Source organism: Pelobates fuscus, chromosome 1 (assembly GCF_036172605.1).
Source record: "Pelobates fuscus isolate aPelFus1 chromosome 1, aPelFus1.pri, whole genome shotgun sequence".
NCBI lineage: Eukaryota > Metazoa > Chordata > Amphibia > Anura > Pelobatidae > Pelobates > Pelobates fuscus.
In genome coordinates this window covers 213,671,471-213,805,080 of record NC_086317.1, presented here as the reverse complement: position 1 = coordinate 213,805,080, position 133,610 = coordinate 213,671,471, and the positions used below count along the sequence as shown (strand labels likewise).

The following is a 133,610-nucleotide window of genomic DNA, read 5'->3' as shown; positions in this document are numbered from 1 at the left end:
CCAAGGGTTACTACCACATCAATCCTCCCGCATGCACACAGCCCCTTCTGTGAGACACCACGCCGGAGGGCCCGATCGGAGCTACTCCCCTCCAACCCCACGGGATCGGGACAGAAACACAAGGCCCAAGATGGCAGAAATTAGGAAACTGCAGAGGGTAAAGCACTCACCTCTCCCAAGCAAGACAACACAGGAGAGGGGACCGGCGATGCCAAGCTCAAGACCGCCTCAGGTACCCAGAGCAGCAGGGGTGACCCTATCCAAACGGCATGGCCTGACCGACCGACGCCACACAGACCTGCACGATAGCTACGCTGTGAAGCACCATCGCGGGCAACAGCAGCACCAACGAGGCATCGGATGAACCGGGACGCTAGCTCTCCTGACCGTGAGACCTCACACAATGCCCAAAGCTATAGCAGGAACTCACAACCTGGGGGGCATATACTCATACCTGCCGACTTGATGAGACTGGGACTTTTTTTTTTTTTTTGGGGGGGGGGGCCTGGGGAACTTTTTTATTGTTAGTTTTGTTTAGTCAGATTGATATCCCCATTGGCACTTTCCTAGCTAACCCATAATGATTACCCCGCAATAGCACTGCCATCGATTTTTCTTTTGTTTAAAGCATTGCCAGTGATCCCATAACCTGCTATGTCTTGCCAACTTAGCCCACAGCTAGTTTAGCATGACCCAACAACATGCGTTAAACTCAGAACACGCTTAGGTACTCTATTATATTATGTTCCATAGACGACTTGTATTAGCCTGAACCACACTACAGCTAACTCAGTATGTCTCAATAGGTTCAAATCAACCTGTAGTTAGACCTGTCTGTATGTCCTCTTAAAACTGTGCCTGACTCTAGCGATCCAATATTCAGTTACCCTAATCATTAACACATATTCGCTAGTCATGAATATTGTTGTCCAGTTAATTTTCTCTTACTATTATTTAACACACTGTGTACACTCTCATGCACAAGTCATGTTCCCAGAATATGTTTCTTCTGTATCTGTCGCTCCATGACATGTGTAATATGTTACCATAGTTAAAATCAAACGTGATCCTGAACTACTGTTTTCAAATAATATAAAAAATGTGCCTGTATATCTAATGCCATAACATGTCATACCAATGTTTACCTACTCTACCGGATGTCGCTGTTGTGGCACACGCCGGCTGTTTGTTCAATCAGTGCACAACCAAAATAAAGAATTTATAAATAAAAATGCAAAAAACTATTCTGAACGTAAACTTTGGCCAGTGCTTGTGACTAAGTGGCTAATAAAAATGTCTAAACATACCCCATTTGAAATAACTTGAGTTGTCTTCTTTTGCAAATGGGATGCCATCATGGGGGTAATTCTCATTCCTGGGCTACCATACGCTCTCAAATGCAATCTGGCAAATTTCAATGTGAAAATCAAGCCTTATATTTGAACCTGTAACTTTCAAAAGACTTCGCTGAACACAAATATTAGTGTTTCACATGGGCGATCACATGGCCCTTGGGGTCTTATTTTGCCGAGGGGGTACTGTCTGGGCTGTCCGACAGCCCCCCAGATGGAGAAGAAGATTGATCGCTGACAGAGGAACGGTCCCCTCAGACGGAGAAGAAGACCGATCGCCGGCGGAGGAACGGCGGTGGTCGGGTAAGTAATTTAGGAATACCTTGGACATACTGGGTACATCCGAGGTCCTGGGACGATTATTAGTTATAGATTTTGTTTAATTTTAGTTTTTTTAATTTTTAAATTTTTTTATTTATTTTACTGAGTGCCTTGACCCCTCAGAGCAGAGCATTGGAAACCTGCCTGATGGCTTCCGATGCTCTGCCTCACTGCCAGGCACTATGCGTCAGGGGATGTATTGCAGGATCACTTCCAGCGCTCAAATTTCCCGCCGTTGTCATTAACGACCATTTTTTGTCTGACGTACCTGATATTAGACATGTGCCATCCGTTTCGGTCCGAGTGGAAATTCGGACGAATTTCGGCAATTCGGAAATTTCTGAAGTGCTTCGAATTTCTGAAAAGTGTCAAAACAGAAGAGGGAGGGAAAATTAAGGGAATGATGACAGGAATCTAACCCTACCCCTACCATTAACCCTAACCCTAGTAGAGTTAGGGGTAGGGTTAGGGAATTGCTGAATTCCCGAATTTCAGAAGTGCCGAACCTAATTTTTGACCTATGCACATCCCTACCTGATACGTCCGCCGTCACTAAGGGGGAAATATAATCTCTCTCTCTCTCTCTCTCTCTCTCCCTAGAGCCTGCAAATTATTTTTTTAAAGTAAGTGAAATTTAATAAAGTTTAATTATAAAGTACATAAAAAGTACTTAGATCACATATATATATATATATATATATATATATATATATATATATATATGTGTGTATAATCTAAGTACTTTCATATACACATGCACAATCCATTATTCTAAGTGTATTTTAATATTAAAATTATATATATATATATATATATATATATATCAAAATACACAATACACTTAGAATGACGTTAATTATATATATATTATAATTGTATATTGCGTCTAGCAGCACAAATGAACCAGCTACTAGCAACAGGCTCCCACCCTGACTGGCTAACACAAGGCAGAACAATGCTGGTCATGAAGGACCCTCACAAGGGAACAGCATCATCCAACGACTGACCAATAACTTGCCTGCTCAAAACATGGAAACTCCTGTCAGGCATCATAGTCTCCAAGATCCAAGGGCATATGAGTCAATATATGAGCAATACTCAGAAGGGGATTGGAAACAACACCAGAGAATCAAAACACCAACTACAGGTAGATCAAGTAGTCACAAGGGATTCTAAGACCAGACTGACCAGTCTATGTACGGCCTGGATTGACTACAAGAAAGCCTATGACACAATTCCACACACATGGATTCTGGAATGCTTGGCTCTCTACATGGTCAGCAAGACAATAAGAGCCTTCATCAAGAACTTGATGGGCAAGTGGAAAACAACTCTAGAAGCCAATTCCAGGACAATAACTCAGGTGAACATTAGATGTGAGCTATCACCAATGCTGTTCTGCATAGGCCTCAAACCCCTTAACCAGTTCATCAAGAAGAGTGGATACGGATACAGGTTCAAGAATGGACCTACCATCAGCCACCTACTCTACATGGACAACATAAAGCTGTATGCCAAGAACGAGCAAGACATTGACTCACTGATCCACCTAACAAGGATATACAGCAAGGGAATGTTGTTCGGACTAGAGAAGTGCAGGCAGATGATAGCAAAAAGAGGGCAGATGATCAGGACAGAAGGAGTTGAAGTTCCAGAAGGCCAAATAGAAGATGTAGAGAATAGCTAAAAGTACCTGGGGGTACCACAAATGCATGGCAACCATGAGGAAGAGGCAAGGAGGATAGCAACATCCAAGTACCTCCAAAGAGTCAGACAGGTCCTGAAGTCCCAGCTCAAGCCATCAACACATATGCCCTACCAGTCATCAGGTACCCAGCTGGAATAATAACCTGGCCAAGAAAAGAACTGGTTCGCCATGGATGTCAAGACCACTATGAATGGTGGAGTCCACCCGAAATCCAGCACCCAGATACTGTACACCTGCTGGAAGGAAGGAGGTAGGGGCCTGATGAGTGTCAAGGCCACAGTCCTGGATGAAACACAAGGCATCCACAAGTACATCACGAAGATGGCTCCCCAAGATGAACTGCTAAGGGAATGCCTGAGACTTCCACAGATCGAGGGTGCAGAAAAAGAGGAGGTTCCTTGGCAAGACAAACCTCTCCATGGGGTGTACCACCGGCAGATAGTGGATGTGGCTCACATGGCCAAATCCTACCAGTGGTTGGAAAAGGCAGGACTGAAAGACAGCACTGAGGCACTAATCCTAGCAGCACAGGAGCAGGCACTCAGCACCAGATCAATAGAAACTGGAGTCTACCACACCAGGCAAGACCCAAGATGCAGACTGTGCAAAGAGGCCTCTGAGACAGTCCAGCAACTAGTAGCCAGATGCAAGATGCTAGCAGGAACCGCATACACGGAGAGACACCACCAAGTTGTTGGGATTGTATACTGAAACATCTGCACAGAATATGGATTGGACCTGCCTAAGTCCAGATGGGAGATACCACAAAGGGTAGTTGAGGATGACAGGGCTAAGATCCTGTGGGACTTTAAGATCCAGACAGACAAGCAAGTGCTGGCCAACCAACCAGACATTGTGGTGGTAGACCAGAGGCGAAAGACTGCAGTTGTGGTGGATGTGGCAATACCCAGTGACTATAACATCAGGAAGAAGGAAAATGAGATGGTGGACAAATACCAAGGACTGAAAGAAGAACTGGAAAGGATGTGGAAAGTGAAGGCAGTAGTACTCCCAGTTGTGATAGGAGCAGGGGCGTATTTCCCCCGAGGCAAACAAGGTAAAAGCCGCCCCCCAATCGCCCTGGCAAATGCCTTACCAGCCTCTTGTCCTGGGGGATCCAGGAGCTGGCCGGCTGGCCACCTCAGGGCCCCCCCAGGCTGGCAGCGGCGGAGCTTTCCGGGGCGGGCGGTTTAGGGAGCACTAATCCTCCTGTTCAGCTCCCTCGCGCGCACCGCAGTGATGCCGGAGCCGGAATATGACATCATTCCGGCGCCGGCATCACTATGCGGCACGCAAGGGAGCTCAACAGGAGGATTAGTGCTCCATCGCCGCCTGCACTCACCGACTGTCCGACCGCACCCAGCAGCCACACTGGACCCCAGGGTAAACGAGAATCCACCCCAGCATTCCCAAAGGTAGGGAGGCTGGGGGGATTGAATTTTTAAAAAAATTTAAAAAAAAATGTGAGTGTGTTAGTGTGTTAGTGTGTTAGTGTGTTTGTGTGTGGTGTGTGTGGTGTGTGTGTGTCTGTTAGTGTGTGTGTGTCAGTGTGTGTGTGTGTATCTGTTAGTGTGTGTCTGTTAGGGAGTGTCTTACTATGTGTGTGTCTTTTAGTGTGTGTGTCTGTTAGTTAGTTTGTTAGTGTATGTGTCTGTTAGAGAGTGTGTGTGTTTGTTAGTGAGGGTATTACTATGTGTGTGTCTTTTAGTGAATGTGTTAGTATATGTGTGTCAGTGTGTGTCTGTTAGTGAGTGTGTTAGTGTGTATGTGTCTGTTAGAGAGTGTGTGTGTCTGTTAGTGAATGCGTTAGTATGTGTGTGTCAGTGTGCGTGTGTGTCTGTTAGTGAGTGTGTTACTATGTGTTTGTCTATTAGAGAGTGTGTTAGAGTGTGTGTCTGTTAGTTAGTGTGTATGTGTCTGTTAGTGAGTGTGTTACTATGTGTGTGTCTGTTAGTGAAGGTGTTAGTGTGTGTGTGTGTGTGTCAGTGTGCATGTGTGTCTGTCAGTGAGTGTGTTACTATGCGTGTGTCAATTAGAGTGTGTGTGTGTGTGTCTGTCAGAGAGTGTGTGTCTGTCAGAGAGTGTGTGTCTGTTAGTGTGCACGTGTGTCTGTTAGTGAGTGTGTGTGTCTGTTAGTGAGTGTGTGTGTCTATTAGAGAGTGTGTTAGTGTGTGTGTCTGTTAGTGTTTGTGTGTCTGTTAGTGAGTGTGTTAGTATGTGTGTGTCAGTTAGTGAGTGTGTGTCTGTTAGTGAGTGTGTGTCTGTTAGAGAGTGTGTTAGTGTGTGTGTCTGTTAGTGTGTATGCATGTCTGTTAGTGAGTGTGTGTCTGTTAGTGTGTATGTTGTCTATTAGTGAGTGTGTGTGTATGTGTGTCTGTCAGTGAGTATGTATGTCTGTTAGCTAGTGTATGTGTGTCTGTCAGTGAATGTGTGTGTCTGTCAGTGAGTGTGTATGTGTATTTAGAAGGTGGGGTGTGGGGGTTATGGGGGGGTACCTGGGTTTTGTGATGCCTAGGGCTGCACAAAACCAGGATAAACCACTGGATAGGAGCACTCAGAGTTGTGACTCCCAAGTTGGGGGAGTGGCTTCAATAGGTTCCAGGAGGGACATCTGAGATCACTGTCCAGAAGAGTGTAGTTCTAGGAACAGCTAAGATACTGTGCAGAACCCTCAAACTTCCAGGCTTCTGGTAGAGGACCCGAGAATAAGGAATAAACAAATCACCCAGGAGGGGTGAGAAAATAAATGTATTTTTAAATATATATATGTATATGGATGTATAATTAACGTCATTCTAAGTGTATTTTAATACATATTGTGTGTGTGTGTGTATTTATATACATATATACGTCCCAGGTCCCAGCACTCAATGCTCCCGGTCTTTTAATGCTCCGGTGCTGTCTCCAACCAAATTGTATACGATACCAGTAGAGAGCACTCAGGAGTCTTTCAAGGTAAATTTCATCTGTTGCTTTATTGAGCAATTACAAATTCACACAACATTCCAGTCGACGTTTCAGTCTGTAAAAGACTTTATATATATATATATATAATAATTAATAAATATATTAAATATAATTAATAAATAATTTTAACAAATTTAATTAAATTTAAAAAATGTATATACCAGTTTAAATTTGTTCTAACTGTATTTTGATATTAAATCAAAATACATTTAGAATGATGTGCTATATCTATATCCCTGACAACCTAGGCAGAAAGTCTGGAGAATTTGGTTTGCAAGCCCTATATTTAACCCTGTAACCATTTTTTTGCCTTTTTCACACATAAACGGCACTATCACTGATGATATAATTGTTGTGATACGTTTTACTGTTTTGAAACACTAATATCTGTGTTCAGCGGAGTCTTGCAAGTAAAACAGTACCCCCCCCCCCCCCCATGTACAGATTTTATGGTGTTTTCAAAAGTTAGAGTCAAATATAACGCTTGCATTTCCTTTTTTTCACACTGAAATTTGCCAGATTAGTTATGTTGCTTTTGTGACCGTATGGTAGTCCAGGAATGAGAATTATCCCCATGATGGCATACCATTTGCAAAAGTAGACAAACCAAGGTATAGCAAATGAGGTATGTTCAGCCTTTTTTAGTAGCCACAAATGAGGTGGGTCCAGTTTTTTCTAGTAGCCACTTAGTCACAAGCACTGGCCAAAATTAGCGTTCAAATTAGATTTGTGCATTTTTCACACACAAACACACTAACTTTGGCCAGTGTTTGTGACTAAGTGGCTACTAGATAAAACTGGACCCACCTCATTTGTAATACCTTGGGTTGTCTACATTGACAAATGGTATGGTAATTTTCATTCCTGGGCTACCATTTGGTCTCAAAGGCAACATAACCAGTCTGGCAAATTTCAATGTGCATAAACTGAAAAATGAAATATTCTATATTTGACCCTGTAACTTTCCAAAACACTATAAAACCTGTACATTGGGGGTTCTGTTTTATTTGTGAGACATCACTGAATACATATATGTGTACTTTATTGCAGTAACAGCTATTATGACATTCACAGTTAAAATGCCAAGATTTCTTAATTTCTCAATTTTACATTTTTTTTATTCATATTAAATTATGTTTAATATACAAATATTTGATGTGACATGAAAGCCCTTTTTCCCGTGAACAAAAATATATATGATAAGTGTGGGTGCACATAATATGAAAGAGGTGAATTACGCTTGAACAGACACATAGCGTAAATTCAGTTTTGTTTACATTTTGTTTTGATCACAACTTATACATATGCTTATGCTTATGTGATACACAGCCATACTATGGTGCCATCCACCCCATATGTACCCTATTAAGGGTTCTGGGCTGCCATAGTCAGGTGGACCATGGTGTAACTAGCCCCCAGCACAAAAATACAGATATCTTCGTATGTGTAGTGTTTCAAGCAGATTCCTGCCTCTGTGACCACTCCAAAAAGCAGAAGTGGTCATGGACGTTGGAGTAACCCTTTAACCTCTAGTTAGTTGTTGATCAATATCCTTTACCACGGATTGAAGAATTGTTTAGTCCCATTGCGGGTGGAATTTGTTTTACAAACATGGACTTACATCAAGCGTACTTACAGTTGGAGGTACATCCAGACTCAAGACACTTGTTAACTATCAACACTCACAAAAAATATTTATTTTTCTTTTTTACATTCTGTGTTTGAGTTTTCGTAATCAAAAGGTAGCATTACAGAAAGGAAACTGTTATTAGGCAGATCATTTATAGCATTCAACCGTTTCTGTTGTTAGTCAATTACATGGTTTGTTGTCAGGGTACTGTAATTATACAGTAGGTTAATGTCTCAGTAGCCTATTGGCTGTGTTTGGTGGTCTGCGTAGGGGGTTTCCATCTTGTGGTGAGGTTGTTTGTCCTCACAACCCCCCCCCCCATCCTCCCCACCTGAGGCAGTGGTCTCTCGGTCTCCCACCTTAGCCCCTGCCCCCCCGTGGTGAGGGTGTGTAGCGCCTGGGGTTGCGTCTGAGTGCTTAAATTCCTATTTTGCTATGGGAGTCGGTTACGATAAGATAGGTTCATTTAGCCATGGCTCCCAGATCTTGTAAAATTTTTTGATTTTTCGTGGATAGGCTGAGATCCTATCCATTTCCATTGCTTCCTTGGTTTTACGAATGACTGTTTGGAGTGCCCCAAAGTTCAGCTATTGCTCTTTTAGTTGCTAGGGCTGTTCTGTTTGTTAGTTTGTTTTGTGCTCTGGTTAAGGGGTCCCAGGGTTTTGAGAGGAGCAAGATCCAGGGATCTAGAGGATGGTCACTTGGAATTAATTAGAGAGCAGGTTTGCGACCTCCGCCCATAGTGGTGCCAGCTTGAGGCAGTGCCATCATAGATGTATGTATGTTCCCCTGTGTCCACATTGTTTCCAGCATAGGTCTGAGTCTGACCTACCCATGTGGTATAGACGTTTGGGCATTTGGTACCATCCTAGCATGGTTTTGCAGGCATGTTCCTCGTGGTTTACACAGATGGATATGGAAGCGGTGGCCTCCCAAATGTCTTGCCAGTCTGTTGGGTCTTCCAGGGGTCCCAGATCCCTCTCCCAAGCCGACACATAGGCCAATGCTCCTGAGGGTAGGTTAGTGATTAGGAGTAGGTTTTGTCGGTGATCTGTTGGGTTGTGTATGCATGTTTGTTCGAAGGTCGTGAGTTTGGTGGTGGCTGCAGTTGTGTTTTCTGGGAGTTCTAGGAAGTTTTTTTTATCTGTATATATCAAAAAAAGTCATGTGTGTTGTAGGTTAAGTGTTGCGGTAGGTCATTTTATTAGAGTAATTTCCCTTCAGCAAAGAAGTGGTAGAGCCTATAGAGATCATTATATTCATAGTGCGCGAAATCTTTAGGATACATGCCTGGGGGAAATGCTTTGTTGCGCAGTATGGTGGTGGGGAATTTTCTATCGAGTTTGTCCCATATGCTTATGGAGTTGGTTAGTGGTGGAGGTGTGGGTGGTGGTGTGGGACAGGGCACACAAAGGTAAAGAGATGGAAAATCAAAGCCAAACAGGTGTTGTTCTAGTTCGTGCACATCAGAAGGAGGTCATCGGCATATGCTGCAGCTTTATAAGTTTGTGTGCGTACCATGATGCCTGTGAGCGATTGTGTGGAGTGAATAAGGTGCAGCAAGGGTTCAAGAGAGGGTGAAGAGATGGGGGATAGTGGGCACCCTGTCTCGTTCCATTGCATATAGAGAAGGAAGGTGGATTCATGTTAGGTATTAGGAGGTTGTCTTTGTCTCGTTCCATTGTATATGGAGAAGGAAGTTGGATTCATGTTAGGTATTAGGAGGTTGTCAGTGGGGAATATATTGTGTGCAGAGCATCTAAAAAAGGTTTAGGGAGTCTAAATTTCTCCATGTAATCTGTCAAATGGCTTCTCTGCATCAAGGGATAGGAGTAGGGTCGGGATAGAGCAGCGGTCAGCCACCCAGATCAGGTCTAGCATCCTTCTGGTGTTGTCGCTGGCTTGGCGTGAGGGGATAAATCCCACCTGGTCCGGGTGGACCAGTTTGGTGAGGTATGGCAGGAGTTGGTTGGTAAGTATCTTGGTGAATATTTTCACGTCTCCGTTTAGTAGGGAGATGGGTCTATAGTGGCCTGGATCCGTAAGGGGTTTATTGGGCTTGGGTAGGAGGCATATGTTGCCTGTAACATTTCTTTGTTTGCCCCATAGTAGGGTGTTGTATATACATCCTAGGTGGGGTAGGAGGATGTCTTGTAGTAAATACCCGAATATCCACCTGGGTTTTTGTTGGGTTTTGTAGCACCTATTGCGGCAGTCACCTCCTGTTCGGAGATCTGTAGAGAGTTGTGTGATTGCGTTTTCAGGGAGAGTGGGTAGTTGCATACACTGTTTCCTAGAAAAAACACAATCTTGCAGATTAGTGTTTTGTTGTCTGTGCTGGTGGGAATGGTCATATAAGTCGGTCACATAAGTCAGAGAAGTATTTTTTAAATGTCTCTGCGATTCTTGTGGGTATGTCTGTGGTGTGCCCTGACGAGATGCGGATGTTGGTTATGTGTTTAGCTTGGGTGCATTTGCGTAGTCTACTTTGTTAAAACATTTGTTTAGTCCATTGTAGGGCTTTTGTTGCATTGGCTGCTATCGCATTCTTGAGGGCTTGTCTCTGGTGTTGGAGTTGTGTTGTGAGGTCAGGAGTGGGGGTTTGTTTGTGGTGGGATTTGAGGTTCTTGATTGTTTCTAAGAGCAGTTTCTAGGTGTGCAAGGCTTTTTCTTTTTTTTTGTACAGTGGCTATGCTGATGAGGGAGCCTCTGATTACTGCTTTGTGGGCTGTCCACAGGACAGCCTGGGATTAGACTGAGTCCTTGTTTGTGGTGAAGTAGTTTAAGTTTAGTCTTGATTTGTTGTATTGTTTGTGGGTCATGGAGTAAAATGGGGATTAGTCTGGAGATGGTCTGGAGATTTGTGGTGGTTGGAATGTCATTGAGATATCAGCATGGTCAGACCACGTTATGTTGCCGATTGAGGTTGCTGTCATGAGCTGGAGGAGAAATAGGGAGATAAGGAAATAATCTATGCGGGAATAGGTGCGGTGTAGATGTGGATAGAATGTATGATTCTTTGTTGTTGGATGGTGTATTCTCCATATGTCCATCAACGTCGTCTGGGATATGAAGTCTGCCATGAGTTTATCGATCTGGAGGGTTGGGTTTGTGCTTTGGCCTGTGATGGCTGTTTTAGTCTATCTATCATTTGGGTAAGTGTAGCATTGAAATCCCCTCCAATGATTTTGTAGCAGTTGGGGTGAAGACTGAGGTGGGCATGTAATGTAATCCAGTATTCTGGGTCTGGGATTGTAGGGGCGTAGATGGACGTGATCGCGTGTTTGGATGTGCCAATTGCTCCTGCTATAATAAGGAAATGTCCGTGAGGGTCTTTATGTGTGTTGGTGACTTGGAGGGGGCATGAATACCTTAACAGGATTGCCACTCCATTGAGTTTGAGTTGGCTAGGTGGCAGGCCTTAAAGTGTCGGCTCAGGAGTGGGAAGGGGCATGTACCCGAGTAGTGTCTCCTGCAGGAGGATAATGTCTGCTTTGATACGGTTGACCCAACGCATAAGTTGATGTAATTTTGAGGAGTTATTTAGCCCTTTGCAGTTGATTGAGAGGCATGTTAGCCTAGAAGCATTGTAGTATGGGTGGGTGTGTTGTAGTGGCGTGGGGGAGTGGAGAGACCGATACCAAAGGAGCGTGCAGTCCCAGACCCCCCAACGAGATGGTCTTTCATGTAGCAACTTGATGAGACCAATATAAAACAACATATAATAAAAAACAAATAGAAGTAACTGCCTGGTCTTAGGACCTGTGCCAGGCTTAGTGGGTTGGGGTGTGTGGGTTCATCTTGTTTTGGATGGTTCGTGAAACTCTTGTAACTGATTTTATGGGACATAGTGTGGGGTCGTGGGGGGCTCTAAGGTGCGTCCCACTCTGGGCATGTGTAGGTCTTAGTTGGTGCACAGAGATGGGGAGGCTTGGTCAGGGCTATCCTGGTTGGTGCTGAATGCTGTAGGAGGGTCAGGATAGCATGTATGGGTCCCTGCTTAACCTACAGGTTTGGAGTATGTATGTAGTAATTATTTAGTTGGCTCATGGGGTCTGTGTAAGTATTTTTCTTGCTATACACATACATATACAGATATACACACATTTACTGACCCATACATACTCATACTTTTTTATATAATTTTTTTTATTTATTTAATTCCCCCCTTCTTTTTCCTTCCTGTGCCCCCACCTTGACAACATTTTCAGTTTAGGTTTAGATATCCCCTCACCCTCCTCCTCTGGTGGGATTACTGAGTGTATCCCCCCTCTTCAGTGACCTGCCTGTCCGTCTCCCCTCACCGGATGTTATCAGCTGTGATGCCATAAGGGAGCGGGGAAGGAGGGAAGATAATCTGAGCGTGCGCATCCAGCTTGGTTCCCACCCCTCACCCACTCCTGTTGGGGCACATCCCTGTTACTCATAAAATGGTACAATAGTATCTATCTAGCAACATCTTAATATGCTTTGGAACTAATAAAACTAAAATATTAGAAGAAAAACAATATAGTTGTGAGTTCGAGTTTATGTGACTGGTTGGTGGTATCTGTTCCACCAAGTCCTGGGAGGTAGTCCCCGCGATCATACTGTTGTGCTCGGTTGGTGTTGCCTCCGATGTCTCATGGGACTTAGGCCTTTGCATGTGGGGTGGCCTGGAGGTGTCTCTTTTGGGGACGGTTCTGGGGTGGCTGTGGCTTTTCCCATTGTGGTGGCGGTGTCGGTCGGGTTCCGGTCGATAGGCTTGTGGTTGCGGCTGGTGCTTCGGTTCAGGTGAATGCCCACTTTTGTCTCAAAGGTCGCCATTTTAGAGGTGTCTTGGAGGACGTAGGTGGTATTGTCCTTGTGGACCAGTAACTTAAATGGGTGTCCCTATCCGTATGCTATGTCTGCCTGCGCCAAGGCGTTGGTAAGTAGTTTGAGCTCTCAGCGTTTGGCTAGGGTGATAGAACTGTGGCGTGATTGCGTCGAATTTCAGCGGGTTCTCCCTTGGGGCCGCCATGATGGCTTCTTTATATGTGAAATAGTGTAAGCACACTATTACGTCTCTAGGCGCTGTTTGGTTGAGGCTGGGCTCTCTGTGGGCCCTGTCAATGGCCAAATCTTGTGGAATTGCTTCTGAGAGGAGGGTAAGGAATAGTTTGCGCAGTGTGGAAGGTAGTGTTTCGATGGTAACAGTTTCAGGAAGGCCTCTAATCCTGATGTTATTGCACCATGAGCGGTTGTTTAGGTCCTCCATGCCATTTTCTGATGCTTCTCCTATTTTGGTGCAGTTCTTTCACACATTATGTTTGATGGTTCTGAAGATCATGTGTCTTGCTCCAGAACTCTAAATTCAGCTGAGGAAATTTACGTCCAGATTGATCGGATAGATTTGACAATAATTTAGGCTGTTAAGAAATTCCACATTAAATTTATGGTAGACACTTTACTCTGATCATGGATCATAAACCATTATTGTGCATATTTGGATCAACAGCAACAACATATGTGAGGAAGGCTGAACTTTATGGACGCAAGTCTCTTTTCAGTTATGTAACTATGTAACTATATTACACCCTAGAAATGTATCCCTAACACAACAGTCGATCGATGTCAGCATTATGTAACTAAGCTTACAACTGCTTACCCCCTTAAGGACCAAACTTCTGGAATAAAAGGGAATCATGACATGTCACTAGTGATGTCGCGAACATAAAATTTTCGGTTTGCGAACCGCGAACGCGAACTTCCGCAAATGTTCGCGAACCGGGCGAACCGCCATAGACTTCAAGAGGCAGACGAATTTTAAAACCCACAGGGACTCTTTCTGGCCACAATAGTGGTTGAAGGGGGTGGGGGGAGAAGACCTACTCTCCTTCCCCCCCCCGGCAACCCACCCCTGAGCGGTGGGTGGGGGCCCTAAAATTAACAATAAGGGGGGGACCTATTGTCCCCCCCGGCCCCCACCCCTGAGCGGTGGGTGGGGGCCCTAAAATTAACAATAAGGGGGGGACCTACTGTCCCCCCCCCGGCTCCTACCCCTGAGGGGTTATGTGGTGGCCCTAAAATTAACAATAAGGGGGGACCTACTGTCCCCCCCAGCCCCCATCCCTGTGCGGCGGCTTGGGGCCCTAAAAATAACAATAAGGGGGGACCTACTGTCCCCCCCCAGCCCCCACCCCTGAGCAGTGGGTGGGGGCCCTAAAAATAACAATAAGGAGGGGACCTACTGTCCCCCCCCCGGCCCCCACCCCTGAGCGGTGGGTGGGGGCCCTAAAATTAACAATAAGGGGGGAACTATTGTCCCCCCCGGCCCCCACCCCTGAGCGGTTTGTGGGGGCCCTAAAATTAACAATAAGGGGGACCTACTGTCCCCCACCTGCCCCCACCCCTGAGCGGTGGGTGGGGGCCCTAAAATTAACAATAAGGGGGGGACCTATTGTCCCCCCCGGCCCCCACCCCTGAGCGGTGGGTGGGGGCCCTAAAATTAACAATAAGGGGGGGACCTACTGTCCCCCCCCCGGCTCCCACCCCTGAGGGGTTGTGTGGTGGCCCTAAAATTAACAATAAGGGGGGACCTACTGTCCCCCCCCAGCCCCCATCCCTGAGCGGTGGGTAGTGGCTCTAAAATTAACAATAAGGGGGGGACCTATTGTGCCCCCGGCCCCCACCCCTGAGCGGTGGGTGGGGGCCCTAAAATTAACAAAGAGGGGAGGACCTACTGTCCCCCCCCGGCCCCCACCCCTGAGCAGTGGGTGGGGCCCTAAATACAAAGGGGGGACCCTAGTCACCCCTCCCCCCCCAAAAAAAAATTATCCCCCTACCTACCCCCCTCACCCTAAAAATAATGAGGGGGGACCTTTAACTAAAAACCTGTAAAAAAAAAAAAAATAGATAAAAACAACTTACCATTCGATGTTTTCTTTCTTCTAAAATCTTCTTTTTTCAGTCCCAAAAAAGGCCAAATAAAAAACCATAATAACCGACGCAATAAAAAAAAAAAAAAAGAGCGCAAAAATAAATAAATCCATCTTCACCCATGGAGGGCTCCGTGCAGACTGAGCTCTGCAGGGCGGGGGAAGGCTTATAAAGCCTTGCCACGCCCTGCAATTAGGCGAAGAACACTCTGATTGGCTGGTTTAAGCCAATCAGAGTGCTCTTTGTCATTTCACACAGGGTGGGAAAATTCCAAAGAACTTTCCCACGCTGTGTAAGATGACACAGAGCACTGTGATTGGATGGATTTATTTTCTTTTTTTGGGGGGGAGGGGTGACTAGGGTCCCCCCCTTTGTATTTAGGGCCCCACCCACCGCTCAGGGGTGGGGGCTGGTGGGAGGACAATAGGTCCCCCCTTATTGTTAATTTTTAGGGCCCCCACCCACCGCTCAGGGGTGGGGGCCGGAGGGGGTAAAGTAGGTCCCCCCTTATTGTTATTTTTAGGGCCCCCACCCACCGCTCAGGGGTGGGGGCCAGGGGAACAGTAGGTCCCCCCTTTATTGTTATTTTTAGGGTCCCCACCCACCGCTCAGGGGTGGGAGACGGGGGGGACAATAGGTCCCCCCTTATTGTTTTCTTTAGGGCCCCCACCCACCGCTCAGGGGTGGGGGCCGGGGGGGAGGACAATAGGTTCCCCCTCTATTGGTATTTAGGGCCCCCACCCGCCGCTCAGCGGTGGGGGCCGGGGAGAGGACAATAGGTCCCCCCACTGGTATTTAGGGCCCCCACCCGCCGCTCAGTTGTGGGGGCCGGGGGAGAGGACAATAGGTCCCCCCCCTATTGGTATTTAGGGCCCCCACCCGCCGCTCAGGGGTGGGGGCTGGGGGGGAGGACAATAGGTCCCCCCCTATTGGTATTTAGGGCCCTCACCCACCACTCAGGGGTGGGGGCCAGGGGTGAGGACAATAGGTCCTCCCCCCTTTTTTTTACTTTAGGGCCCCCACCCGCTCAGGGAGGGGGGACCCTTTTTTTTAAAATTTATTTATTTTTAACAGTGAGCAGCCACAGGCTGCTCACTGTTTAATAGACATGCCCCTACTTGCGGTATTGCGAGTAGGGGCACAATTTACTAATACTAAGTAATTTTTACTTAGTATTAGTAAATTTGGCCACAAAGAAAAAAAAAATAGGGGGCGGACCGAACAGCGCATATGTTCGCCATCTGTGGTGAACGCGAACACGCTATGTTCGCCAGGAACTATTTGCCAGCAAACCGTTCGGGACATCACTACATGTCACACATGTCATGTGTCCTTAAGGGGTTAAGTAAAGATAGAGGCCAAAGTGGTCATACTAATGTGGATTTTTTTCAAGATTGCCAGTGTTCCATCATATGGCAGCATCTTCTCAAATAATAGAAACTTCTCCTCAGCCTTTGAATCTAAATTACAAGGTGATGGCTACTTATACATGTAGCAATAGCCGCACTCGCATTAGGATTTCCCCAAAGGAAAGCATTATTCAATGCTTTCCTATCGAGATTCCGGTGACGCTGGGAAAGGATTGAATAGGCTGAGATGATCAATTTTGATGATCTCAGCCAAGGAGACTTACCGGGGTTGGAGCCAGCCGCAACGAGACTGGTGCGTTGCTGGAATTAACTTAAAGGGCCACTATAGTTCCAGGAAAACAAACTCGTTTTCCTGGCACTATGGTGTTAACCCCTTAACGCCGTTACGGCGTTCCATGCCGTCGCGCTTTAAATGGGCTTTAAAGCCGTTGCGGCGGCATGGAACGCCGTAACGGTTTAAGCCCCCAGGAGCCAGCAACTACTCACCTCCGCCGCGATCCTCTTCTGGGGGGCTGCCTGAGAGCCCAGGCAGCCCCCCTCCGGCAAATGAGGCCCCTGGGGGCCATGTGATCGCTCTCAAAGAGCGATCACATGGCCCCCTATAGCTGGCTATGGATCTGCCAGCAGGGGGACTGTTTGAAATATCAGACAGTCCCCCTGCTGGTAGGAGGTGTAAAAAAAATAAAATAAACATGTTTAAAAATAAATTAAATATATTTTAATATATATATAATATGTATATATATTATATATATAATATATATACATATTATATATATGTAACGTCATGTAAAGTGTATTTTAATATTAATATAAGTATATAAATTAATATTAAAATACACTTAGAATGACGTTACATATATATAATATGTATATATATTATATATATAATAGATGTACATATATATATTATATATAAATACGTATAATTAAAATAATAAATAAATAAAATAATAAAATAAATAAATAAAATATTGAAACAAAATTTAATATAAATTATATATGCATATGTAATTTCATTCTAACTGTATTTTGTTATTAATATATATATATCGGTAACAAAATACACTTAGAATGACATTCTATATATATCTATCTATGTATAAAATACAAATAACCGCAAATATATATATATAGATAAATACATATAATTACATAAAAGATTACATTAGTATACACGTAGAATTTAAATACCTATAAATGCATATATATTAAAATTCTACGTGTATATTTAAATAATCTTTTAACGTAATTATGTGATTTGATTAATTAAAATTTGATTGACATGCCTGACAACACAGGGAGAAAGTGCAGAGAATTTAATTCGCAAGCACTATATTTGACCCTGTAACTCTCCAAGACACCATAAAACCTGTACATAGGGGGTACTGTTTTACTCGGGAGACTTCACTGAACTCAAATATTAGTGTTTCAAACTGGTAAATTGTATTACAACAATGATATTTTAAGTAAAAGTGAAGTTTTTCGCATTTTTTACAAGCGAACGGCACTTTTATGGTCTATATTATTGTTGCAATATGTTTTACGGTTTTAAAACACTAATATTTGTGTTTAGTGAAGTCTCCCGAGAATAACAGTACCCCCCATGTACAGGTTTTATGGTGTTTTGGAAAGTTAGAGAGTCACATATAAGGCTTGCATTTCATTTTTTTCCACATTGAAATTTGCCAGATTGGTTATGTTGCCTTTGAGAGCGTATGGTAGCCCAGGAATGAGAATTACCCCCATGATGGCATACCATTTGCAAAAGTAGACAACCCGAGGTATTGCAAGTGGGGTATGTCCAGTCTTTCTTAGTAGCCACTTAGTCACAAACACTGGCCAAATATTAGTTTTTTGCTTTTTTCACACAAAAACAAATATGAACGCTAATTTTGGCCAGTGTTTGTGACTAAGTGGCTACTAAAAAAGACTAAACATACCCCACTTTCAATACCTTGGCTTGTCTAATTTTTCAAATGGTATGCCATTATGGGGGTAATTCGCTTTCCTGGGCTACCACACCGTCTCAAAGGTAACATTACTAATCTGGAAAATTTCAATTTGAAAATGGAACGTTCTATATTTGACCCTGTAACTTTCCAAAACACCATAAAACCTGTTAATGGGGGGTACTGTTGTACTCGTGAGACATCGCTGATTACAAATATGTGCATTTTTTTGCAGTAAAACCTAACAGTATTATGACATTCACAGCTAAAATGGCAGACGGAAATACAAATTTAAAAAAAAATCTTATTTTCTCACCTTTTTTTTTATTTTATTCATAATAAATTATGTTCCATATATGAATAGTTAATGATAGATTAAAGCCCTGTTTCTCCTGAACAAAATGATATATAATAAGTGTGGGTGCATATAATTTGAAAGAGGGGAACTACGGTTGAACAGACATATAGCGCAAATTCCAGTTTTTGTTTACATTTTGTTTTGATCAGAACGTGCACTATTGACTCCGTCCTGAAGGGGTTAATAGGTCCCCCCCACCCTCATGGCCCCCCTCCCGCCGGGCTCTTGGGGGAGGAAGGGGTTAAAGGCTTACCTTTCTCAAGCGCTGGGCTCCTTCGGCGCTGGGTACTCTCCTCCCTCTTCTGCCGAATGCACATGCGCAGCAAGAGCCGCGCGCGCAATCAGTCCATAGGAAAGCATTTCTCAATGCTTTCCTATGGACGCTGACGTCTTCTCGGAAACGCCTCTAGCGGCTGTCAATGAGACAGCCACTAGAGGCTGGATTAACTCTAATGTAAACATAGAAGTTTCTCTGAAACTGCTATGTTTACAGCTGCAGGGTTAACCCTAGATAGACCTGGCACCCAGACCACTTCATTGAGCTGAAGTGGTCTGTGTGCCTATAGTGGTCCTTTAAGTTTTATACCTTTTAAAAAGGAGATAAAGGAGCCCGGCCACCTAAATGGTGTTAATACTATAGTGAAAGAAATGTACATTTGTATTCCTAACACTATCGTCTTTCTTTAAGTATTTTGTACAACTTGGATGGCGAAAAGTAGTTTGCCCTCCAACAATATTTTACATGGAGGAATGAAATAGTGCATGACGGTCTTTGCTGGGGTTCACAAGTAATAATTCCTACTTTGCAGCAAACAGTACTGAAGTTACTACACAGCACAGATCAGGATGTAGTAAAAATGAAGTAAAGAGCACAGGAATATATTTGGTGGCCTACATTAGCTACGGTTATCTCTTCTTAGTTATATAGGCTTGCAATGCGTGTACAAAGACTCTGACCAGGGATTTGGCTTTGACCTAGTGAATCTTGGAGAAAAATCTATTAATTCTTCAGGACCAGTGGAAGGACAAATGTATTTAGTAGTTGTGGATGCTCATTCTAAGTAGCCAGACGTGGTTTGAATGTCAAGTACTACAGCAAAAAAACAACAACAAAAACATTTTTGTACTTTCCAGTTTGTTAGCAATATTTGGACTTCCTAAAACATTGCTTTCAAACAATGGTCCACAATTCATATCACAGAAATGTAAGCCTTTATTGGATTCCAATAATATCCTGTAAGACCGCTTTATATTTTGCAGCCTCTAATGGACAGGATGTACAACTTGTATAAACTAAGCATGTGCAATTGTTATCAGATGAATTCCATTCAATTCAGTAGCACAACAAAAATTTTCATATACATTCAAATTCACAAGGATGCACATTAGGGGCTATATTAAGCAACTGCAGCTGCAAAGTTAAGAGCAGGGCTTATCGCAATTTTGATCTCTTGTTTAGTAGATAGTTCCCTAAATTGATAACCTTACGTGGGATTGCCATAATTAGGGGTATGAGGTCAGGGCCTTATCTACTAAGCAACTAAAAGACTTTGCTTCTTTTGCTCTTTCAGCTGTTTAGTAGATAGATCCCCTAATGTGATATCCTGATGTTAGGTTCCCTTGCTTAGGAGACCAAATTGGGGCATTATTTAGTAGATGGGTCCCCTAATTTAATACCCAAATGTTGGCTTTCCTTACTTAATATACCAAATTAGGGCATTGTTTAGTAGACACCTGCCCTAATTTAGAGGACTTTACAGGAAGTCTGTGCATGTTACATGCCAACAAGGTGTTACTAAGGCTGTATGAACAGAGTGATATTATTGTTTTCTTTAGGGCCCCCACCCACCGCTCAGGGGTGGGGGCCGGGGGGGAGGACAATAGATTCCCCCTCTATTGGTATTTAGGGCCCCCACCCGCCGCTCAGCGGTGGGGGCCGGGGGGAGGACAATAGGTCCCCCCCACTGGTATTTTGGGCCCCCACCCGCCGCTCAGGGGTGGGGGCCGGGGGAGAGGACAATAGGTCCCCCCCTATTGGTATTTAGGGCCCCCACCCGCCGCTCAGGGGTGGGGGCCGGGGGGAGGACAATAGGTCCCCCCCCTATTGGTATTTAGGGCCCCCACCCGCCGCTCAGGGGTGGGGGCCGGGGGGAGGACAATAGGTCCCCCCCTATTGGTATTTAGGGCCCTCACCCACCGCTCAGGGGTGGGGGCCAGGGGTGAGGACAATAGGTCCTCCCCCCTTTTTTTTACTTTAGGGCCCCCACCCGCTCAGAGAGGGGGGACCCTTTTTTTAATTTATTTATTTTTTAACAGTGAGCAGCCACAGGCTGCTTACTGTTTAATAGACATGCCCCTACTTGCGGTATTGCGAGTAGGGGCACAATTTACTAATACTAAGTAATTTTTATATTTTGCAGCCTCTAATGGACAGGATGTACAACTAAGAGCAGGGCTTATCGCAATTTTGATCTCTTGTTTAGTAGATAGTTCCCTAAATTGATAACCTTACGTGGGATTGCCATAATTAGGGGTATGAGGTCAGGGCCTTATCTACTAAGCAACTAAAAGACTTTGCTTCTTTTGCTCTTTCAGCTGTTTAGTAGATAGATCCCCTAATGTGATATCCTGATGTTAGGTTCCCTTGCTTAGGAGACCAAATTGGGGCATTATTTAGTAGATGGGTCCCCTAATTTAATACCCAAATGTTGGCTTTCCTTACTTAATATACCAAATTAGGGCATTGTTTAGTAGACAGCTGCCCTAATTTAGAGGACTTTACAGGAAGTCTGTGCATGTTACATGCCAACAAGGTGTTACTAAGGCTGTATGAACAGAGTGATTTAACCTCCTAAAAGGCAGAGAATTGAGCGGTGAGACAACAGTGGTATTATCTATACAACAAAACTGCTTCATTAAGCTAAAGTTGTTTTGCCGACTATAATGTAACTTTAAGGATACCAAATTAGGGTGTTGTTTGGTAGATAGCACCCTAATTTGGTACCCATACATGGGGTTGCATATTTAAAGATACCAAATTAGGGTGCTATTGGTAGATATAGAGGTTACTTTTACTGTAATTGCTATAATGTAACTTTAAGGATACCAAATTAGGGTGTTGTTTGGTAGATAGCACCCTAATTTGGTACCCATACATGGGGTTGCATATTTAAAGATACCAAATTAGGGTGCTATTGGTAGATATAGAGGTTACTTTTACTGTAATTGCTTTATTTCTCATTTTAAGGGTGTACACTTTATTACTGGTTCCTGAGAAAGTCCCTTTAGGAAGGAAAATGTTGGACCATCAGCCTTATATTGTTTTAATATTTACCAAATATATTTTTGCCACCCATTCCCATTGCTGAAGCTCATATTTTGAAGCAGATGTGTGGGTGTACTACTTATTTCAGCCATCCTCCGCAGATCAGGGATCTTTATATGATGATATAGAGCTACCTCATTTGAGTGCAATAATTTACTAGGCTGAATTGGGCAGGTATGCTGTATTAAACTAGGTTATGTGGTTTTTGTTACTAGTTTTGTATTCTACGTATACACATGTGTACACACACACACACACAACTGAGAACAGAGTGCAGATGGGGTAACGTATACTTGAGAGGATTACAGACTGTGGGGAGAAAACATTGAGGAAAGGTATTTATTTACAACACTGATTTCTTATCTGTAACTTCATTATTTGGTAAATTATTATTACTGTTTTCGGAATTGAACCAATATTAAAATGTAGTTTTAATTTAAGAACGTGCTAAGCATACAGTAACAAAATATACTTTGGGATATTTTTTGTTGTTACAAAATTCTGGAAAGTGAGCCTCATTAAAGACACACTTCATGCATGAACATAACGTTTGGTGAAGTAATTAGCAGAATTGTTTTTGGATTGCCAACCATTTCTTGCAAAATCCAATATACCGTATGTTTTACCACGTTATGCAACCTAATCCTGCCTTTACTGTCACACCATCTCCATTATGCTTTGTGGTTACGATACGTTTTAACAGTTAACCACGTCTCACTCCTTAAAGCAGCACTGCCACCCCAGTATTAAAAACTAGTATTTTATAAAGATATATTCTTTATGCAATCCTCATTATGTCTGTGTTTCACTGGAATTTCAACCCAGTCAAGAGATATACGGAGACAAAGTAGAGACTACTTACAATAAGACAGGGGGCTTTCCAGGACATTACTGGCACCATAACTACTACTGTGGGGGGGGGGGGGGGGAGGTGAAAAAACACCTTTCATCCAGCATGCGTACATTTGTTTTTAAAGTTTAAGCAATTAGTGAAAAGTACAGCGTTTTTTCTATTTTAATTTACTGTATTATAAAAAAATAACATAGGAGGGAAACAGTTTGGTGTCATAAATGGTGCCATAAAAGATTTTGCACACAGTGTTTGTAATAATGTTTTGCATCAAATGCTAATGAAATGCAGAATGATACAAGATGAGATGTCCACTCCGAAATCTTCATGCATTTGTCTCCCATGAAATTTGGTTTACACTGGAGTTCCCTGGTTTTCTGGAGTCTTAGCTTGTGATGATTTCCTCTTCTTTAAAAGACCTGCAGCTTGAAGTCTTTTTGTCTCTTGATATACCTATGTTGAAATGAAACAAGAAAACCTTTACATCTTACCAGTAACATGATTCATAGCTATAAGTACATAAACATGAAAGCTCTAATTTAAAGTATCTACAAAAAATAAAGATGAATAACTTAAGTGGGTTTCTACATTTTATTTTGAAATGGATAAATCAAGATACAGAAAAAACGCTAAAATCGGGTAGTACCCCTTTAAGGAGTGCTCCCAATTAACTGGTATAGATGTTAGTGGACATGCCTAAAACAGACAGGAAAAATAATAAATAGATATACCAATAAGCTTAATCTGAGAGAATAAGGAAACAAATGAAGGGGTTATAGCAACTATCAGAGATAAAGTACACAGAGTATATGTTAAACTCCCAAGTATCCTGGCTAGACAAATGTTACAATTGAACTTTATTAGCTGTTGCCAGAAGGATACAGTTGCCTCAGTGTACTCTTGCAGAAATTGTTGCTGATCCCTATAGCGTTACTGGTAATGCCAACTCAAGTATGTTGGAAAAACATTCAGACCACTCAAAAGACGAATACTCGAGCATATAAATTCAGTCAAATCAACAAGGAATATCGACACTCCAGTCTCAAGACACGTCAAGACAGTTCACAAAGGAGATCCCACTGTCCTTAATTTCTTGGGCATTGAATTAATCAAACCAGACCAAAGAAAAGGCAACTGGGATCAACGTCTAAGAAGACGTGAGTGCTACTGGATTTATCGACTACAAACGCTGTCCCCCAGGGGTCTTAACGAGGGATTCTCGTATACCCCATTTATTTAAAAGTCTCTAATACATCTCATGGACATTTTTAATCTAATTTATTTTGTATGTGTATTTCACATCTTTCACGCATATGTTGAGCACTCACCACCCGAGGACATTATTTAGCCCTCTGGTGTTCTCAAAACATTTTTTATTTTTATTTTTATTATTTTTTCTCCCCCCCCCCCCCTTATTTTTCTCCTTTTACTCCTCATTAAATATTTACCTATTTAACCTACCATTGACCGATCTGCAACTAGAGATACTAATGATAAATATGAATTTACAGTAATTCCATGACTTTAGAAATGACATCACAAAATTACTGCAACTTGCATAACGCTTACGATCCGGGAAATTTACAGTTTTCCCGGTCCCAGCAGTTGGGCCTTTAAGGAACACATATTGATACAATAACTATGTACCTCTAAGACACCCAGTAAGCATCCAACTTAAATATCTCGTTAGAATCACGGGCAGGATTGATGTCCATATCACGCCGTAGGAGCATTAGGGGGAGGGCAGTGAAGCTGTCAATCTTAGTGACGCATGTATTCCACCCACGGCATCCTCACGTGGTATACACTGACACGTCACTGATGACCGATCGGGATCTCGCTACCTGATTGGTCGAATCACATTTAAAACCGGGGGGATTTGGGCGGCAAATTTCAGCCCCTGACGAAGGAGTTTTAGACTCCGAAACGCGCGTCGGGCCTTCGTCTCAGGATATCCCTACACTTCACTGTAGCACTCACCGTGCACTCACTATGCACTTAAGGGATTCCTTCTCTGCACTTATGTTTTGTATTATTTTTTAAGCCGATAAAATTATGCTTTACGGAGAATAGGAACTTTAACAGGTAGTTGATTTGCATAGGGACCTTACTCCTAGCGCTAGTATTAGCATAGAACACCCACGAAGGTGTTAAAAGGAGTTTGTAGGGAACTAGCATAGCAGTGCTTCGAATTATCATAGGACCAAGACAGACATTCCGTGGTTTTCGATTTAGCACCTATAGCTGCCCTACTCGATTAGGGGATCATCTCATACAGGTTCTCCCCCCTATTTCCCTGTGTCTACCTGTATATTTATGATAGGTGTCCAGCAGGGGAGGATATATTATATTATTATTCTCTCCCTAATCCACTGCACCTATATTACTGGCATGTCTGCTTCAATCGGGCTATAATACATTTTTCCTATTTCCTTTGCTTTGGCTGTTAAATCATTAAGGATAACTACTCTTATCGCTGTACAGCCCTTGAAGCAGTCTCCCAGTAACGCTATAGGGATCAGCAACAATATCTGCAAGAGTACACTGAGGCAACTGTATCCTTCTGGCAACAGCTAATAAAGTTCAATTGTAACATTTGTCTAGCCAGGATACTTGGGAGTTTAACATATACTCTGTGTACTTTATCTCTGATAGTTGCTATAACCCCTTCATTTGTTTCCTTATTCTCTCAGATTAAGCTTATTGGTATATCTATTTATTATTTTTCCTGTCTGTTTTAGGCATGTCCACTAACATCTATACCAGTTAATTGGGAGCACTCCTTAAAGGGGTACTACCCGATTTTAGCGTTTTTTCTGTATTCACATTTCCCGGGTTCAAGCCCATATTAGGTGGAACTGGTACCACCACCCTGACCCCCTTTCTTTTCCCGGACTCTAGACCTCCTTTTTTGGTTGGGCATAGAATCTAGGGAAATATTTCTTCTCTTACCGGATAAATCAAGATGTTTAAATTTAGGGATGTAAATAAGAAATTGTGATGGCTAGTTTTGGGTTATTAAAGAATTACATCAGAATGTCTGTTTCTTTATACTTTATTTATTTATTTTTAACGCCCCTTAATATCCAGATGGCAACTTTGAGGAAGCTTCTATAAATTACCAGCTTATGAACATGATCCACTCTTCTGTTAACATACCTTCAATACGGTAAACTAAAAAAGCCAATGTAGCAGCCAGGAGCCTCAAAAATGAACAGACATGAAGCACACAAAGGCACATTCAGCAATTGAATCACAGCATAATATAGGGTAGGCATGCTGGACAGTGAAAGTGGGGTAACCCTAATAGTGTATTGGAATTGAAAAAGGAAAAAGTTCTAGTCCAGACTAATAAAAGAAAAGTTAAAACTTTACTTTTAATATTTTTTTTTTTTTTGCGGTTAATCAAGATCAACAGGTTACAGTGTGTGCAATAAAGGTATCCATCAGAGATCACATAGTTAAATAACAACAGCATCACATGCTTACTATAAATCCATTTTTGTAATTTTCTAGCTTAAATTCCTCATGACTGCATTAGCTATTTGACCAACTATGAACTGGAGGTTATTGGTAGGTTGCTTATGCACCCTCAAGGGTTTCAGGGTATAGGCTATATCATAGAGTAATACCGTTTAGGGTGCGTATTGAGTGTTAAAAGTCGTCATAGGTCATGTAAGAACCTAGTTTTTACCTGGTGGTTAGCCAGTAGGTAGTTGTGCCAGCTAGGTTGGCTGATTTACGTGCCCCAAAGTACTAGCTCGCTTGTTAGGGGAAGGAGCACATTAAAATAGAGGGGCAGGGGGTGGGGGTAAATAACAAGGCCTAGTGACTGGCTGTCGGCTTGCGGAGCCAGATATTGGTATCGGTCATACAGCTATACAAACTAAAAGTACATAAAAAATATTTGTGAACTAGTAGAAAAATAATACAATATCAAACATTGTTTGATAAGACTATGAGCGGCAGTATGGGCTGCAGACCATGCTGGTGTCAGGTAGGTGAGTCAGGTGTGCCCGTTCTCGTTCCTCTGGGCACAAATGGGTTGATGTTTGCGACAGTCCAAGAAGGGCTGGTGTCCATTGGTAGGCCTAGGGCCGAAGGAAAGCCGGTGCTTCTGATTTGTGCGTTAAGAGGTGCATTTCGCCTGCTTTCTCTGCCATCAGTCGATTCTGCCCCCATTTATATGTGATGGTGTGCTCTCGAAGCTGCTGTGTAATTAGCCTGAGAGACCTTCTCCATGTCAGGATGTGCCTGGAAATGTCTCTGTACAAAGTTAGGTGTGCCCCTTCAAAGGGAACCGTGGGTGAGCTTCTTGTGGCTCCCATGAAAGCCCCCCGGTCAGAGTCCCGATTAAATTTGACTAGCACATCCCTGGGAGCCCCCTGGGGAGCTTTAGGTGCTTTGGGGAGCTGAAAATAAATAGTCCACTCCTATTTGCTTTGCTTGTTTTGGTAGTAGCAGTGTGGCTATCAGCCTTCGGCAGTAATGGGGTAACTCAGAGTCAGTGAACGAGTCAGGCACCCCTCGGATCCTCACGTTCCGTGCCTTCGCCTTATCTTCTAAAGTAGCCATTTGTGTAGTCAGGGTGCTGCATTGCTGTTGCAGTGATCCCAGGGCTGCATCTGTAGCAGTTTGGGCTACCCCAACACTTTTAACGTCCTCTTCCACCATCTTCACCCTTCCTGTGAGCGTGGATATTTCCTCCCTAATCAGGGCCATGTCAGCATGAAACATTGTTTGTATTTCCTTTATTAAAGCCTTTATGTCGGCCTTCGTGGCTGGAGCTGAGTCACCTAGCTCCATGTGAGTCGCGGGCTTCGCTGGTACCTTAGGTGGAGGTGAGTGGGAGGCCGTCTGGCTCTCATCGTCCGACGAAGGCGAGGTATAGGCCCCGGCCGGCACCATCTTGCACAGGTCCGGCCGCATGGTTGTGCGCATAAAAGCTCCGATATCTCGGGAGCCCGAGCCGGGATCAGCTTTATATTTTTTCGCCTTCTTGCCCATGATGTAAGGCACACAGGAGGCGGTTGGCGGCTTGGTAAAAGTGCCGTTTTCGCCTGTATTCAGTGTTTGGGTGAATTTCTCAGAGGAGCTGCTGCAGGACGCGTCTAGCTCGCTTGGGTGCTGGCTCCGCCCCCCTTAATATTGTTTTAATTATACCAATTTAGTACAGAACTCCAATAAAAATAATATTAACTCAGGTATGTACAAAGAGCGGATAATTCATGTGTGCTCAGAGTACACAGTAAGAGGCTAATTGCTTAGAGTAAAAAATAGAGCATGTAATGCTTAGAAACTAGTAACATACATGAACAAATAGTATAGAAACATAGAATGTGACGGCAGATAAGAACCATTCGGCCCATCTAGTCTGCCCAGTTTTCTAAATACTTTCATTAGTCCCTGGCCTTATCTTATAGTTAGGATAGCCTTATGCCTATCCCACGCATGCTTAAACTCCTTTACTGTGTTAACCTCTACCACTTCAGCTGGAAGGCTATTCCATGCATCCACTACCCTCTCAGTAAAGTAATACTTCCTGATATTATTTTTAAACCTTTGTCCCTCTAATTTAAGACTATGTCCTCTTGTTGTGGTAGTTTTTCTTCTTTTAAATATAGTCTCCTCCTTTACTGTGTTGATTCCCTTTATGTATTTAAATGTTTCTATCATATCCCCCCTGTCTCGTCTTTCCTCCATGCTATACATGTTAAGATCCTTTAACCTTTCCTGGTAAGTTTTATCCTGCAATCCATGAACCAGTTTAGTAGCCCTTCTTTGAACTCTCTCTAAGGTATCAATATCCTTCTGAAGATAGGGTCTCCAGTACTGTGTACAGTACTCCAAGTGAGGTCTCACCAGTGTTCTGTACAATGGCATGAGCACTTCCCTCTTTCTACTGCTAATACCTCTCCCTATACAACCAAGCATTCTGCTAGCATTTCCTGCTGCTCTATTACATTGTCTGCCTACCTTTAAGTCATCAGAAATAATCACCCCTAAATCCCTTTCCTCAGATGTTGAGGTTAGGACACTATCAAATATTCTGTACTCTGCCCTTGGGTTTTTACGTCCAAGATGCATTATCTTGCACTTATCCACATTAAATGTCAGTTGCCACAACTCTGACCATTTTTCTAGTTTACCTAAATCATTTTCCATTTGGCTTATCCCTCCTGGAACATCAACCCTGTTACATATCTTAGTATCATCCGCAAAAAGACACACCTTACCATCAAGACCTTCTGCAATATCACTAATAAAAATATTAAAGAGAATGGGTCCAAGTACAGATCCCTGAGGTACCCCACTGGTGACAAGCCCAAGCTTCGAATATACTCCATTGACTACAACCCTCTGTTGCCTGTCACTCAGCCACTGCCTTACCCATTCAACAATATTGGAATCCAAACTCAAAGATTGTAGTTTGTTGATAAGCCTTCTATGTGCAACAGTGTCAAAAGCCTTACTGAAATCGAGGTAAGCAATGTCTACTGCACCACCCTGATCTATAATTTTAGTTACCCAATCAAAAAAATCAATAAGATTAGTTTGGCATGATCTCCCTGAAGTAAACCCATGTTGTCTCTGATCTTGAAATCCATGTGTTTTTAGATGTTCAACAATCCTATCCTTTAACATGGTTTCCATCACTTTCCCCACTACTGAAGTTAGGCTTACTGGCCTATAGTTGCCCGACTCCTCCCTATTACCTTTCTTGTGAATGGGCACAACATTCGCTAACTTCCAATCTTCTGGGACTACTCCTGTTATCAATGATTGGTTAAATAAATCTGTTAATGGTTTTGCTAGTACACCACTAAGCTCTTTTAATAGCTTTGGGTGTATTCCATCAGGTCCCATTGACTTATTTGTCTTTACTTTTGACAGATGAAATAGAACCTCTTCCTCTGTAAACTCACGTGTAATAAATGACTCATTTATCCTTTTTCTTAACTGAGGTCCCTTTCCTTCATTTTCATCTGTAAATACCGAACAAAAATATTCATTGAGGCAGTCAGCTAGACCTTTATCCTCATCTACATACCTTCCTTCTTTTGTTTTTAATCTAACTAATCCTTGTTTTACTTTTCTTTTCTCATTTATGTATCTAAAAAAGGTTTTGTCCCCCTTTTTTACTGACTGTGCTATTTTCTCTTCTGTGTGTGATTTGGAAGCTCTTATAACTTGCTTAGCCTCTTTCTGCCTAATCTTATAGGTCATTCTGTCTTCCTCACTCTGGGTTTTTTTATAATTACTAAAGGCTAACTTTTTGTTTTTTACTATTTTGGCTACATCTGTGGAGTACCACAGTGGTTTCTTGAATTTTTTGCTTTTACTGACAAGCCTAATGCAATTTTCTGTTGCCTTCAGTAGTGCAACTTTTAAATAATCCCATTTCTTTTGGACTCCATTTAAATTGCTCCAGTCTGATAATGACTCCTTTACACATATTCTAATTTTGGAAAAGTCTGTTTTTCTAAAGTCTAAAACTTTTGTTTTTGTGTGGTGTGACTCAGTCACTGTTCTTATATTAAACCACACTGACTGATGATCACTGGATCCTAAACTTTCACCTACAGTAATATCTGATACCAAATCTCCATTTGTTAACACTAAATCTAGTATGGCCTCTTTACGAGTTGGCTCCTCAACGACTTGTTTTAGAGACAATCCCAGTAGGGAGTTTAGAATATGTGTGCTCCTGGCACAAGTAGCTATTTTTGTTTTCCAATTTACATCAGGAAGATTAAAGTCACCCATGATGATAACTTCCCCCTTCATTGTCATTTTAGCTATTTCTTCAACTAGTAGATTATCTAACTCTTCAATTTGTCCTGGGGGCCTATAAATCACACCTACACGAGTTACTGTGTGATTACCAAATTCTAACGTAACCCAAACTGACTCTATGTTCGCCTCACTAACCTTTATTAGGCTAGATTTTATGCTATTCTTTACATACAGGGCCACCCCTCCCCCTTTCTTGCCTTCCCTGTCTTTTCTATATAAAGAGTACCCTGGTATTGCTATGTCCCAGTCATTTTTCTCATTATACCATGTCTCAGTAACAGCGACTAAATCTACACTATCAGTTGCCATTATTGCCACAAGTTCATGGATCTTATTCCCTAAACTGCGAGCATTTGTAGACATGACTCTAAGCTTAGCATTTTTTAACACACTTGCTACAGGCACCTTCTGTCCTTGTTTTGGGGGACAATTGGATTGATGTTTTATCACCCTTTTGCCCCCCCCTCCTAGTTTAAATACATCCTAGCAAAACCTCTGAACTGCTCACTGAGAACATTTGTTCCCTTTTGAGAAAGATGCAAACCATCTTTTTTGTACAGTTTATTTCCATTCCAAACAGAGCTACCATGAGCAATAAAGCCAAATCCTTGCTCCCGACACCATTCACCAAGCCACAAGTTAAAGTCCCTAATACGCATCCGCCTGTCATTCTGAGTGTTATGCACAGGCAGAACTTCAGAGAATGACAATGTGGAAGCAACCTGCCGTATATCATTGGCAAAAACACTAAAAACTTCCTTAACCTCTGAAACCTCATTGCAAGCCAAGTCATTTGTCCCTAAATGGACAAGTACATCCAATTCCCCTTCCTGCTTTGCTTGCTTAACAATATTACAGATACGTCTCCTGTCTCTGTGAGCAGTAGCTCCGGGAAGACACCTCACAAGACCACCATTGTCCATCTCCACACCTCTTATGATGGAATCCCCCACCAACAACTGCTTTCTATTCGGCCTCACCATAGTCTTCAAGCCTCTCTGCACAACACCACTAGCCTCAGTGCCTCTCTGCACAACACCACTAGCCTCAATGCCTCTCTTCACAACACCACTAGCCTCAGTGCCTCTCTTCACAACACCACTAGCCTCAGTGCCTCTCTTCACAACACCACTAGCCTCAGTGCCTCTCTTCACAACACCACTAGCCTCAGTGCCTCTCTTCACAACACCACTAGCCTCAGTGCCTCTCTTCACAACACCACTAGCCTCAGTGCCTCTCTTCACAACACCACTAGCCTCAGTGCCTCTCTGCACAACACCACTAGCCTCAGTACCTCTCTGCACAACACCACTAGCCTCAGTGCCTCTCTGCACAACACCACTAGCCTCAGTGCCTCTCTGCACAACACCACTAGCCTCAGTGCCTCTCTGCACAACACCACTAGCCTCAGTGCCTCTCTGCACAACACCACTAGCCTCAGTGCCTCTCTGCACAACACCACTAGCCTCAGTGCCTCTCTGCACAACACCACTAGCCTCAGTGCCTCTCTGCACAACACCTGTAGCCTCAGTGCCTCTCTCCACGACACCACTACACTCTGAAAGTGCAGAAAATGAATTATGTAGAGCAACAGACTGTGCAATATGCCTTTTATCCCCAACTTCAAGTCTACCAGATCCTACAGTAATCCATCTGCAATTCCTAGTATGTCTCTGCGGCAGTGGTTTTGCAGCAGTTCCAGCCTGAGTTTGTTTACCAGGTAATTTACAAATCTCAGACTTCAAAAATACAATCTCCTGCCGCAAAATAGAGAACTGTCTACAGATTAGACAACAACCAAACCTCCAAAAAGTGGAACGTGAAACAAATGCAAAGCAACTATTACAATGAACTAAGTCTGCCATTCCAATGAGGTGAATAATTTAAATCAAACAAACCTTAACTTTTTATTTATCCTCCTGAATACCTCGGATTACCTCCAGCTTATCTCCAGAATATCTCCAACCACACACACACTTAGAAGCAACACTCTCCAGAATATCTCCAACCACACACACACTTAGAAGCAACACTTAGATGAAGCAACCAAGCTCTATTAGCCAAGCTAATGACAACAGCCCTTATATACTCCTCAAATCACCTCCCACTAGGAAAGTTTAAAACCTGGGTAGGCCTCTGCTTATTAGCAAACAATAGCTAATTTAAATAGCAATCAATAGCAAGTAGCTACCTAATCCAATTAAATGCCTTATAATTACCAACAGGAAATCAAACCTTGTGCAGTCAGTAACCTTTTCCTACAGATGAATCTTACCTGTAACAGTAAAAAAGAACTCTTAGCACAACTCTTAGACAGTTGAAGCTTCTGTAAAACTCTCCAGAATATCTCCAACCACACACACACTTAGAAGCAACACTTAGATGAAGCAACCAAGCTCTATTAGCCAAGCTAATGACAACAGCCCTTATATACTCCTCAAATCACCTCCCACTAGGAAAGTTTAAAACCTGGGTAGGCCTCTGCTTATTAGCAAACAATAGCTAATTTAAATAGCAATCAATAGCAAGTAGCTACCTAATCCAATTAAATGCCTTATAATTACCAACAGGAAATCAAACCTTGTGCAGTCAGTAACCTTTTCCTACAGATGAATCTTACCTGTAACAGTAAAAAAGAACTCTTAGCACAACTCTTAGACAGTTGAAGCTTCTGTAAAACTCTCCAGAATATCTCCAACCACACACACACTTAGAAGCAACACTTAGATGAAGCAACCAAGCTCTATTAGCCAAGCTAATGACAACAGCCCTTATATACTCCTCAAATCACCTCCCACTAGGAAAGTTTAACACCTGGGTAGGCCTCTGCTTATTAGCAAACAATAGCTAATTTAAATAGCAATCAATAGCAAGTAGCTACCTAATCCAATTAAATGCCTTATAATTACCAACAGGAAATCAAACCTTGTGCAGTCAGTAACCTTTTCCTACAGATGAATCTTACCTGTAACAGTAAAAAAGAACTCTTAGCACAACTCTTAGACAGTTGAAGCTTCTGTAAAACTCTCCAGAATATCTCCAACCACACACACACTTAGAAGCACAAATTAATGTCAGCAACTGTTACAATTAAAATGCACAGATAGCCACAGAGTTGCTTCAGAATTGGTAGGGTAGTGTTAATATTGAGTGCATAAGAATATATAGTGCAATCTAAGATTAACAGAATGATGTCTAGATGCAAAGACTAAAGAAAGGTTAACAGGAGAGATGATACTAACAAGCTGTATCAATCCTGCATATCGGTATGAGGAGAAAAAAAAAAAAAAGGTACTGTTTCGAAAGCAAAAAGAGAAGTCCTGCGCTTAGTCCCATTACTGCAGGGCCAGCAGCAACGACTACAATACACATCAGCCCCAATATATAGTAAAAACCAAAGAAAAGATCCCTATGTACATTTTCTTTTCTTTGGTTTTTACTATATATTGGGGCTGATGTGTATTGTAGTCGTTGCTGCTGGCCCAGCAGTAATGGGACTAAGCGCAGGACTTCTCTTTTTGTATTTGTATTTACTTTGTTTCACACAGCCTGGTTACAATGCTGCTGCCCATCCCATGTGTTCCCTATTAAGGGTTAATAAGTATAGGGGTGTATATAAAAAATACCCCTTTCTGTCTCATTAGAGATATCTTTGCCAGAAGCTCAAGGAAGCAGGCTGAAGGGTCAGTGTTAGGACCCGCTTAGGGGGGTCTGCCTTGACGTTGGCAGGCGGGCATTCCCTCCAATGGCCATTGGAGCAACTAAATGACCTCCATTTGTCTAAATATACATAGGGATTAAGGAGAAAGCGCAAGTAACATTTTCTTTTCACTGTTTCGAAAGGACAGTTGTGAATTAAAAACGGTTCACTGCTGGTATATCCAAAAGAAATAAAACTTAAGCAGTTATGTAGTATCCCCTCACTCCCCCCACTGGAAAAAATTACAGGACAAAATTTTAACTAGTTATGAACAGAACCCAACCCTCAACTTAGATGTGCCTTCGAGGGCAGCTAAAATAAACCTGGCAGCACTATATGGTCATAATGCTACTTGCAGGGGTGACAGACAAGATAATAAGGCCTTTGACTAAACTGTGTCTTAATGGGCACCTAGGCTATATTCAAACGGTTTCTAGCTAGCAGTAACAAACAGGCTCTGTCCCGATGTAACTTGGATATAAGCAAATCTAATAAAAATGTAATCATGTATTTCTGGCTCATTATGAGGAACTTAAGGCAAGTAGTTTGTTAATAAAATCAGAAGCGAGCATCTAAAGTAAAATAATAAAGGAGTAAACCGATAACCTGAGACTCATTCCTAATCCTAGAAAGCGTAATTTCAATTTACAATCACTTCAAAAGGAATGCAAATGGATATACACATTAAAAAACAAAAAACTTTCACACCAATGGGTTGAAATAAAGAATGCAATTATACACCCAATATCCATAGGTAAAGTTAGCATATGGATTTTTTTCCCTCAAGTATAATTTTAAATACTTCAGTTATGTTTCTTAGATTAGTTATCACTATGTAATTTCATTTATTTTACTCTTACTTTGTACATACCATGGTTATTACTATTTTTATCGGAGTTCTGTACTAAAAAAGATTTTATAAAAATGTTATTAAAAAAGTTAAGTTTTAATTTTCTTTTCGGTTATTAGTCTGGACAAGTACTTTTTCATTTTTCAATAAGAGAAAATAGGAGTGGGTGTCAGCTATGAAAGCAGTAGCATGGATCTTAATTAATCACAGCTATCCACTAAATCGAAATCTCCAGGATTCAAAACAAATGTTAAATTCTAGACCAAAATAGTGAAACTGAAAAAAAATTTAAGGGACACTATAGCCGCCAGAACCATTAGTGCTTAATGTAGTGGCTCTGGTGTCTATAGCCTGCAGGCTGAGAACTGTAGATTCTGCATTTTCAGAGGGCCACAAGAGGTGCTTCCTAGTCCAGTGTTGGACAGTATGCAGCACTGGCCTTTAATGTTCCCCGTAGAGATGCTTTGAGTAAATGCATTTTTAGGAGGAGATGCGGATTTTCGCAGCTGGGCAATTTGCAGCGCATGTGCAATATCCTCCCAATGCTTTCCAATAGGAAAGCATTGGATTGGCTGAGATCATCAAGATTGGTTATCACAGCCATGGAGGCAGAGCTAACCACCAGCCTTTAAGACACTACCAATCAATAATTTGGCAAGACCTGTATGTATCACCTTTGCACCAGCATTTTATTCAATGCAGAACAGAATCCATGTAAATAACAAAGAAGTTAGCCATACCTTTAAGCACAGTGCTTTCTTTGCCAACCACCTACGAGTGGCCCGTCTGTAGTACTCTGGGGGGAATGTATATTCGATGCCCAGCTGTTTGCACACATTCTCAAATGCATCGTAATGAGTGAGGCGCAAATTTTTCAGCAGTTTCTTGCGTCGGTCCATGGACATCAGCATTTTGCGTTTGTTTGCCTTGTCCTTCATGAACAGAAACAGTAGTGAGAAAAAAAAAAATAAGCCTAAATGAGAAGGGCATCCAAAACACCTCAATACAGCGACTGCAATGGCTGTTACACATTTAAATAAAATCCTATCCATCTCAGTTCCTTGCGGTATTGAAAACAGGACTCCCTTATTAAGTAGAAGTGCACACAGGATCCTCCTCCAATATGGACCTTTCTGCCATAGGACAGAACTCACTTTTTCCTTGCATATCAGCATTTGCTTTCAGAAACTTTGTGTAAAAGGAAAATAAAGTTTATTCCCTTTGGAAATCTGATTTTGCTGTATTAGATGTCTAAAATTGAGCTGGCAAGTAAAAATTTAAGCCTTCATTCATATATCAATACAATTGTCAGTACAGAATAGTGGCAATAGCCAGTGCACACAGAGAATGACTTATTTTGTTCAGTTTTGACTCTTTTACTGAACTTATTTTAATAAAACGAAAGTAACCGCTCATGCACAGGTCAGGCAGTTCTAGGTTTGCTCACCTCAACATAATCTGATCTAAGGAAATGTAAATATCCATATGGCTCAAGATGGGATGATACAAGCAGTCAATCCTTAAACTTTTCCCACTTTCCATGTCTGCTTACCTTTGGATGCTTTTGAATGTGCTCTTGGAAATTCCTGATCCTGGCTGTCATCTTTGCAACTACAGCGAGAAGAGATGTGTGTTAGGAGTGAGCAACTTTATCAAGTCTGTAAAATCCAGGGTTACATAAATTGTTGCACTGTAACTCTGGTCACCCTTACCCAACTGAGACTAGTGGAAGAGAAACAGGAAAATATGTCCCTCAACACCTAGTCAAAGATGCGAATTTTCTACAAAGACGCTATATTGCAAAATAAACCAAAAAACTAATGGATGGCCGGAGCCTAAAAAAAGGATCCTAACCTCACTAAGATACCTCCAATGTTAGAACATTCTAAGGTAATAGCAAATAATAACTTTATTAGTAACAGAGAACCAATAACACACAATGTGCCCCTCAATTAAAAGTGAGGTGAATTAAATAGTCAAAATCTAGACTACCGTACTTAATGCAGTTAAAAAGAATGGGGAGTCAAGGGTTAAACTGGGATGGTCTACAAAAGGGCTTAGGTCGCTAAGTGGTAATTGCATATAACAAGCAACCTTAGAAGTCTTGTATTTAAATCCCTTAGTACAACTAGTAGGTGCTGAAGTAACTATAAATAGTAGAGATGGATAAACAGAGGGGCGCAAAGACAATACATAAAGAAGAACCCCAGATTTGTTATATATAAAAGGAGGTTCTGCAGAGAAACATACAATTTGCAAGTCAGCTTTGTGAATGGGGAGTCACTGATTGGCTGAGAGCATCAGCTGACGGCTCTCAGCCAATCAGCAGTGCCTCTGCCCAGTGGCACTCCATTCTTGCTGAATCTAAAAATTCTGAAGCCTGATGCAGTCTGGAGGGAGTAGACATTGCCACTGGAGACAACATAGTTAAACTGTTCGAATACGATTTAACCCCTTGAGTTAAAAGTGCCTCCAGGAGCCTCCTGGCACCATAACTTCATTTAGATGAGGTTGTTTTGGTGCCTTGAGTGTCCCTTTAAGTAATAACCCACATAGTGTTTTTTTTTTTATTATTATTTATTTATTTCATCCATTTGGTTTACTTAGGACAAAAGAACATGTGAGTGTTGCAATTAAGAAAGATTTCAGCATTTGAGGTAAAAAAGGAGAAATAAAGAAACAGTAATTTCTCAACACAGCAATAAACACATTTTGCTCAATCACACAAGAACAGTAAGGAAAACCTCAATGGTTCTCAAAGAGAGCTCCCTGGATTCTTGCAAGTGACTGCACAGAGCAAATTTAAGCAACAACGGACTGGTGAAAGTAACTAGTATAAGAAGGCTTGCATTAACACATGTTTATGTGTATTCATGTGGTAGCAAAGTTAGTGTAGAATTAGAGGAAAGCAGAACACTAGGGGACACTTCAGTATCTAAAACACTCATTATCTTATCTGTACTTAATGTTCTACCACCTAATTCAACACATCCACCATGCATCTCATTCCCCGCAAGGATGTGAAATATCAATGACAAAGAGCTACCATGGGCTGATGGACTACTACGAATTACTAATCCATACATTTACCGGTAAATATTTTATTAGCAAATGGTACCACTTAATGCTACCTTTTATTGGAATCTTAAATGTGTGTGGGTAATCACCGAGGCAGTTACTTGAGAGGAGAGCACCAAATAAAATGGATAGATAGATAGACATAACAAGCCAAATCAGTGTGTGTGGGGGTTCCATTTAATTGTTTTAAGAGTTATTTACTTTTGCCATAAACCAACCACACAGGTTTAGTACAAAATGAGAGCAAACACATGGAGGCCACGCGGTTCCATTTATCAGGCATTGTGAAATCTATTACACAGGATGAGAAATCCATTTTAACGTTAACACCAGATTTGTGCCTGTTCAAAAAAATCCCAGAAAATTCAAATAAAATTTGAAGAAAAAAAAAAAAAATTAGGATTGGATATATATATATATTGTCTACAACCAGATATTGGAAACAGACAAAATAACATAGTTAAAGAAGCTTTACACTGATATTGGATAATAAACGCTATGAGATGGCACTTGGACAACAATCTTCTATGAGTGGCCAAATAAGATTTCTTTGGAATGTATGGGGAAGATAATATTAAAAGTTCATATTCCCTATAATTTATACACTTAGTTGACCAGTTTTGATACTTAATTCTATAGTTGTGTCATTATATATCTTCAGTTACTTTGCATATATTTTAAAATATTGTTGCGCTGATTGTGCAATTGAAAAATTGCATTGTTTGATTATTAACATTACCCAAAGGCTTTGCCCCCTTTTTTTGTCCCCCCCTTGTTAAAATTTTAAAGGTTTCTAATATTAATATTTTGAAAAACTTTTCAATAAAAACATTTGACTAGCAATTCACAGATAACAAAAAAATAAAGTAAATGGCCATAACTAATCTTAAAGGGAAACTATAGTACCCCTCCCCACCCTCTACCCTTGTGGTGCAGAAGGGGTTAAAAACTCCTATCACTTATCTGATTCCAGCGCCGATGACCCTCGGCCCTGGTTCAGGCTCCTCTCCTGCAGATGTCAGTTGGCAGGTGACAACGGCATATTGCCCATGCAATCGCTGCGCTCGCATTAGGACTTCCCTCATAGGAAAGCACTGTATAATGCTTATCTATGGGATTTTGGGTGACGCTGGATGTCCTCATGCATGGCATAAAGATTTCTAGTGTCAGGTAGGCGACCAAAAGATCCTCTAGTGGCGGTCTGTTAGACAGCCAATAGAGGTGAAGATAACCCTGGCAGGTAATTATTGCAGTTTATCCAAATTTCCAAAAAAAACTGCAATAATTTAAGGGACCGGGGACACTGCACCCAGACCACTTCAATGAGCTGAAGTGGTCTGGGTGACTATTGTGTTTCTTTAAAGTAACACTTTAGGCACCCAGACCACTTCATCTCAGTGAGCACTGCAGGTGTAATCGCCTTCGATCCTTGCAGGCAGTGTGCCTGCAAGGATAAACTTGAATGTCCCATCTCTCCTCCTGCATTTGGTAAATTTGTATTTGTATTTTTTTTTTCCCCTCATTTGTCAACCCAGCACCTTTCCTGCATCCCATCCAGTAAGTACGGTCAGATCAAATGATTATCTATGAGAAGTAGTTGACTGGATCACGGAGAGAGAAGCAGTGATGTCGTATGGTAGTGGAAACCAGCTAGGAATACTTCATGCAGTACTGGATCCCAGGTAAGTTTTAACTTAATTTAATAGGGTTTTGACATTAATAAAGAGAATGTGGACATACTTACTAATGCCCAATAGATTATAGATTAAAAACAACTTATTGTGAAAAAGTCATCTTTTAAATTGTTCCCATCTAACATGAATTGGTAAATGCTGGTCCTTGTTCATATGACATTACTAAATTAAAAAGTAAAGATTATAGCCTGATGTAGTGCTACATGTGTTCACAGAGCGTCCCCTATTCATCCTTTAGAAAAGACAGACAGCTGGGAAAGTGCTCTTCCTGATTTATGTGCACCAAACAAAAGTAGACATCAATGAAGACAGAACACTGTAATTGCCTCTTAATGCTTCATGGACAAAATTCTCCATGAGAAGACCTAGATTGTCTGGCAGATGATCAGCACTTAAAGGAAAACTATAGGGTCAGGAACACAAACATGCATTCCTCGCCCTATTGTGTTAAACCCACCATCTAGCCCCACTGTCCCTCCTTGCCTCCCTAAATATAGTAAAATCTTACTTGAATTAAAGTCTGCAGCTGCTGGCTCTGCCCCTGTCTACTGACATATGCAGAAGTGTTGTTCTGAACCAATCACAATGCTTCCCCATAATTTTGGAGGAGACTGTCAATGAGGCAGATCAGGGGCAAAGCCAACACAAATCAAACACAGCTCTGGGAAATCAGCATCTCCGAATATATATGAATTGAATCAATGCATCTCTATGCAGTGTCAGCATGCAGAGGGTGGAGACACTGAATGGCAGTGTTGCACACTAGGCAGGAATGACCCAGGAAGCACCTCTAGTAGCCATTTGAGTGGCCAGTGTATGAATGACTGCAACTATCACTAGGCTGTAATGTAAACACTGTATTTACTCTGAAAAAACACTGTTTACTGCAAAAAGTCTAAAGGGAATGATTCTACTCACCAGAACAAATACAATAAGCTGTAGTTGTGCTGGTGACTATAGTGTCCCTTTAAGATCTCCTGGTGGGTGAGGTTTTTATTTCTAATACTGGATGAAGTGCAAGCAACCTTCAGATATCTGCTTGTTCTTGCACTGCCAATTCTCATCTGTAAGATTTTTGAAGGAATTCCTTACCCCAAGCCATCACATTCTCCCCTAGATTCCAGTACTTTAAGTCACTGAAAATACAGTGAGCAGGGGGAGAAAGTTTGTCTCACTAGTGTGTGTGATGATTCTCTTGTCCCTCTCAGTTCCCTCGCCTCCATAGTCCAACTTACTCTACTTTCACACACACACACACACACACACACACACACCACTTTCAATAGCTTATTTCGGCACAGGTCACATCTTATCAGTCAATCCCTCCTCTCTTCTGACATGCGGTTATTTTTGTTTGTTTGTTTGTTTGTTTAGACCTTTTCCTCGTAGATTGTAAGCTCGTTTGAGCTCTCCTATTGCCTCTTATTATTTTGTATGTCAATTACTTGTTGCCAGTTATCCCGATTTTATAATTGTAAAGTGCTACAAAATATGTTGGTGCTATATAAATAACAATAATGAGATACTAATGAATAACATAAGTATATATCCTCTTATCATCCCAGCAGACTATTTAAACAAATCCTGAGAAGCAAAGGAGGAACTAAAACTCTAAAAATAGCATCACTGATCCAGGATCCTATGGCTGCAGTTATTGCCCCACAGGAAGGAGGACAACAGCAACATCACTTGCCAAGCTGCTGCCTCCTTGTGATTTATGTATCAACCATTAATCCCAACAGCTATGATATGTCAAATCGCGTTTACTACCATCATATACTCACTTCTGACTTCGGGGGAGCTGTCATCATTTGGATTTCTCTTGACCTTCTCCACCAACTGTTGTGTTTTCACCCTAAGCTTTTCCGACTGCATTAAAAACAAAGCAGAATATATGAATTGTAGAGAACATCTGAAAGTATAAATGGTAAGGTATCATATGATGTTTATTTAATATAGTATTTTTAAAATATTTGAATGGACATGCACAGTTTGTAATGTGCATTGTAATTTTCACCACATTTCTCATAATTTAGAAAGTTGTTAAATTCACCTTATTTCCAGAGCCATGCTGGCCCCACCCCTGCTCTGCCTACTTGGCAGAGATTATCAAACTTCATAATCTCAGCCAACCCAATACTTTCCATAGAAAAGTTTTGAGGGGCTATTGGGCATGCTCGGCAAAACATCAAACTGCGTCAATCAGCATCTCCTCATGGAGATGCATGGAGTGGAGACGCTAAACGCCAGTACCCAGGAAGCACTAGTGGCTGTATGCGTGACTGCCACTAGAGGTGTTCCTGGGCAGTAATTCAAACACTGTCTTTTCTCTGAAAGAAAGTTGTAAAGTGGCCAAGGACAACATGTAACTTGCAAGTCTCAGTCAGACTATAAACAGAAAGGTCCCAGAAGAAAAAATTGAACAAGTCAATTTAAACATTATAATAACTGCAAGGGCACATATTATATTATATACGACATCATAGCGGCACATGTGTAGCGTGAAACAACTGACACCAATATTATGAGTATGTCTAACTTAATTTAGAAAAAGCAAGCTGGCAGCAATTTCAGCTCTGCATGTAATTAGGATTTAATTTTTTATTTTTGTGGCGCCATTGGTGCAACTATTGGATATAGAAGGAGGACTGTGCTTTTGTCATTTAAGTATATTATTTTTAAAATAGCTACATTGTAGCTATTAGGCATACAGTGTTCACAAAAAAAGCAATTTGTAAATGGTTACTCCAAACATAACTATTACAGCAGGCTGTAGTGGGTATGATGTTAGGAGTACACTGGCGTGGTTCTCATTTTGTAATGGTTTGCCTTTTACGTGGTTCCTGCTAGGCACCGAAGCTCCCACTATTGCAGCTAAACCAATTACAGCTTCTGGAGAGAAGCAGATGCTGCTATTGTATTCACTCACCTTTCTGAATGGGCAGCTAGAGGATCAGTGAAAAAAATTAAACTTTTTTTTTTTGTACCACACCAGCAACCAGAAACCATGTTTCAGACTTTGGGGGTTAAACCATTACTTAACATTTTCACTGTTAAACTTAAGGTAAAAATGCGCCTGAGACCCGCACACACACACCATTACAACTACACTGCGATGAGGTTGCTTTGGCGTACAGAGGGTCCCTTTAAGATTCTCTGAATAAGCCTAATATGTGCAGCTATTGAAGGTGACCAGAGAACATTCGGTAGAGGTTACTGACCTGACTTGCCATTTCTAGAGACATTAACCGCTTAACAACATCATCAACACTGCAGAGAGGAAACACAAGTTGAAATAGTAGATAAGAACATGTCATAAGACATTCTTTATAACTGTCACAGACCATGCAGTAAAAAAATAAATAAAAAAATTACTGCAAGTGCACTCATATAGAAAAGTGTCAGTAGAAGGCAGATAACTCCCTCACTAATCAGAAACCTTTCGATCTCATTGATAAGGTCTGATCTTATTCCATATAAACCCACAATCACTTCCTATTACAACAACCTTCCCAAACACCTCACTTACTCCTCTTCTAACTGTACATCTGCATAATCCTTCTGCAACATGGTGGGAGGCAAGTCATCAAGCTGGCTTGGGCTATCTGCAACAATGTAAAAGAGAACACAAATAAATACACCCGCATAGGATATGAACGATCGTACTGATCTCCCTTCAGCATTATTTAAATGACACCAGTAAAAGTAGTCCATTGCTAACAAAGATAATCTTGCAATTATCGGTTATTAGTGACAGGTATTTTAGTAAACATGTTATACTAGTAAACAGCCTTATTAGGGGGTATCTTGTGGCAATTGTAAATCCAAAGGCAAATATGTTGCCACAGGAATATTGGTATATTTTACAACATGAAATGATCTTGGAAGCTATACGGATTGTAAAATCTATCAGCATATTTCTCACTATTTTGTGGTCATGCAGTTACGGATTAGCAAGATCCTAAAATTCACTTTCCCATTGGTTAGGATAGGTAAATCATATAATCACAGTGCAGGCAGCTGTCCATAATCAAGTTACTGTGGCAACACTGCCATCTCCATTGTAATAGAGTAGACTTGTCTGACACTAGAAAAGTCTTGTAAAACTTTATTTTATATTACTATTGACAAATCACAAAAATTTTGGGCTCTAATAATAAAAAAAAAAATTTAAAGTAGGTGGAAAAGTGGCATTGCATAACTAGATTTTGTCGAGGTGCACACTGTTATAATCTATTCTAGCATATTTAGGTACGATTTATTACACTGAAGTTTCCTAAAGGCAATTTTAAAAAAATAAGCTAAAATAGGCCACAATCCAGTCGCTGAGCACACTATGTAGTATATGAAAGTGCTTATATAATTACCTTGCTTTTTCATCTGTGCATAATTTCTAACATGAACAATGCAGGCACCTAAACAAAGGGAAAAATAAACATCAAAACCTGGTGATACAAAAATGTGGAGAGAGGTCAATAAGAAAAGCAGTAGAGTGAAATGGGATATGGAAAATGACGTACTGGCACTTTTAGATCTGTTATTTTGGTGTGATTATGTGATTGGGCAGATAAGCCCAGTTGCATCCACTAACATATCTCTTTTGTAATTACACTTATATTGTAATAGTAAATGTTACCAGTTAGGCGTCAACAATGTCAATGCGCCATTGGCTAAAAAAAAAAAAGATTCACTGCAGTCATACCTGTTCCTGCTTTACCTGGACAAGGTGAACACACAATGTAAAGATGGTGCACTTTCTATCTACATAGTCCCCCCCCCCCCCCCCAACTGCAGACTACATACCAAAACTGGTCATATTCACAAATATATAAATATTGGTAAGGCAATAATACAGCATGACATTGATAAATCACACCATGTATTCCAGGGGCTTCTATAGTATTTATAGTATTCTAATAACAAAATGCACACAACATTGCTTAGTCCAGATGATCAATATTAACTGAGGGCTCAGTAAATCAAATAACTCTGATTCTGTTAGTCTTGTCTTCCCACCCCTAGGTCATGCTTTGGTGTCACTCACGTGTTTCCAGGGCTCTCCATGCAGCAAAGCAGCTCTGACTGCCTGTCAGGCGGCCTCCCGAGCCGGGGAGCAGCCCAGTCCCCCGGCCCAGTCCCTCACACAGCACTCTCCGCAGCAAAAACATCCTCAATCCCGGACATTCACCGAGGGCCAGCAAATGTCACACGGAGGCAGACATGTTGGATAGGAAGAAGTAATCGAGCGTAGAACCCGATTAAAGTAGCATTGCCCCCTAGTGGATATATGACAGTATGCAGGCACTGCCAGATCGAATTCAGGACTCCAGTTACAATTTTGTTTTTGATAAGCTTTACAAAGGATTTAATATTTTTGGATACACTTTTAAAATGATTTAATATTAAGAAAAAAATTATGTATATATATATATATATATATATATATATATATATATATATATATAAACAACATTTTTGTATTTATCCAAAAATATAAAACCATGTGAAAAGTTTAAATAACAAGAAGCACAAGAAATTCTGCAGGCACCCAAGGTGTTCAAGCCGCAGACAGTTTTAATAGAACAATAAAAGGAGCAGCAACGTTTAAACCGACTAAGAGGTCCTTTTCTGTTCTATTAAAACTGCCTGCGTCTTGAACACCTTGAGTGCCTGGAGAATTTCTTGTGTTGTCTTATCGTTGTGGGATTGCTGGTCCTGCTCCGGAGCACCAGGTGGCTGCTGAGATTGAGTGTGGCTCGTATTGTCATTTTTGCAATATAGCTCCCAACTCTGGCATAATATGAATTGGGATGCCTGTGGGAAGGCGGGGGGAGGGATTGCGCCACTGGTACTGATCAATCTGAATGACTGGCAGGTCAGTCTGGTGTGAATACACTGAAGACTGACCCTTCAGGAAGTTTTCTGTGCTCAGTGCTCTGCAAGTTCCTAAACATAGTATGAATGCATTTAATGATGCGCTCACACTGTGGATGTTAAGGACAGTTTCAAAAGTGGGACACCAAGCAACTAAGTTGGGAGATCAAGACAGAACCCAAAATTGGTCTGTCCAGTTTGGGAGGCCTGAATTAATATTATTTGTATTTATATAGCGCCAGCTTTTTCTGCAGCTCTTTACAATAAAAGGGAAATTTAACAAATAAGGCCTGAATTATTATTATTATTATTATTATTGGTTTTTATAAAGCTACCAGCTTATTCTGCAGCACTTTACAATAAAAGGGAAATTTAACAAATAAGGCCTGAATTATTATTATTATTATTATTGGTATTTATAAAGCTTCCAGCTTATTCTGCAGCACTTTACAATAAAAGGGAAATTTTACAAATAAGGCCTGAATTATTATTATTAATATTATTATTATTGGTATTTATGAAGCTACCAGCTTATTCTCAGCACTTAACAATAAAAGGGAAATTTAACAAATGAGACAATAAGTGTAACAGGAACAATAGGTAGTTGAGGGCCCTGCTTAAACGAGCTTACAGTCTAGAGGAGGTGGGGTATAAAACCTAATAGGAAGGGTATTGAGAGAGAAAGTAAATAGACATGGTGGTAAAGTAGCAGAACTGGAGGTGACAGTGGAGTTGAGGTCTTAATTAGTGCGTTCATTCTCCAGTTCACTCTCACAAACTGTGCTACCTTCTCTCCCTGTCACCTTGTCACTATCCCCCATGATGTCCTTCCTATTTTGATTTTATACCTCAACTCCTCTAGATTGTAAACTTTTTTAAGGAGGTTCCTCATTAACCTATTGTTTATATAAAAAATTGTCATAGGTGGTCTCATTTGTTGTTAAATTCCTGCCTTTAATAAAACTGTAAAGAGCTTCAGAATAAGTTGGAGCTCTATAAATGCAAATAATAATAATAATAGCTAAGCTGTGGCTACAGCTGAATTGAAGCATTTCTCAAGGTTATATATTTAGGACTAAATTTACCATACATAGTTCAATTTGCTACAGTGTGGAGTTAAATGAATAACCATGTGAAGTGTGGAGCTTGGTACTTTAAAGTGAAAAAAAAAAAACAGGACTGTGGTGGTTGTGGTGCTTGGAGTATTTCTTTAAATGTATGTGTGCATCCTGCTGCCATCTCTTCTCCTGGTAAACGATGCACACACATCCAGACATTCACCTGGTCTAAAAGAAAACTAGATTCATTAGTCCAGGCAACCTTCTTCAATTGCTCCATTGTCCAGTACGGACGCTCATATCTCCATTAAATTCGCTTTCAGCGGTGGACAGGGGTCATCATGAGTACTCTGAACAGTTTGTGGCGAGGCAGCCCCATATGCAATAAACTGCAATTCACGGTTTGTTCTAACACCTTTCCAGCATTATGTTTTCAGCAATTTGAGCTACGGTAACTCTTCTGTGTGTTCGGCCTTCTCTCCCCACATGCATCACTGAGCCTTGAACTCCCATGACCCTGATGTCAGTTCACCAGTTGTCCTTCCTTGCACCACTTTTGATAGGTACTATCCAGTTTGAAGATGCTCTGACCCAGTTGTCTATAGTGGCGGATTCGGGGGGGCATACACAATTGCCCCCCCCGAGAAAACCAACGGTCTCCCTCTCCCCTGCCAACACATGCAGGCGCTAGCCCTGCAATGTGCCTGCGGAGCACGGAGCGTTGCAGCGGTTACCACGGCAACGCTCCAAATCTCGCGTGAGTGAACTCTAGCCCTGGAGCTGCGGGCTAGAGTTCACTGTAACCACTGGGCCACCAGGGAATCCCCACCGGACCACCAGGGAAATGTCCCCCCTCCTCCCAGTAAAGGTAAGAAGGGAGGGGGGACATAATTAAAGGAACACTATAGTCACCTAAATTACTTTAGCTAAATAAAGCAGTTTTAGTGTATAGATCATTCCCCTGCAAATTCACTGCTCAATTCACTGTCATTTAGGAGTTAAATCACTTTGTTTCTGTTTATGCAGCCCTAGCCACACCTCCCCTGGCTATGATTGAAAGAGCCTGCATGAAAAAAACTGGTTTCACTTTCAAACAGATGTAATTTACCTTAAATAATTGTATCTCAATCTCTAAATTGAACTTTAATCACATACAGGAGGCTCTTGCAGGGTCTAGCAAGTTATTAACATAGCAGGGGATAAGAAAATCTTAATTAAACAGAACAATAAAGAAAGTCTAAAAAAGGCTCTCTTTACAGGAAGTGTTTATGGAAGGCTGTGCAAGTCACATGCAGGGAGGTGTGACTAGGGTTCATAAACAAAGGGATTTAACTCGTAAATGGCAGAGGATTGAGCAGTGAGGCTGCAGGGGCATGTTCTATACACCAAAACTGCTTCATTAAGCTAAAGTTGTGCAGGTGACTATAGTGTCCCTTTAATATTTATTTAAATTAAATACATTTAAAAAAAAAGCATATTATAAAAAAGCCCCCCCTAGCCTTTTAACACACTCTCACACCCTACACACACATTGCCCCTCCCCCTCACACACATATACTTCCCCCACACACACTGCCCCCAGACACACACACTACCCCATACACACACACTGCCCCCATACACACTACACCATACACATTCACTGCCCCATACACACACACTGCCCCCATACACATACACTGCCCCCATACACACACACTGCCCCATACACACACTGCCCCCATACACACACACTGCCCCCATACACACACACTGCCCCCATAAACACACACTGCTCCCCATACACACGCCCCCCCACACACACTGCCCCATACACATACACTGCCCCCATACACACACACCGCCCCCATACACACACACCGCCCCCATACACACACACTGCCCCCCCACACACACTGCTCCCCACACAAACACACTGCCCCCATACACACACACTGCCTCCATACACATACACTGCCCCCATACACATACACTGCCCCCATACACACACACTGCCCCATACACATATACCTCCCCCACTCACACACATATACTGCCCCCCATACACACACACTGCCCCCATACACACTGCCCCATACACATTCACTGCCCCATACACACACACTGCCCCCATACACACACACTGCCCCCATACACATACACTGCTCCCCATACACACGCCCCCCCACACACACTGCCCCCATACACATACACTACCCCCATACACACACCGCCCCCATACACACACACCGCCCCCATACACACACTGCCCCCATACACACACACTGCCCCCATACACACACACTGCCCCCATACACACACACTGCCCCCATAAACACACACTGCCCCCCATACACATACACTGCTCCCCATACACACGCCCCCCCACACACACTGCCCCCATACACATACACTACCCCCATACACACACCACCCCCATACACACACACCGCCCCAGGGGCGGACTGACCGGTCGGGCACTTCGGACATGGTCCGAGGGCCCGGCCGGGAGGGGGGCCCGCCATCAGGGGGCCCGCCCGCCCCTTTAAATGCTGCAGCCGCCTGAGCGCTCTCTTAAGAGCGCTCAGGCGGCTGCAGCTTCTCCCCTCCCCTGTAGCTATGTGGTCCGCGGTGCCCGGCCGGAGTGATAGGAAGGTGCTCAGTGTGCACCTTCCTGTCAGTCCGGCCGGGTACAGGAAACAGAAACTCCTGTTCCGCGCGGAACAGGAGTTTCTGTTTCCTGTACCCGGCCGGACTGACAGGAAGGTGCACACTCAGTGTGCACCTTCCTATCACTCCGGCCGGGCACCGGACCGCACAGCAGCTCGGCCACGCTTCAGAGGAGGGGTGGGTAAGAACAGAGAGGGAGGGGGTGGGGGGGAAAATGAACAGAGAGGGAGGGGGTGGGGGGGGAAAATGAACAGAGAGGGAGGGGGTGGGGGGGAAAATGAACAGAGAGGGAGGGGGTGGGAAAATGAACAGAGGGAGGGGGTGGGGGGGGGGAAATGAACAGAGAGGGAGGGGGTGGGGGGGAAATGAACAGAGAGGGAGGGGGTGGGGGGGAAATGAACAGAGAGTGAGGGGGTGGGGAGGGAAATGAACAGAGGGGGTGGGGGGGAAATGAACAGAGAGGGAGGGGGTGGAATGAACAGAGAGGGAGGGGGGATGAACAGAGAGGGAGGGGGTGGGGGAAAATGAACAGAGAGGGAGGGGGTGGGGGGGAAATGAACAGAGAGGGAGGTAGTGGGGGGGAAATGAACAGAGAGGAAGGGGGTGGGGGGGAAATGAACAGAGAGGAAGGGGGTGGGGGGGGAAATGAACAGAGAGGGAGGGGGTGGAATGAACAGAGAGGGAGGGGGGAATGAACAGAGAGGGAGGGGGGGATGAACAGAGAGGGAGGGGAGGAATGAACAGAGGGGGGGGGAAATGAACAGAGCTGGGGGGAATGAACAGAGAGGGGGGAATGAACAGAGAGGGGGGGATGAACAGAGAGGGGGGATGAACAGAGAGGGAGGGGGGAAATGAATGGGGGGGAATGAACAGAGACGGGGGGAATGAACAGAGAGGGGGATGAACAGAGAGGGGGAATGAACAGAGAGGGGGATGAACAGAGAGGGGGGATGAACAGAGAGGGGGGGAATGAACAGGGGGGGGAATAAACAGGGAGGGGGGAATGAACAGGGAGGGGGGGAAATGAACAGGGAGGGGGGGAATGAACAGAGGTGGGGAATGAACAGAGAGGGAGGGGAGGGGGGTAAGAAGAAAGAGGGAGAGGGGTAAGAAGAGAGAGGGAGGGGGTTAAGAAGAGGGAGGGGGGGTAAGAAGAGAGAGGGAGGGGGGTAAGAAGAGAGAGGGTGAGGGGTAAGAAGAGAAAGGGAGGAGGGTAAGAAGAGAAAGGGAGGGGGTAAGAAGAGAGAGGAAGGGGGGTAAGAAGAGAGAGGGAGGGGGGTAGGAAGAGAGAGGGAGGGGCGTAAGAAGAGAGAGGGGGGGTTAGGAGAAGAGAGGAAGGGGGGTAAGAAGAGAGGGAGGGGGTAAGAAGAGGGGGGACGGGGGTAAGAAGAGGGGGAGGGGAGTAAGAAGAGGTGGGAGTAAGAAGAGGGGGAGGGGGGTAAGAAGAGGGGGAGAGTAAGAAGGGGGGTAAGAAGAGAGTGAGGGGGAGTAAGAAGAGGGGGAGGGGGGAGTAAGAGGAGGGCAATTGCCCCCTCCCCTGTCCGCAGGCACCGTGCGGGCAGCCGGCAGGGGAGGGAGGAAGAGAGGACCCGGGAGCTCAGCCTGCAGCTCCTCTGGGTCCTTCTTGCACGAGCACAGATCGTTACGGCTCTTGCGAGAGTAAACTCTAGCCCTGGAGCTATGGGCTAGAGTTCACTCTCAACACTGTGACCACCAGGGATTCCTGGTGGTCGCAGTGGTGAGAGTGAACTCTAGCCCCATAAACACACTGCCCCCACACACCATACACATTCACACACTGCCCACCATACACCCACACACACCATACACATTTACACACATTGCCACACACACACATACACTGCCCACCCATACACACACAGCCCCCCATACTAACATTGCCACACACATACACAGCCCCCTCATACACACATTGCCCCACACACCCTACACATTCACACACTACACCCCCTCACACACACTGAACCTTTCACACACACTGCACCCCTTACACATTGCACCACTGCTCCTATACCCTACTACAGCCTCATATCCCAGCAGACCCCAGGTAAGTTGTCAAACTGTTCTTAAACGGTTTGACTACTTACTCTGAAAGGGGGGTCCGGCCCTCCTGGCACCATAACGACTACACAGAGCAGTAGTGGTTATTGTGCATGGATTATTTCTTTAAATAATCTACAAGTGCCCCAGTAGCCAGCAAGCCAGCCAGCCCACAGGCCGGCCAGCCAGCCAGCCAGCCCACAGGCCACCAGTTAGGCTTACAGCCAGCAAGCCCGCAGCCTGCCAACCGCAGCCAGCAAGCCACAGCCAGCAAGCCAACAGCCTGCCAGCCGCAGCCAGCAAGCCAACAGCCTGCCAGCTACAGCCAGCAAGCCCACAGCCTGCCGGCAGTAGCCAACAAGCCCACAGCCTGCCAGCAGTAGCCAGCAAGCCCACAGCCTGCCAGCAAGCCCACAGCTTGCCAGCAAGCCCACAGCCTGCCAGCCGCAGCCAGTAAGCCCACAGCCTGCCAGCAAGCCCACAGACTGCCAGCCAGCAACAGTAATTAAGGTAAGAGGAGCTAACTTGGCCTGGGTATCAGCGAGCTATGTTGTGTTGCTATATTGTGAATAGGAACCAGAGTGTTGGAGAGACCCCCCTCCAGGCCCCATTAGACTCCGTTGTAGTCTCTAATGGGACCTGGAGGAAATTCTTTCTAACACACTCTCTAAAGGACACTGAGATAGCCTCTGCTAGAATGCTCTCCCCCCCTCCATGGCCCATTAGCGCTCAAATGTACTCTCTACTGGGGCCTGGAGGCGACTGTTTCCAGGAGGGACACTGAGATGGCCTCTGTTAGAAAGACCCCCTTCCAAGCCTATAAGACTCCATTGTAGTCTCTAATAGGGCCTGGAGGGGATTCTTTCTAACACACTCTCTAAAGGACACTGAGATAGCCTCTGCTAGAAAGACCCCCCTCCATGGCCCATTAGCCCTCAATTGTAGTCTCTACTGGGGCCTCGAAGGGATTATTGCACTTTTGTTCCTTGTGTCTAAAGATTGTGTAGGGTGTGGCTGGAGGCGGTGCATGGAGGCGGGACATGGGTGGCGCTTGCTGTGGAGTATGGGTGGGGCCTGTAAGGGGGCCCTTGATTTATTTTGCCCGGGGGCCCTGAGGGTTCTCAGTCCGCCCCTGCACCGCCCCCATACACACACACTGCCCCCCCACACACACTGCTCCCCACACAAACACACTGCCCCCATACACACACACTGCCTCCATACACATACACTGCCCCCATACTCACACACTGCCCCATACACACACTGCCCCATACACATATACCTCCCCCCACTCACACACATATACTGCCCCCCATACACACACACTGTCCCCCATACACACACTGCCCCATACACACACTGCCCTCATACACACACTGCCCCCCAAACACACATTGCCCCCATAAACACACTTTGCCCCATACACACACACTGCCCACCATACACACACACTGCCCCCCATACACACACTGCCCCAGACACACATACACTGCCCCCCATACACACACACTGCCCCAGACACACATACACTGCCCCCCATACACACACACTGCCCCATACACACATTGCCCTACACATACACTTCCTCCCCATACACACATACACTGCAAATGTCACACACACATACTGACCCACACATACACACATACTTACCCGGTCCGCTTGCGGAATGGGTCCTCCAATTGAGCTGCGTGCATCTTGAATACACCTGGCTCCTGGCAGGCCACGCAATCACTTTCGGGTTGCCACATGTGATGCCTGGCAGTGTAGAACAGAGCATCGGAAGCCATAGGCAGGCTTCCGATGCTCTTCCTGTACTTTAATTTTTTAAGTAAAAGTAAAAAAAAAAAAATTAAATTGAAAAAAGAATTAACTCCTACCCTCCCTCCCTCACCATGTACTTACCGATCGCCGCCGTTCCCCCGCCAGACAGTCCCCACTTTGCAATTTAGGACCCCCAGGGGCCATGTGACCACTCAAAAAGAGCGGTCACATGGCCGCAATAGGTGCCACGGTGCTGCCAGCAGGGGTACTGCCTGAACTGACAGGCAGTCCCCCTGCTGGTGAAAAAAGATTTAAAAAAAAAAAAAATAATGTTATTAAATAAAAAAAAAACAAATATGAGATATATATAATATGTATTTATATATCTGATATATAACGTCATACTATGTGTATTTTTTTATTAATATATACATATATTAATATATAAATACACGTAAAGTAAAATTACACACACACATATATATATATATATATATATATATATATATATATATATACATACATACATATACAGGGAGTGCAGAATTATTAGGCAAATGAGTATTTTGACCACATCATCCTCTTTATGCATGTTGTCTTACTCCAAGCTGTATAGGCTCGAAAGCCTACTACCAATTAAGCATATTAGGTGATGTGCATCTCTGTAATGAGAAGGGGTGCGGTCTAATGACATCAACACCCTATATCAGGTGTGCATAATTATTAGGCAACTTCCTTTCCTTTGGCAAAATGGGTCAAACAAAGAACTTGACAGGCTCAGAAAAGTCAAAAATAGTGAGATATCTTGCAGAGGGATGCAGCACTCTTAAAATTGCAAAGCTTCTGAAGCGTGATCATCGAACAATCAAGCGTTTCATTCAAAATAGTCAACAGGGTCGCAAGAAGTGTGTGGAAAAACCAAGGCGCAAAATAACTGCCCATGAACTGAGAAAAGTCAAGCGTGCAGCTGCCAAGATGCCACTTGCCACCAGTTTGGCCATATTTCAGAGCTGCAACATCACTGGAGTGCCCAAAAGCACAAGGTGTGCAATACTCAGAGACATGGCCAAGGTAAGAAAGGCTGAAAGACGACCACCACTGAACAAGACACACAAGCTGAAACGTCAAGACTGGGCCAAGAAATATCTCAAGACTGATTTTTCTAAGGTTTTATGGACTGATGAAATGAGAGTGAGTCTTGATGGGCCAGATGGATGGGCCCGTGGCTGGATTGGTAAAGGGCAGAGAGCTCCAGTCCGACTCAGACGCCAGCAAGGTGGAGGTGGAGTACTGGTTTGGGCTGGTATCATCAAAGATGAGCTTGTGGGGCCTTTTCGGGTTGAGGATGGAGTCAAGCTCAACTCCCAGTCCTACTGCCAGTTTCTGGAAGACACCTTCTTCAAGCAGTGGTACAGGAAGAAGTCTGCATCCTTCAAGAAAAACATGATTTTCATGCAGGACAATGCTCCATCACACGCGTCCAAGTACTCCACAGCGTGGCTGGCAAGAAAGGGTATAAAAGAAGAAAATCTAATGACATGGCCTCCTTGTTCACCTGATCTGAACCCCATTGAGAACCTGTGGTCCATCATCAAATGTGAGATTTACAAGGAGGGAAAACAGTACACCTCTCTGAACAGTGTCTGGGAGGCTGTGGTTGCTGCTGCACACAATGTTGATGGTGAACAGATTTTGACACTGACAGAATCCATGGATGGCAGGCGTTTGAGTGTCCTTGCAAAGAAAGGTGGCTATATTGGTCACTGATTTGTTTTTGTTTTGTTTTTGAATGTCAGAAATGTATATTTGTGAATGTTGAGATGTTATATTGGTTTCACTGGTAAAAATAAATAATTGAAATGGGTATATATTTGTTTTTTGTTAAGTTGCCTAATAATTATGCACAGTAATAGTCACCTGCACACACAGATATCCCCCTAAAATAGCTATAACTAAAAACTACTTCCAAAAATATTCAGCTTTGATATTAATGAGTTTTTTGGGTTCATTGAGAACATGGTTGTTGTTCAATAATAAAATTAATCCTCAAAAATACAACTTGCCTAATAATTCTGCACTCCCTGTATATATATATAATATATATAATTACTATATATATTGTATATATAGTTACATAGTTATATAGCTTCAAAGAGACTTGTGTCCATCAAGTTCAGCCTTCCTCACATTTGTTTTTTGCTGTTGATCCAAAAGAAGGCAAAAAAAAAAAAAAAACAGTTTGAAGCACTTGCAACCAACTAAGAAAAAAAATCCTTCTTCACCCCAGAATGGCAGTCAGATTAATCCTTGGATCAAGCAACTATTACCCTATATTGAAAGATTATAAATTTATATATATATATATATATATATATATATATATATATATATATATATATATATTCTGTTTTTGCAAGTATACAAGTATGTAACCAACCCTTGCTACATTTTCTTTTATACTGTAAGTTGCAACATACAGATGTGTTTCCTTCTCCTATTGACACTATTTTGGGTTTAAGGGCAGAACCTACAATGAGCATTGATACTTATTTTCTAATACAAAGTGCTGCCATGTCTATAAGTGTGTGCATTCCCCTGATGTCATATGTACTCAATGTACAGTGCCTTGCAAAAGTATTCACCCCCTTGGCATTTTTCGTGTTTTGTTGCCTCACAACCTGGAATTAACATGGATTGTTTGAGGATTTGCATCATTTAATTTAATGAACATGCCCACAACTTTGAAGATGTTTTTTTTAATTTTTTTATTGTGAAGCAAACAACAAACTGGACAAATTAACAGAAAAAGTCATTGTGCATAACTATTTACCCCCTAAAGTCAATACTTTGTAGAGCCACCTTTTGCAGCAATCACAGCTCCAAGTCTATGAGCTTGCCACATCTTACCACTGGGATTTTTGCCCATTCCTCCTTGCAAAACTGCTACAGCTCCTTCAAGCTGGATGGTTAGCGCTTGTGAACAGCAATCTTTACGTCTGATCACAGATTTTCTATTGGATTGAGGTCTGGGCTTTGACTAGGCCATTCCAACACATGTACATGTTTCCCCTGAAACCACTCAAGTGTTGCTTTAGCAGTGGGTTTGGGGTCATTGTCCTGCTGAAAGGTGAACCTCCGTCCTAGCCTCAAATCACACATAGAGTGGTACAGGTTTTGCTCAAGAATTTTCCTGTATTTAGCACCATCCATCTTTCCCTCAACTCTGGCCAGTTTCCCAGTTCCGGCTGCTGAAAAACATCCCCACAGCATGATGCTGCCACCACCTTGTTTCACTGTGGTGATGGTGTTCTTTGGGTGATGTGATGTGTTTGGGTTTGCACCAGATATGGCGTTTTCTTTGATGGCCAAAAAGTTCAGTTTTAGTCTCATCAGACCAGAGCACCTTCCTCCATACATTTTAGGAGTCTCCCACATGCCTTTTCGCAAACTTAAAACGTTCTATTTTGTTTTTTGCTGAAAGTAATGGCTTTCTTATGGCCACTCTGCCATAAAGCCCAACTCTATGGAGCGTACGGCTTATTGTCGTCCTATGTACAGATACCCCAGTCTCTGCTGTGGAACTCTGCAGCTCATCCAGGGTTACATTAGGTCTCTGTGCTGCCTCTCTGATTAATGCCCTCCTTGCCCAGTCCGTGAGTTTTGGGGGGCGACCGTCTCTTGGCAGGTTTGCTGTTGTGCCATGTTCTTTCCATTTGGTTATGATAGATTTGATGGTGCTGCTGGGGATCATCAAAGATTTGGATAGTTTTTTATAACCTAACCCTGACTTGTACTTCTCAACAACATTGTCCCTTACTTATTTGGAGAGTTCCTTGGTCTTCATGGCAGTGTTTGGTTAGTGGTGCCTCTTGCTTAGGTGTTGCAGCCTCTGGGGCCTTTCAAAAAAGGTGTGTGTATGTAATGACAGATCGTGTGACACTTAGATTGCACACAGGTGGACATCATTTAACTAATTATGAAGGTAATTGGTTGCACCAGAGCTTTTTATGGGCTTCATAACAAAGGGGGTGAATACATACGCACATGCCAATTTTCTGTTTCTATTCCTAAAAAATAGCTTTATGTATATATTTTTCTCATTTCACTTCACCAACTTAGACTATTGTGTTCTGATCCATCACATAAAATTCAGATTAATAAAACATTGAACTTAAGGCTGTAATGTAACAAAATAGGTAAAACGTCAAGGGGGTGAATACTTTTGCAAGGCACTGTGTTAGCTTATGGTTGGGTTGAAGCTCTGCACTCAGTTAGCAATCTATCTACGCCTATGGCATGAAAGCATATGAAGGCAGGCCATCCACCAACATGGAAGTAGCAAAACCTCTGTAAAATACCCAGGAAACAATATGAAGAATACTAAAAGAGAAATGAATTCTAAAACATACGTTATCCTATTTAAATACAATCCACAAATTAACACACCAATTGTTGCATGACATGCATTTATTTATGTTATCATTACCAGTAAACGGGACATATACCGCTAACATACAAATATATTTGCAATTGAAAGTTGAGCCTCAAACGTGCTCGAAACCCTGCCAAAAGTCTCTGCTCACTGAATAATAATCTTCATCAGTGGGATGTCAATCCAATCGACAGAGGAAATGAATTGCAACAAAAAACATATTAAAGAAAAAAAAAAGATAAAAAAATGCAGTTTTCAGGTTGGCCGCACTACTGTCTCCAGCATATCACTTCTGTTAGGAGACTCTTAAAATATAGATCCATCAATAAACAAATATAGCTTATTCAGTTAATATGACGTGTACATAGATATCACAGCAGTTATCCTTATAATGAAGAGCACCAATGATGACTAATAAAAAATACTGTAAAATGCATTTCAATGATCTAAAAATGTAAAGTGCAAAACAGAGTTATTTTAATGGGAGAAGGAATGTTCTAAAATATTTACAAATGATTAACGCGATACACAAAGGTTTTATACATCTTATTATAATGCATATACATAAGTTCTTAGTGGATCTCTTGACCTACCCTTGGTTCTGGCCTGGAATGGCCACCTTTAAGTCCTCTTTGGTCAGAGACGACCAAAAACATTTGCAATGAACAGCTAAAACCAGGTCAGAGAACGCTTTTTTATGTAACCAGTATTTGTGCATGACGTTAGGATTTATGGAAATGCACAGGTTTTGTTACCTGCATGATGTTTGGTTGGATAAGGACGTAAGATGGCCATCTCCATCAACCAAGGGTAAGCCTGGAGATGTACTTGAAATAATTATTTACTTATATGTGTGCATTACAGTGTTGCACTCAGAGGCTATAATGTAATATCTTTTATTTTAAATTATAATAAAATATAACAACTTTCCTTTAAAGGGACACTCCACTGCCCAAATACAGAAAATATAACCAAAATCACTTTTTTAGTAGATATATCCCAAATAGTAACATATCAATTTCATTATGCATTTTTTTTTCATAAAAATACTCAAGTTCTCTTCTCTGTTACTTTTGCCAGCTCTCCTGTTCTTTCTCAGCCCAGACTTTCTGTGGTTGTCCAATCAGAAACTTCCCAATGAAGCTTAATAAGACGTCTTTGCAAGGCAGGTGCTCTAGGCAATTCCTGTCCCTTGAGTTTAGTTCCACTGAGCTGAAAACAAACCAGGAAGTAACCAAGCCTGGTGTCTGACAGCCAGTGGGGTGTAACTAGGTTCATTTATAAATGTGCCAATTTCTATTGAAATCTGCACTTTTTGTAAAATGAAAAAAAGAGGATACAGTGTTCATACCTAAAGAATTTCAGCAAGTTAAAAGTGATCTATGAGCTCAGAGCATCCCTTTAAGGCTAGAGCAGCAATGAATTATGCTCATTCATGGTCATTAAACACAAACAACATTATATGATCATTAAAAACAAGATGTTTAAAATAGTGAAGCACAGTGGGGGCTGGTCCTTAGGAGCAGGTAGGGCAGCACCCTTCATTTTTTATTTAAAAAATAAATACATCTAATTTATTGGCATTGCAAGGACTCATGATATTGAAAAATATGTGTCTGCCATAAATATAGCTGCAGTTTTCATTCTCACATATTCTGATGACTGGAGATGCAGCTATTTGTAAACAGGGCATGGCATCTTATGTGGCTAAATTGATAGAGCCCAACTAATGGAGGGGGTGGGGGGAGGCGTTGAAAGGAACCACAACCGTTTAACTTCACCAACCGCCACTGGGAAAAGCACACACTGGTTTCTCAGTGGATCTCTCATTTAATCACTTTGCCTCTCAGCTGATGTTTGCATTCTGTTATTGCACTCCACATTTATTAAACAGAAATCTACAGCTCATCAGCTATATATATATATATATAATTAGTTAAATATATTGCATAATAAAATGTTATTTTTAACTTCACTGGTGCTTTAACCATTTACCAGTGTGACGCATGAAATGATCTTGAGAAACCCCAAAATGTAACTGTTATGGCTTAAATATTAAGTTGGTTAAAAATAAAGTTTTAGAATGGTATTTTGCAAAATACAAAGTGATTGTACTTGCTACTTTTACAATTTTACTAGTTTTACTTGATATTTATTTTAGATTACTTAAAAAAAAAAAATATATATATATATATATACAAGGTATTTTGAAAAGAGAAAAATATAAAAAATAACCAGTTAATAAAAATCTCCTAGAGCTCGCTGAGTCACTATCACAATACCTGCCTCTGTGGCACCCCCTCAACAATCACGCGGTTTGGCTGCGCATTGTTCCTGTGTCAATTATAAAACTTGATCCACTTCCTGTATTAACCCCACCACTCCATGTCAATATTGTATCAGTTATGAAGCCGAATGCTGACACAGCTTTACCTATGATGATGCTGGTACCCTGCATTGCTCTAAGTTGCTGGTTTCCACGACTTTCTGGGGGAGCAAATTGATGCGGCATCTGTTTAAATTTCCTTCACCCTTGCTGGGATGCCGTGTCATGGTTTCTGAGTCTGAGAGTACGTTATTGTTCTGTATTGGGTATTTGGTATTGGCTTTGTCTTGTCCTGACTGTTCTGTTTTCTAGAATCTCACCCTTAGCTCTCTTTCACGCATTTTTGTGTTTCTGAAATCCAGGTCTTGGCCTGCCTGGACTGCACTTCTCCAATTTTAAAGGCATTTCTTGGCTATCTTTACATTTTGCATTATGCCTGGCGACCTTAAAAAACAGTAATAGGCTGTTTCATTCCCTGTCTCAGTTTTGTGTAATAGGGTATATGATCATGACAGTCATGTGAAAATCATCAAGCAGGTTGCGTGTCATGGGCTGCTGAGATACTGTAGGCTGACATGAGGGATTTGCACCAAAAGGAAATTATGGGTAAAAGTTCTAAAAGTGGAAAATTTGCACATACATTAATTTGTTTTCAGTGGTAATTTTGCCAACTTTTTTGTTAATAAAAGTTGAAGTAAAATAATTTTTAGGCATGGAAAAAAAACAGAGGGGCGATTATGTACACAATATTACAAATGCTATCACATTAAAATATGCAAAATGACTTGTCAACAAGACATAATCAGGGAGCGATGTATAGTTCTCAAATGATTTGCAGTGTAAGGTAGTAAAACTAAATTTTTGGACCTAGGTAAGGTTAGTTACTAAGTAATTCTACACGAACCAAGCTTTCGACATAACTTTGTTTATGACAAATTGAAGGGGTTGGAGGTACACTTTTGGAATGTGTACGTGTATAATTTAAAAAAAGATTTAAAAAAATGCTTGGCATGGAATTTATAGATTGACTATTCTTCAATAGCATAAAAGGCAAAGGAAATTCAATTTTTAAGGTCTGACCAAAGAGTATTTGAAATAGGAAGATCAGAGTGGAAATGAAGAATTAAAGGGAAGAAACGATCACAGGTTAATATAGAACTTTGTCCCGGTACTACATTTGTACATTTCACCAGTGCATCAATTCAGGGTGACATACTGGTTTCCTACAGCAACCATCCATTTACTCACATGGACATTTTGATAGAAGAGGTAATAAGTAATATCTGATGGTTAAGATGTACATCCCAGATGATCATTTCAGCATTGTACTGTTCATCAGCAATAGACCAACATAAAATCCCAAGAGTAGCATTCCAGCATCTAAAGCACCACAAGTAGACACAAGACTAGATGATGCATTTTAGTCTAATAAAACTAAAATCTGTATCCGAAAAATACATTTGGAATTATATTAATTCAGTAACTGAATAACCATTGTTTAAATAAGACACACTTTGTTGCATCAGGTATGAAAGGAAAAACATAAAAATAATGCTTTATGAATTAAAGTAGACAAATTATGCACAACCCCAAAAAAGCAGATGCCCACATGTAAATGAAGCCAACTGTTCATTTGCCATTTCTTTGGACAAATGTCCAAAACATCTAGAACTCTCTACAAAAAAATAATATTCTCTCTGCTATGGTCCAATATATTAGCTCCAAAAGTAATGAGAAGGCAGAAGAAAAAAAAGCCTAGTGCTAGGTTTCAAGCAATTCTATATAGAAGTTAATCTAAATTATATATATTTTTTGCTGTTACTTGTTGTTACTCTGTCAATGTTAATTGCCTGCATGAGATTACAATAGGTTGTGGGTTGAACTGTATCGCAAGCTCTTCAGCTGTAGAGACAAAATGGTTCTCCTTCATCTTGAATCTTCAGTTCCTGGAGGAGAGGGAAGTGGGTTTGGCTTTCTTCTTCCATAAAGAACACACTGTCTTCTTGGTTTTGGCAGTGAAACCACATGTTCTCATAGTTGGTGGGGCTGGGAGATGTGTCACCAAGAAGAGGCTGTGTGGATTCAGACCTTATATACAGAGAAGATGGGGGGCTCTGCTCGCGATAGCCTCCAGTAATCACTTTGGCATATTGGACAGTGTCTAGAACGTTGACATAAGACATCAGTGTATTCATATTTTCAATGGTGGACTGGGACTGTACATGAAAATTCACAGAATGATCTTGTGGAAAGATTGGAGTGTGCTTTAGTAAATCCTCAGTGGCAGGCTTCTTTCCTGCCCATCCTTCCAAAATGGTGATATCACTCGTAATGATTTGATTACCATCTCTTGTGTTAAGGGTCATCCTGGGCTTCTATGAAGAGAACATATGATTAAATATGTAAAAATGTTTAAACTAATTGCTCCCACCAAAAAACAGGTTCCAGTACAAGCACAATTTGTAAATAAACAGCTGCATAGTGAAAAAAAACTCCAATATTATTTTTTTGAGAACTACAAATTTATTCACTTATTAAAATATTTAGCAGACAAGCAAAGTTGCAAAGCTACAATAAATGGAATACAACTGGATTGGAGTATTGGCTACCTTGGAAATAGTGTGCATTTATATTTTAAACAATGAAATACAAGCAGACATGGTAACTTGTGCAATCATTTGTTCTTTACTGCGTTGATAAATATCTGTTTGGAGAAGATATGCAAAAATGTGAGCTTCAACCCCCACTTTTTTTTTTCTTAGATAAATAAAATCATAATAATCAGACCTTTTCGACACTTGTAAAGTGTTCTAGCAGTTAACAGAATTCAATTGCTGGTGGATTTATATTTAAATTTTTACCTCTTGTTTTACAGAGTCCCATTTTCCCATGCTGCTGTTAGCTGGATCTGGAATACTGGGCCAGAATCGTTTCTTCATTCTGGGAAAAAAAAATATTTAATTGGGTTAAGGAAATGACAATCATGGAGGTTTTGCAGTTGTTTTTTATTTTGTAGAATGCTTTCTGGACACTTAGAAAAGGTTCTAGGGAGAAATGGGCAGGGTACTCAGAGATAATTAATTACTGGAAGAGCTTAACATGATTTACTGCAAGTGATTTTCTCAGCACAGTGAGATTGGTTTTACCTTTCATGTTTCATTATGCAAAGGATAAACGTGACAATGATGATCGTGATAAAGGACAGACAGAGGACCATGATCAGCATGTTAACTTCATTCTCATCTGGATAGTAAACAGATAATTTTCGTTAGATGTAACATTAGTATGACAGCCGCTATACTCCTATTATCCTGATTCAATTGCCAATATCACAAAATCTCCTCTGCTATGTCTTGTTATTCGTCTATCTCTCTCATTCTATCTCTGCCTGCTATACTGAAACTTCATGTTTTCTTTTACTTATTATTTTTGTTATTCACTGTAGACTAGGTTCACTGTTGATCTCTTTCTTCCTCTTTTTATTGCTTGATTTTGCATTCTATTTATTCTTTCTAATGGCCAACCTTACATCTCTTCTCGGAAAACCTACTATATTGTTTGATATTTACCATTCTCTATATCCTTCATGGCCATTTAGCTCCTCTTTCTTAGTTTCCTTAATTGTTTTATTAAATGTACTTATTTTATTACAATCTTCCATTTCACCAACATTCCCTGCCTGACCCAATATCATCAGATTTTTGTTCTTACCAAAAAGAGTGGTGTATATTGTCATAACAGTTCCATTTATGCTGCCACCTGATGTTGAGATGCTTAGAACAACTTTGTAAACGGTTAACGAATCCAGGTTTTCAATCACATATTTTCTTGATGTTGCTTTCAGATCTGCAACTGTACAATGTAATAAACCATTGTTACTTAAAGAGTCAGCTGTTAAGAATGTATTGTTCCTATATAGTCTGGCACCAAAGAAGACCATTATTCCAATACTGCTTTGGTTATCATTAATGCTAATTCTGAAAGGTATAAATGTTGGGATATAAAGCTAGGAATTTCTAGCTACCATCACACCAAGGGATAGATTCTGTTGAAAGAGATAAAATGTACCTTTCACAACTGAATTGTGTTTTTCACGTACCATGTAATGGGGGGACTTATATTCTCTTAGAAGTAATGTTTATATCTGGTATTAGAATCAAGTTGTAGGTCTGGTAGCCAGACTAGCTGAGGAACATTCGTATATTTAAGAATATTTATAGAAGCACAAATAAGCCTCTGAGATTTATGCCGTAATGCATATCTTAAGAAATGACCCAGTCTGTACAAAGGTGTACAAAATCTGTCGTACGTATCACATTAATTAGTCTTATTATACTAAATTGCTAATTTATACACTTACAAATATGCAAATAGTCTTGAAGAATAAATATTTAAAAGCAAAGTAATGTGGAAAGTAAGTGATGCGGGACACTGGGTGTTTGTACCGTGCTTCTCATAAAGAAGCATCAGATTGGCAGATCTCTAAGATAACCGTGCATGTCCAATATATTTAGAAAAAAATATTTTAAAAAACAACAACCATGATTATCAAAATCAATATTGCAGGAACATTCAAACTCTTCCTCTATTATTGCAGGTTTATGGCGAGTTCTCTGGTTTTCTATGTGAAAACTCATTCTACCTGTTAATTATTTAATGCAATGCAAAAAAGCTCCTTAATGCCTAGCAAGAAAATTGCACAATCTCCAATTGTTCTCCATGTTGCAGGTATTATCAGATTTCTCTTGCAATTAAATATATATATAAAAAAAAATAAATCAGAAAATGGTCTTCATGGATTAAATGTTTACAAAATTGGATTGCTTCAAATTAAAGGGTAACCTGACTATGCTCCTTTCTTCTAATGCTTTTACTATGGGAAAATAGCTGACACCCAGCGTCAGCTTTTTTCCCATAGTAAAAGCATTGATTTATAGAGGGACAACTGAGGAGGAGGAGCTGTTACTCAGTGCCAAGGTACCTTGGTGCTGGTATCAGATAAGTAAATAGAGGGTTTTTAACTCTTCATTTACCATAGTGGGTGTGGGTTTGTATTCCTGGCACTACATAATCCCTTTAATAAAATTAAAAGAATGCTTTATTTTAATAGGTCTTTAGCCCTTTAACTAATTTCACACCCAACAACATAATATGAATAGTCATTGATGTCCATTCCACATATCTTAGTCCTTCTATGCACACCCCACAATAATATGAGATTGTAAATGAACTATGACAGAGCTCTCCACTACAATAATATAGACATACTACAATATATTCCTGTTCCAACCATTGTGGAGCCAATTACATTTCATGTAGACCACTAATTTAAGATAAGTTTAATAATTAAAATTAGGAAAAAAATAATAATAATTGGTATGTATGGATTCAACAGTGTAGCCATGGACACAGCTTAACCTTTAGGCATTAAGATTGATTTGTTAAATGAACATATATGTCGGATGTAAATGTGAATACAGTGATTGTTTTAGCTGATTTGTCCCATAGTAAATCTGTACTATGCTTCAGTTCTATTTTTTCTTTACATGATTTTAAACCACATTAGGTGCTTGATTTGAAACCCCTCAATAACTAGACATTACAGATGCAATTTGCTTACAGAGCTCTGCTCCATTTGGATCAGTCCAGTAAATAGTGTAACCTGTGATAAACCCATGCTGACTCTCCAGGGGTATAGGCTCCCAGGACAGCTCAGCCTGCGACTTTGAGGCTCTGATTAATGTTAGTTTGGGGGCCAAATCCGGAGCTGCAAAAAAACAAAACAAAAAGGTCAAAGTGTAAAAGAGACAGAAGTATAAAATAAAACAAAAAAAATCATAACCTATATAGCTTTAGCAGAAAAATATAGCTACAATAGCAGTAACTTTCATAACTAGTTTTCAATGATACTCAGCTTATTGAGTTTTGGTAATGGTCTGATAAGTCATTTATATATGCGTACATAACCCCTGTACAGTTAGGAGCTGGTAATTTTCTTTCATTATCCAATGGAAATTATGCATTAACAGCTTGACAAACAGTTTAGTGCTAGTGGGTTGCCTTTCCCTATAACACGCATGAGTCATTATATCAAAGTCTAGAAATGTTTTCCAATTCTTAGATACTTAAGGAAAAGCCAGCATTCAAACTGGTAAGACACACTGTCAAAAAAAAAAATGTATGCACATTTTTAAAGTATATAAACATTACCATAAATATCAAGTGAAAAATAAAGTTTATTGACAATGGGGGAGATTTATCAAACCAGTGGAAGCAACAGGCCCATTGGTGACTCCACACCTTTTACACTGTTGCACCACTTTTTAAAGCAGAACACTTTGATAAATCCCACCCTATGTGTTTCAACTCATAAGTGATTTTTACTACATGACCCATAAGTTACTGGGAACCATGACACCAAGACAGATACCCTCACATAGATACCAGTGACTCACCTCTTTGTCTAGAATACATTTCTTTCTGAACAGGGGCACCCACTCCTTCTTCATAAAGAGGGAACAGCTTTATAATGTACAGTTGAAAGGGTTTAATATTTTCTGAAAGGAAGTAAAGGGTGGATGTTGCACTAAAACTTTAGCAGAAAATCAAACTAAGCATTTAGCTTTATTAATTAAAATGCTATTATATTTTGTTTAAGCATGTGCTCTAGCATTGTACTTTTACATGTTCTTCATTTAAAGAAGACACAATATTAACAGTTTTTCCCACCAAATATTTATCAGCCATAATATAGGGAAACACACATCACCCCAGTTGCAAAAAGTAATAGTATAATTCAAAGATTTACTGCAGCTTACACGGACTCACCAGCCAAACCACGATAAAGGTCTGGATGTGGCTTCCTGAACTCTGCTCCATAAAATATCTATATACAAAATTAGAAGATCCAGGCACAATGTGGCAAAATCATTTTCAGACACCATTGAGCCCCTTTAATTAAAGATTAATCAAGCAGCCATATCTGATGCATCACGTTCAAAACATAGGGACTTTATCTTCAATCACAAATACCCATTGAGGTACATCGGCCACAATACATGTTTTCTATGATGTGACCTAGATAGATGGCCTGAAGGTCACTGACGGTCCAGTGATACATGCCAATGTTGTCACTGACATCACTAGTAATAACTTGTGTGAGATGTGTAGGATATTTCGAGCAGTCAGAGGGAATTTGTAACGGAGCTCCAGTACTCCAACCGAGTACCTCCGTCAAGTCTGCTACCTCTTAGTTATCAGGGACCTTGGAGCACTTCATATCCAGTCACCAAGGCTTGTCTGGGATCACTGAGGGCCTTTTCCACCCTGGACCAGGCTAATATGCTTACAGCCCTGGACACCCTTTCCATCAGCAGATTATTTCCCTTTCCCCAAACAACAGACGACACATGGTGAAGGTAAACACAGCAACTCTCTTTACTAGACATAGCACACACATTTTAAGACCCCAACAGCCTCATTTACATCCAATGGTGCATAGAGTACTATAGTACAAGGAAGGGTGGGGTCAGACAAAGCAAGGGTTGATGGGAGATTGAGGAGGGACAAAGCAGCCAGTTTAAACTGGCCTGGAAGTGTCCCTGGGACAACGCTCTGCTGGGGAAACAATAGGCCAGGAAAAAAGGGGAGGGGTAGAGGCACAGACAAGCAATACATTCAACATACCCTGCACCAATAATGGGCACAGGGTGACCAAGATACAAAAGGAATCTGGGGACCCACACATAGTTGGTATGGTGATCGAACAGGGGGTGTACGGACAGCCGAACAAAAGGAAATAAAAGTGTAGCTAGAGCATCCATTTCGCTAAAGAATTATTTTCCCAGGCCTCAATAGAGGGAAAGCTTATATTCAGATATATTTGCCCGGTGGGAAGGTAAGAAAATATATTTTATGTCATCCACATCATTAATATTTGAGAAGCGCTAAGGTGTTTTTTTTTTACCATTCAAAACTGAATTTCGGCTCCATTGTGGCTCTCTTTTCCAGTTGATCTCAATGTCAGGATTATTTGAGCTTTCATACCATTCCAGGATATAGCCTTTTGCTGAGGGTTTTGTCTCCCATTCTACACGCAAACTGTAATTATCATTTGGAAAAACTTGGAAATTAGAACCTAAGTCACCTATAGAGAGAGAGAGAGCAAGATTTCAATATTTTATTCTTTTGTTTAAATTAAATCTACTCTTTCTACGCATTTTCTCTAATTTTAAAATTTTTCTTCTAATTTTAATGGGGAACAGCTACATCTCTGGAAATAACACCATTGAATAAAGCAATGAAAATCACCTATAATGTGTTTTAACATTTTTTTCGTTAAATGCTCCATTTTATTTAAAACATATTAAAGTGATGATATGGCAAACTAAATCACAATTCAGTTCAGCCCAGACTCTGTATTCTCTTGTTATGCTGAATGCAAGGTGCAAAGGGCAGAGCTTATATCAATGAGCTAAAATGGAGGCGCCCACTTGAGGAATAAATAATTATTTATTTCTACTTATAATCTTATTTTTTATACCTCATAAATACAGGATTGTTAAATGCAGCGTATAAGTAACATAACATTAAAAATCCTGGGAAGTGGCAATTCCTTTTTGAAGGACATTGGAAGTAATATATTGTAGTGATACAGTTGCGGAGCAAGGTTCTAAATGTTGAGTAATCATCATGGGAGCCAATGTAATCTTCCTGCCAATTGTTTTGCGAATAGAGCTTTGTGCCAAAGTTACCCTTTATACTTTACTTGGTGGCTTTAATGTAGCAATGAGGCCTATCCTCCTGATATATGCCAAGCTTATCCCTCAAAATTCAAGCTGTAATATTGGTGGAAGAGATGTCTGGGCTAGTCACATAGTCACCTTACCTTTTTTTATAGAGAAGGTAATTTCTGTCCCTTGGGAGTGCCCTGCTGTATTGTATGCCCAGACAGTGGCGCCCGTCACACCTATTGATGGTGAAAAGCTGCAGTTGAGAGCTGTTGTGTTACAAAGAATGGCATCATTGCTTCCATAACCAGAAGACCTCTTGACAACATACCACATGTGATCAGCATTCGCTTCATGTTTCTTCAGTGCCTGCGGGACATTGATATATCTTACTGAGAATGATTTATAAAAGGGCATTATAGTGAAAAGGCAATTCTTCCTGGAATCAATTTAAGGTTGTATGGCATTTAAACAGCAGTTTATTTTTGTAAGCTTTTGACTTCAGACCTAGACTGGCTACTGGGCAAATCAAATGATAGTTAAGGGCTAAGGATCTCTTCAAATGGCCCTGACTTTTATCACCTGTGCTGACCAAGTGGCACCACAAAGAGATGTTTAGTGTCACTGTTATCTATGTAGCACATCCAATCAGCACTCATGTCTATGCTCTTTAATACATTCCAAATGGAAGTAATATGTTGCTTGACCAGGGGATCACAACTTGGTGGAATCTCATATTTCCTCTCTCTTGCTCCCATACAGAACCAGTGCCCTGGAACAGCACTGAGATGGCTGGGGAGAAGCAGCAATACTGTGGGAAGCAGAACATGGCCACACTGACGGAGGGGACTTGGAGTGCCAAAAAGGAAATGGGAGAACAGATTTGGACAGGAGGTGCAGATAAAATGTCAGGAGGTGTAAAATGAAAGCCAGGCATACTTCCAAGCATCCCTATTTAGGACCGTTGTTTGGGCACGAATCCCTCTCTCCCTTGTTTTTATCATAATGTCCCTCTTTTCTGATGTTAGAGTGTCTGAGTTTATTAACAGAGCTCCACTGCAACAATACAATGTGTTTAGAGATCCTGCTGTGTAAATAAGATACATTATTCTTGAAATAAATTAAATTTTATTCGCTTATGATAATAGCAAAGTCTTTAACCAGGAAGGCATATTTAGATTACTCTGGTTTCCAAGTACGTCCTGGGGATGTTAATTTTGCCCAACATCCAGGGGATGATACTATTACCCAATTTATTTGCATATATTGTTATTAGAAGGATACCTAAAATCTCTCAGACCAGACCTGCCCTTGGTAACATCCCCACTAACACCTTGAAAATATATATGTCCCTCTTTGTCTATCTGAAATGTTGGGAGTTATGGGCAGGAGGTAGAGAGTGAATGGCAGGGGGTGTATATGTCATGATGACTGAAATAGGGGGAGCAATGTTAATTGTGAATTGTTAAAGGAATGGTGTCTTGCAGAGTGAATAGGAGAGGGGTGCAGAAATAACAAGAAGAGTAGAGGAACACACACACAACTCATAAAAATATTACACTGTCTTATACAACACACTTAGACTTTAGACACACATACTTCCAGTCTTCACAAATACAACCCTACTTTCACACACGCTCCTATGTTACAATTCCCCCATTAATAGCCACCAATTTCACACACACTTACATGTTACACTAATACACGTTATTGTTCCTCATTGTCACACACACTGCCATGCTATACAAAATCCCTGTTTTATTGTCCTAGTGCCTTAGACATAGCGTAATCGTGTCTAATAATGTGCTTGTGCTATATGATTGTTGGGGACAATCGGGACAGGACCTGGAAATCGTGACTATACTGCCACAATCTTGACTGTTGGGAGACATGTACTTCTTGCCAAGATACAAACAGACTCTGGAGAAGCTGTGACAACACTGAATTTTACACCCTATACCTGTATCTCTGCTATAAAGCAAAGGAGGCTGACTGGACTACTGAGGACACTGGTCAAGGCTCCTCGTACTTGTTTCCCCTCACCAGCCCAATTAAGCTCCAAAAATGCACATTATAAGCTTTGTAAATAGGTGTTCCCTAGAGCACAGGTGCCTGTAGGAAGGTGCCTACTCTGCCTAATGGGAAATCTGTCTCTGACCTTGGCAATATTAGCACAAAATAAAACAATGCTGCATCTGGAAAGAAAATATTAAAAGGTGTACTTTAAGCCTATAAGCACCACAGCCCCGTTGTAGTGGTTATGGTGCTAGCATGGCCCTGTTACAACTCCCCAGATATGAGTCAAGCCATTTGTGAGGTGTTTAACACACACCAAAGGACCTCAGGTGATCAGCCCCTTGTTAGGCATATTGCTATTGTGGAAGTTGCACTAACTTCACTGGCTGGGCATATGGTCGTTATGGTGCAAAGATTGACCCTTTTACAAATACCATTAATCCTGTAAAATTAAAAGTGTGATCCACAAAACATGTAGATAATAAATCCCCTTTCATATAGGTGTAATTTAATTTTTTTTACATTTTACCTACATTAGAGCTTCTAGCTTACTTTGAATAAGTTTGACCCAATAAGTTACTGCAAATGCACGTTAAAAAAACAGAATAAAAAAACAAACTTCTAACTTGAGCCATCCCAAAACTATCATGATTATTCATTAAATGTTTATTTTTCATTCATCTATGTTTTCATTTTGGCCCAACATTTTAATTCTACTTTGAAATTGAATTCACATTGATGTCCTTACTATCCATACATTACGTTTGTCTTATTGTTTACGCCAAAGTTATTACATTGAAAAATACAAAATTCATATAATTTTAAAAATCCTTGGCAAGTAACTAAATAAGCCTAATGTCAAATGTGCTTGCTGTTATATGTTTTGTATAGGCAACTGTATAACTACATTCATCTATGATGTAAAATACTGGGCTTTTGCATTAGCCGTAAATGCACACATTTTGCATGCTACCTTTGTCAAGATGGAAAAAATAAAGGATTTAAAAAAAAAAAACAATCCATACATTAGTGTACAACTCTGTCTAACTTAAATTAGAGATCTGTTGCGCTACCTTCATAATCTAACTGACTTACCTTCCACAGAAGCTGAATACGCCCTTGGAGCCCATCTTTAGATTCTGTTAGCTTCCACCAAATCTCCAGTTTACCTGTAGGAGCTTAAACCACAAAATGATTACTATAATAAGTAAGTAGTTACTTTGAATATTTGCATCCTTTGGTTTGTCTTGAAATTCATATTTACACAACTAGTTGTTTGAAGTGGGTTATCCTTCTAATGTTGCCATTTAAGTGTTAGCATAAGTACATAGTGTGTGGTGACTCTCAGCCTCCTTTAAGAGTATATATACTAATGGAAACCAGACATAATAGCTTTCATGAAATGCTATACTGTTTCTTAAAACAATTCTTTATGCATTTGTCTGCAACCTTCTGATGTGAATAGCTAAAATATTAGATTTAGCCCTTCAATAAATGTTTATAGGATAAGCTTTTCAAGTTATTTAATATTTTGGATAAATTATAAAAGAGACTTAAAAAAAATAATTTACTTTTACTGTGCAGAAAAAAATACAGATTTGACTGCAATGCCACGACAATCAAAGAAAGCTCAGTTAAATCAGACAAGAGTATATAACATAAACATGGCATTGAAAGTATCAGCACAATTTTGTAAAATTGAAATAGTCAAAAGAGCAAACATGACTAAGCATAAACTGGATCTAGGAGAATAAGCAGAGAGAGACATATAGATATTGGAACAGGAGACATGCAAGGAGACATTCAAGCTTAAGCAGTAAAACTATTAAAATATATCGGGAAAGACAGTATAAGCGAGCCCTGAGATCAACCTATTCCCTCCAGTTGCCTACACCTTCCCCTTCTTGACCATGCAGACAGGCTAGTGAGTGGTGACCTTGCAGTGTGGTGTTGTATGCACAATGGCTGCATAAGTGAGCCCTCTGACACTACAGGCACCAGAACCAGTCCCATATAATGTCCTTAAGGACCTTGGCTCAAAGATTGTCTGGATGTACCAATTTCCAGGGAATTCCTGAACCCCTGAATCGATTGGGTGATTTTTGGATATGTTGTTCACCCAGATCAGCGCTATCAGGTGGTTTTATGTATTTTAGGGTACTTTTTTGGGTTTCATAAAATTGTATGTTTTTCTGTGCTTGGAGATAATTGGGTTAGATTAGTACAGTTCCTGATTCAATTATCTCCCAAGCACAGAGGAGGGATTCTATTGTTTGTGTATCGGGGTGTCTCACTGTATGACTCACTGTATTGGTTTATTCACTTTGTGTCCCTGTGCCCAACAAGGTCCACCTGGGTGTCACCCTTGTTGGGAAACTTGCATAAAAGGCCAGTGTGCCTCCATTAAAATTCTGTTCCTGCTTACTCTCAATATAGTGTCTCATCTCATGTGTGGGGGAAACGGCTGTATCTATCCTGGGGGTTGCTATATCACTATACTCCCCAGGAATTATAATTACTAGCTCTTACAAGAGCTGTTCCTGCTACTCTCTCTGGGAGTAAGAGAGGTCTGCCCACTGGGAGCTGGATCCTGGTCTTGGGTCCAGGGTGGGTGAAGGACGGTGAGACGCGGCACAGCTGCATCGCTGGAAGTGGGATCTGCAGTGCTTATGGTGTCTGGTGGAGTGCTGGAATTTCTCGGTGAGCACTAGGAGCATCAATTGATGGAGGCACTCGGTCGGAGTGCCAGGTGGTCTGTCACAATCTGCCTGACTTCTCTCGCCAAGGGGTGAACATACGATCATGCAGTCATCTCCAGAAGCTGGCAAAGATAGATTGCAGGGAAGTGAGGGTGTCAGTTTGCACCTGTCATGGTTCAGGAAGCACATGGCAGCCACCATTACAGTAATCCACAGGCACTCTAGAGAACCAGCCCTTGCCGGAGGGATACTCAGAGGGTTAATACCTTTATGGATGGGAGATTGGCCGCATCTCCTGCCCTACTGTTACTGGAATGGAAGGAGCATGTTTCTCCCACATTTGTCGATTCATTCCCCCGTCATCTGGACAGATGCAGCAGCTACCACAGGTTTTGTGGCCATATTTGGTGACAGATGGCTCTGTGGTAGTTGGCCTGCAGATGTGCAGGATATTGTAGGGTTCTCCCGCAATTTGCCCTTATTCAAGGTATATATCGTTGCGGCAGCTGTAGCATGGGGCCAATCATGGGTGGGTTGTTCTATACGATGTTTTTCTGACAACCTAGCTACATGCCATATCATAGATAAACGGTGCTCATCCTCCCTGTCCATGATGAGGTTCGTTAGGAGACTGACTTGGTTATCTGCCTGTAATCATTTTTATCTATTTTGTTGTCATGTTCTGGGTATTTTCAATACGGCAGCTTTAAATTTCAGGCGTTCAGAAGAACTCTACCCACTGCCTCGCGGGTAGCCACAGCCGCCCCCCTGTTCCAGGAGTTAGTCATGGATTGAAGGAGTTAATGGATCATAGCCTAGTCTTAACTAGCTTGACCCTGTCGACAAAAACTCACCGATCACACAATAGGGCTTTTTCATTATACAAAAAATTCCTATTAGAATATACACTGGATAAGATGACATTACATCATTACAGCTATTCCACAATACCATCAAGCATTCAACATCACATATATTTATTAATCCCAGACAACCCCAGTTTTCTTTCCTCACATCCAGTTAAGACTATACTAAAAGGCATATACAAAGCCAGCAGGCCTACCCCACACCAAAGATGACCCATTCATAAACAGTTATTTAAAGATATTTCAGATTTGCTAGACAAAGCCCGTTTCGAACTTATAACTAATGCAGTTATTAAAACTGCAATTTACCTGGCTTATTATGGGTTCCTTAGACCCAGGGAATTCACCATCCATAATAGACATAACTCCCAAGAATGCCTAAAACGCTCCTATCTGGTTAAACACCAAGATCACTTTGTCCTATCATTACCAATTACTAAAACAAACCAACTGGGTCAGCCAGTGCACATCACTTATTACCCTAAGCATTATAAATGGTGCCCGGTGAAGGTCCTAGATGCCTATCAGACACACACGTTCTGTCCCTCCACGAGGCTGTCCTGACCACGTCGAAATTCATATGTATTACTAACAATGTATTACTAACAAGTATTACTAACTAAACTAGGAGTGAATTCTAGTAGATACTCAGGACACTCATTCAGGATAGGAGCTGCATAAATGGCCTCCAGCCAGGACATACCTGTCCATGTCATTAAATCACTAGGTACCTGGAAATCCTCCGCATTCTCTGTATATATACCTCAACCTGTTCAAGAAATACAGAGGGCTTTTATAAAAATGTCATCTTGACGTATATCCCTTGCATTATGTTTCTGTATATTAATAAATATTCTTTGGCATGATACTTCTGGTTTGCCCACTTTCTTTACCAGGCCTACTGCATTTTCCCAACATTTTCCTATACAGGTTATGTCAATAGAGAGTATACATCACTCTTAACGATAATTGCACCGAACACAAATGTAAAGGCATGGCCTGGAGTTGTGGGAGGGGCATGTGGAGCCTATATAAGGGACTCCCCCCTTACCTGTCCTACCATAATAGGCCTGACGATCTGCATGCCCCACCCTCCACTCCCTTTGATATTGACTATTTTTAATTTTTTTTCTCTTTTCTCACTCTACTTATTATACTTAAGTGGGCCCACTTTATTTATCCAGCCTACTGCATACGTCGGTTCTGGCACACATCAACCGACTTCTTCCTATACAGGTTATGTCAATACAGAGTATACATCACTCTTAACGATAATTGCACTGGACACAAATATATATATATATATATATATATATATATATATATATATATAATAAACAATACACAAGATTTAGGTGAGTGCAACCATCCCCCCATGTTTCATATATATATATATATATATTATATGAATATGAAACCAGGGGGCTGCACTCACCTGAACATGCATAAATGGGGTGCTGCTGGGGACCAATTTATACAATACAAGATCCAGCGCACTCACTTATCTACTAAACAGCAACTTTAATGTTGATGGATTTTATTAGTTTTGTAAAACTATTATTTGATCATACATTGCATAAGCCTGCCACAACGTCAATGTACCCCATCTTTGGCAGGTCCTACTCTCACAGTCTAATGTCTGCTCTTATGAGATTAACCCACTTACTTGAAGAAAAAATTCCATCTGGAGTTCTCTGCAGTACAAGGCTAATTAGGGACCTGGGATGAGGCACCTGTGACAGGGAGGGGTGCAAAACCAAGGAGTTGGCTAGACTCCAAAATATATATATATGAAACCAGGGGACTGCACTCACCAGAACATGCATAAATGTGGGCAGTGTTTGTGACTAAGTGGCTACTTTGGGTTGCCTATGTTTGCAAATGGTATGCCATCATGGGGGCAATTCTCATTCCTGGGCTACCATATGGTCTCAAAGGCAACATTGCCAAACTGGCAAATTTCAATGTGAAAAAAATGAAATGCAAGCCTTATATTTGACTCTCTAACTTTCCAAAACACCATAAAACCTGTACACGCAGGGTTCTGTTATACTTGGGAGACTTCACTGAACACAAACATTAGTGTTTCAAAACCGTAAAATGTATTACAACAATATCATCAGTAAAAGTGCCGTTCCAATAATATCGTCAGTAAAAGTGCTGTTAATGTGTGAAAAATGCAAAAAACTTAACTTTTACTGAAAATATCATTGTTGTAATTTACCATTAATTTACCATTTTGAAACACTAATATTTGTGCTCAGCGATGTCTCATGAGTAAAACAGTACCCCCCATGTACAGGTTTTATGGTGTCTTGGAAAGTTACAGGGTTAAATATAGTGTTTGCAAATTAAATTCTCTGTACCTTCTACCTGGGTTGTCAGGCACGTCAATCCAATTTTTTTATTAATAAAATCACATAATTATGTTAAAAGATTACTTAAATATACACATAGAATTTGAATATACTTATATATGTATTTAAATTCTACGTGTATACTTATGTAATCATTTATGTAATTATATATATATATTTACGGTTATTTGTATTTTATAGATAGATATATAGAATGTCAATACTAAGTGTATTTTGTTACCAATATATATATATATAAAATGAATAACAAAATAAAGTTAGAATGAAATTACATATGTATATATAATTTATTTTCATTTAAAAAATGTTTTTTATTTTATTTTATTTATTATTATAATTATACGTGTGTATATATATATATATATATCTTATATATATGTGTAACTTAAGTCTAAGTGTATTGTAATACTAATATATGTACTAATATTAAAATATATATATATATATATATATATATATATATATATATATATATATATATATATATATATAAATAAAATAAACAATACACAAGATCCAGCGCACTCTCCTATCTGCTAAACAGCAAATATATATTTTAATATTAGTACATATATTAGTATTACGGTTATTTGTATTTTATACATAGATATATATGGAATGTCATTCTAAGTGTATTGTGTTACCAATATATGTATATATATATATATATATATATATATATATATAACAAAATACAGTTAGAATGAAGTTACATTTGTATATATAATTTATTTTCATTTAAAAAAAACATTTATTTATTATTGTAATTATACGTGTGTATATATATATATATATATATATATATATATATATTAATATCAAATATATATATATCTTATATATATGTAACTTTCTTCTAAGTGTATTTTAATACTAATATATCTACTTATATTAAGATTAAAATACACTGCATATGACGTTGCATATATATGTATATATTATATATATATAATACACATACAGTATATGTATTTTATATTTATATATGCACATTTATTTTATTTTAACATGTTTAATAATATATTTTTTTACATTACTTGAAAGCCCAGACAGTCCCCCTGCTGGCAGATCCACAGCCAGCTATTGGGGCCATGTGGTCGCTCTTTGAGAGCGATCACATGGCCCCCAGGGGCCTAAATTTGCCGGGGAGGGCTGCCTGGACTGTCAGGCAGTCCTTCCAAAGCGGATCACGGTGGAGGTAAGTACCGCAGAGCTCCTGGGGTAGAAAGTCATTACTGTGTTCCATGCCACCACAACGGCTTTAAAGCCCAATATAATGGGGACGGCATAGAACACTGTAACAGCGTTAAGGGGTTAATTACATACATGAGGCTCGTGGAGAGTCTAGCAAGCTACTGACAGAGCAGGAGATAGGAAATTCTAAATTAAACAGTATTTGCAATAAAGGAAGAATACACTTTAGATGACTCTTTACAGGACGTTTTTAGTAAGGCTGTGTAAGTCACATAGATGGAGGTGTGAGTAGGGCAGCATAAACAAATCAATTTAACTCCTAAATGTCAGAGAATTGAGCAGTTAGACTGCAAGGGCATGATCTTTACAAAAAAATGGCTTTATTTAGCTAAAGTTGTTTTGGTGACTAGTGTTTCTTAAAAAAATGGGGAAAAAATGCTGAAATGGAAGAAATGAGCACTTTGATAAAGACATTTTTATGTTGAAACATGTCAGTGTGGTTCTGGTGTTTTTTGTTTTATATTGAGATCTGTTTATGTTCTTTTTTTGTTTTAATAAATTTTAAAGTTACTTTCATTTTGCTTACTCATTTTGTTTTATTAAAATCTGAGTGTAAGATTTTAGTATCCAGTGGAAAGTCCAGTATTTGATCTCAGCAACAGCCACCTTACTTCCATTAAAAGGCTCTATTGTCTAAACCTACTAAAAAGTGGCTCAGCATCATGCAAGTGGGACCAATTTGTTTGTTTAAAATCTCTTACACTATGCTCTATCTATTTGTATGTATTTTAGGTAAATTTTATTGCCAAGCTTGTGGTAAAACTGCATGTGCTTATTACATATATTAATTTATTGTGTGTACTCTCATCTTTGTATTATTGGTTTGATACACTGTTTTCTGTGGTTAGATGACCTACACAGGTTGATAGTGGCACTGTTTAACAACCATTTTCCTCACATATTACATTGTTACTGTAACTCATCAAAAATGTGTGTGTTCATTAATTATTAATTTTAGATTCACTAAAGTGAGAATGAAATCAAAGCGAGGTTAAAATTTAAGGTCAAAATAGCCAAACTGGAAAAAAATCTCCAAATCAGCTGTGCTTCAAGTTCAGCTACTTTGGCCTTTAATTTCAAATTCAATTTGAATTCCTGACAATTCTCGCTATAGTGAATAGCCCTGTTTGCATAGTTTCTGTCCCTCTTTTCTACCCCCAATGTCTCTTTTGTAGGAGCGCAGTATTCTGGGTGTGTCTGAATTTATACCAGAGCTCCACATCAATAATATTCACAGTATTGCGCCTTTAAAATATAATAAATATGTTTAGAAATCAGTCTGTGTGAATAAAATACATTGTTCTTGTTCTAATTTACATTTAAGCTGCATAAACCCCCTAACCCCTAACAATACCTTACCGACACCCCTAAAATAAAGTGTCCCTCTTTTGTATGTGTTTATGTAGGCTGCACTTGTGAAAATTAGATAGAATGATGATAATAAAGTTAGTCATAAGGCAGTCATATACAAAATAGTTTACATCCAGTGATCATCAAAGTTGATATACTAACCTGATTCCGAAGTTGTTATTGTTCTCTCATGTCCCCACTCACTCCACACTCCAGTTTTAGAGGCCCGGATACTTCGTAACTGGAAATGATACTTGGTAGCAGACAAGATGCCACAGATACTTGTTTCATTCAAACCACTGCCCAAATCTGCAGGCTAAAATGGAAACGTTAAGACCTTATTATATCAATACAAAATATATCAAATAATTTTTTACATGGGGACACAGACACTAGGGACACTGGGAGACATGGGGACACTGAGACACTTGGGGACATTGTGTCCCTAGTGTCTTAGTCTGATATAATATGAGAGGTGTTGTTTGTCTGCAGACAAACGTTTTTGTTGTTGTTTTTTTTTAACTAAAGTGAGAATTTTCTGGAATTCTTAATTTTAAATTTAAAAAAAAGAATTGCAGTTGGGCTATTTTAGTCTAAAATTTGAAGTTCACTTTGAATCCACTTAGAATTCCTTAAGTTATCACTTTAGTATATAACCCTATAAGATTTAACTTTTTTTTTTTTTTTATAGTTCTTTTTAGTTTTTAATAACTCCGAAAAATGTGTCCCCTAGGTCAATCTGGACAGATATTGTGTAGCAGTAGAGATTATGTGATTTCCATTTCCAGATGCTGAAAATCATCAAGTAGAAATTGCTTTTTAGGGCTAATTACATCAGGATCATTTAGTGTGTTTTTTTTTTTTTTTTAATCTTTATGTTCACTAGTTTTAGTTCTTGATTTTTCCTGTTTATATCTTCCTGCATACATTGATCGTTCACAATATTAAAACCAACTGTGTAATATTGTGTAGGTCCTCCTCATGCTGTCAATGCTGCTGAATTGCAGCATGCACTCCATATCACCTCTGAACATGTCCTGTGGTATCTGTCATCAATACATTAGTTTAGCAGCATATCCCGTAAGTCCTGCAAGCTGCGAGGTGAGGCCTCCATGGATTGGATTTATTGTTTCAGCACTTCCCACAGATGCTCAATTGGATTGAGATCTGAGGAATTTGGAAGCCAAGGCAACATATTGAACTCTTTGTCATGCTCCTCAAACCATTCCTGAACTTTTTTTGCATGTACATTATGCCGCTGAAAGCGGCCATTGCCATTAGGGAACATTATTGCCATGAAGGGGTGTACATGGTCTGTAACAATCTCAAGGTAGGTGGTACATGTCCAAATAACATCCACATGAATGCCAGGACCCAAGGTTTTCCAGCAGAACCTTGCCCAGAGCATGAGACTGCCCCTGGTGACCTGCCTTATTCCCACAGCGCATCCTGCTGCCATTGCTTCCCCAGGTAAACAACGCAAACGCACCAGGCCATCCACTTGATCTAAAAGAAAAATGTATTCATCAGAACATGCAACTTTCTTCCATTGCTCCATTGTCCAGTTCTGATGCTCATTTCCCCACAGAAGGCACTCTGACCGGTCTGCGGTTTTATAGCCTTATACGCAGCAAACTCCATGCACTGTGTGTTCTGACACTTTTCTATCATGGTAGGCATTACGTTTTTTAGCAATTTGAGCTAGAGTAGCTCTCCTGTGTGATCGGACCAAGTGGGCTAGTTAGACGGGATAACACAACCCCGAAACAATGCAATTGTGATATTTCCAGACTTTCAACAAGGGTTTTGCAATACTTACTTCCCTTGTTGTCTGAAATGAAATTAAGCGTGGTGGCAGGGACGGAACAAGAAGGCACGCAGGTTACTTTAACCAAAGCAAGTAAATCTATGCCGAATGATTATGTAAAATAATAAGCTCTAACTATATTCAGCAGGATATTAAAAACTATCACTTAAGTGATGTTCCCAACTCCCTTTCGTGGACAGTTTGTTTCACATTAGGTATTAAAACAGTCTTAAATATTTAATGTAGACTGTCTTCTTAATTTCTTGTCTATGCTAATGTCTATGCTAATTCTTGTAGGACATTTACTGGTTGTTATTTCCATTTTATAATTGTAAAGCTGTTTGGAATATGTTGGTGCAATATACATGCTAATAATAATATTGATCATTGCTATGTTCATCATTAATGACACTTGAGGAAATTTTTATGGAAATGATGTATATCCCATGCCTGTGTTTTGTATTTTTGGGTCCTTGCTTGCCTCGTGGAGTATGAATTTTACATTGAACTATTTTTTTACCCCCCCTACTTTGTTTTCTTTTCATTTTTACTCATAGGCACCTAGCTATTAGGCATGATTTGTGTTATCATCGCTTTGTGTTTGTAACTTTAAAATGTTGTATGGCTGTCTTCTTAATTTCTTAGAGGGACCCTATAGGCACCCAGACAACTTCATCTCACTGATGTGGTCTTGGTGCAATATCCCTGTCCCACTTAATCCTACAATGTAAACCATTTCAATTTTTGAGAATCTGCAACGTTTAGATTTTCAGTACTAAGACTGTCTATAGTAGCTGTCTACCAGACAGCCACTAGAGATGCTTTAGGGAGTTTACGGGGCTCTGTGTGGCCTATCTGACGCTAAATGTCTTCACGTTTTGCATGAGCACATCTAGCACCAGTGAAAACCCCATAGGAAACATTGATGCAATGCTTTCCTATGGGGAGGCCCTAATGCACATGCAACGCTCACAATGCATGCGCGTTAGGTTCCCCCCATTGGATGACGTCAGAGTGGATCCAGTGCAGAGGGACATCGGTGCTGAAATTGAGTAAATACATTTTTTTTTAAAAAACCCTTATGTATTGGAGAGGTAGGCACGAGGGAGAAAGGTTGTCAGAGGGCTCTGCAGTGTTAAGAATACAACTTTCTATTCCTAACACATAGAATCCCTTTAAGTCATCTTGTATTCAACCACTCTGAGAAACCTTAAATCAAGAATTTTAAAAAATAAATTTCATTGATCAACAAAAGTTGAAAATACACAGGTTTCAAACCATATTTTAGATTATTGGTTCATTTCATGTGACCCAAGACGATATGAAAGCCACATCGGAAACATGCATTGCTGGAGAAAATGAATCACCCGTTTTTTTTTTTTTTTCTTTTTTAAATTCTTTATTTTGGTGTGCAGGTGGTAACATATCAATTCAATTCAATGACGCCACAACAGCGTAATCTGTCACAGTAGTTAGAACAGTGGCATGTATGGCATTGCACAGTTTTATAATATTATTGAGCTTAAACAATCCAACACTTACAGTAGATAACATAAATTAAAAAAGATTGAACCGTACAGAGAAGCTAAAGAAAAGATCCAATTGGCACATTCAGCAGCGACAGCTGGGGAACTAATTTTGCCATGGTCTGCGATGCAAGTCTAAAGTAAGGGTTGCAGCCTAGAATAACTCCTGAGGCTCTCTGTATTGTTAGACTATTCGGTGTGGTATGGGGCTGCAGGAAGTCGATATCAAGTAGAGGCCGGTTTGTGGTAGCTCGGCCGGAGACTTATGCAGGCTAGAATACCTTATTTATACTAGGTTAGAGTGCTCCGACCATTTGGCATCGACAGTGTTGCAAGGATCTTTAACTGGAAAAATAAAAAATAAATAAAATAAAATTAATTAATAAGTAAATATCGTACTAACAAACCGGGGTTGACGTGTATCAGCCAGACATAGTACGTGTAAGAAATGTAAGGTAATATCTGGTTAATAAATGTATAAAAAGAAAAAAAAAATACACAGAATATATCTATTGAGTAAGAGAAGCCGGCAAATATTTACGTATGCATACGGTTTCAGTGCCAAATCTGATGCGCGGTCACATTCACGCTATGTATGCACAGGTTGTAACGTAACAGTAGCCTGACGACTGAACATTTACTTAAATTAAAAACAATATATAAGTAGTCCCTGGCATAATAAACAGTAGATATCATTTGCTAGATTTAGCCTACGTTGCGTATTCACTTTTCTGTTTTCTGTGGGCACAGAGATGCCCTGCGTGTAAGCCAAGGAGATCTGTCTGTAAGGTCACAAGTGGGTTAATAGAGTCATACGTGGTCTCACTCCTCCGAGCGGAATCGTGAGTCCCTGTGTGCCGTTATGGTTGGGAATCCCTTCAAGGGATATACCGGGATGTAGAGTTTATAACTAGAGAGTCGTGTGAGGGGCATAGTAAAGTCGCGGGGAACCCCACGGGGTGCGTACATGGTATATGTGAGGGGGTATTCTGGTTGCGTGTTGGGGTGTAGGGTGTGCGTCTGGGCAACCCCTGTGCCTGCATCCCGCGTGTGTGGTTGGGCGTACAAGTTGTCCGATTGGGCCCCTATGGCCGAAACCGGAGTCGTGTGGTCGAAATGGAGCGTGTGTCTGCCGTCTAAATGGCCCGGAAGGTCTAGGTGTTAGTCAAGGGTAAGGGTAATCAAGAGTTGGTTAGCGGCCTCAGTGTCGCCCCTAAAAGGCGGGAACCCCTATGTCGGGTATGAACTTAGTTTGCGTCCCCTATACATATAGTTAAACCTAAGAATATACACATGTAATACAAGTAAATATAATAAGAGTCCACATAGAGCGGCGAAGAGGCTAAGGTGTGATTAGCCGGTAAGGTTTAGTCGTCCCCTACGGAAGCATTCAGGTGGTGGCTACAGTCTGTGCAGCGTGGGTGGGTCCACCTGGGACAAAGGTCTCGGAGGTAGCTGGATTCCACTTGTGTGGCTTGAAAGTTGTGCGGTGCTGCTTCATTGAGTCCGCCGGAAGGCCCAGGGCGGGTAGATGGGCCTCTGCCTCTTTCAAATCTGCTATTAGGTGTGTGGTATCTCCCTGGAGCACTTGAAGTTTTTGGGGTGAGCGCCACCGGTATTTGATGTCACGTTCCCGGAGTAGGGCGGTGAAAGGCCTAAGGGTGGATCTCCAGGCCATAGTCCCTCTAGATAAGTCAGTGTAAAAAGAGAGGGTCATGTCCTCAAAGACGAGCGGCGTGATGTTTCTAATGGCGGCCATTACCGCTTCTTTGTCCTGTCGCTTTTGGAATTTAACAATTAAGTCCCTGGTTGCTGCTGATGGTGCTGTTAGTGGTTTAGGGATTCTAAATGCGCCGTCAAGGCCTACACCCTTGGCCTGCTTCGGGGGGAGTATTTTACTCACCAGGCGCCTCATGAGGTGGGGAAGTTCAGAGTCTGGGATTGATTCAGCGACCCCTCTGACCTTGATGTTCTGGGCACGTCGCAAATCCTCCATTGTTGCCATGGCCTGTGCCATCTTCATGTGCTGCTGTTGCAGCGATTTCATCTCCAGCTGGAGTGAGGACAGTTGTCTTGTGTGCGCATGGGAGTCTTGCTCCACGGTGGCCACGCGGTCTGTAAGACCCTTAATGTCTCTTCGCATGCCTGCCACATCTTCCTGGATGTTCCGGCGAAGCTCCGCCAGCAGCTCCTTCATTTCAGCTTTTGTGACCGGGGCTGTGTCTGGCTGTGCGTGAGGCTTCGTATTAGGCTTCTCCGGTGCCACTGCGGGTGGGCATAGCTCCTCTGGCTCGGAGAGCAGTTCGTCCGAGTCCTCAAAGCCGTCCATGTAGGCGGCCATGTCAGGCTCTGGTGCGCCATGCGCTCGCCGCCAAAGGTCTCCGATACTGGTGCCCGGCCGGGGTAAGTCTTGCTTGGGTTTTTTATTCTTCCTGCCCATTGCTGCGTCGTATATGGGCAACTTGCCTGCTTTGGGGGGTGATATATTCGAGATTATAGTCGTTTTAGGCCGGTTTCGCCGGGAGCTCTCTGCAGTTGCGACCAGTCGGTTCGGCAGTTGGCTCCGCCCCCCGAATCACCCGTTTTTAATTACATTTACTTTGATTTTCTATAAATAAATATTTTGTGTGAATAACTAAAAATACTAACTACATAAAATCCATGAAACTACCATATGCTGTGAAGTGTTTGGATGTCTAAACAGTGCTATTTTAAGGTTTTGCCTATTTTTCATAACTTAGTATAGAACATAACATTGCATTAGAAAGCAGAGGCAGCAAAAAAAAAAAAAAGGGGTTGAGAAAGCGGGTCTGAGAACAGGTTTGCAAGGCAGCCTGCAGGAGAAATATAACATTAAACAATATACAGTTAAAGAGAATTATTTCACTTTGGTTTCCACCCATAAGGTTAAAGGGTTACTTCAAGCACTATGACCACTTCACTGATTTCTCTGAGGTCTGTATTTGCAGTGTTTCTTTATGAAACGCTGCACATACAGAGTACCCCTTAAGGACACATGACGGATATATTCCGTCATGATTCCCTTTTATTCCAGAAGTTGTGTCCTTAAGGGGTTGACCACTCTTTTGAAGGAGGTGTAACTCCACCTCCGGCTACATCATTGAGGCATCATTAGCCAGTCTGGAACAAGAGCTTTGGGCTGTCACTTTTGTGCATATGTGGCATCTGATGCCAGCACGCACAGCACGTTGGCAAAAGTCACCCAATGGCAGCACTGATCGCTGTCCCCGTATCTTCCCCTCATCCCACACTTCCCGATATCTGTCGCTCTCATGTAAGGGGGAGAAATGTCAGTGCTGGAGGATTGGGCTGCAGAGAAAATTTGGACTAAGCAGTTGAACCAAAGTAAGTTTTCTTTTTTTAGGGGCTGAGGGAGGGACCAGCAAAGGAAGGTTTACTCTGACCAAAATCAATGTTTTCTTAAAACACTGTGTTTTGGTTGGGGTAACTCATTAAGCTGCAGAGTTTTAAACATTCAGTTCTTTTATCAAGTATAAAAATATATGGTTTATGTTGATTCCTAGTATATCCATGTTACAATACTGTGAGGGTGAAACTATCTCAAGTAGGTCCGACAACATTAAACATAACTTAAAACCTGTAAAAACTATATGTCCTCTTTGATCATAAGGGGGCAACCAATGTATGCTACTCTAATCTGCACAATCATCTCATTCAGACAGCTATTAGTTTCCTTTCTTTACGTCCACTTTTCAAAGGTACTTGGTCAGGGCCGGATAAAAAGAACATTGGCCCTGTCGACTCAACAGAAAACACTAAGCAAGTCATCCAAAGCATCATGTACCTTACGGAAGTGGTGCCTTGAGGAAAACTCACAGGATGTAGCTATAAGAAAACACATACCCTATGTTAATCTTGCTTTCATTTCTCAAGCAAACCAATACCTAATAACATCAGCATCTGGTGAAGCAGGACGTCGATGGGCGGGGTAAAACGGTGGCCCACTGATGCGAAACACGTAACCAGCACTGCCAAATGGGGTGGATAGAAAGAAAGAGTGCAAAGAATTGGAAGTTCAGTCTGGCGTGAATGCATAGTAAAAACAAAAAAGGGAATTCCCAATTCCCTTTTTGTTTTTACTATGTAAGTTTGGAGCCTAGACCCCCTGCTTCAGGTGCCCCTTTGGAGGTGACTACAGAAAAGTTCAAGTTTAAGGAGGTTTTGGATAGTAATGTCCCTTTAATTATAATTTTGATTTGGTACAGAGCAGATATACGATATGCATTGTCAGAATATACATAAAAGCACTATCACTTCAATTGTTTAGTTTTGACACTGTTTTTTTTTCAATTGTGGTTTTTCACATTAATTTTGCATTTTTAGAATGCTTTTACAACAGATTATTAAAATACACTAGCTAATTTTTTAAAATTCTTTATTTGTAGTTGACAGCGTTACATTTAACAATTACATAATGCGAGTAGGTGAACACATTACGATTTTTTTGTAACTGTATATGTCTTGATGCTTTAACATATGCTAGCTACGGCGAGATTGTCGCAAACTGTTTTTGTGTATTTTTAAGAATAGCGTAGTGATAGTCCAGATAAAACTGGGAAGTGTCACTTTAGCTTATGTAGCACTAGCACCATTTAATTTGTCTCCCACGTTGGAATTAGTATAGGAACCACCGATATTGGGGTTCTGTGAAGTAGTGGTAGAATTGACACAATGTGGCCATATGGTGGAACTGAATCTCCATATTTGTTTGCTGAGATAGGTGATTTTAAGTATGAATGTCGTCAGGCTGCCTGACAATCATGCAGGCTGGCCAATTAAGGGCGCACTATGGAGACAGCACCCTGAGCTTGACACAGAGGTGTCTAAAGATGCACATGCACTATGCTTTCTGGGGACTGTTCCCCTAGCACTCACTTGTCCACTCCTCTCTTTATTAGCAGGCAGAAGGTCCTGGTATGGATTCTGGGTCAGAGAAAAGGTGGATGGAGTAAATGTAGAAGAAAGGGGACATGCCACAGTGTTAGAGAGACTGAAGCAGCAAGAGCATTTGCACAATGAGCAGACAGCTTTCCCTTAACTAATTTAATTGCCAGTTTTGTTCCCCTACACCAAAACAACTTTAGCTTAATGAAGCAGTTGTGGTGTACAGATCATACCCCATGCAATCTCACTGCTCAATTCTCTGTCATTTAAGAGTTAACTCACTTCTTTATACAGCCCTAGTCACACCTCGCTGCATGTGACTTGCACAGCCATTCTAAACACTTCCTGAAACATAATAAGGATATTTAAGGTTCCTGTATTGCATAATCTTTTTTAACACATAATTCATTAATCATTATCTATATACTAAATATAGTCACTTACCTCTGTCCATTTTTTCTCATATTCTTTTCTGTAGCGCAGTTGGTATGTCTGTTCTACAATGTAAAAACCTGTCTTGCCATTTCTCCACTGTAATTTAACACAGCCAGGAACAGACGCTGTTGCTTCCTCGATAACTGGAGGGTCTAGCTTGACTGAAATAAAAAAAATGCAGGCTGAGAAAAAAAAGATACTGACATTTTATAATGCATCATATTTACACAGGGAAGAATTAAATTATACTTTTTTTGGCTACAAAAGTTGAACTACAAACTTTCTACAATTCAGCTATGTTCCCCAGGAAATACTTGATTAGCACACTGCCTTACACACACTAAAATGTACATTCCAGTACAGGGTTGAAGCTTTCTTTTTGAATGCATTTTGTAAATAGTGCATTAAAATACAACCCTCCCCCCAACCAGAAAATTAATAGAGAGTAAAAATATTAAATAATGTAAAATCATAGTTCAAATCCCCATAAGCAGTGCTTTATGGACACTGCAATGGTTTATTTGTGGTGTAGATCCATAGTCATCTTTAAAGTGCACTGTATTACCACTCCCAAAGATCAAAGTCATTGACATCAGTATTTTTGAGCAAAAGGGGAAACAAGGGGGGCGGAGCTTGACCGCCATGCGGAGAAGTCGCAAGCACCAGGAGCTCCCATCAAACGGCCGACTTGAAGCCTCCATTACCCCGACCCAGACAAGTTAAATGGGCCCCACACTCACCCAAATCACAGAGCCATCGGTGGAAAAGGGACAGAGGCACTACAGGCGCTCCGGAGGCGTTAGCCGAGGCAGGTCTGACTTGCAGCCTAGCAGTTGATGCAGGGCTGGGGACACGGCCGGTCCTCCAGTCCCGAAGTTCTGCAGGCGCAGAACCACTAGTGAGACATGAGGACACAGACACTTGAGGACACTGGGAGATTTGGGGACAAAGGGGCACACTGACACTATGTATCACAGTGTCCCTATGTATCACAGTGTCTCAGTGCCCCATGTCTCCCAGTGTCCCCATGTCTCTGTGTCCCCATGTCACTAGGGGATACTGAGAGACATGGGGACACTGAAACACTAGGGACATTGGGAGATATGGGCACACAGACACTAGGGACACTGGGACACATGGGAACACTGAGACACTAGGGACACTGAGAGACATGTGGACACTGAGACACCAGGGACACTGGCTGAGAGACATGGGGACACTGAGACACTTGGGGGCATTGTGTCCCTAGTGTCTCAGTGTCCCCATATCTCTGTGTTCCCATGTGTGTCTGTGTCCCCAAGTGTCTGTGTCCCCATGTCTTCCAGTGTCCCTAGTGCTTCAGTGTTCCCAGGTCTCCCAGTGTCCCAATGTCTCATTGTCCCTATGTCTCATTGTCCCTATGTGTGTGAGTCCCCAAGTGTCAAAGCGTCCCCAGATGTCTCCCTGTGTCCCCATGTCTCCCTGTGTCCCCCATGTCTCACAGTATCCCCTAGTGTCTTTGTGTCCCCATGTCTCACTGTTTACCCCATCACTCAATTCCCTGAGCTGTAGGCTGTCTCTGCAGGCTGGGAGCTCCTGCCTGGACTCTCTGTGCTGAGTTACTGCTCCGCCGCAGATCAGTGAGTAGAGAGATGCAGATATATGCTGTAACTTCCTATCCTTGCCTCTCTCCCTGCAGAGAATTCTCTTTTTATACTGAAAAAAATACCAGCATTTGTATTGCCGGTATTACTGCAATATCAGCACCGGCCAGGCAGCCTCAAATAAATACCGGCCAAGTGGCAACCCTAAGAGTACTGTGTAAAAAATTTAATTAAATTAAAAAAAGTAAAAATCTATTTAAATCAAAGAGCCTATTCCATGGGCATGGGCCTGGAGCTGCAACTCCATCAGCCCCTATGTTAATCCACCCTGGCAGTTAGGTATGGCTCTAAGGAAAACCTAAAGTACATATCAAAGCATAATAAACTTAAAACCTGAAGGTAAACCTAAAGTACATATCAAAGCATAATAAACCATAGGCCAGTTACATGACATAGAACAGAAAAGTATCCCTTTTATGAGTAAAGTGCATGTATCATTTAAATAACAATTCATACAGTAGAAATAAACAAACTTTCCATTTATATATTACCTGGCATAGCCCTAGGCCTCCCAGAGTAATCTCTCCCTTACATACCTGTCTCTTGCTCTCCTATGGGATAGTGCTTTGCTCTCTCCTCCAGCTCTGCTTCACTCCTACTTGATATTTCCTATCCTAATGTTTCTAATACCCCACCTCCTATAGACTGTAAGCTCATTTGAGCAGGGTCCTCTTCAACCTATTATTCCTGTAAGTTTTCTTGTAATTGTCTTATTTATTGTTACATCCCCCCCTCTCAAAATATTGTAAAGCGCTATGGAATCTGTTGGCGCTATATAAATGGCAATGATAATAATAATAATAGCACAACATCATGTTTAACACATTGTATACATTGTCACTATCACAGTGTGTTTCTGTGCTTTATCAGCTGGTCACTAATCTGCAAGTGGTTGGAATATTTGCAAGAAGGTGTTATTGGTGGCCAGCCTGTAAAAATAGCTAGCTGCTGTAGTTAATTGCAATAGCTTAGAGCATATATTTTTTGACAAGGTTAGAATTGAATCCTTAGTGGGTTTTGTTGAGTTTCGACAATGCCACAACAAGATTCTGAAAAACAAACAAACTTACAAGCTATGGTACTAGAGATGTTGTTTAATCAGCATTTCCACACTAACTAGCTCTTAAAACACAAATGAGAGTTTGGTTACTGATTCAGCATCATGAGGCTAAAAGGACAGCAAACAAACAGTCGCTACCACATCACTTTTTCACAAAATTGCAAAGAATTATGATGAGATGTTTTTTCACCTTATGCACAGGTCAAATAAATTTGGAGATATTAAAAAATAGTTTCCTTTTAGATTTATTTCTTCGAATGGAAAGTTAAAGTTGCTCTGTCACCTAAATTAAACTTTATCTAATTACTTTCTATAAAGCTCCCTTTGTCTGAATCTCTTTTTATTTATTTCCTGAGCATTATAGTTTTCATTAAAACATAACAACTACTTTTCTTCACGTATAGCAGTCAGATTGACAAAACTTGACAATGGGCAGAGCTTAAAGCCTGGATCGGTTTCAGTTGCCAATCAAATTTGCACACACTCAGTGTAGTATCTTTCAAAAGACTAACAAGGCATTTGCCTCTGGTGGCACTTTCCAGTGGAACGGAAAAAAAACGCCACCCCCAAAAGTTTGCACAGACACCGCTGTGACCAGGCCACCTGTGTTCCGGCTGTAATGGGAGTTTCAAAAGCTGGCCTGATGGCCAATTTAGGCCACCCTGAGGTGGGTGGCTGTGTGTAATGTAGGCGATCAGTGAGGAAGTGCTCTTTTTGTTCTGCTCTATTGCACGCCATGCAGTGATGGCAGGAGGTGGAATGCGGTGTCACTATGGCCCTTGCATTACTAAATGGCACTTGAGGGAGCAGAGCAAGAAGATGACAGTCACAGTAGCCACACTGGACTCAAGGGAAAGGATCCATGCCAGCTCTCCCAAAGGTAGATTTAAAGACTTCCAAACAATGGTTTGTATTGACTATATATATATATATATATATATATATATAATTTTATCTCATATCCCCTCTAAAGGTGACATTTTTCTAAAACAAACAGATTTAAATTTGTTATCCTTTCTTCATAACTACAATTTACCATTCTCCTTATTAATTTTGCAGCCAGCATCTGCACTTATTCTCTAGTGCCATAATATACTTCTTTAGGTGGTCTTACCTTTTAGTTACAAAGGAGCAAAATTATATTTTCATCCCGAGAATGAATTCCCCATTTTACACAGGTCATTAGATGAATGGCCTTATATTAAACATTGTTTAATATACTTTGGAAATTACGCACATTTGAGAACCTACCTTCATGTCCAGGCACTAAGCAGATAGTAGAGGTCGCTGATCCCAGTGCATTTTTCACAGTAACACTCACTGCAAGTTTCTTGTAGAGGTTAAACTGTTTACGGGGGATAAGAGCTGACGTTTTGTACTCTTTGGGAATTATATATTCTTTCACTTCAGGAGAAGCTTCACACTTTGATGTGGCCCTGTTACATAGAAGGAGAGCCTGTTATAATTATAATTGCAATGCTATTATTTGTTTGGGTTTTCCATTTTTGTAAAAAAAATTTTTGAGAACTTTTGCTCAACAAAGGCTTTGAGCTATTTTAATGATAAAGCTAGTCAAAAAGTCCATAGTCATGCCATGTTTTAGGGGAGCTACCCTTGTGCTATACCGTGACTTCTAACAATATTAAAGAGATCAGCCTCTATCAGCAGGATCACTGGATAAAGTGGACCACAGGATACAGAAGCTGACTATCCATTGGAGGTATCATGGATCTCTTTATGAGCATTTTCAGTCACATCTATGATTTTCCACTTGTGAGTCCAATATGTAATGTTTATGTATGGTTTTAGACTATGTTGTTTTAAGTGATTAAAGATTGAATATTTGTAACTACACATGTCTCACAACTAATGTGGATTACAAGTTAAAAAAGATGCATTAAAAACAAAAAAATGGTTGTCTATCTGATTAGGGACAGTTATACGGCAAGCATTGTCGGTACTGGTTTTGAGAGTAATTTACATTTAAAACTTTGTGATTGGCCAATGAAGGTTAGGTATAAAGAGAGAATGCCATGTAACCACCACTAAGTTCTAAGGAAAGCACTGAGTTTAATACCAACTATAACTGTTCCTACAACTCTGCTAATAGTACTGGACTACAGAGGACACTTTCCAAGGCTCATGGTACTTGTCTCTCCCCACCAACCCACCTAAGCTCCAAAAAGGCACATTATAAGAGCTGAAAAAAGGCGAACCCTGCAGGACATATGTCTGTGCACAGGTGCCTACTCTACCTAAATCTGGTTCTACCTTGCTTCAACAAAACATTCCATTTATGAACACATCACCTATTTCAACAGATCTTAATTTCAACTTCCTCTTCATAGATTGTTCAATGACATTGCTTAACACATCCAGCCACAGGGCCACATTTCACAATATGCTAAACCAAGTGTACATTAGTAATAGGGCAAAAGGGGTAGTTATTTAAAAAGCCACCCTGGAATTCAATTGCCACTACCGAAGGCTGACAATTTAGACAATGTTTACGCACATTGAAAACCTTTTTTGCAGTGATTTTGTTGTCTTTTTGAAAGGCAATGAATTTTGAAAGGCAACGATGATTTGGGTTTGCTGCCTTTTCTAGATATTTAAATCATAGTACAAACTGAATATGTCATATAGTCTTTACCATTACCAGAAAAGTGGGCCCGTCATACTAAAATGACTAACATTATCCACTAAATCGAATTAGAACCTGATAATATTTAGATTTTCAATGTTTTTTTGTTTCTTTTCAGCCGCTGCAAAAGATCATTTTTGTGTAAGTATGCAAGGGTTTCTGCAAATCTCACAAATAAACTGGTGTCAAAACATAATGGCTGCAAATTGCTTAAATCTTGTGAATTAAAACTGCCACTAGCTTCCACACACCTTCTGGTGAAAAAGTGGTTTTACCAAAAGATACTGGCAATACATTCACTAAATACTACGAATCACTCTATAATATGCAGAGAGACCCACATACTGTACAACCAGCCGTGGACTCTATCACTAAATATTTATGAGACATAAAATTGCCTAGCTTAACACAAACCCAGAAAGATATTCTTTAAGGTCCAATCACACCCAAGGAAGTAGCATACACCATAGCCACTTTACCGGCTTTCCTAACCTATATAACAAAATGTTTTCTCAGACCTTCGCACCAGTTTTAGCCCAAACATTCAATCATGCTTCCCTCTCTGCTACCTTACCACAGGAGCTACTGTTTGCGCATATAGTAACACTCCCAAAGCCAGGGAAACCCCCAATGACATGCCAAAACATCCGCTCCACATCATTACTGAACACAGACACCAAATTATATGCTAAGATCCAAGCGTTGAGACTTGATATGATTCTCCCATCACTGGTCCATGGAGACCAAGTGTGATTCACCTAGGGGAGGCAGGGGTCGGATAACACCCGCAAAGTTATTGACCTTATGCACAGCATCAAACAACTTAATAGCAGGGACCTTTTGTTCTTCACATATGCGTCAAAAGGCTTTTGACTGCCTCAGTTGGTCATTTCTAGATGCTGTACAAAATTCCAATTCTCAATACCCTTCATAAACGCTGTACATATGCTATATTATAGACCCAAACTCCCCAATCTGCTAAAAACCAACACTCCTACTGTTTCGAACCTGGGACTTAACTATGTGCAAATTAACTACATGCCGCCCCATATCCCTGGCAAGACCAATGAATACTATGGCCTACCTAATTCCACATTTCAACATAAGACATGGGAGGAACATGGACTCACCCATTTACATCACATCTACAAAGGGAACCCAACTACTATCTTTCGATGACATACGTACCCAATTTGATCTGCCTAACAGGGCACTATTTTCCTATCTACAGCTGAAATCTTACACGACAAAGATAGGGATGACACATTGGACCCAAGTGATCCAAGACGCTCTGTCATCATTTGAGCAAACGTGCTTGAAACTCAAACCCTTGAGAGAGATGATCTCCTCCGCTATCTATTCGTTATTAAATAAAGAACAGAAATCCCCACTGAGCCCTGTCATGGATTCATTGACAAGGGACCTGGGTTATAACTTAAGGAGAAAAAGATGGGACACGGCTTTGTCGATACATAAAGGCTTGTCATCCTGCATGAACCAACTAGATTATGGCTAGGAACAATGTAGACACTGTTGTGCATGTATTGTTACCCTGAAATTAACTAACTGCATCTACTATAAAATGTGCCTGGAACCTCCTATGTATGATATTGCTTCCTCATGTACATGCAATAAAAATTGTCAAATTGGAAAAAAACTAAACTGCCCTGAGCAGGGACGACTGACAGTGGCCTGGGCCCCTGGGAAAAAGTAGCATCTGGGCCCCCAGCAGACCAATATATATGCTGGTGAAGGTGTACTGTGTATTTGATTGTATGCACAATGGGTAGAGGCTGCAGGGGAGCAGGGGTTAGGGTCTGCATGGGAGAGCATAGGGTAGGGGCTGCAGGGGGTAAGGGCTGTAGGGGAGAGAAAGGGGTAGTGGCTGCAGAGATAGGAGTTGCAGGGGGTAGGGGCTGCAGGGGAGAATAGGGGGTAGGAGCTGCAGGGGGTAGGAGCTGCAAGAGAGAGCAGGGGTAGAAGCTGCAAGAGAGCAATGGGTAGGGGCTGCAGAGGGTGTCGTGGGTGCAGAGGGAGCAGGGGGGTTGGGGCTGCAGGGGGTAGAGACTGCAGGGGAGAGCAGGGGATAGGGGCTGCAGGGGAGAATAGGGGAATAGGAGCTGCAAGAGAGAGCAGGGTGTAGGAGCTGCAAGAGAGCAGGGGATAGGGGCTGCAGAGGGTGTAGTGGGTGCAGAGGGAGCATGGGGGTAGGGCTGCAGAGGGAACAGGGGGTAGGGGCTGCAGAGGGAGCAGGGGGTAGGGGCTGCAGAGGGAGCAGGGGGTATAGACTGCAGGGGTGAGCAGTGGATAGGGACCGCAGAGGGTGTAGTGGGTGCAGAGGGAGCAGGGGGTAGGGGTTGCAGAGGGAGCAGGGGGTAGAGACTGCAGGGGAGAGCAGGGGATAGGGGCTGCAGAGGGTGTAGTGGGTGCAGAGGGAGCAGGGGACAGGGGCTGCAGAGGGTGTAGTGGGTGCAGAGGGAGCAGGGGGTAGGGGATGCAGAGGGAGCAGGGGGTAGAGGCTGCAAGGGAGAGCATGGGGTCAGGGGCTGCAGGAGAGAATATAGGGTAGGGGCTGCAGGAGAGAGCAGGGGGTAGGGGCTGCAGGGGAGAGCAGGGGGTAGAGGCTGCAAGGGAGAGCATGGGGTCAGGGGCTGCAGGAGAGAATATAGGGTAGGGGCTGCAGGAGAGAGCAGGGGGTAGGGGCTGCAGGGGAGAGCAGGGGGTAGGGACTGCAGGGGATGTAGTGGGTGCAGAGGGAGCAGGGGCTAGAGGCTGCAGGGGAGAGCAGGGGGTAAGGCCTGCAACGGGTGTAGTAGGTGCAGAGGGAGACGGGAGAAGAGGCTGCAGGGGAGCAGGGGGTAGGAGCTGCAGGGGAGAGCAGGGGTAGGGGCTGAAGAGGGTGTAGTGGGTGCAGAGCGAGCAGGGGGTATGGTCTGCAGAGGGAGCAGGGGGTAGAGGCTGCAGGGGAAAATAGGGGATAAGGGCTACAGGGGAGAGCGGGGGTCGGGGCTGCAGAGGGAGCAGGGGGTAGGGGTTGCAGAGGGAGCAGGGGTAGAGGCTGAAGGGGAGAATAGGGGATATGGGCTGCAGGTTCTCCTGCTCTCTGGGGTATGAGCTGCAGGGGGTGGGGGCTTCAGGGGAGAGCAGGGGGTAGGTGCTGGAGAGGGTGTAAGGGCTGTAGAGGGTGCCTTGGGATGATAGGAGTTGTAGTTAGTGTAAATGTATAGGGTTTGGGGGTATAAGGACTGTGATGAGGGCAGTAGTGGGGGCTGCAGGGGGTAGAGGCTGCAGGGGACAATAGGGGGTAGGGGCTGTAGGGGAGAGCAGGGGGTAGGGGCTGCAGAGGGTGTAAGGGCTGTAAATGGTGGCTTGGGATGATAGGAGTTGTAGTTAGTGTAAATGTATAGGGGGTATAAGGGCAGTGATGGGGGAGATTATAAAATTAAAATTAAATCTTACCTCCCTCGTGGTCCAGAAATCCTATCCTGGAAAGTCCCTCACCACTCCAGGGCACAGGATCATGACATGCTACCTGATTAAGGAAGCTCCGCACTGTGACTGATGATGTCACTTCCTGAGAACAACCCAGGCACACTGAGGGGCAGCATAGGAGGGTATTTGGGAAGGCCCCTTAGCTGTCCTTCAGTGTGCCCTGCATGGGGGAAAATATTTTTAGCAGCAGGGGCCCACGGAGAACTGTGCGGGCCCCTTACTGCACGCAGGCTGGCTGGGGAGATAGTTTTACTCCCCAGCTCAGCCATTACTGCACTTCACCTCGGGCAGGCCCCCCAGAGTATCTGGCCCTCGGTACAGGACCGATTTGCCCGAGTACTCAGTCCGCCCCTAGCCCTGAGACCACCAAGGATAATAAATCGTCTCCATGCCTATATTGGTTGTGAAGAACTCTGGACTCCCTTGTACTCCACAGATGGAGATTTAGCCGCTATGGCCAACCCCCTAAAAACACTTGTGTTCTACATACTTCATGTAATTTTTTTCTTATTATTTTAAGTATACCAAAAGTAATTCTTTTCTATGAACTGATAGCATGAAGTTTGCAATCTTGAACAGAAGTAAGCATTTTATTTCATAACTTATTCATCTTTACTACTTACTTGATACTCGAGAGAGTGACATTAGTCTGAATGAGAGGGTCTTTCCCGAGCTCCCATGTACAATTCAATTTGTCATCAAAGAGATTCATCAGACAGGAGAGGTTGGTGGGAGGAGAAGGTGGGTCTAGAAAGTGAATAGAAAGATTTGAGACACAGTACAAGGACATATTTACACTGCGTGCTTCTCATCTAAATAACGTCATTTTCTGGAAGGTGATTTCTATACAATACTAAGAGTTTACAAAAAAAAATTCAATCAGATACAATATCTGAACACATTTTCCTTTAGAGGGACACTATAGGCACTCAGACCACTTAAGTTAATTGAAGTGATCTGGGTGCAATGTCCCTGTCACCGCAAGTTCTGCAATGTAAAACATTGCAGTTTTTGAGATATTGCAATGTTTACATTGCAGCACTGAGACAGCCTACCAGACAGCCACTAGAGGCTCTTCCGAGATTTCACCAGACTTTTGGTCACCTAACTGACACTGGATGTCCTCACACTCTGCATGAGGACATCCAGCATCAGTGAAAAAACTTACTGATGCGAGGCGCTCACCTTGCATTCGCATTAGACCCCCAATTGGTTGACATCAGAGGAGGTGGAACCACAACCCAGTGCTGAGGGACATTTTGCCCATTACTGGCCTGGGTGTGTGGCCACATGGAGAGGGGGGACCAGAGGGCTCTATGGTGTTAGGAATACTGATTTGTATTCCTTATGCTATAGATTCCCTTTAAGTCAAAGTGGAAATGTAACCATTAAATGTGGCTAATAATAAAGTCTTTATATATCTAGTAATATCGAGAATATCGAGAAGTACATTTTTAAATACATATTTTCCTGTACTAAAGAGCATATTCTGACATTTACTTGGTTCAAATATTTCCCCATGATCAAATTACAAGAATAGCACCCATCCCTACATATCATACGGCTCTTGATGGGTCCTTAACCTTAACCAGTGAATTAACATTAAATGGCAATGTGACAAAACTCCTATTTTTGCTCTCCTTTTGCTGTGCTCATTCCCCACCCGGGAAACTGGTATAAACTTTGTCTCTAACTTTGTCCCTCCCATTCGATATTAAAAAGTACCGAACATGACCCCCATGGCTCATTAAATACAAAGTGACCCCAATATGTAAGTGCTCTTTCTGTGTGGACGCTGTTCGTACAACCAAGAAAACGGCAGCCATCTTGTAGCACAAAAGCAGTCAGCAGAACTTGGTCGTCAAGTGTCTGGAACTCCGAGGTGGAACGCCTGCTTCAATTTGTGCGCACACCAGGAGAGCACTGTTCGGTACGTTTGTTCGCATAGACCTCGCGAACAAACGCTACCAATGAGCCAGGGGAACAGTATCCCTTTTTGTGCATTTTGGAGCTCCAGAATATGACCGTCTGCTACCTCAGAAACTGTGGAAATATTTTGGGCAGGAGCCTTGTGAGCGGTCAGTCAAAACTTCGATTCGGCTGTGTTCGTGGGATCTGAGCGCCATTTGGACAAGTTGGGCGTTCAGATCCAGGCTATGCGGGGATGTAAGAACTATGGGGGTTCCTCTATGAGAAATATGCAATTTTGTATGTTTGTATAATTTGTCATTTTTTGTCTAGTCATTGTGACATGGCATTTTGAGGACATTTTGTGGGTGTGTTGTTGGGAGTGTAGGGGCATGTTTTCTGTGTGCTTGAATTGTATAAAAGCTGACCATTGAGCCTGAATTAAACACATTAATTTACCCCTTCATGAAGTCTAGGCTCATGTTTGGGGAACCAGGAGCTATATTCACAACTACCATCACTACTGCGCTTAGGACTTAGGAGATTCTGCACGGATGTACTCAGCTAGAGTACTGGGATCCGTTGCTGGCATGAAAGCTTTTTTTCTTCTTTAAAGAGATACTATAGGGCTAGGAATAGAAAACTGTATTCCTAGCATTATACTACCCTGATGGCCACACCCTCCCTTGAGTCCCCCCCCCCCCCCCCCCTCCAGCACTGTAAGGGCTAATAAAGCCTTACTGTATTCACCTTATTCAAGTGCCAATGGATCAACTCTCAGCCTCCTCTGGCGCCACCTGAAAGGGGGGGGGGGGGCTAATGTACCTGTGCGGCAAGTGCTTCAAATGTAGTAGGCCCTCCCCATAGGAAAGCATTGCTGCAATGCTTTCCTATGGGGATTTCATTCATGCTGGATGTCCTTGCAGAGCGTGAGGACATCCAGCATCAGTTGGGTGACCAAAATTTGCCTAGCAATTATGATCACCTATTCAAGGCAAAAACAATGGGGTTTAGGTATATTATATGACCATACATTGCATAAGCCTGCCACAACGTCCTAATGTCTGCTCTTATGAGATTAACCCACTTACTTGGGAAAAAGTTCCATCTGGGGCTCTCTGCAGTAGAAGGCCTACATTTGTTTTTGTTTTTTTTAAAGTGAGTGCGCTGGATCTTATATATATGTCTGCAGGGGCCCGGGTCCTTGAAGTGCTCCTTTAACCAAGATTACTGCTGCAAAAGATGTGAGTGAATGCATGTGGATCCACTAGGACAGGCAGACTCTTTCTCATTTATTATGAAGCAGGTAAATGAAGAACAATACTGGTATGTTCTAAAATAGTAATCGCCAAGGAAATTACGTGGATGTTCCTGCTGACTGGTACCCAAAGCCTGCTCTTTAAAGGGACACTATAGCACCCAGACCACTTCAGCTCACTGAAGTGGTCTGGGAGCGATGTCTCATGTCCCTTAACCCTACAGTGGTAATTATTACAGTTTCGGAAAAACTGCAATAATTACCTCTCAGGATTAACTTCACCTCTAGTGGCTGTCTACCAGACAGCCACTAGAGGGACTTCCGGGTTGTTATTTGACCAAAAGTTGTCTAAATGATACTGGACATCCTCACGCCGTGCATGAGGACATCCAGCATCAATCAAATCCCCATTGGAATGCATTGAAACAATGCTTTCCTGTAGGGAACCCTAATGCGAGTGCGTGCGCATTAGGTCTACCCCGCCAGACATATACCCAGCCGGGCATCTGCGCTGGATTCAGGAAGGAGACTGAAGGTGTTTTAAGCCCTTCAGCTCCGTGGGAGGGGAGGGGGCCCGAGGGTGGGGGCACTGTATGAACCTTTAGTGCCAGGAGAACGGCTTTGTTTTCCTTGCACTATAGTATGCCTTTAAGTACATACCCTCCAATATTCTAATATATTATGTAACCTAATGTTAGTAACTAAAATGTGATCATAATACTCACAGCCAGCTTTAACATCTTTTCTGTCTATGAGTTGCATTCGCTTGCTGGCTCCAATAATATAGCAAGAAAGCTGTGCTGATGATTTGTTGAAGTTTTCAAGAGTTACTGTGGTTGTATTTTTGAAGGGATGCATGTACTGCGAGCTTGGGATGAAATCATTGTCTAGCTTCCATTTAAATTGGAACTCATCTTCCTCTAAACCACGACACAGTGTCCTGCTCACGGTGCAGGTTGCAGTGAGACGGGATCCAAAGATTAATGGAGAATTAACAGTAATAGAATCGCAAGATTGGCTACCTAGAAAACAAGTGATAAAATGTAAAAGAAATATAGTTTCAGCTATAGATATTGATACAATATGCAAGTTATTGAACAAAAATGAATTCATGTTTTCAGATTAGTATACTGAATCCAGATTATTATAATGGATACACCATACTAATATGGAAGAAAATAACTGCATACATATATTGCACAACCTGAAAAACAAAACATTCTAATGGGAGAAAAATAAGCATACAATAAGGCCAGTAAGAGCATAAAATGCCACCAAGTGATGTAATCCAAGAATTGAACTCCTAAATGGAAGAGAATTGAGCAATGAGACTGCAGGGTCATAATGCATACACTAAAACTGCTTCATTACGCTAAGATATTTAAGATGTTTTTGTGCCTGTAGTGTTCCTTTAATTAATCATCCTTAGAACGATGAAATGATGACAACTGTTCCACAAATAAAATGATTATGGCATCATGTAAATGGAACTCTATACAATGAGCCATTTCACCATGCACAGTTTTAACTTTTTAACTCAGTTTTAACTGACTAGACTGGCAACAAGCAGGGACAGTGAGGTTTTCCAATTATGGGTGTAAATAACAAAAGTGAGTACACCCTAAGTGGAAATGTCCAAATTTGGCCCAATTAGCCATTATCCATCCCCAGTGTCATGTGACTCGTTAGTTTTCCAAGGTCTCGGGTGTGAATGGGGAGCAGATGTACTAAATGGTGTTATCACTCTCACACTCTCTCATACCTGTCACTGGAAGTTTAACATGGCACCTCATGGCAAAGAACTCTCTGAGGATCTGCAAAAAAGAATTGTTACTCTACATAAAGATGCCTAGGCTATAAGAAGATTTCCAAGACTCTGAAACTAAGCTGCAGCACGATGGGCAAGACCATACAGCGGTTTCACAGGACAGGTTCCACTCAGAACAGGTCTCACCATAGCCAACCAAAGAAGCTGAGTGCACGTGTCTATTTCCCAAAGAGGTGTCTTTGGGAAATAGACGTATGAGTGTTGCCAGCATTGCTGCAGAGGTTGAACGGGTGGGGGTCAGCCTGTCAGTGCTCAGACCATATGCCACACACTGCATCAAATTGGTCTGCATGGCTGTCGTCCCAGAAGGAAGCCTCTTCTAAAGATGATGCACAAGAAAGCCCGCAAACAGTTTGCTAAAGACAAGCAGACTAAGGACATGGATTATTGGAACCATGTCCTGTGGTCCGATGAGACCAAGATAAACTTATTTGGTTCAGATGGTGTCAAGCGTGTGTGGCAGCAACCAGGTGAGGAGCACAAAGACAAGTGTATCTTGCCTACAGTCAAGCATGGTGGTGGGAGTGTCATGGTCTGGGCCTGCATGAGTGCTGCCAGCACTGGGGATCTACAGTCCATTGAAGGAACCAGGAATGCCAACATGTACTGTGACATACTAAAGCAGAGCATGATCCCCTCCCTTTGGAGACTGGGCCGCAGGACAGTATTCCAACATAACAACCCCAAACACACTTCCAAGACGACCACTGCCTTGCTAAAGGTAAAGGTGATGGACTGGCCAAGCATGTCTCTAGACCTAAACCCTATTGGGCATCTGTGGGGCATTCTCAAACGGAAGGTGGGGTAGCGCCAGGTCTCTAACATCTACCAGCTCCGTGATGTCGTCATGGAGGAGTGGAAGAGGACTCCAGTGGCAACCTGTGAAGCCCAGGTGAACTCGATGCTCCATGAGGGCAGTGCTGGAAAATAATGGTGGCCACACAAAATATTGACACTTTGGGCCCAATTTGGACATTTCCACTTAGGGGTGTACTCACTTTTGTTGCCAACAGTTTAGTCATTAGTGGCTGTGTGTTGAGTTAGTTTGAAGGGACAGCAAATTTACACTGATCTACAGGCTGTACATTTACTACTTTAGATTGTAGCAGAGTGTAATTTCTTCAGTGTTGTCACACGAAAAGATATAATAACATATTTTAAAAAATGTGAGGGGTGTACTCACTTTTGTGAGATGCTGTATATAATTTAAACAATTGAATTTTGTGTCAAAATGTCACTCCCCCTCTCTGTTATCATGCAGGCAATATTTAAATTCCAAAATAAATTGAGTTTTTAAAATTTCGGAGCGGTTGCACCTTTTTGTGGTGGGTGCAGCAGGCAGTTTCTCTTGCCTTCTGTATAGCGTTATCAAGGTCTTAAATCAGGTCCTACCTGTTAATTATTTTATATTTGCAAAACTCCCTTTCCACCTCTTTCAATATATACCGTATATACTCGAGTATAAGCCGAGTTTTTCAGCCCATTTTTTGGTCTGAAAAACCCCAACTCGGCTTATACTCGAGTCAAGGTCTGTATTATGGCAATTTGCATTGCCATAATACAGACCGGGGGAGAGGGGGGCTGGCAGAGCTGTACTTACCTGTTCTGCAGCTCCTGTCAGCTCTCTCCTCCTCCGCGCCGTCCGTTCAGCACCTCGGTCAGCTCCCAGTGTAAGTCTCGCGAGAGCCGCGGCTCTCGCGAGACTTACACTGGGAGCTGACAGAGGGAGCTGCACGGACGGCGCAGAGGAGGAGAGAGCTGACAGGAGCTGCAGAACAGGTAAGTACAGCTCTGCCAGCCCCCCTCTCCCCCCCACTGAACTGCCACTGGACCACCAGGGAAGGAGAGCCCCCCTCCCTGCCATGTATCAAGCAGGGAGGGGGGACGAAAAAAAAATAAAATAAGAAATAATAATAAAAAAAAAAAAATAATAATAATAAAAAAATAAATAAAAAAAAAAAGGGGGTATAAGGACCACTGTGGGAGGGGGGGGGGGGTATAAGGACCACTATGGGAGGGAGGGGGTGGGATAAGGACCACTATGGGAGGGAGGGGGGGATAAGGACCACTATACCACTATGGAAGGGAGGGGGGGATAAGGACCACTATCGGAGGGAGGGGGGTGGGATAAGGACCACTATGGGAGGGAGGGGGGGAGAAAAGGAACACTATGGGAGGGAGGGGGGGATAAGGACCACTATGGGAGGAAGGGAGGGGGGGGATAAGGACCACTATGGGAGGGAGGGGGATAAGGACCACTATGGGAGGGAGGGGGGGGGATAAGGACCACTAGGGGAGGGAGGGGGGGGGATAAGGACCACTAGGGGAGGGGAGCGGGGATAAGGACCACTAGGGAAGGGGAGGGGGAAGTAAGGACCACTAGGGAAGGGGAGGGGGAAGTAAGGACCACTAGGGGAGGGGAGGGGGAAGTAAGGACCACTAGGGGAGGGGTGAGTCAGGACCACTGGGGGAGGGGGGTGAAGGAACACGGGGGTGGGGAGGTAAGGACCACTGAGGGAGGAGGAGGGGAGGTCAGGACATATGGGGGGGGCAAATATCCTTGCACCGGCCCTGCACACACTGCATTCATACACACACTGCATTCATACACACACTGCACTCATACACACACTGCACTCATACACACACTGCACTCATACACACACACTGCACTCACACACACACACACACACTGCACTCACACACACACACACACGCTGCACTCACACACACACACACGCTGCACTCACACACACACACGCTGCACTCATACACACGCTGCACTCATACACACACACGCTGCACTCATACACACACTGCACTCATACACACACGCTGCACTCATACACACACGCTGCACTCATACGCACACACGCTGCTCTCATACGCACACACGCTGCACTCATACGCACACACTGCATTCATTATACACACACTGTAAATAAATATTCAATTAATATATTTTTTTTAGGATCTAATTTTATTTAGAAATTTACCAGTAGCTGCTGCATTTCCCACCCTAGTCTTATACTCGAGTCAATACGTTTTCCCAGTTTTTTGGGGAAAAATTAGGGGCCTCGGCTTATATTCGGGTCGGCTTATACTCGAGTATATACGGTAATCTCACTAAAACCAATTCTCTATTATTCCTCTTATATTTAAACACGAGCAATCACATTATTTCCTCCTGAATCCCCATATCCCTTGAACTCTATCTGTAACATCTTATTTAACTTACCTCCAGGTAGGAAGATGAGAAGCATCATCCCTACCAGCATGATGCACCAATTTTTCCTCATTTTTGCAGTATTCCTACCCCATCACCTACTAGAGATACAAATAACAGTTAGCCACATCATATCAAAAATATAGACATGTTAATAGTATAAAATATTAAATTACTCTAGCTTGTCAGCATTATATTGGTTTGTTCAAATTAAAAACTATATGTAAAAAGAAATGTATAGATGGATGGAGTACTTTCATGTTTTTGATTCCTTCACAGATTGTCTTTATAGTATGTATTATAGTTTTTTTCACCAGTAATAACGTGGGTTAAAGGTACACTCCAATCACCAAAATCACTGCACCTTAATGTAGGGGTTTAGGTGCAAAGACCCTGACCCTGCATTCTTACACATGTAAGCATTTCCATTTGTGAGAGGCATCACTAATAATGTCTCTAGTGGCTCCAATCAGACAACCACTACAGGCACTTCATCATGAAGACATTCAGTTATTGAAAGTGACCACATTTTCACAGAAAATCACTGAACAGTAGGAATGATTCTCTGACAGAAGCACTGGCTTCAATGCTTCTCTATTAGAAGCAACCACAGGGCTGACCATGGCGACCGCCACACATGCACCATAGGGCCCTTATGCTTCAGATAGAAACGCATTGGATTGGACTAGAAGTCATCTGTCATGATGATGTCAGAAGAAGAGGATCAACTGCCCTGCAAGACTGGAAAACCGTCAGATGTAAAGTGAGAATATTTTATGTGTTTTACTTTTAACTGGGGGCTAAAAATCATAGAACACACATTGTATTACATTCTCCATTGTGATCAGCGATTCGAACTCCACCTTGCCCCTCCGCACCCATTTCCACCCACATACAGATAATACACAGATATTACTGGAAGCATCACTGCCACATTAAGAACAAATTAACAACAAGACTAAAAATAGCAATAACTGCATGACCAATAGTTAGGATAATGGAATGGAACCAAAACCTCACCCATCAAGCATCACTTCCCAAAAAAACAACACACCCACCATCCACAACACAGGATCTCTTCATTATCTCATATCTTATTTTAAGAATAAAAAAATGCAACTAATCATAGAAAGGAGCTCTTGCAAAGATTCCAATGTAAAAACAAAAATAACAAAAAGCCTGCATTAAATAAAAAATAAGCAGACATTCTCTTATTTTAATTAATGAATGCAAATACAATTAGAAAGCACTTTGTTTTGAATACAAACCTTCAGGTCTGTATAAAAAAACAAAGCACCTAAAATGTACCTCTTGCTTCAGAAATTTGCATAACTATTGCATAATGAATTGGATGACCACACACCAAGCAAAGTCATCACGTACCATACATTCCTTTCTCTATGAGACCAATACATCTACACTCAACCCATTTACACGTACACACAAAAAAGAAAATCCGTACTATGTCTTGGTACATGCTACAACAACACTTTTCCTTTGCTGCTTACGTAGAAAGTGATTGTGGACAATATGCTTGTCCCTACGTATTTAAGATTTCTATAGTAAATTCATGGACTATATGTCTCTACTGTTGTCTTTACCCATAATTTTGCTACATTCTTTCTTCTCTGATGACTAAACACTGTGAAACTTTTTCCATAGTGTTGTTCCATTACGTCTGAAAAATGCTAAATAAAGATTTAAAAATAAAAATAAAATAAAAGGTTTCTGCATTTGGATATAAACTTGAGCAGTAACAGTTCTAAGCTGAAACAATATTTTTTTGATATTAGACTACTTTACTATTAGTTATCTTTAACTTTTTGTATGTCAGCTTATTTTCTTATTACTTGTATCACGTATGTGTTACCATATGTTACTACCGTATATCCATTAATTGTGAATTGTGTATTTCTCGTATGATTCTGCTATTCACATTCACATCTGCTCTGTAAATTATTATTACAATAAAATAAAATAATAAACAATATAATATAATAATATTTTTTAAAAAATTTACACACACACTATATCTGTTTTTTTAATCTCTCTCTCTCTCTCTCTCTCTCTCTATAAAATAATTTAATATATGTAATTAAATTATAGACAATTGATGTTTGGAAAAATAATTGTAAAATAAAAAACAAATTCATAGCACCCAAATCTTGTACTAAAAAAAAACATTACATGTAAAACATTGACATTTTACGTGAGTTCTGTAGGTTATACATGGGTTTGCGCCTATTTTGTTATGGTCTCTTTTTATATCAAAAGTGACTTACCATAGGCTCTGGTGCATTGTCACAGAAGAAAATCTCAAAATGTTTTTTTCTTATTGCAGAAACTTAGAAATCCTTTGATATGTATTGCTAGTTTAAAGGACATGACTATAGCTTACAAAATTTGACATGAAATGCTACCTATGACACGTATAACTGAACTAAGATGTAACACATGTCATTTACATTGCTTGTAATAAAATACCCCTGCGTCAGATATCAAAATTACACAGGAAAAGTTCGCATATAACCCCACATGTGTTTAATGTTCAGGATATCTCCCACTGGGCGCAAGACAATGGGAACATTACTAACAAAGATACTGAACACTTGTTTGACTCTCATCCAGATCCGTACATGAAAGAACATAACTGTGAAATAATGTAAAACAATATCTAAATCAAACAAGAATCTACTAACTGAAGGATTATTGTTACATAGTAATGTTGGTTGAAAAAACACACGTCTTTGAATATCTACATAATAATCTCAGTCAAATGTGTTTTTTTTCCCCCATTTTTTTGTTTTTATTGTGCAACAAAGTGTTTTGTCTACTGCACCTTTCTCCTACAATTGTTGTTAGGGGTTTGTGTGTCTCAGTATTATCAGTATAGTTTGTACTTCATTCTTTAACTGCTGTCAGCATCCCTATCAACAGGTACCACTGTTCTGGGGTTCTGCGTAATAAAATTTCAGAGGCTTTAAGACAAAGGCACATGGCAAACAAAAATTAACAAGTAAGCAATTTACAAAGCTCTGCATTTGGCCTTAGCAAAACAATTTGTCAGTGTACCCCTGTGCTCATTATTTTATATTCTAGAAAAAGCACTTGGTGGTGTAGTAATGCTGGGGTTAACGAGCATTGTTTCTTGTTGAATAGAATGATCTGAGGAGCAAAATATATTATTCTTTTATTATTTAGTATTTTTAAATGTAGCTATAATTTGCCTTGACAGAGTACCATATCCATTCAATACTATTTCAAATGGTATTATAGAATCATGTGTAAATCTAAATAAAACAAAAAAAATGAAGGCATAATAAAAATATATTTAATTCCATATGGCAACAGTTCTCTTCAGGTGGGATGAACCTATTTCACCATATTTATAAATAATAAAAAGACCTTTGTGACACTGTACAAACTACAAGGCTATTCTCTAACATGTGAATTGCAAGGATTTCAAGGTGAAGTTAATTTAAGTGAAGAGAATTTCAAAAGATTACATTAGATGTCATTAGAAAAAATAATTTTCACTTAGAGTTTGACTGTTTTACCCTTAAAGGGATACGCCACTGTCCAAATATAAAAAATATATAAAATCACTGTTAGTACATATACTCCCAATTGAAAAATGCATGCACTTATTATACATTTTTATTGGAGGTATTTCAAAAGCTATAGTTTTCTCATCTGCTGCATTTGAAAGCCCTCCCCTTCTTCCCCCACCCAGACCTTTCGTGGTTGTCCAATCACAGATATTCCAAAGCAGCTCAATGATATGTCTTTGCAAGGCAGGTGCTCTGGGCAATTGCAGCTTCTTGAGTTTAGCTCCACTGAACTAAGCAACCAGGAAGTAGCAGGACCCAGTTGTCTGATTCATGACCGAGGGGTATAACAAAGTTAATTTATAAAAATGCCAGTTTCTATTAAAATCTGCACTTTTTGCAAAATGGAAAAGAGGACACTCTCTTGGATAAAACTTACCAGGAAAGGTTAAAGGATCTTAACATGTATAGCTTGGTGGAAAGACGAGACAGGGGGGATATAATAGAAACATTTAAATACATAAAGGGAATCAACACAGTAAAGGAGGAGACTATATTTAAAAGAAGAAAAACTACCACAACAAGAGGACATAGTCTAAAATTAGAGGGACAAAGGTTTAAAAATAATATCAGGAAGTATTACTTTACTGAGAGGGTAGTGGATGCATGGAATAGCCTTCCAGCTGAAGTGGTAGAGGTTAACACAGTAAAGGAGTTTAAGCATGCGTGGGATAGGCATAAGGCTATCCTAACTATAAGATAAGGCCAGGGACTAATGAAAGTATTTAGAAAATTGGGCAGACTAGATGGGCCGAATGGTTCTTATCTGCCGTCACATTCTATGTTTCTATGTTTCTATGTTTCATTTATAAAGCATTACAGCAATCTGAAATACTTTAGGTGTAATATGGAGTGTCCCTTTAAAGCAGCTGTGTCACACCGAACATATCTTTACTCAATTAAATTTCTCTCAATCTTCTTTTCTATTTTTCTTAAAATACATAAGGCAAAGTAAGGACTAATTTGCCTTGTATATTTACCTACACTCAAAAAAAACTTAGAAAGGGCGGAGTTTAAGGCAAACTTCACATCCATTGTCAAAACAAATTTAGCATACCTTGACAGCGCAAGGGTTAATTAAGTAATGACTTACAAGCCCTTGCTAGACAGCAGCCACATTGTAACATTAAAAATAAATAACAACCCTATGGATGTCAACATGACACCCAGGGTACTATAATGGATGTGGGGGCATATCTGATAAATGTTTGATACTAGCGAATGTACCATTGCTAGCAAGGCCCTCTCACAATAATGGCTGGGGCTTTAATATAAATAATGGGGGGTAGACAAATCACCTGCTCCAGCCCATTGCCAGCAGGTGGGGGCTATTTAGTAAAAGAAAAGGGGGCAACATTCTAATGTATGTACTTGCCCCCACCTGTAGTCGGCAGATGGAGGCTATTATGATATAACCAAAAGGTTTTTCTAATAGAAGTGTAAAGTCCTGTGTGGGCGATAACCCCTTATTGTGTAATCAATGCATAAACAAACTAAGTAAGGAGTTTGTTAGGGTAAGGTCATATCATCCCTGGTTGTCAGGAGTCCTTGTAAAAGATATTGTTAAAACGTAACATTTAATAATATATGCAAATAAAAGTGTTTATTCAGACACCCATCATACCAAGATTTCCACCAAGTGTAAATAATTAATAATAAAAGAAAAGATGAAAAGAAAAAATATATTGAAAGGAAAAAGTAATGAATAAAAAAAAGAGCTTTATGCTCTATAAGTTTCCTGATCAGACTTTAGACAATTATGTCAGGTAGATGGAGCAGAACGGTGCTGTCCTGGTCAGACTTAATTATAATAGATTCTGTTTGGCCTGTTAGAACGAAAAAAAAGGGGAACGCTCAGCTAAACAGTGGAATTAAAACCAGTGAAGTTTTTAATATATACAATCAATTCACTTGTTATCACTATTAGTGTTGTTTCAGTGTAAGTGGGGGTTCTTAATGTTACCAATATTTCGCTTGACACTGTGTCAGGGAGACTCTTGTTGCTATAGTTGATATGTATCAATATTTAGAAAAAGATCAATATGTGCTGGATCCATATACACCAACTGTTACAAAGTAGGACTCATAGTTAATACTGTGAATCAGCTATTTCGGCAAACAAGTAGTTTTGCAGGGAGAAGGGGAATAGTGAGAGCTGATTATAGAGTATGGTAGTATTTTACAACCTAATTTATTTAAAGCCTTCAAGGGCACCCTTTACCCCTGAACATCTCTGATTTGGTGTGTGAGCAAGAGTCTCTAATTTCCCACTGCAAAATAATTTAGTGTGCAGAAAATGCCCATGTAGATGTCCGGAGGAAATAATAACTTCGGAGTCTCTGTTGGACTCAAAATAGAGTGTAGCAGGCTAAAACAGCTTAATAGTCTAAGTCCAATTACTAACTAAGCATTTATCAGGAGCATTCTGCCCCTAAAACCTTGGTAATCTGAAAAATGGAACAGTAACAGGCTAAAACAGATTGATAATCTGAGTCTGATTGCTAAGCGGTCGAATAGCTGTCCAAGCATTTTGCGGGAACATTATGTCCCTAGTAATTTAATAGTCTGCAAAAGAAACTTAATAGTCTGCAAAATTACTAAACAACTTTGTATTCTGAGTCTGATACCTAACTAAGCGTCTGCAAAATTTGTCAGAAGACAGTTATCTCCTGCTGGATTAGATTTCTAACTTCTATATTAGAACAGTATGGTTACTAACTCTGCGTGTTTACAGAAGTATAACGTCCCTGAAGCGCGTTTCGCTGTGCAGCAACCTTAAGCCTCACGGCTCATCAGAGGAGAACCGGATCAGAGGAAAAAGACGGTATTTTATGGGAGGAGCTGTTTCTCCATTGGGTAGTTTGAATTAGTATCAGCCAACAGGAGCTGCTGGTTCACTTTGTCATTCGTAATAGAATTATTGGAGAATTTGTTAACCCTAGGTTTGCAGGGAAAAGTTAAATGGTTCAAGGGAACGTGTAAAAAGTATATGTAGACTTTGAAATACTTGGTTAGATTCTGAAAGTGGATAATTACTATGGGATAATTAAATACTCTTAAGGTAAATTGTATGAGAGCAAAAACTGATTCTGGTGTCCACATTGGATATAGTTGATGGTGGTATAAAAGAATATGTAAATTATCTAGTTGGATCCAAATTGAAAAGGATTATATATAAGTGATTAAAATAAAACTTTATTTTAGGATTACAGTAATAGAATTATCAGAGAATGTTTATTTTTATTTTTTCTAATGATTCCAGGGAACGTCTAAAACGTATATGTAGACTTTAGAAAACTTGGTTAAATTCTGAAAGTTGATAAAATAATGAAATGCTATTATGGTAAATTGTATGAGATCAAAAAACGATTCTGGTGTCCACATTGGATATAGTTGATAGTTAGAAAATATGTAAAAAAAAAATATTAACATGTCAGTGGGGTAGATAGATCAAAATCTTGAAAGATCCAAATTGAAAAGGATTTTATATAAGTGATTAAAAAATTACACATCCCTTTTGTTGCAATCCAAGACTGTTAATGGGAACAAAGTTAAATGGACAGACATTTGATAGTATTAGGGAAAGTAGTAAGATGAAAGATAATCCTTTTGTAGAAGATTTAATGTATAAATGGTGTAAAATGTAATTCTTCGTTCAAACCCCTAGGGGCTAACGTCTGGAATTCATATATCCATTTTGATTCTCTCTTCAATAGCCGAATATTGAAGTCTCTTTTCAATTGCTTGAACTTTTAAATGAGATGGATCTCCATCATGTACCCTTTGGATGTGATTAGATATGGGAGTCGACAAAGTTTGGGTTGGTAACTGAGTTTATGTGTTGGAGAATTCTTCTTCTTAGTTGCTGATACATTTTGCCTACATACTGTAAGTTGCAGCTACATGTAATATTGTATACAACCCGTGTGGTTCTGCAATTAATGAAATCCTGTATTGGGTATGTGTTTTTAGTTCTAGAGCTCAATTATTTTAGAGGGCCTTATGAACTCATATGCTTTGCACCTACTGCATCTATATTTTCCTTTAGCCTGAGTCAACCATGTCTCGGGTTCGGTATTGGTTCAAGGTGGCTATGTATAAGATTTTTTGGTCTCCACGCCGTTATACTAAGGAACGGTGAAATTTTTTCTTGTAGGTTCTGATTGTGTCTTAAATTTTTTAGAGAATATTTATGTTAGCAAGTTCCAGTGTTGATCGGATGTTCCTATGCAACGTATTTGTTTGTCTGTGGATTTAGGTCTTACGGTCCTCAAACGTGGACCTTTCCATAGTGTTAACTCTTTGATATGCCTTCTTTAGAACCCTGTTCAGGTATCCTTGTGCCTTAAATCTTTGTTTTATTTCTTTTGCTTCTTTTTGAAAGGTGTCATCATTAAAACAATTTATTTGTGCTCTAAGATATTGACCATATGGAATTCCTGCTCTCCGGTGGAAAGGGTGATGGCTCTGCCAATGTAATAAGTTATTATAGCAGTGATTTTTCAGAAAAGTTCTGTGGGGACTTGGCCATCGATTATTAGTCGGATTTTAAGGTCTAGTAATTCAAATTCACTCTCATCTATCATGGAGGTCAACTGTAGCCCTATTAAAATTTAGCAATTGAGCTGGTCCAAAAGAGAAGCACATCATCAATGTATTTATACATATAACCATCATTGATGGTTACAGATAGAATTGTTTCCTCCCACCAACCCAGTTAGAAGTTGGCATAGCTGTGCCCATAGCAGTGCCTTTAAGCTGTAAGTAATAATTGCCATTAAAAGTAATTGTGAGTTAAAATAAAACGCAGTAGACCGATTAGAAACTTCGTCTGAGGGATGGAGTATTTGAATGATTTCTCCAAAAAGTATGATGTTGCTTCTAACCCTTTCTCATGTGGGATGTTGTTATACAGGGCAACCATGTCCATGCTTGCCACTAGAATGTTGGGAGGTACCATTAAGTCCTCTAGGGTCAGCAGGGTTTGTTTAGTATCCTGTAAGTTAGAGGTTAGATTTGTTACAAAGCAATGTAGTATGCTTTCTAAAAACTTGCTGGCATTTTCTGTTAAAGAATGATTGCGTGAAACTATCGGGTCTTGCAGGTGGGTTAGTTCAATTTTTGTGTACTTTGGGCAAACGATAGAAGGTGGCGATAGTAGGTGTATTTTTGGGCATAATTAATTTTGTTCATTACTTGTAATAATGTTATCGTTGGCTGCTGAGGTAAGTAGTTGTCTTAAGAGATCTAGGTAACCAGATGTAGGGTCCCCAGATAATTTGGTGTAACAAGAAGTGTCCTTAAGATGTTCCATGCACATGGACACGTAGTGATTGCGGTTAAGTAGGACCGTTTTCCCCCCTTAATCAGAAGGTTTCATTATTATCTCTTTGCGTGTACTGAGTTCTTTCAGTCTTCGTTCCTTTCATAAAAAAAATACCTTATATAAAATAAAAAAAATAGCAGAAAGAACTCCTGGGTGCACACCCAAATGAAATGTAATGCACACTTCTATGAGTGGACATGTGCCAATGTAGAACCACAAGCCAGAGACATTGCATAGGAAGGCAGAAACAATGCTTCACTGCTATGCTAATAAAGATATAAATAAAACATAAGAAGAAGATTTGGCACCAAAATGAAAGGGAATTTAAAAGGTAAAAGGGTTAACAAATACATTGGGGACACTTAGAGTTGGAGGGACCATAAAAAAATCCCTAAACACAAGCCTGTGACAAAGCCACTTTAAATTTGAAATTCCCTTTTAATTCCCAGCAATTCTCACTTCAGTAAATAAACCTGGTAGTCTCGTTTATTCATTCCGCTTTAGTTGCCTAATTACTGTCTGCAGACGTTTGGTGTAGAACAGTTTTTTCAACATGGTTATTTTGATATAATATTTTTTTTAACTTACTTGTCAACTTGCCACAATATGCTATTCAGTGAATAAACTCCTCATCCTGATAACAATGCTTTCCTATTTGCCTCTGATCTCACCACAAATATATGGTAATAAACTATACATCTGCTTTCTCTTTTGACTTTCCACTCTCATCCATCCCTTCCAAGCCCTACAGTGATGATGTCTGACAGCACACCATTCAGGGAGTGATGTTAAATTATGTACAATCATGATCATCACCTCCCTGCCCTTTGGTTCCAAGACTTCCAATACAACCCTTCGAAATATGTATGAACATTATTTATACATGACCTCATTGTGTCTAAATATAGCAGTTTAATTTTGCCTAGGGTAATTAAAATATATTCTATTTCATAAGCATATTTTGTAACACAAGCTGTAAAGGGGTTGAAAGTTAAAACCCCTGAACAAAGCAAGCACAAATAAACAACAAGAATAGGAAAGAAAAATCACGTTAAAGAACACAGAAAAATGAAGGTGATGTGTGTATATCATAATCTGCACAAACATCCTATTGGTTTCCATGGTAATTGTTCTACTTTTACAACCTAGCCTTAGTTATGCTAATTTATACAGTCTTCCAAAAGAATAGGTAAAACACAAGACTCGTCAAAAGACGGTCACAAAATGGTGACCAGTACATCCATGCAGTCAGAATTCTTCTATCTATAATAGAGACAAGCAATGATGCAGTAGGAACATTTTTCCTTTGGCTAAAATCCATGTTAAAATAAAGACGCTTGTACAGTTGGAAAGCTAAACAAAAGCAAGATAATCATCTGTGAAAGACTTCTTCATCGGATAGCTGTCCTTTACTTCTGCTTTGATCCTTCCAGGCCGTCTCTTACTTCCTCTCTACCCTCACTTGCTGTTGCTCAAGCATTCATTTCATCCTCTCATCCTGTTATATCTAACTTTCCAACTGTTGACCGTATTTCACTGGTTTTGAAAACTCCCCAAATAAAATGAGTCTTTTGTGTGAAGAAACTAATGCAGACTGGAGTCTGCATTAGTTTCTTCACACAAAAGACTCATTTTATTTGTACAACTTTGGGGCATATCCCTAAAAGTTAATAAATTCAATAACTTTCCTTGATTTTCTTTTTTGAACCATATGTGTTATGTTCGTGAAAAAACAGATGTAAAAAATGAAAATCGCAATGGTGCCGTTAGTAATTATATAAAATAGGAAAGATGAAATATAATATTGAAAGTTTTTAATTTAAGGATTACTATATGCAAGTTTTCAAGAACACAGCAAAATGTTCGTTTGGCACATTTAGGAACATCAGTAGTTCTTTCTTTTAGTGTAATTAATGCTGAGAATAGTTTCAGTTTGAAAGTAGGAATAGAAAATCAACAGGAAAACAAAAAAATATATCAGAGAGTGAATATTCTACTGTACATTTGTTCACAAAAATTAATATAAAAAAATCTCTGATATTGAAGAACATGACCTATCATCTTATTCCTTGCACATCTTATACATACAAGGAAATGAAGGAATAGTTGGAGAACATGAAGCTGAGAAGACAAGCAGAGGATAAAGAAAAACAGCAGTAAATTTGCAGGATAGAGAGAAACAAGAAAAACTGGGCAAGAGCAAATCCATTACACAACCAATGGAAGAATGGACAAGAATGCATAACCACACAAATGAAAATGAAAGTATTGTTAGGCATACATTCTGTTTTTTATCATAATGTGGTCACGGTCCTTGTAGGCCATAACATGTGGGAAAAGGTATACCTAAGAACGTTACTGCCAAATGGAGCATCGATAGATGCAAAAACAACAAAAGGACAACAATTGACAAAAGAAGAGAGAACCAGATAGCTGCCTTACAAATCTATTATATTGAAGTCTAATGCTTGATAGCCCGGGAGATAGCCAATACAATGACAGTGTCAAGCACAGACCTATTTGCCAAAACATCAGAGTGATAGTGAAAGCTTTGAGACACATCTGAGGTCCAGAAGAGTGGACAAAGAGGGAATAACACTAATGAAAAGACTTTGAAATTTAAAATAGTACTTGAGAACTCTGACCATATCCCAAGCATGTAGAAGACCCTCTTTATCTGTGGCCGGTTTTGTTCAAAAGGAAGCTTGCATGGTCTTCTCATTAATGGAAGAAGTGCAGACATCCTTGTAATAAAGGAATAAACCAAAACCTGCCGACGTGAAAATAACCTTCCATGTTAAGGTTTACAGGTCTAAATGCCTGAAGGTTCAAGTGAAATAAAAGCAGCCAAGGCGGCAACAGACAAAGCCAACATACCAAGACCCGCAAGGCCACAGAGGGGCTATCAGAGCAAAGGAATGGTTATCTGTATAGCAAAGGAGAACATTGCTTAATTCACCACCGGAACAGTATCTCTCTACAGAGCAAATTTAGTACATTTTCTTGAGGAAAAAAACAAAAGAAGCTGAAGACTTCTTCTAATCGTAACGACACAGTAGCTGAACTAGTTTGGCATACAAGAAAACAGCAATGCACAAAAATAAAGTGCACTCTGTTATTGTTCTGCCTATTCATTTGGGAGATTCAATATCCCAGGAGTTATGGCTCTCATAGACTGTGAGCATATTAAGAATAAATATTTTTTCCATACATGGAAGTTTTTTTCATAGAGTTGCATACGCATACATGACTAAAGGATCTGGAGTTCCATGGAGCCATCTTTTCATTTAGCGTTCAAATATTAAACAATTGTTAATGTTTTACTGCTATACGAGAGTCCCCAGCAGCCCATCCCCTCTTTGCTGCTTGGGCTAATGAGAATGCAACACCCTGCGCAGCAATGTGGTGCTGTAATTGGCTGAGAGTGTCAGATGACTGCTTTCAACCTATCACAGCGACCTTTGCTGGTATGAATTAGTATGGCTAGAAGGAAGTGAGGAATCTATGCCTTAGCTATACCTCTAGTAGGATCCAGTCTGTTAGTGGCCAGTGGCCGTTTTTAGTGTTAAACTGCTCAAAAATGGTTCAACACTAAAAGGGACAGCAGACTCCAAGCACTGTAATAAATTCAGTAAGATGAAATGGTTATACTGCCTACAATGTGCCATTATTCTAGAATTCATAGGTGCATTCATTAAATGCATTTATTAATCCATGCACTTTTGCCAATTTTACTATCATAATACTTATAAAAGATTTATTGGTCATTAAAATGTATTGCTCTGCTAGTGTAGGTGTGTTCAACACAGTAGAGGTAAAAAAAAAAAAAAAGTTATGGGTTCACGGTCACCTGGATCTGAGTTCAAGCCATTTAGTTATTTTAGCATATGACATTAATGGACAGTCACTGGAGAACAAGCTAGCATAACAAATTGCACTTACAGTTGCCTTACTGGGATGGACTGGCTAATGGAATTGTTGCACAATCAGTTATCTTGCCAGAGTGATGTAAACAGGATGTGTTTGTGAATAGAATACCTAGTTTTAAATCATTTTTTGGAAGGCAATTATTCAATATGAAATGGAAGATAGGGATCTAATTGCATTAGATATTTATAAAACATGTCTGTTGAAAACAAATTCAAAAAGAAAATAGAGGGCGCAAAAGTACATAAAAAAATCATCAAAATTAATCATAATAAACGATCTCAAACAATAATTGAAAATCCTTTCTATAAATGGTAGTCTATTACCGCTGGGAATATGGTATTTGGATGGAGATAAGGAATGCTATGAATGAAAAACTACAAGATTATCTAAATACACTGTGAGTCAAGAGCACCAAAAGCTTTGATTAAAACCGATTAAAGTTAGAGTGCCTATGAATAAAAAAACGACCATGTTTTAAGTGAACTTGGGTTGGAATCTTTATCGTACCCAAGAACACTCTCACCTGCTCAGTATCAACATGTTTAAAGAGCTGTGCACAGCAAGGCAGTGGATTTTTTTTCCATATTCCTTTAATCCATGACTTTTGTCAGACAGGGCTATGACTGTTTGCCTTGACCTGTGGGACAGATTTATTTTAATGTAATATGGGACGATGACGTAATGATAGTTTCCCTTTTTTGTCATTTTTTCATATTTGTTTAAAATTGCCTCTTTTTTAATTACTTTTATTTGTTGTGCTGAGCAAGAACAAGGGTAACATGTCATACCTTTAAAGTGAACAATAAAAATATTGTCTAGTACACAAGGCATGTAAAGTGCTAGATATTGTAAACATGAGACAGTTTAGTGAGTAGAGCATATGCACTGAAAGGAGTTGCTGAACGAGAAATAGAGAACGCTGTTAAACAAGTTGAATATTTTTTATCAAAGAGTGAAACCCTCAGGAGGCACCCCATTTAGGTAAGAACTAAATGTCCTGCATGCAGATAGGGATATAGACAGGCCAGCAGCTCAATAGGATGGAATTCCAGATGCAGCTCTGAGCTACATTGCCAGAGAGAGAGCGTCCCAGGTTCTCAACTGAAATCAGCATGGCCCAGTCAAGGGATGGTTTCCTGCCTTCACACACAGCCTTGCCTTGCGGACCCTCAGGTACGGTGGCATACTTGATTCTCCAAGCCATAGGTTTCTGCTGAGTGCCCCTAAGAACTTGGATACTCCATGCAGACTTTGCAGGGCTGCTTATTATCTTCTGCAGAGGTTGGAGTAGCATGCGGCTTTTGCCATCTTGAGTGCGGCGTGGTACTTTGTTGCTTGTGTTGCGGTAATCCAGCGCACCTTCAGCCAGGAACGGGAGCCTCCAGGGGTAGACCGGGATCACTCCCCCGGTCCACGGGGATGGGAGGGGCCTCAAGCAGCAGGACGCTTCTCAACCCCTCCAGGCCTCCAAACCAGTTCTCCGTTGCCGTGGACACCCAGGGACATCAGACACGCTTCTGGACATCCCCACTCCATCAAGAAACACCTTAGGGGCACGTAGAGTTGGCAGTGGGGGTATAGACGGCAGAATATTTGCATTATAGCATTTTAAGTGCCGGACCTCACTCTGGATGCATTCGGCCGGCATGGCCGTTAGGCCCCATCCCCCTCGTTTTTTAATTGTGGTATCTAGGATGATTTGTTTTAACCACACCTGATAATTACATCATGATATGCTATTATTCAGCAACACCTGCCTTTATTCATAAGGATTTATGGACTAAAGCTGAAGCTTTGAATCTGTCATCAGCCTAGGAATGGCTGCTATAACATTTCCAACCGATGTATAGACACTTCGCACATCTCGTGGAAAATAATGTAATATATCATTTGAAGATGCATTGTTCAATGAGCAAAGTCATGTGTGTGCTTCTTTATATGAACTTGATCTTTTTATGTCTTTGGTGAAAAAGTATGGCTCAGTTATGTCAAAGTCCTCACAAAGCTTAGTAAGGTCTGTCTTTTAATTTCTGTCTTATTACTAAGTACTGAAAGAAGTGCTGCAATTTAGACAAAGCAGGCATTAAGAAACGAAGGGAGAAACAATAGAAATAAATACAACAGATCCTTTAGAAATTGAAGCTATTCTTCTTGTTTGCATTGCACTTTTAAACAATTAACATTTTTAGTACATTTGCAATGTTAATCAAAGTATGAGCTCATCTGCCAAGGCAGACTTCTCAGGTAAGTATTACGATAACAAGTATGGTTCTAACATGAAAAGTCATGATCTTTTTTTTTTTTACTACCCACCACTAACCAAGCACAGACAAGAGTAGACTCAATTTTCTTTACACCCTATTGTCAGCAGAAGAAGGCCAAAAGAAATGGACGCTACCCTCTGGAATGCTCAGTATAATCTCAAGCTTTGTTTTTGTTTTTAGACTTCCTGTTCTCTGCCATCACCTATTGAATTGGGACATACATTGGCATAAATATTTATAGATCAGTTTATTATTTGCTGGGAAACAATAGCAAAAATCATAAAATTACACTTCAAAACTAGAAAGAGCTCTGTGGTATTTGCGATTACAACTCGCATGAGTGAGCTCTATCTTGGATCCATCTACACCTATTTAAAATTCTTCCTTCAGACCAATGTTAACTGGAGGGGAGCACATTAAGCTCTGCTTAGGATTGGTGGAAGTAATTCACTGGGCAGCAGCTGCTATATGCAGCTGCCTGTATCTATTAATTAAAGGATCACTATAGGGTCAGGAACACAAAAATGTATGTTTGTGACATCATCAAAATGGCTGATTTTTAGCCAACCCAATGCTTTCCCACAGGGAAAGCACTGGAGTGGCTAAAATCGGCATGGGGCGGAGCCAAATGCCATTTTGGCCAATCAGGACCTCGTGTTAGAGATGCACTGAATCAATGCATCTCTATGACGAAAATTCAGCGTCTCCATGCAGAGCACGGGGATGCTGAATGGCAGGGCTGCTTACTGTGCAGCCCTGAGCCAGGAAGCCCCTCCAGTGGCCATCTGAGGAGTGGCCACTTGGGTGTGTCCCTAGAGGCAATGTAAACACTGCCTTGTCACTGAAAAGGCAGTGTTTACATGAAAATGCCTGAAGGGAGCTATTATACTCAACAGAACAACTACATTAAGCTGTAGTTGTTCTGGTGACTATTGTGTCCCTTTAAGTCTTTTCTGAAAGTGATATATCAGAAGAAAAAATGACAGAGAAAAAAGCCCATATGACATCACCACCATGCAGTGCAGGGTTTGAAAACACAATCTGCCTGTTGAAAGAACAATGTAAAAATAACAGAAATACTATGTACATTCTTTTTTTTCTTTCGAGCACTTTTTATACTTCCAGAGGTTAGAGATAACTTTATTTTCCCCAAAACACACAGTCCCACAGTATGTATATTACATTGTTTTAAGAAAAAGAACATGTTTTTTAGAAAAAATAAAAATATGAATTTATTAAGCACCTAGTGAGTCATATTCTGTGTCATATACAATCACTAACACACACTTGCATATACTCTCTTGCTCTCACTCAGACACCTCATGGTCCTGTTTGCTTCAGTGCAGTAGAACAGGTGTTGGATCAAATTGTCACCAAGGCAACTGTGGCAAGTAAGCTGCAAGAGTCAGCATTCTAAAGGGTAGGGGAGATGGGGATTTGACGGGAGTGTAACTCTCATTAAGATAAGCAGCTGCAATATGCATATTGTGATATGTTGCCCTGATATATAGGTCATTTTCGAGCTTCAATACATAGAGTCTAGTGACAATGTCAATTACCATTTGTAACAATTAGGCTTTGTGACATAAATTATGAACATTTCATTTAAAAAAACAAAACAAAAAAACAAGCAGATCATATAATATCTATTACTAAAGAAAGTTTCCAGATTTACTTATTTGGCCCAATTTTAGTCAAGTTTAGATAAGATTCCATTATGGAATTGGAACCCCTAAAACATAAGGAAACTACACTAATAAATACTTAACAAAAAATACTCACATACTAAAAAGTGCTAAAGTTGCAGTTCAGAAAGTACTTTGCTAACATTTATTTTAGAATTAGAGACCAAATAATTAATATGTACAGCTGTCAGAGGGGAACCCAAATATTTATAAGCGCACTATGCAGTAGAGACCCTAGCAAAAATGCTTCTTAGGTTTTACAGAACAAGACTAAAAAAAGAAACTCATTTAAAAAGTATATTTGCCAATTATTGCGACATTTCTAGGAAGCTATCAGAGAGATAAGCAGACAGTCACATCTTATCTGGAAATAAATAGTTTTTTTTAGATCAGGAGGTATTGTAAGTATTTAGTGTAGGATTCACACAACCATTATTTTAGGAAAATATACAATTTACAGTATACAGGTTAGATTATTACAGCCAAAGGGCAGCTTTTTTAAAAATTCTAAAAAGTGCATACAGCAAACATGATTAGGTAGAAATCAGCCCTTAACTTTAGAGGTCATTTTTTTTTAACAGAGATAGACAATTAGACTCACAGATAATATTTGATTTGAATGTGGGATTGCATATTTTACCTGTCACATGTGTTTGTCTCCTGTGTGCGTGTCTGCTGTGTTTTGTTCACCACGGCTAAAGCTCTTCTGCAGCACTTCCCAGTTTAATGATTCCGTTACGGTCTCTCCAACCTACTGGAAATTGCAAAATACTTCCTTGAGCATTGAGTATACATGAGAGAGGAGAAGGAGGGGACAAATGACACATGAATGCACCCACAACATTGTGGCAAGTGAAAACACATACATGCCCATGTGATAGATAAATTGTTTTATTAATTCAGATGACATACTCACTATAATAAATCTATATAAGTATATAATATTCTAAGTTAGGATGGTTGAAGACTTTGCAATTTCCTAATGATCAAAGACAATTCAATTTCTTGTTACTGACTAGAACCCCCATCGCAGCACTCCCCACTCTGCAAGTATTTAATTAATATTGCTTCTTTTGACACACTATACCATTGTCAGATTACCTTGCCCCGGGTCATAATGTTTTGGTCATATACATCTTCCCAAAGTGTCATTTTTATATAATATAATAATATACACAGCCCTAGGTCAGTTATTTATTTATAAAATATTTTACCAGTAAAGATAGATTGAGATTTCTCTCGTTTTCAAGTATGTCATGGGATTCCTGGGTGGCATTGTTCCAGTACCACACATCTATCTGCCTACACATATATTTGGAGTTTATTTTCCTATTTATATCCAGTCTTGGGCTGATCAATGCCTAGACATGGTTCCTGTTAGCCCAGGCATGTGTTTCATTTAATTTTTCTTTTCCTACTTTTGACTTTCTCCTATATCTTGAAATTGCTGTCTTAAGATTTCCTGACATTGACTTACTAACCAAAATTGTAACCTCCAACATCCTTAACTTTGTCTTGTACATTGACCATGATTATCTGTTTGCAGGTATTTTATTTATCCATCTTTGGAGCATTTGTTAAGCTTGGACATATCTATAGATTGGTAATACAGCTACAGGTCCTTCCCCTTTATTTTTTATAATTAGGGCCCTGCCTGCTGTTAAGTGGTGGGTAATATACAAAAATTAGTACTAGAAACCAGTTGGTGTATATATAGGGATATACAAAAAATGAATACCGGAAACCAAACACAAATTCCTCTCCCATTAATATTAGTAGACACCCACCTGATGCCAAATGGCTGCCCAGTCAGTAGTTTTAAACATTTAATAGATCTTTTACAATCTCAAAATGTGCTATGCTTCTTTACCCACAGGTTAGAAAACGCGCTTACATTATCTCAAAATAATGTTCACAGCAGTATATATGAATAAGAAAAAAAAACATTTTAACAAATATAGAGTGGGAGAGAGGCAATATGGTCACTCATGCAGGCTCAATGTGAAAACACTTGGCTGGCAGCTCTTTCAGATGGCAATGATGAAGCACATGTATCAAATCCACAAGAGCATTGTGCAGGTAACCGTAGATTATATGGTAAGTATTCTGACTCCCCACTTTTTCCATCCAGGCATGGGTGGAAGACGCATTCCTTTTTCCCCACCCGTGATCTAAGGTCACATCAGACACATAAGGGGTTACCATGTAGAATAGTAGTACGTGGTTACCATATAGAATTTGTGGATTTAGCTGTGCAACATTACCTCCCTTGGGAGATTATTTTCGTGATTGGGAGATCGTATAACTCAAAGAGAAGTGAGCTATGCAGCAGGTCTCTCCTTTTGCTCCAGGCTTCATGAGTAAACAGTATTGGATCCCTAAGAAGGGTGGTGGCCATTTATCAACTTCAAGCCTTTGAACGCTTATGTCAGGTATCATTACTGCAAGATGGAAGGTATCTTCTGTCTTCGGGACCTATTACTTCTGGCAGATTGGATGGTGAAGTTGGAACTAAAGGACGTGTATCTTACCATTCCTATCGTGTCAGGGTCAGAAGTAGTGTTTCCGATGTCTCACTTGGGGCTATCGCCTAGGTTTTTTACCTTTATAAGTTAAATTCGGCCATTCTAAGGCCCGGTAATAGGTCTTAGGTATTTTCCTATTATCTACTTAAGTTCTGCGTGTTGGGCATCTACATTAATCTTGACACCAATTAATCACATTTTTGGGCTTTCTGGTTGATCTGACACAGCAAACACATCTACCAACAAGCATATTCCAGAATATCAAGGAGAAGATCAGATGCCTGTTCTTCCGAGACCAACTCACTCTGACGCACTTGGCATGGATGTTTGGCTTACTCTTGGTGTCAATTCAAGCAATTGTTCCTGAGCCCCTGCATTACTATGGCCTCCAACATTTGAAGGCATCTTATATACAGGAAGACCTCTTATATGACACACAAATATTCTTGAATGCAGAAAAAAAGGAAGAGCTGTGATGGTGGCTCCATAACATGGATGCGTGGAATGCTGGGCCAGTTTTTATTCAGTTCCAGATCTTGTCATTGATTCAAATACCACCTTATATGGTTGGGGTGTACAGGAGAGTCTCTGCTGGTAGCAGATGGTCTGAAGAGGAGTTGTCTCTGTACATAAATTGCCTAAAACTCTTGGCCAGTTCATCTGTCATTTGCAGTCTTTTCCAGAAGCATTCAGTGTTCCATACTACTGAAGATGGAAAATGTTTACTGCAGTGAGATACATCAAGAACCTGGGAGGAAATAAATCAGGATTCTCATGAACTTGAAAAACCAAGAAAAAAAGTATATACACTAAAGGTGAAGAAAACGTATAACTGGAAGTGATCCCAGGTGTACTTCACAGTCACCTAAGAAAATATACACATATACAAAGAAGTGGAAATCACCCAGAATACGTATAAATGTAGTATATATAATATAATAGAATGACCTGAATTTAAGTAGACTCTCCAGGCATATGTTCTGTGTAAATAAATCAAATAGCTAACATAGCGTAAAATAGTATATTATAAGGATGTGAATAAATGTGATATGAATGCACTCACAAACGGATGAGGGAATCAGGCCTTTCACCCACTCAGGGGTACTGTGATGAATATGAGATGCAATATCTTCTAACCAAATATGTAAGATAAGAAAATCAAATATAGTGAAGTACGTTTAAAATAATATATAACAAATTTATTGGTCGCACTTACACTTCAGTAATATAAAAACAGCATGTCTCCAAATTATTTTGGACTCCTGGATAGATGTTTCTTCCAAAGTGACCACAGTAGGAGTCTGGGAGCAGCAATTGGAGAACAGCAGAACATACAATAAACACACATAAAAAAGTAGTTCACAAGGAATAAATCCAACGCGTTTCGTCCGGTGAGATGCTGGACTTCTTCCCTGAATCTCACCGGACGAAACGCGTTAGATTTATTCCTTGTGAACTACTTTTTTATGTGTGTTTATTGTATGTTGTGCTGTTCTCCAATTGCTGCTCCCAGACTCCTAGTGTGGTCACTTTGGAAGAAACATCTATCCAGGAGTCCAAAATAATTTGGAGACATGCTGTTTTTATACTTTTTTTTTTTATACTTTTATACTTTTATACATCATCCCCAGCCACCCTCCTGCAAAGAAAAGGTAAGAGACAGAAGGGTGGCTGGAAAATGAGCCGTGTATGCATGTATGTCTGTCTGTGTATGTCTATGTATGTATGTATGTCTGTCTATGTATGTATGTCTGTATGTGTATGTATGTCTGTATGTATGTCTGTGTATGTCTGTATGCCTGTCTGTATGTATGTATGTATGTCTATGTATGTATGTATGTATGTATGTATGTCTGTCTGTGTATTTATGTCTGTATGTATGTCTGTATGCCTGTCTGTATGTATGTATGTCTGTCTATGTATGTATGTATGTATGTATGTCTGTATGTATGTCTGTGTATGTCTGTATGCCTGTCTGTATGTATGTATGTATGTCTATGTATGTCTGTCTGGTTGCATGTATGTATGTCTATGTATGTCTGTCTGTCTGACTGCATGCATGTATGTCTATGTATGTATGTCTATGTATGTATGTCTGTGTGTATGTATGTCTGTATGTATGTATGCATGTCTGTATGTATGCATGCATGTCTGTATGCATGCATGTATGTCTATGGATGTATATATGCATGGCTGTCTGTCAGGGGCGGGCTGGGAAGGGGGGCAGGGAGGCAATTGCCCCCCAGGCCGCCCTAAACCCAGGGGCCAGGGCTGCCCACACCCAGCAAAAAAATGACAAATCTGAATCCCCTGCCTCTGACTCTGCCTCTGGCTGAGGACTCAGATTTCTCAATTTACCTCTCTCCCTGCAGCCTGCAGCCAGTGAAGTCGTCCTCTCCTGATGATGTCAGGAGGAGGGGGCGTGACTTCCACTGCTCTTCTCACAGGACCGCTGGGGAGTCTGGGAGAAGAGCAGTGGAAGTCACGCCCCCCGCCTCCTGACATCATCAGGAGAGGCCGACTTCACTGGCTGCTGCTGTATGCTGGATGCTGGTTGCTGCTGCCCACCCCTCTCTGTCTTAAGGTAAGACTCAGGGAGGGGGGAAATACACTTTAGTTTTTTTTATTCCCTTCCTCAGCCCCTGTCCCCTCCCTCAGCCCCTGTCCCCTTCCTCAGTTCCTGCCCCCTTAGTCAGCCTCTGTCCCCCCATAACATCACCTATACAGCTCCTCTCCCCCAGTTGCAACCCATATCACCCACACCACAACCCCTTTCACAAATTGTAGCTATCAACCTGCTTCAGCACCTATCCCCCCCTACATTTCCTAAACCCCCAATTACAGCTTATACCGTCCACTACAGCCCCTGTCCCCCAACTACAGCCCTGTCCCCTTACTCAGCCCCTGTCTACTGGTTTTAAAAGTGTAAAGTTTGTGTGTATGTGTGTATGAGCATGTCTGGGGGTGCCAGTATATCTCTGTGTGTGTGTCAGTATATCTGTGTGTGTGCATCAGTATGTGTGTGTGCGCACCAGTATGTGTGTCTGTGTGTGCAAGTATGTATCTGTGTGTGTGCCAGTTTGTCTGTGTGTGTGTGTCAGCCAGTATGTCTATGTGTGTGCAAGTATGTATCTGTGTGTGCCAGCTTGTCTGTGTGTCAGCCAGTATGCTTATGTGTGTGTGTGTGTGTATGTGTGTGTCAGTATGTCTGAGTCAGTATGCCTTTAACAGTGTCTTTCTTTGTATGTCTGTGTGTGTCAGTATGTCTATGTGTGTGCAAGTATGTATCTGTGTGTGCCAGCTTGTCTGTGTGTCAGCCAGTATGCTTGTGTATGTGTGTGTGTGTGTGTGTCTGTATGTCTGAGTCAGTATGCCTTTAACAGTGTCTCTCGGTGTATGTCTGTGTGTGTCAGTATGTCTATGTGTGTGCAACAATATATCTGTGTGTGGGCCAGTTTGGCTTTGTGTGTGTCAGCCAGTATGCCTGTGTGTGTGTGTGTGTGTGTGTGTGTGTGAATATGTCTGTCTGTCTGAGTCAGTATGCCTGTAACAATGTCTCTTTCTGTGTGTCTGTCAGTGAGTGTGTGTTTTTTAATGTGTGCCAAATCAGCAAGTGTGTGTGTGTGCCTGTCATTGAGTGTCTGTTTAGGTGACTACCTCTCACCCCTTTAAATCACATGGGAAGGGTGTTTTACTATCCTCTTGGTGCAATGGGCCACTTGACTGAATTTGCCCCCCAGCCCTAAGGCTGCCAGCCCTCCCCTGCTGTCTGTGTATGTATGTCTGTCTGTGTATGTCTATGTAAGTATGTATGTATGTATGTATGTATGTCTGTGTATGTATGTATGTCTGTGTATGTCTGTGTATGTCTATGTATGTATGTATGTATGTGTCTGTCTGTGTATGTCTGTCTGTGTATGTCTGTGTATGTATGTCTGTATGTATGTCTGTGTATGTCTGTATGCCTGTCTGTATGTATGTATGTCTATGTATGTCTGTCTGGAGGCATGCATGCATGTATGTATGTCTGTCTGTCTGATTGCATGCATATATGTCTATGTATGTATGTATGTCTGTCTGTATGTATGTCAGTGTGTGTATGTATGTCTGTATGTATGCATGTATGTCTGTATGCATGGATGTCTGTGTATGCATGCATGTATGTCTATGGATGTATATATGTATGTCTGTATGTCATTATATATGTATGTCTGTATGTCAGTATGAATGTATGTCTGCATATCATTATGAACGTATGTCTGTGTGTATGTGTGAATGGATGTCTGTATGCATGTATGTCTGTCAGTAGGTCTGTATATATGCATGTATGTCTGTCTGTATGTATGTGTATGTCTGTATGCCTGTCTGTATGTATGTATGTATGTATGTCTATGTATGTCTGTCTGGATGCATGCATGCATGTATGTATGTCTATGTATGTCTGTCTGTCTGTGTGTGTATGTATGTCTGTATGTATACATGTATGTATGTATATATGTATGTCTGTATGTCATTATATATGTATGTCTGTATGTCAGTATGAATGTATGTCTGCATATCATTATGAACATATGTCTGTGCGTATCTGTGTATGGATGTATGTATGCATGTATGTCTGTCAGTAGGTCTGTATATATGCATGTATTTCAGTCTGTATGTATGAATGTATGTCTGTATGCCATTATGAATGTATGTGTGTATGGATGTCAGTGTCTGTATGTCTGTATGTATGAATGTGTGTATGTATGTGTGTGTGTATGTATGTATGTATGTCGGTGTCTGTATGTATGTATGTGTCTTTATGTCCTCATGCATGTGTGTCTGTATGTATGTTAGTATGTGTCTGTCTTTTACTATGTATGCCTGTGTGTATGTCTCAGTATGTGTGTGTCAGTATGTATGCCTGTATGCGTGTATGTCTGTTTCAGTATGTGTGTCTGTTAGTATATATCTGTGTCCTTTTGTATCAGTGTGTGTGTTTGTGTCTGCGTGTGTATTCCTGTGGGCGGTATTTGGAGGCGGACCCAGTGGGCGGTATTTGGAGGCGGGCCCCTGGGGGCTCAGACCCTGAGCTGAGCTTAAATTTCTGGTGGCGGCCCTGCCAGGAGCTGACTAGTGGTAATGGTTCAAATCTGATAACTATAGGTGGACGTTACGCTAAAATCACAATGGTGAAATATAGAATGAAATAAAATATAAAATGAAATAAAATATAGGTACTGTGCCTTTAAGAAAAGAAATACAAATCAGATATACTGATGTAAATCACTTAAAATGAATGTTACTCTGAAATCACAATGGTGTGGTGCAGAGAAACAAAATAAAATAAAAAAGTAGATAATTGAAATGTCTTATATAAGTACTGTGCCTTTAAGAAATGTGATTAGAGTCAGAGATACACAGCAAATAGAAGATAAAAATAAAATGAAAGAGAATCTGATAAGATAAAAAGGGAGAAAAAGACGTAGATTGATAAAAATAGATAAAATATATGGATAAGACAAATAGGTTTAAAGTGAAAAATGTTAATAGATAATGATGGGTCCGTATGTAGCAAACATATGTGAAGTGCAAGTATCTCTATCCCTGATCCAATACAGGGTAGATGATACTTGCTCCAAATAATATACTTTGTAATAGACAAAGATAAAAATTAAAAAATTAATGATGTAGCAGTGCAGTATAAGGAACTGTATGCTAAGGCAATACAGACAATGTATCGCTGTAGATATAAAGCAATGGTGAAAACTGGGTATAAGTATCAAAAACCAGTTTATTGGACAAAATTTTTAAATATGTTAAAAGTATCAGAAATACAGATCCGGAATAGTTCATAGAATTATTACCAGTCTTTTGAAAGTCAGAAGTATGCAGAGACCTTCAGATTAGGCTAGGATGGATGTAGATTGTGCTGACAGGTTACCTTCTGGGTTCCGACTGCCGGTGATGGTGGTGTGAGTCTGAGTGTGCGTCCCGACAAAGACCTCACTCCGGGGGATGTACACAACAGACGGTTTCGGTTAAGAGATATACCATAGGTCCTGGGTGTAATCTTCTGCTTGTAAAGGCTGACTGGATCTGTATCCTGATGGATCAATTATCTTACGCGTTTCGTAGGAGAACGCCCTACTTCTTCAGAGACAGGATATGGACCATTGCTTCAATCTTTCTTTATATATACATTTTGTTAATTGTTAATAACCAACATTACGTTTCATAGTCTGATTAGGTAATATAAGAGCTATAATAAACACACTGGCGGATCCAGAGCCTTGTCTCGGGAGGGGCACTCATATATAATTTAAAGAAACAATCCAGGCACAATAACCACTACAGCTCTCTGTAGTGGTTATGGTGCCAGGATGCCGTGGTGCCCTCCCAGAGTAAATAGTCAAACCGTTTAAGAACAGTTTGACAATTTACCTGGGGTCTGCCAGGATAGGGGCTGTAGTATGGGGATAGGGCCTCTAGGTAGGTAGGTGTGTGACTGTGTGTGTGTGTGCACAGTGGGAGCACTGTGTGTAGGATGGGCATTGTGTGTTTGTGTGAGTGGTGTAGTGTGTGCATGGGAGCGCAGTGTATATATGGGGTGCAGTGGGAACACTGTGTATGGGTTGTAGTGGGGGCAGTGTGTGTATGGGAGTTTAGTGGGGGCAGTGTGTGTATGGGGGGGTGCAGTGGGGGTAGTGTGTATGGGGGTGCAGTGGGGGTAGTGTGTGGGGGTGCAGTGGGGGTAAGTGTGTGCATGGGGGTGCAGTGGGGGTAAGTGTGTATGGGGGTGCAGTGGGGGTAAGTGTGTGTATGGGCTGCAGTGGGTTTAGAGTGTGTATGGGGGTGCACTGGGGGTAAGTGTGTGTATGGGCTGCAGTGGGGGTAGAGTGTGTATGGGGGTGCAGTGGGGGCAGTGTGTGTATAGGAGTTGCAGTGGGTGCAGTGGGTGTATGGGGGTGCAGTGTGTGTGGGGGTGCAGTGGGGGCAGAGTGTATATGGGGTAAGTGTGTGTATGGGGGTGCAGTGGGGCAGTGTGTGTATGGGGGGGCAGTGTGTGTATGGGGGTGCAGTGGGGGTAAGTGTGTGGTGGGGCAGTGTGTGTGTAGTTGGGGGGGGGGGGCGGCTAATTAAAACAGATAAGTGTTGTTTTTTTTTTAAATTACAAAATATGCTTTATATCTCCCCTCCCTTCTTACCTTTGCCCAGGGAAGGGAGGATATAAAGCATATTTTTATGTATTTAAAAACAAAACAAATATTTGGAATTACTATTATAAATATTATCCCCCCTCCCTTCTTACCTTTACCCAGGGAGGGGGGATATCCATTCTGTGTAGCCCTGGTGGTCCTCGTGGATAATCCCTGGCGGTTCTAGTGGGGAGTGAACTCTAGCCTGCACCTTGTGGGCTAGAGTTCACTCTCGCGAGAACGGAGCATTGCCATGGTAACCACGGCAACGCTCCGTTCTCGCGAGAGGAGATCCGGCGGAGCTGCAAGCTAGAGCTCCCGGGTCTCCTCTCCCTCCAATGCCGGCCGCCCAGCAATGTGCCAGCGGACTGGAGAGGGAGATCTCTGATCTCCCCTCCGGTCCGTGAATGCACCCAGCAGGATCCGCTCTCGGGGGGGGGCAATTGCCCCGTTGCCCCCCCCCCTGGATCCGCCACTGAATAAACACATATATTGAATGAACTCTGTACATCTAATGTAATAAAAACATATAATTAATAGTTTAAATATAATAGTTTAAATATATAAAATAGTTTAAATATATATATAGTTTTAATATATAATAATAGTGTGTACACCAGATGATAAAATAAAATAGAATAAAATAAATACACCAGATAATAGAGTAACAATGGAGCATTTGAACATCAAATTCAAAACTTAATCGTTATTAAAAAAAAAAAAAAAAAAAATACATTGTCAAATTTGCTGTGGGTAGTGATGTCCCGAACTGTTCGCTGGCGAATAGTTCCTGGCGAACATCGCTTGTTCGCGTTCGTCTCGGATGGCGATCACATGCGCTGTTCGGTACGCACCCTATTCGTCATCATTGAGTAAACTTTGACCCTGCCTGTACCTCACAGTCAGCAGACACATTCCAGCCAATCAGCAGCAGACCCTCCCTCCCAGACCCTCCCACCTCCTGGACAGCATCCATTTTACATTTATTGTGAAGCTGCATTCTTAGTGAGAGTAGGGACAGTGTAGCTGCTGCTGATTTGATAGGGAAATTGATAGCTAGGCTAGTGTATTCAGTGTCCACTACAGTCCTGAAGGACTCATCTGATCTCTGCTGTAAGGACAGCACCCCAAAAAGCCCTTTTTAGGGCTAGAACATCAGTCTGCTTTTTTTTTCTGTGTAATGTAATTGCAGTTGCCTGCCTGCCAGCCTGTGTGTCAGGCTCACAGCATATACTGTGCCCACTTGCCCAGTGCCACAACTCACTCACTGGTGTCACAATAGCTTGCATTTAAAAAAAACTTTTTGGACTGTAATATAATAGCAGTCAGTTTCCTTCACGAGTGTGCATTTCAGGGCCTGCCCAGTGCCACCACTCGCTCACTGGTGTCACAATAGCTTGCATTTAAAAAAAACAAAACTTTTTGGACTGTAATATAATAGCAGTCAGTTTCCTTCACTAGTGTGTGTTTCAGGGCCTGCCCAGTGTCACCACTCACTCATATCTGGTGTCCCAATAGCTTGCATTTAAAAAAAACAAAACTTTTTGGACTGTAATATAATAGCAGTCAGTTTCCTTCACGAGTGTGCATTTCAGGGCCTGCCCAGTGCCACCACTCGCTCACTGGTGTCACAATAGCTTGCATTTAAAAAAAAGAAAATACAATTTTGACTGTAATAGATTGAATAGCAGTTAGTTGTCTGCCAGCGTGTGTCAGGCTCACAACGTATGCTGTGCCCACTTGCCCAGTGCCACCACTCATATCTGGTGTCACAATAGCTTGCATTTAACAAAAAAATAAATTTTGGGACTGTAATATAATAGCAGTCAGTTTCCTTCACTATTGTTCGTTTCAGGGCCTGCCCGGTGCCACCACTCACTCATATCTGGTGTCCCAATAGCTTGCATTTAAAAAAAACTAAACTTTTTTGACTGTAATATAATAGCAGTCAGTTTCCTTCACGAGTGTGCGTTTCAGGGCCTGCCCAGTGCCACCACTCACTCACTGGTGTCACAATAGCTTGCTTTTAA

At 41.1% G+C, this 133,610-nt stretch overlaps 2 protein-coding genes across 4 annotated transcripts; both read right to left on the bottom strand.

Annotated features, from left to right (window-relative positions):
- Positions 1-23,075: 23,075 nt before the first annotated feature.
- Positions 23,076-45,094, bottom strand: MRPS15 (mitochondrial ribosomal protein S15). Its single transcript, XM_063454612.1, has 8 exons — positions 44,897-45,094; positions 44,220-44,267; positions 43,382-43,457; positions 43,074-43,122; positions 41,637-41,721; positions 36,633-36,691; positions 35,821-36,012; positions 23,076-23,186 (listed from the first exon to the last, which is right to left on the bottom strand). The coding sequence occupies exons 1-8, from the start codon at positions 45,018-45,020 to the stop codon at positions 23,088-23,090; spliced, it is 732 nt and encodes a 243-aa protein (XP_063310682.1). The 5' UTR covers positions 45,021-45,094; the 3' UTR covers positions 23,076-23,087.
- A 16,034-nt stretch (positions 45,095-61,128) lies between these two features.
- CSF3R (colony stimulating factor 3 receptor) lies at positions 61,129-122,622 on the bottom strand. 3 transcript variants are annotated; one of them, XM_063454582.1, is made up of 16 exons: positions 122,518-122,622; positions 105,077-105,165; positions 100,736-101,032; positions 97,468-97,591; positions 91,960-92,144; positions 88,015-88,166; positions 79,474-79,627; positions 71,860-71,942; positions 68,907-69,117; positions 67,986-68,165; positions 66,475-66,576; positions 65,640-65,786; positions 63,731-63,871; positions 63,166-63,262; positions 62,881-62,959; positions 61,129-62,394 (listed from the first exon to the last, which is right to left on the bottom strand). In XM_063454582.1, the coding sequence occupies exons 2-16, from the start codon at positions 105,135-105,137 to the stop codon at positions 61,918-61,920; spliced, it is 2,490 nt and encodes an 829-aa protein (XP_063310652.1). In that variant the 5' UTR covers positions 105,138-105,165; positions 122,518-122,622; the 3' UTR covers positions 61,129-61,917. The 3 variants fall into 3 exon arrangements, with proteins under 3 accessions (XP_063310652.1, XP_063310670.1, XP_063310662.1); XM_063454600.1 differs by having other exon boundaries at positions 61,129-62,391; XM_063454592.1 differs by having other exon boundaries at positions 105,077-105,162.
- Positions 122,623-133,610: the final 10,988 nt, after the last annotated feature.

What these genes read in the sequence shown, in the direction of transcription:
- MRPS15 (XM_063454612.1), bottom strand. Translation starts at nt 45,020, where the DNA reads ATGTTTTTGCTGCGGAGAGTGCTGTGTGAGGGACTGGGCCGGGGGACT. An exon ending in TGCACAGATGAAAAAGCAAG is followed by an intron (nt 43,458 to 44,219) that starts GTAATTATATAA and finishes ACATTGTTGCAG; the next exon opens with ATAGCCCAAGCCAGCTTGAT. An exon ending in GATGTACAGTTAGAAGAGGA is followed by an intron (nt 43,123 to 43,381) that starts GTAAGTGAGGTG and finishes TCCTCTCTGCAG; the next exon opens with TGTTGATGATGTTGTTAAGC.
- CSF3R (XM_063454582.1), bottom strand. Translation starts at nt 105,137, where the DNA reads ATGAGGAAAAATTGGTGCATCATGCTGGTAGGGATGATGCTTCTCATC. An exon ending in AAAAGATGTTAAAGCTGGCT is followed by an intron (nt 97,592 to 100,735) that starts GTGAGTATTATG and finishes TTCACTTTCTAG; the next exon opens with ACCCACCTTCTCCTCCCACC. An exon ending in GTATTCAGCTTCTGTGGAAG is followed by an intron (nt 69,118 to 71,859) that starts GTAAGTCAGTTA and finishes AATGTCCCGCAG; the next exon opens with GCACTGAAGAAACATGAAGC.